General features: G+C 37.3%; 1 protein-coding gene across 6 annotated transcripts; it reads left to right on the top strand.

Annotated features, from left to right (window-relative positions):
* Nucleotides 1–55,115: 55,115 nt before the first annotated feature.
* ABCA5 (ATP binding cassette subfamily A member 5) lies at nucleotides 55,116–125,198 on the top strand (the record flags this gene model as incomplete). 6 transcript variants are annotated; one of them, XM_082708413.1, is made up of 40 exons in its annotated part: nucleotides 55,116–55,465; nucleotides 66,143–66,243; nucleotides 68,363–68,479; nucleotides 69,523–69,727; nucleotides 71,628–71,789; nucleotides 72,663–72,751; nucleotides 74,606–74,835; nucleotides 76,552–76,693; nucleotides 77,634–77,822; nucleotides 79,286–79,433; nucleotides 81,566–81,734; nucleotides 83,216–83,274; nucleotides 89,726–89,836; nucleotides 90,794–90,969; nucleotides 91,500–91,619; nucleotides 92,731–92,869; nucleotides 93,883–93,973; nucleotides 94,158–94,297; nucleotides 95,440–95,559; nucleotides 97,761–97,962; nucleotides 100,197–100,366; nucleotides 102,616–102,743; nucleotides 103,162–103,299; nucleotides 104,574–104,687; nucleotides 107,328–107,498; nucleotides 108,509–108,622; nucleotides 108,999–109,133; nucleotides 110,612–110,686; nucleotides 111,407–111,498; nucleotides 113,543–113,669; nucleotides 113,967–114,084; nucleotides 114,181–114,272; nucleotides 118,618–118,793; nucleotides 119,155–119,230; nucleotides 119,350–119,444; nucleotides 120,383–120,502; nucleotides 121,770–121,919; nucleotides 122,308–122,387; nucleotides 123,485–123,540; nucleotides 124,225–125,198. In XM_082708413.1, 38 exons carry the CDS (start codon nucleotides 68,378–68,380, stop codon nucleotides 124,330–124,332), a joined length of 4,929 nt encoding a protein of 1,642 aa, XP_082564539.1. In that variant the 3' UTR covers nucleotides 124,333–125,198. The 6 variants fall into 6 exon arrangements, with proteins under 6 accessions (XP_082564539.1, XP_082564537.1, XP_082564538.1 ...); XM_082708412.1 differs by having other exon boundaries at nucleotides 55,122–55,465; nucleotides 66,146–66,243; XM_082708414.1 differs by lacking the exon at nucleotides 55,116–55,465 and adding an exon at nucleotides 65,030–65,602.
* Nucleotides 125,199–125,721: the final 523 nt, after the last annotated feature.

The raw sequence follows: 125,721 nt of genomic DNA, 5'->3' as shown, positions 1-125,721 counted from the left end.
AGAGATCTTGAATTTATTCAGCAAAATATTTGTTGAATTCCTGGGATGGGCCAGGCACCTTTCTAGGGTCTTGGGTCATCCATGCGTCCTGCATTGCTTATGGCTAGGGGAGAGGCAGCAACATGGTAGACAGAGCCCCCACCCCCACCCCCCAAGGAAACCAGAGAAGCACAGAACAATTCCATGCAAGGAATGAAGCTGAGTGAGGGGGCGTGGGCTGCCGTGAGCTCAGACTTCCACCTCACTGAGTAGACCAGACTCAGAAATGGAGGATTTCAGGCTGCCGAGGTGTGAACCACGCGCAGTAAAGAAATGAGGACAAGCCTATTCAGGAAACGCTAAGGATACTATGTTGCCTTGTACATCAAAGGGGGGGTGGGCAGAATTTACAGGTGAGGACTGTACTGGGTGGTAAAGGCCAGCTAGAAGTTTGAACTTTATTCTGCAGATACTTAGGAGGTGGTGAAAGGCTTTTGAGGGGCGTAACTGAATCAAAGCATTGTTTTAAGAAGGTAGATTTGCCCTCTACCATCGCGGTGAGTCGAAACTGGGAGAATCTAGAGATAGTGCTGATCGGTGGTGTAAAATAAAAAGAGGCACTTTGAAAGAGGTCAGCCAGATTTAATGACTGCTAATGAAAACTAGGGCTGTTTTGTTTGGAATTCTAGGAAGCCAGGGCCTTCCGAGTAATGTAGGAATCGGAGGGAAGAAGACAACCATGTTTAAGCTAGAAGTCAGTAAATCGGCTCTTAAAACAAATACACAGTAGGGGATGAAACCCACATCAATTTACCTAAGTTACCTCAGTTGATCTCCTGTCCTGGCATTATTGAGAAATAATCAAGGTCACCTTGGATTCATACTAACGTCTGTCTCTAAGACCATGGGGTCTCAGTCCCAGGAGCCACAGAATCAGGGGCTTAAGAGCTCACTTTCTTCTGGTGTCCTTCTAGGCAAATCCTTGCTGTCTCTTCCTCTCCGTCTGGCACACACAGTCTCGGCATGTATTCGAACTGGCATTTTTGTGTTCAAACTCTCATTTAACCAAGAGGCATGTGAGGGCGGAGATCCACGTCCATGCGTCCCGTTCACCTCTGCAGACACTCCTGGAGCACGTGCTAAGTGCTGGGCCCTGGGGCAGCTCCTGGAACTGTACACAGACTCACTTAAGCCCCCGGTTTAATCACAGCCCGTCTGGTGCATGTTGCTGCTGTCATTTGTGCTGGTAGTTTCTCTTCATGGCATGCAGAGTTCACCGCTGGCAAACGGATCGTGTTCCGAAAATCCATCTGTAATTCACATTCCCATAGAAACGGTATGTTCCACAGCCAATGCCCATATTCACTCACACACACCACATGTATGCAAAACACCTTCGACCCATACACTGGCTGAGCCGCCTGTTTAAAAATAACAAAATTGGGGCAGCTGGCTGGCTCAGTGGGTAGAGCATGCGACTCTTGATCTTGGGGTCGTGAGTTCAAGCCTGACGTTGGGCATGGAGCTTACTTAAAAAGATAAAAGAGCAAAATTTATCATTTTTTCTTTCGGGGAAAGATGTTTTTTGAATTTCCACAAGGAGCTCAACCTCTCTTTGAAGTCTTAGGTTCCAGAAGAAAAAGTTCTTGCCTTGGTGGTCAACACTTTTCTTCTGGCACATTTATTAGACAGGACATCGGGTGATCAGGTGTGTTTATCTTGAGGTGGCCTGGGTTCCTGCTTCAAATCCCTCCATCTTGAAAATGTTCTGTGCTTTAGATCTTTCTAAAATGCAAATTTGAAGCATTCCCCTCCACCCAGCTTATAGTGACCATCAAGACAATGGCAAACTCCTTGGCGTGATATAATTGGCTCCTTGAGACCTGTGCCCTGCTTACCCTCCAGCTTCATTTTTCACCCTATGTTGAGGCTATAACCAGAAGCAGGGTTCTCTCTCCTTCCCTTTAGGTACACTTGTCCCTCTACCTGGCAAGTCTTTTCCATTCGTGACCTACCTCATTCTGATTTGTACTACAAGAGTTAGCTTAGCTGGCATTTCTGTTTGGCAGCCTTCTGTGACCTGTCACCCTGTGAGCACCCTCCGTCTGAATTAGGAGAATTCTCTAATTCCATAGCTCCCAGCATATACCTCTTTCTTGATACTCCTCATAGGGCTGAAAGGTGTTCATTTACATCTCTGTCTCCTCCAAGGAGCCTGAACTACTGGAGATCAAAGACTTACCTCTGCATTCCCAGTACCCTGTAGCTAGCATAGAATAGGTCCTCAAATGTCTACTGAAATAATGAATGCAATAAGTTGGGAAAGGACTTGTGATCACGGACAGCCTGGATAACGGAATTCCAATGATAGTAACACCTGCAGGGGAAATGAGAACACCTGGGCAAAACCCTGTGCTGTCAGGTTAGAGGCGTGATTCGTGGAAGGATGACCTTAGATTAAGTCAGACTGCCTCTGAAAGAATTATTCTAGAAGTATATGCAAGGTGGAGAAGGTGGCAGGGGGGCGGGGGGAAAGGGTATCTCAACCTGGAGTGATTTTGCCTCTCACCCCAATCCAGGGATTTTTGGCAACATCTGGAGACACTTTTGGTTGTCACAACCAGGAAGGAGGGAGTGGTGATCCTGGCAACGAAAGCATAGAGATCAGGGATGCTGGTAATCTTGCTACAAGGTACAGGAAACTTCCCACAACCAAGAATTATCTAGTCCAGGGGTGCTTGAGTGGCTCAGTCCATTCAGCGTCATGGTCTCAGGGTCCCGGGATCAAGTCCCACATCAGACTCCCTGCTCCATGGGGAATCTGCTTCTCCCTCTCCCTCCTTAGCACTTCCTCTCAAATAAATAAATAAAATCTTTAAAAAAAAAATTATGTGGTCCAAATGTCAGTAGGGTTGAGTTTGAGAAACGCTGGTACATAGTGACACCTTGAGAAGTTACTGACATTCTATTTTTAAGTTAATTTAAAGCTGATGAGATTCGATACTTGTAACTTTTGATGTGCGAAATACACTAGAATCTAAGAGATATGGTCTCTAGTCTTGACTGTAGAAAGAGCAGTGGCTCCTAAGGCAAGTCACTTTCCCTTTCTGGACCTCTTTTTGTTCCACTAAAATAAGGAGGGTTAGACTAAGTTCCAGTTCTTTCTTTCTTTTTTTTTTTTTAAAGATTTTATTTATTTATTTGACAGAGAGAGAGAGCAGTAGCACACAAGCAGAGGGAGAGGGAGAAGCAGGTTCCCTGCTGAGCAGGAAGCCCGACTCGGGGCTCAACCCCCAGACCCTGGGATTTAGACCTGAGCCAAAGGCACTTGCTTAACCAACTGAGCCACCCAGGCACCCCTAAATTCCAGTTCTAATATCCCCTAGCTGTAAACCTAGCTCAGTGTGTGATTAAAACTAAATTAAAAGATTTAAAGGAAGAGAGGTGTGATCACATGTTCTACTTTTTACATTGGAATTTAAAGGCTCCTGATCCCCTGTTTCTGCAAGCCAATTAATGACTGTCATAACAATAGCTCTTAAGAGATGAGACAAGAAATATTCAAATTACAGTTGGAAATATTGCCTTCCAGGTAACAGTACTTCTCTGTGTGGTATTTATGAATGTTTTCCAACAACGACTACTGGATGTCAGAAACATGGGAAAGATTAGGTACCAGAGTTAAAGCTGAGAGTTCAACTCTGAATATCTCCTTTCCTAGACTCCAGAAAATTATAGTATAAATAGGCGTATTATATATAATGACATACACTGGGGAGAAACATGGTAGATTGGTTTAAGGAACTGGATGAGGAGTTGCAACTGTATAATAGCTTTAAGCACAAATTTTGTTTTCACTGCATTAATATATCACAATGAATTATGATTGTTGGTAGGAATTTTAGAAATTCCAAGATAGGTTCAGCTTACCTTCCAGTGCCCTCCTCACAATGGCACAGGTATACCTGTTCTCCCTTATCTTCCCTTCATATACTCTAGGATTCCTTTGTTTAAGTGATCCGGCCAAAATATGATTATTTATCCTACCAAGCTATGAATTTATATGTCACATTCCTGTATATTAACTCATGCTAGTCTATGTCTTTGCTTTATTCTGGCCCCGACCTAAGTCTTCATTTTTCTGAAGTCTACCCTTCATTCAAGGTTCAAGGTCACCTCTTCTATGGAGTCACCCTTGATCACATCTCTCTGTCTTAAAAGACATTGTCCCCTTTAAATTCTGATGGCATCTGTTAGCTCTTCTGGGCCATATATCTAATACTGTCTTGCAGTAAATATTACTTAAATGCAGATCTTACCTCTTCTGCTAACTCTTTCATTCTCTGCACATTCCTAACTCCCTTGGGCAGACCTTACTTGTCTCTATTTGGCCCTTGTTCTAAGCTTGGGCAGGGACAGTTTCATCTTCATCATGTTGCCCCCAGGTTAAATATATGTCATACACATAATATGTGCTCAGTTAATACTCATTTATCTGATGTATATGGATGGATTTGTTACATACTGGATGCATTCACCTAAAATGGGTTGGTTAATTTATCTTAGCATTTTGTTAAAAGTTAAACAAATGCCAGCACAGGGATTTATGAGGAAGAAGAATTTTTGTTTATTTAATTATGATATATAATTATCTAAAAAGTATTTGACTAATACTTTAAGACTCCTATTAAGATTCTAGATTTTCAAATTATTATCAACAACCTTTAAAATAAGTGTCTGATCTAATGGAAATGCCAGCCTACTCTCCAGAGTCCTTGTTATTGCATTCTTATTGAATAAAAAATGTATACTGTGAATGTTCAGTGTTTCTAAACAATCAAGGAGACAGAGAGAGCTCCAGTGTGATGCTGTTTCAACCTTGTCCCCAAACCAAATTGAGTCTCAGCCGGACATACTAGCATGAGCTGACTGACAAAGGATGTAGGTTCTAGGTAAGTAAGAATAGAAATGATTCCTGCCTAGTATTCACCCTATATAGAGATTATGCGTCATCTAGATAGTGTGTTAAAGCAAATAGTGAACTGCTTTGAATCATCAGATTAAGTAACACAGGGCGGGCGCACAAAAGATTTCAAATTCTGTTAAGAGAGAAAATTGCAGTGATGACTAATCCAACACATGCATATACTTTGTCTCCTCCTTCCACCATAGGCAAATCAATCGATTTCTATCTCTACAGATATACACACGCATAGATACACACACAGAGAGATGTGTGTGTGTGTGTGTGTGCGCGCGCCTAGCTGTCTCTCATACAACCCTCACTTGTTTTTTTCTGTGGCCCTGCCCCATCTGGCTTCTGGAAACCTGAACAAGTCAGAGCTCTACAGAAAGCCAAGTAAATGGTCATGCTCTGGATGTGAGGTTCAAGTTACACTTACATTTGGAACTCCTTTGCAATACTCCTCATCACTTCCTTATTTAACCAATCGTTGATTTGTATAATACCATGGTGTTTCAAATAGATATGCACCTTGGCCACCCAGATACCCAGATATTTCACTTTGCAACTACTTCCAGAGAGAAGACCTCCAGAACCTCGTGTTTGTACTGCACCATCGTGTTCAGCGTTAAAGGAATGACAACTCTTGTCACGGGTGTCATTGCAGTTGTCAGGAGTGATATATTACGGAGGGGTCAAGGGTGATTGGTACATGTCCTAGTGACATGAGTGGCACACATCAAACATTTGTTAAATGATAGACAGCCAGGGGCATGTGGGTGGCCCAGTTGGTTAAGTGTCCAGCTCTTGATTTCAGTTCAGGTCTTGATCTCAGGGTTGCGAGATTGAGCCCTGTGTTAGGCTCTGAGCTCAGGGGAGTCTTCCTTGGGGATTCTGTCTTGCCCTCTCCTACTGCCCCTCCCCCTGCTTATGCTTGCTTGCACTTTCCCTCTCCCTCTCCCTTGCATGGGTGGTTCAGTGGTAGAATTCTCGCCTGCCTCTCCCTCTCCCTCAAATAAATAAGTAAATAAACCTAAGAAAAATTATAGAGAGCTGGGAGAATTTCTTTACAAGGGAAGGTTGTCAAATTAAGGCCCATGCCCCAAATTCATTGTGCCTGCTGTTTCTGTAAATAAAAGTTTATTGGGATACAACTATACCCATTCACTTATGTATTGCCTGTGGCTGCTTTTGAGCTACAGCAGAGCTGAAAGAGAGTTAGCCTGCAAAACCTAAAATATTTACTTTCTGGCCCTTAACTGGATGAATGTGCAGACCGCGCTTTACAAATTGGTCTCAACTACATGTTCCTATAAACCCAGTTACTAGTGAATGCATTTCCAAAGGTGTTCCAAAAAAATTTTTTTTAGTCACTCTGTGCTTGAACAGTTTCTAGTACAAAATTCTTAACTCCCCAATTATATTAAGTCCTTGAGAGTACTTATGAATACCCTGGAGATGTTATACAGCACAGGAAGGGGTAGAGAGCAAGCCTGCTCTGAGTATTTCTTGATAGGCTGATTAAATCGAGCATTTCCTATAAGAATCATGAGTCTCGTAACAGAAGAAAAAACTAGCTCTCAGTTTTCCTTGAGTATCTCTGCCTTTCCATCTATTTTCCTTTTCCTACCTATCTCTCAGGATGTTCAAATCCCAGATATACCATAAGAGACTCTTAATCTCACAAAACAAACTGAGGGTTGCCGGGGGTAGGGAGTGGCTGGTTGGGTTATGGACATTGGGGAAGGTATGTGCTATGATGAGTGCTGTGAAGTGTGCAAGCCTGGCGATTCACAGACCTGGGGCTAATAATGCATTATACGTTAATAAAAAGGGGTGCCTGGGTGGCTCAGTGGGTTAAACCTCTGCCTTCGTTTCAGGTCATGGTTCCAGGGTCCTGGGATTGAGCCCCGCATCGGGGGTCTCTACTCGGCAGGGACCCTGCTTCCCTCTCTCTCTGCCTACTTGTGATCTCTGTTGATCAAATAAATAAATAAAATCTTAAAAAAAAAAAAAAAACGACCTACAGTTACAACAAGCATGGTACGGGTAAAGAAAATGGAAAAAGTATGGTCTCTGTTCTGAGAAACTTAAAATCCTGTGGATAATGTTAGTAACATTTTAATAATATTTCAAAGTTGACTGGCTATTGCCACATCCACTATATATCATTTTACCCTTACAGCGACACTGAAGTGGGTTGTCCCTAAACCCCGATTTATCATCAGTATCTTATGTTGTTGCTTTACTTGGACAAGATGGAAAAATATGTGATTTAAAACAGGCCAGTTGCAGAGGTAGAAACTCATCTTCTCATCCCTAATCCCTTATGTCAGCTATCCAGTCTCCCTTGAAGCTAGGTAACTTTTAGTCAATGCCCTAGAAAATTGTACCTTTCTCAGGTTAAGAGTCATGTGATAATATTTTACCTTGTTTTATATTAGTTATTCATGGACAGGCTCAACTCAGGATTCATCAAAGTCCACAGTAAACCTGTGTGTCTCCTTTACACTCTGACCTTAGCTAACATACGGTAACAATTCAGTAAATCCGGTACTATTTGAGGATGAGTTAGAAACACTGATATAGGACAGTGTTGTGCCCTTCAAGGCTCCTTGATCTGTTTACACTGATATTAATAGATGGTTCTGGGCTTCAGTCGCAGACCTGAATAATTCCGGTCATACCGACCTGCTTCACTTCGTTAAAAACTATAAAATATTCTGGGAACTCTTCTAGATAAGCGATATATGCAAGTCACAGAGAAAGTTCAACAGTTCACAAAATATTTTTTTTAAGATCTTATTTATTTATTTATTTGACAGACAAAGATCACAAGTAGGCAAAGAGGCAGGCAGAGAGAGTGGAAGAAAAGCAGGCTTCCTGCTGAGCAGAAATCCCGATGTGGGGCTTGATCCCAGGACCTTGGGATCATGATCTGAGCTGAAGGCAGACACTTTAACCCACTGAGCCACCCAGGTGACCCAACAGTTCACAAAATATTAAGAAACTGTCTGAACTATACAATGCTATAGAAATAATTATAGAGAGTCAACATAATACATCAACTTTTTCTTAAATTGTTCCATTTGGATTAGTGTCCGAAGGAAATGCTTTATTATTAACAGCATATGGCAAATACATTGAAAACACTGCTAATTTTCCTTATTTCCATTCCTTTGAAGTGGTAGACTCATAATTTTGTCTGTGAGCCAAATTCATAAACATAGGGCGTTCTATATATTTGCTCAATTCGTCTTCTTATAACCAAATTGGGTTTTATAAGTATTGCATAATTGTATAGTATTAGAAAGTAGTTACTTGAGAATATAATGAGAGTCTGAGGGTGTTTTATAGATTGAGCTTCCTACCATAAAGAGGGTTAAGGTTAACCTCTTTATGGTAAAGTAATGGGAGCCACACGTTCCGTGTCTTTTCATGATTCTGTAGCCTACAACACAAGGAGTACAACAGCAGAGGTCTCTCAGATTGTCCCGACCTCCTCTGGAATTTTCTGGAAGTCTATTTTAGATCTCCCTGCCAGTAGCCTTACTTTACCGACATTTAGGTGGGAAAGGAAGACAACACAAAAACCTGCACATTGACCAAAGGCAACCAGAGATTTTCTATTTTACGGGGCCTTATGTATCCAGTTGCTTTTGGATTGTTTGAATCCAAATAAATACCAAATGCATGTACTAAACAGTTTGGGGCACATTGCCATCTGGCACTGAGTAAATTTTGAAATGCGGGTGGGTATGTCGAAGAAAATTGCAAAAAGCATCGTGTGCAATTTCCTTAAGCTGATTTCCATGAGATCTATGATTTGGGAAGCTCAGTCTACAGGTGTTTTTTAATAGGCATTTGGATTTTTTTTTTTTTTAAATACGTAGGTAGTGCTTTATGAAAAAATAGAATGCTTGGCTCCTAACTTTTCATGACTCATTAATTTTGTGTAAAATAGAGCTTCTCATTGTAGTTATTTAAAATGCGCCGTGTAGGGCACCTGGGTAGGCTCAGTGGGTTAAAGCCTCTGCCTTCGGCTCAGGTCATGATCTCAGGGTCCTGGGATCGAGCCTTGCATCGGGCTCTCCGCTCAGCGGGGAGCCTGCTTTCCCCCTCCTCTCTCTCTGCCTGCCTCTCTGCCTACTTGTGCTCTCTGTCTGTCAAAGAAATAAAATCTTTAAAAAAATAAAATAAAATGCGCCATGTAAAAAAAAAATGTTTAAGGTTGTACAAATTTCATATTATTAGTTCTTACCCCATCTTAATCAGATAGCTAACCAAAATGCATCTGGATTTGAAGTTAAGGAAACTGGATATTCACAATAAATGTTCCTGGCATTATAAGTAGGTTCAAGAAAAGAAGCAGAATATATATTTTTTTAAGATGTATTTATTTATTTGAGAGAGAGAGAGTATGTGTGCACATGATGGGAGGAGGGGCCGAGGGAGACAAGCAGACTCCTCGCAGAATGGGGAGCCTGACACAGGGCTCGATCTCACAACCCTGAGAGCATGACCGGAGCTGAAATCAAGAGTCAGACACTTAACTGAGCCACCCAGGTGCCCAAAGTAGAATGGATTTATGACGTCTAACTCTCGTCTAAATGAAGATAAAATCATAATTCACAGGACGTAACCAAAAGCCATCTCAAATATAAAATACATTGCTCTCTTTATTCCTGTATCTGCAGATATCTGTCTCTTTCTTCCTCAACATTGGAAGGGTCATGTTGATTCAGATTTTAATCTAGTAACATGAAGGCCCTGTTTTAGTTTGCAAACTGAGAACCCTTACTGTTGCAGTTTTTTGTTTTTTTTTAAGATTTTATTTATTTGACAGAGATCACAAGTAGGCAGAGAGGCAGGCAGAGAGAGAGGAGGAAGCAGGCTTCGCTGCCAAGCAGAGAGCCCGATGTGGGGCTCGATCCCGGGACCCTGAGATCATGACCTGAGTGGAAGGCCGCAGCTTAACCCACTGAGCCAACCAGGTGCCCCCACTGTTGCAGTTTTAAGGGACCTGATTTATATGATGTTGACTTAGGAGCCATACCAAGGTGAAGCTAAAATCATTACCAGCTATTCTGGTATTTTAATATTTAAAATTAAAAGAGGAACAAAGTTTTTGGAAAAATGACTAGAGTAGGATCACACTTCTTTGGATGCTACAAACGTATTAATACATCTCCCAACTCAGAGACATACAGCCTGTATTCTGTAAAGATGGTTAACGATTTCAACCTTGAGTCTTTTTTTCTTTTTTTTTTTTTTTTTTGGACAGACAGAGATCACAAGTAGGCAGAGAGGCAGGCACAGAGAGAAAGAGGGAAGCAGGCTCCCCAATGAGCAGAGAGCCTGATGTGGGGCTTGATCCCAGGACCCTAGGATCATGACCTGAGCCGAAGGCAGAGGCTTAACCCACTGAGCCACCCAGGTGCCCCTCAACCTTGAGTCTTTATACAACCAATAGTCATGGACTACTTTTCAAGGATGGTGGTGACTCTGAAATATGGAATTTACAGGCTGATGGTGTTATTCAAGTGCACTTACATAATATGGCTCTTGTGCTTTGTTTCAAACCAATGCTTGATAAGAAATCAACAGATGTCAAATGAAAAAAATGATTCTAAGGGTTCCTGCTAGGTATTTCCTCAGCCATTCATATTTCACTTGGGAAGGGAGTTTGAATTAACAAATTCATACCTGTCCTACCTGTTTTCAAAAGTCTGTATTTTTTTTAAAGATTTTATTTATTTATTTGACCGAGAGGGACAGATCACAAGTAGGCAGAGAGGCAGGCAGAGAGAGAAGGGAAGCAGGCTCCCTGCCAAGCGGGGCCCCATCCCAGGACCCTGAGATCATGACCTGAGTCGAAGGCAGAGGCTTTAACCCACTGAGCCACCCAGGTGCCCCCAAAAGTTTATATTAATAGAAGAGTCAGATGGGATGAATATTTCTTAAATTCAAGTGTTCTTTTGAAAGCCATTTAGGTTGGAAAGGGCAGAAAAATTCAGAATGATACTATATGGAAATATTTCAGGAGAATTAGCATATATGGTCGGACATAAATTAAAGGAAACATAAAACGGAGTCATAATTTGGAGTGTGTTTTATCCACTTATAATGTGTACATTGAATACCAAATTCATACAAAAAAAAAAAACAAAGAAATTGACTTTAAGTTAATAAAATAATTCAGGTCTATTTCGTAGATGGTCTCTGCCTCATTTGCACAGGAGTGGATAAGTGTCTCTCTTGTCTTAGCTGTACTTATAATCACTTTCTTTCCCCTTTACCGAATAGTTGATGATTGAGGACCAAAGACACGTGAGCTGCTGCATTGCCATTCCTTGCCGTCTACGCTGTAAATACTGGGAAGATTTAGGTGCAATAAAGTTCAAGTAAATGTGAATTTTGGCTCCTATTTTATGTTGAGAGGACTCTGGTAGAGATGGTCAAGTAGGAATATGGCGTCAGAAGTTGCTTTCTTTCCTGTGTTCTATCCCCTGGAAGCAGATAAATTGATGCAGCTCTAGCATTTGCTTCCATGACCAAGTCAGTTTCCATTAGTGGCTGGTTGTTCATAGGTATAATTTGATGACACTAGACCTGTATAGGTTGACCATAATTGTGAGGGGATTATAGCACAGACTCTGGAGCCAGACGGCCTGACTGGGTTGAACTCCTGGTTCTTCTAATTACAGTTGACCGTTGAATAACACAGGTTTGAACTGCACTGATCCACTTATTTGTGGATTTTTTTTTCCCCAATAAATACAGTACAGTACTCTAAATGTATTTTTCTTATGATTTTCTTAACACTTTTTTCTTACTTTATTGTAAGAATACAGTACATAATAAATATAACATGCAAAATACATGTTAATCAATTCTTTATGTTATGTGGAAGGCTACCAGTCAGCAGTATGTCGTTACTAGTTAAATTTGGGGGGATCCAAAAGTTATTCATGGAATTGCCTGAAACTATTGTAACATTGTGTATCAGGTACACTCAAATTATAAAGAATGTCTATAACCCAACACCCCAAAAACAAATAAACCAATTAAAAATGGGCAGAAGAAATGAACAGACATTTCTCCAAAGAAGACATCCAGATGGCCAACAGACATATGAAAAGGTGCTTAGCATCACTCCATGTCAGGAAAATGCAAATCAGAACTACAATGAGATACCTCCTCACACCTGTCAGAATGGCTAAAATCAAAAACACAAGAAACAGCAAGTGTTAAGGAGGATGTGGAGGAAAAGGAATCCTTGTGCACTGTTAGCGGGAATGCAAACTGGTACAGCCACTGTGGAAAACAGTATAAATTAAAACAGCATAAATTAAAATTTATAACAGTATAAATTAAAAATAGAACTACCCTATGACCCAGCAATTATGTGACGGAGTATTTACCCAAAGGATATAAAAACAGTAATTCAAGAGGATATGTTCACCCCTGTGTTAACTGTAGCATTGTTTACAATAGCCAAATAGCCAAATAATGGAAGTAGCCAAGGTGTCCATCCATAGAAAAATGGATAAATAAGATGTAGTATACATGCACAATGGAACACACCGTAGAATATTATTCAGCCATAAAAAAGGAATGAGGGGCGTCTGGGTGGCTCAGTGGGTTAAGCCTCTGCCTTCCATTCAGGTCATGGTCTCAGGGTCCTAGGATCAAGCTCTGCATCAGGCTCTCTGCTCAGCGGGGAATCTGCTTCCCCTTCTCTCTCTGCCTGCCTTTCTGTCTACCTGTGATCTCTCTCTCTCTGTCAAATAAATAAATAAAATCTTAAAAAAAAAAAGAATGATATCTTGCCATTTGCAACATCAGGGATGGAGCTAGCGATCATGCTAAGTGAAAGAAACCAGTCAAAGAAAGACAGATAGCCTACGATTCCATTCATATGTGGAATTTAAGAAACAAAATAAATGAACAAAGGAAAAAGACCTAAACCAAGAAACAGACTCTTAACTATGGAGGAAGAAACCGTTGGTCACCAGAGCGGCAGTGGGTGAAGGGGTGGAGACGGAGCCGTGCACTTGTCAGGACGAGCACTGGGAGAAGCATGGGATGACTGAATCGCTACACTATACACCTGAAACTAATGTAGCACTGTATGTTGACTATACTGGAATTAGAATTAAAACCCCAATAATTTTTTTTTTAAAGATTTTATTTATTTATTTGACAGAGAGAAATCACAAGTAGATGGAGAGGCAGGCAGAGAGAGAGAGAGAGGGAAGCAGGCTCCCTGCCGAGCAGAGAGCCCGATGCGGGACTCGATCCCAAGACCCTGAGATCATGACCTGAGCCGAAGGCAGCGGCTTAACCCACTGAGCCACCCAAGCGCCCCCCAATAATTTTTTTTAATTTGAAAAATAGGTTATTCATAGATTTCCAGCTGCAGTAGGTGGTGGTTGGTAACCCTAATCCCCATAACTGTTGGAGGGTCAACTTGTACTAGTCTTGTGAATTGGGCAAAACAGATCACTTCTCTATGCCTCAGTTTCCTATAGGAACAAAGGCAGTGATAATAGTACCTACCTCACGGGGTGGTCGAGAAGATTAAATGAATTAATAGACTTAAGTCTCTAAGAGTGCCCAGCCCATAACATATGCCCAATGACTATTAGGTATTGAGGCTTTTAGTTGTCTTTATTACTATTAAATTTCTCAGCACTGGCTCCTTTCTTAAAAATGAAGATACTATATGCGTAGTGGAAGAAAATTGGGATATAAGAACATACCACATCCTCTCAAGTGATAAGAGAAATAAGAAAGCTTTGAAATTAGGGAAGGGTTACCGCCGACATCAAGAAATGTGAAAAGACATGGTTAGTTTAATGGAAGGGAAAGGGAGAAGAAATATTTTTATTATTGCAGCAAATCAAAACACTGTTGGATGCTTGTTAAGAGGAAATGGAGGCCATATGGAGAAAACCATTCTCCATATGGATTTAAGGGACAACTGAATTGCCCAGGCATGAATTATGTCGGCCTTTGGCCATATAATGCCATAGATTAACAAAGCAAACAGCAGAGGGCATAGTAGTAGTTAATGGGAGGTGGAAACAGTCGTCAGGCTTCAATGGTCAGTTCTTATGATACAGTTTTCCTTATTAAAGAAATACACTGATAACAGTATTTTTGTTCTTTCCAATTATTTGCATGCATTAGGACCTTAATATTCTAAGTCCTTTCATTTTCTTGCATCTCTGTATTTTTTATATTCATTGTCTTTGTATAAACGTTTTTCTTGTAACCCATTACTAATGGGGCTGCCTTTCTGCTAATTAAGTTGTTAATTAACTAAAGTAGCTCAATTTTAAAATTCACATTAGACATTTTAAAAATCAAAATGTTTACCCCAGGGCCTAGTTGCCTGATAATTAAATCAAAAAGAGGGGTGAGCATGTATTGGAGGTATTTTTATTATTATTATTATTTTAAAATGGAGCAATTCTTATGAAAGATTCACTAATTGATTGTATGTTTGAAGTAATTTGGAACCTAGCCCAAATGATCCACATGAATTGTTTGGAATTAGGCAGGGGTAAAAGGAAAAGACCAGAAAAAAAAATTAGGTTTTCTATCTGAAAGAGTTACTTTCCATCATGAGTTTAAAAATACACATAGAAAATAAATGTCCTTCCTTTATCCATGTTAAGAGAAGTCCAGACATGAAAAATCATCCGGTAAGAATCTTCAGAACCTCAGAAGGATACGTACAATGACATTGAGGTTTTCATTAGTGTTCAGAAAAATTAAAAAGGCCAGCCTACTGATAGCATGTTCTATTGCTTTTTTCCACAATATTAATGCCAGCTTTTGTAGCTATTATGGATTGTGAAGCTACATTTTTAACTTGACTAAAAATGTATACGTTTAACCTTTTAACTTTCATGTATCTGGATGAATTATTTTAGGAATTTGTGATCCGTGCTGGTTTCGAGTAGATAGTTAAGAAAGCAAGGTATTTTTTTAGATTTTGTGTTCCCCGTGACAGATTCCTTCAAAGAAAAGGAAAAAAAAGTTTCTGTAACAAGAGCTGAGCAAATATCTATCAGTGTGCCTTCCAAAAAATGAATTGCGCCTTGTGTCTTAAAAACAGCATTTTAAAAATAAGTCATAAGGGAGATGAAGAGCTGAGCTGTGGTAGATGGTATTCCAGATCTCTCTTCAATCAATTTTGTATAATGCTTTGGAGGCAGAATAACGAGTAATATGAAATCATTTTTCAAGATGCTGTATGTGCACACTCTTTGTTCTATTTCTGTATTCATTGGCACAGGAAATTTATGCACTGTATTTGGAATACTCCAAGAACAAAGACCAATTTCCCTGAAGGTGATGAGCATTCTTGGATTTTACAAATGCAAAGAAAAAAAATGATTTCCCCCTTGTCACATTTAGATAATGAAGTGTGCTAGATTTACAGAGTCTCCATGTTGAGTCTCAGAAATCATGCCCACTGTGTATATTTTTTTTTTATTCTGAGATTCAGAAAGTAGATGTAGGCAGTTCTTAACAAGCATTGACAAGTAGTAATTATCAGTGAGTGTTGTGAAAGATGGAGGGCTGAATGGATTCAGACATTGACTTCTGAACATGAGTATCTCTTATTCTTCGGAAAACAGGTATCCAATTGATCTGTAGACGATCCTTCACCTAAGTTTCGGATCGTGGGGGAAAGGAAGGAAAAGGTCGTATAAGGACATTGTGTTAATCCTTGTGGCACCTTGTAGCCCTTTTGCTTGTTTTACTTTGAAGGGATGTGAAGGGCTGAGAGAGGCGTATCTGGATCCTCTCCTGGGATGCTGCCCTTGACCTTGGCATGCTTTGGAGCACACAGTCTCCCCTTGGAGGGGTTCCCACATTGAGAAGTAGCCCTGTAGCTTCGCTCATCTGATTTTCCCTTGAATGTTGACACGCATGGTTTTGTTTGTTCTCTAAGTGTACCAAGGGTGCTTTGCCAGAGAACTGTTTCCCTCACAGTGTAGGTAGAAAAAGTGTCCAGGTGATTAAAAGGTTTGTAGCTATCTGACAAAAAAAAAAAAAAAAAAAAAATCCAAAGAGGAAATGTATGGATTGCAAGAAGCCTGAACACTTTAGAACTTTCCTCCCTGTTTATGAAATGGAACCCAAATGTGCAGGACGCGAAGACCCGTGGTTGACTCTCTCCCTGAGCTCCCCCTGAAGTGCCCCCATCTTTGGGGGCACAGTCCTGCTTAAACTTGTTTCTTCACGTTCCACACAGAGGGCAGAGTTCTGAATGTGTACACACTCTATCCTTCCCTAGTTTCATGTTATGTAATAGCTGTGAATGCCCTCTGGTGCCAGGGGATAGCACAGAACTAAGCCTCAATAGAATGTCGACCAAAAAGAAAACCTTTGGGCATCCTCTCAGTATTTAGGCACAGACAGAAAGGCAAATTTTGCCTATTTTTTTTTTTTTTTTTAAAGCCTGGGACCCCATTATAAGATCAGAGGAGAAAATCAAGACAGGAAAGGGTTTGAGTTCATAAATCTTGCTTACACCTGAGTGTGAAACATTAGGGCCAGTTTGAACATTTTAATTTGCTTTATTAGCTTAAGAGTTGGAAGGTTCACACTCAGATTCTACTGGCTCAGAAACCAATGGACTCATTCAGATTTTTCCGCCTATAGGAGTCCTAAGAGTCCTCCTCATTCAATGACTAAACCGTAAGAACCTTCATTGGGACTACAAGAATCTTTTTTTTTTTTTTAAAGATTTTTTATTTATTTATTTGACAGAGAGAGATGACAAGCAGGCAGAGAGGCAGGCAGAGAGCGGGGAGGAAGCAGGCTCCCTGCTGAGCAGAGAGCCCGATGCGGGGCTCGATCCCAGGACCCCGGGATCATGACCTGAGCCGAAGGCAGCGGCTTAACTCACTGAGCCACCCAGGCGCCCATGGGACTACAAGAATCTTTTAGGTCAGGGCACCTGGGTGGCTCAGTGGGTTGAGCCCCTGCCTTCAGCTCAGGTCATGATCTCAGGGTCCTGGGATCAAGCCCTGCATCGGGCTCTCTGCTTATCGGGGAGTCTGCTTTCGCCTCTCTCTCTGCCTGCCTCTCTGCCTTCTTGTGACCTCTCTGTCAAATAAATAAATAAAATCTTTAAAAAAAAAAAAGAGAGAGAGAATCTTGTAGGTCAGCCTTTAGGGGGCTTAGTTTTAACTTCCAAATGGTCCACACAGGTGGCGGGGGAAAAGAAGGAGCATGGAGATCTGGCAGTCAGCCCCTTGCATTCTGACTCATTTTAATGATATTTTCATCCATCCATCCATCCTTCCATCCATTCACTCATTCTGCTTTGGAGGGAAGATGGGGTGGGGAGAAGAATGAGTTCGGCATCTCACTTGATAATCTTGCTCTCCTGAGGGGTTCACCTATCTGATTTGAATAGGAAGGACATTGCTTGTGAAATCACATACGGCTAACCGTATTTAGAGGGGTGGCAGTCATGGCCATCACTTTCTTTCTTTTTTTTTTTTTTAAGATTTTATTTATTTATCAGAGAGAGAGAGGGGGGAGAGAGCGAGCACAGGCAGACAGAATGGCAGGCAGAGGGAGAAGCAGGCTCCCTGCCGAGCAAGGAGCCCGATGTGGGACTCGATCCCAGGACGCTGGGATCATGACCTGAGCCGAAGGAGCTGCTTAACCAACTGAGCCACCCAGGCGTCCCATGGCCATCACTTTCTTAAAATTGCATTCAAGCTTCCTTTCTTATACATACTTTGAAAATCCAAGAAGCCATGAGCACTGGTGATGTTGTAGCTGAACTGAGCCTTTGGTCAAAGAACGGACAACTGAAGAGTGGATGGGTGATGGTCCCAGTAAATCCCTGGTGATAAGGTGAATTAGGTCTGTAGGTTCTTTCAATTTTATAATTTCTTATTTTTTTCTGTGTTCAGTGGTATATTTTGGAGGGGTGGTATATGGTTGACTAGAATGATAAACTAAATAAAAGTAGGCATCTTCATGACATGTGTCTTTGGCTACCTTCATCTTTATCTCTGTGCATATCAGCAAACCCAGCTTCTCCTCCTGTTTCCTATCTCTAGGACAGGACTTCTCCACCTTGGCACTGTTGATATTTTGGACCAGTTCATCGCTTCTCGAGAGATGCTGTCCTTTGCCTCCCTTGCCTCTAGCTACCAGGTACTTGTGGCAGCCTCCCCCCGCCCTGTTGTCACAACCAAAAATGTCTTCCAACCTGGCCTCGGGGGCAAAATTACCCTTGACTGAGAGCCATGACTCTAAGGTAAACACACTTTTCCAAGACAGTCCCTCCATTTTCCCAACCATAGGGCATGTCCTTTCACTCAAAAGCGTTGTAATTTGGACAGGGAGGTGAATGGTTCCCCCCATTGACTGTGGTCTCAGGAAATCACAGCTCTGTATTCTCATTTGCTTGCGCCAAAACCAAAGATGTTCTTAATCCCTCTCATTCCCTGATACACCTGGCCAACCACTGGCAGGTCCAGATAAAGAAAACCACCTTGGAACTGTGTGCCGTGTCTAGTGCCTCTCTCCACATCCACTGGCGCCACTCGGGGCCAGGCTACCTCTTTGCTTGCCCTGCAGAACATGTGCCCGCCTTCGGGCGGTTCTCAGCACAGCGGCCAAAGCTATCATGTCTGATCAGAAGTCAGACTGTGCCACTCCTGTGCTCAGAATCCTTCAGGGGCGTCCCATTCCGCTCAGAGTAAAAGCCAAAATCCAGCTGTGCTGGGCTCTGCTATTCCTCAGACACTGGGCAGATCCTGTTCCAGAGATTTTCTCTGTCAGTTCCTTCTGCCTGCCCAACCCCCACGCCTGGTCCTCCCCCTCCACTTCAGATATCCAAGTAGCTGCTCCCTTTCTTTTAAGGGTTTTTTTTTTTTTTAATATTTTATTTATTTATTTATTTGAGAGATACAGAGATAGCGTGAGAGAGCATGAGCAGAGAGAGAGGGGGACGCAGGCTCCCCGCTGTACAAGAAGCCCGACGCGGGGCTTGATCCCAAGACCCTGGGATCATGACCTGAGCTGAAGGCAGGCACTTAACCGACTGAGCCACCCTGGCACCCCTGTTTTTCAAGTTTGTATTCTACCATCAGCTGCATGGTGAAGCGGTCTCTAACCAACCTACTTACAATCGCCCCTTTGATTCCTCTCCCCTGATTTATTTTTTTCCCCATAACTCTTAACATTATCTGACATACTAAAATTTTACCCATTTGTTTACTTACTTACACCCTAGTTTATTGTGTGGCTCTTGGGATGAGGATGCCGAATCCACGAAGGCCGGGATTTTTCTCTGTTTTATTTGCTGTGCTGTGCCCTGTGCCCTTCGCAGTTTTTCCAGGAAACGTGTAGTAGTTATTCATTAAATACTGAAGGAGTATAATAGTGAATTTATTGAATGCTTCCTTTCTTCTTGGCATTGGTCTCAATACTGCATATATGAAAGGGAGTGGAGACCTGTCCCTGCCTTCAAGAAGCTTACAGTTGGGTAGAGGACACGTGCACATGAACACATAGCAGAGTTGAGAGAGACGCTTACAATAAAGAGGAAAATGCATGGAGGTAGGCTAGAGGCATAGAAGGGGCTGGTGGAGCACAAGGGGACTGCAGTGTATTGAGGGGGAAAAGGAAGGGGGTGGGATAAGACTTAAGATGCTCTCTCTTGGGCCATCTGGGTAGCTCAGTGGGTTAAGCCTCTGCCTTCAGCTCAGGTCATGATCTCAGGGTCCTGGGATAGAGCCCCGAATCTGCTCAGCAGGAAGCCTGCTTCCCCCTCTCTCTCTGCCTGCCTCTCTGCCTACTTGTGATCTCTGTCTGTCAAATAAGTAAACAAAATATTTTTTAAATGTTTTTAAAAAATTTAAAAAAAAAAAAGAGAGAGAGAGAGAGATGTTCCCTCTTGCTACCCCGTCTCAGTGCATCAGCTGCCTGGCTGCTACAGAGTCAATATAAAGTGAATGGCAACAGAAAGCTACTGTGTCTGCCAGTGGCCCCTCATTGTGGACACCTACACTTGCAACATGAATTCTAACTCTTTGGCATGTTATGGGAGGCTCACCGTAAGTTGGCTCCCTGCCCAGATTTATCTATTGCCCCTCTCCTCCAAACCGCCTTTCTCACTAACTAGACTGGTGGGAACAGGATGTGGTCTCGCCACGTGGAGGCTGCCCCCACCGGGGGGATGCCCTCCCCCCACTGCCTGGTCCCCCTGACAGGTTTCAAGATTGGGCTGTCATGGAATAACCCCTACGAAGGTTTCCTCGACATCACCTCTCATCCGGGTGACTTATCACACAAAAGGCCAGAGTCACCTGTATCCGACAGCTTGGAAGAACGCATTTCTAAACAGAATGATCCTATGAAGCAAGTTCAAAGAACGGCGCAAAAAATAAATACCATCCATCAAGTCTGTGTTATGAACTTGGAGTAACTGCAGTCGAAGAAGCTCATTCCCGGAACAAGAAATGACAAACCTGTCATAGATTGGTATAAACGAGGAGAAGGCATGGGCACAGGGCCCAGACAGTGAGAGAAGGGGAAGATCGGGACCTTTTCCAAGCATTTCCCTCATCTGCCTGAAGTTTAATCTGGGAAGGATTAGAATTAAATTCTGGACCACACTATGTTTGTGACTACATGTAATTACATTTAAATGTACATGACAGTGAAATGGGTAGTAAACTAGGTACGTTTATTTTGGGTTTTCAGTTTTATGATGTATTACTCCTAATTCCTATTATCCTGATAAAGTTGTAGGTTGAAAGTACTGACTCAGGTCATTTTTTTTAAGGTTTTTTTTTTTTTAATTGATTTGACACAGAGTTAGAGAGTACAAGTAGGCAGAGCAACAGGCAGAGGGAGAGGGAGAAGCAGGATCTCTGATGAGCAGAGAGCCTGATGCAGGGCTTGATTTCAGGACCCTGAGACCATGACCTGAGCTGAAGGCAGCGGCTTAAACAACTGAGCCACCCAGGTGCCCCTAAGTAATTTTTTCTTTAAAGGAAATGCTATAATCAGGTAGACCAGAGTGTGGTTACAATGAAGATTCAACCGGTGTCTTACCATTTGGGTTAGCAGCATGCTTTGTAGAAGATTATTTCTGTAGAACCTGTTACTCTTTGAATATTTATTCAACAATTGAATAATTCAATATTAAATTCAATATCTAAGTGAACAATTCTATAATCAAAGGCCTAAGCTTCAGGCATTATTTTGATCTTACAACATTCTCAAGAACCTGGGAATTAAGTCTATTCTCTCCACTTCTGGATAATGAAGCTGAAACTTAAGGAGATTTAAGACCTTCACCAGCCAGCAAGACAAGAACTCAAGATCCAAACCCAGTCCGTTTCAAAGTCGAAGCTCATCCTTTAAAAAAAAAAGATTATTTATTTATTTATGAGAGAGAGAGAGAGTGTGTGTGGGGGGGGGGGAAGAGCAGAGGGAGAGGGACAAGCAGGCTCCAAGCTGAGCTTGAAGCCCGGCACAGAACTCCATCCCAGGATCCTGAGATCATGACCTGAGCTGAAACAAAGAATCAGACACTTAACCGACTGAGCCCCTCCAAAGCTCCTTCTTAACTACCATGCATGTCTGCCTCTGTGCTACATCAATGAACGATTTCCTTTTGGGCCTTGTGTCTGAATTGAGGATAATCTTTTGCATCTAATTTATACAGATTTTGATGGTATCATGAATCTTGGTGAGTCACAGAAATTATTTATTCAAGTTGTAATGATTACACACTGTCAACTCACTGAGGTTAATGAAATAGCTGATAATAATGTTTGAGGCCTAATTGTTAGTTTGGGCAGGTTTACTGCAGGCTAGGTATCTAATCACATAATGGGCCTTTGTGAAAACAGAACAGTTGTAAGACTAGTATCGGCAACTCTTGAAGGAAGATTAAAGCAGCTGACAAGGTCTTGAAAATTCCCGGGTATTATGGATTTCATTTTAATTGAAAAATGCAAAGCCATTATATTTCCTGTAACAGAATTCCTTGATCACACACAATTTACACTATTTTTATTCAAAAGTTAGCAACCTTGATTTGTTACAAATATGTAAAAGATATTGGTGCATATGGAAAAGATGAAGTGGTTATACAAAAGAAAACATTTTTGGTCTAAGACTAGTAGGAGAACTAGAGGATTTTTCTCTTTAAAAGTTTTTCAGTATTACTTCCTGTTTTAGTGGTTTCTCATTTTTAAAAGAAATAAGTAAACTCATTTACTATTTAATGCGTAGAAGAACGCAGTGTGTTGGATTCTGTTTTACTATTTACATTGCTACATAAACATGTTGATGTTACACAAGTCACTCCATTGTAGACATTTAGAATATATTTACTATAAAATCAACTAGATGACAAGTTATCCCCATCACTTCTACTTGTCTTGTGATCCCTTGGGGGAAGATCACCTGTGGTAGGTTGGATTATATTCTCCAAAAGATACATTCTAGCCCTAACTCCTGTGAAGTTGACCTTGTTTGGAAATATGTCTTTGCAGTTGCAGTCAAATTAAGACTAGATAACATTGGATTAATATGGGCTTTAATTCCTGGTATCCTTATCAAGCAAGGGGCATTTGGGCACATGGGAGACAAACAAGGAGAAGGCTATGGGACAACAGAAGCAGCAGTGGGAGTGATGCATCCAGAAACCAATCAATGCTAAGGATTGCAGGCAACCACCAGAAGGAAGAAGCAAGGAAGCCTGGGGGGTGGCCCTGCCAACACCTTGATTTCAGACTGCTGGCTGCCTGAGTTGTGAGACGATGAATTTCTGTTGTTTGAATCTACTCTGTTTGTGGTCATTTGGTACAACAGTCCGACTTTGGGTGTTGCATATCCCAAACCTGCAAGGTCCACATGGAATCACCATCTGCATGGGATGAAGCCAAGGAAGGGCCCCCAAATCACCCACAGGTACTCACTGAGAGCAGCAGCCCAAACTGGGAAGGACTCTGCTGGATTCATGAGTTTATGTGAGAGGCTAGGATGGCAAAAGGTCTAATCATGTCTACTGATAACTTGAGGAATCCAGTTTCCATAAGATCAGGAAACTAGTACATCAAAGATCCTTTCCAGGTTACTTCTGCTTTAGACATGACGGAGTAACAGACTATCCAGCCTTCCTTCAGATGAACTCTGAGCCAAACACCAAAAACAATAAGCAACAGCAGGCAGATTTTGGAAGGCTTAAGCTTGGATGGAAAGCTCCCCTTCTCTCTGGTCGGGCAGACCAGGAAAGGAGCTCAAGGCAAACAGAGCTTCCACAGAGTGAGGAGGGAACCCAAGAAACGGTCTCATCTCATGAGAGATGGAGGACCCCAAAGTCAGCGTGAAAGCCTGCCAAATGTCCTATTCACCCTCAGAACAAACATGCACAAAACAGACCCAAGTCAGACTGAACAGAGAGCGGAGATGCCACCCAACACAGGTGTTGACAGTTTGAAGTTAATTGCCTACAAAAATGTAAATATCAACAATCTGGAGGAAAATAACAGAATCCACAATGTCCAGGTGACAATGCAAAATTACTGCGTGTACAAAGAGCCAGAACAGATGTGATTCGTTTCAAAGATGTCCACTGATGCCAACTCCAAGATGACCAACGTGTTGGAATTAATCAGGCTAGGTTTAAAAGCAACTATTGTAACTATACCAAATGAGGCGAAAGGGAACGTGCCCACGGGATCAAAATAGAGGAAATTTATAGAAATGTAGAAGAGAAACATAGATTTTTAAACATAAATCCAATATAAAAATATATTCCTATGATATAAATTCAAACATAAAATGTATTGGAGAGGGTGCCTGGGTGGCTCAGTCTGTTAAGCATCTTACTTTTGACTTTGGCTCAGGTCAGGATTTTGGGGGCCTGGAATCAAACCCCCATCAAGCTCCACATTCAACAGGGAGTCTGCTTGAGGACTCTCTTTCTCCCTCTCTCTCTGCTCCTTGCCCCCCTTACACAAATTAAAAGAAAAAGAGAATCAGTAACAGTTATAAGGGATAATGTGTCATACTGTAGATATAGTACAATTATTTTCAAGGGTGAAGAATTGGGACTTTATGTAAAAAGTAGAATAAGCTTTCTGATCGTCTTAGTGGTCTTAGGACTAAAAAAAGCTAAAGTCAGATGTTGGGCAACTGAGGGATAAAAAGAAAAGGTAGGTGAGATTGTTGACAATTCAGTATTGTTTACAGTAGGATGCCAGCCCAGAATACATTATGACTATGTGCAGTTTATCTCAGGAACACAAGGGCAGCTCAGTATTAGAAAATCCAAAATTTATTGCACTTATAGGGCGAGACAGGAAGATAATATAATCATCCCTGTAGATGTAAAAAAGAAAAAAAGACATTCGACAAATTCAATACCTGTTCTCTAATACCTTTCTAAAAATACTCAAGAATTGATACATGGATCAATTATATATGAACTATGGACACACACACACACAAACACATATACGCATAGTATCAGCATTTTTCTTACTTAATGGGGAATTAGTAGATAGAGCTTGTCCTGCAAAACTCAGAAACAATAAAATGATGCTTGCAATTTCCACTCCTATTTAATATTGTGTTGGAAGTATTAGCTGATATAATTAGATAAGAGGTAGCAATTAAGACACATAGATTAAAAAGCAAGAAGTAGAACTATAGAGACCTCTGCTATCCAGGATGATAGCCGATAGCCACCTGTGATAATTCACATTTAAATTAAGCATTGTCAGTCTTGGGGTACCTGAGTGGCTCAGTCAGTTAAATGTCTGCTCGGTCTTAGGACCAAACCCTGCATGGGGTTCCCTGCTCAGCGGGGAGTCTGTCCCCCACCCCCCCATCTCTCCTTGCTGTTTGCGCGCTCTCTCTCTCCAATAAAGAAGCAAAATCTTAAAAAAAAAAAAAAGTATTGTCAGTTTTTTGTTTACTTTTCAGGTTTGTATTACAAGGTTGTTTTTTTTTTTTAAGATTTATTTATTTCAGGGAGTGAGCAAGCAGGGGGAGGGGCAGGAGGAGAGAAATCTCCAGCAGACCCCCACTGGGCTTACAGCCCGTTGCGGGGCTCGATCCCAGGACCCCAAACTCATTACCTGAGTGAAAATCAAGAGCCAGCCACTTAACCTACGGAGCCATCCAGGTGCCCCCAAGGTTTAATAATACAAACAGTTTTTTGGAAAAAAATTAAGTAATTATAAATTAAAGGAATTTAGTTCCTCAGTCATACTAGGCACATTCCAGGTGCTTAATAGCCACAGGCATATAGTGGCTGCTTTTTTGAACAAGGTAGATATTAACCATTTCCATCATTACAAAAACTTCTATTGGACACTTCTATTACAGATGATAAATGTATAACTTGAAAACCCAAAAAAAGCAATGGAAAAAATACTACAAACAAAGCATTAGGAAGATACTGAGTTTTTAAATTAACACACCAAACCAATAGCTTGCATATATAGACAATTTTTACAATAGCAATAAATAGACATAAATCGAAATACTCATGTTCTTGGATGGGAATATTCAACATCGTATACATTTTTGTTTTCCCTTCATTCATCAACAAACATAATGCAAATCTCCCCCAGAAATATTGTTATGTTTTTTCTGTAACTAGACACATGGGTTATAAAAGCTTGGGGAGAATTAAGCAAGAAGACTGTGACTAAGGAGAGAATGGGGAAGGGGGCACACTGGCCCCCTACAGGGAGGACCAGGAGAGACAAAGGCAGGCCACTCCAGAAGGACAGGTGGTGGTTTTAAGAAGAAGGAGACTCAATGAGGCTTGCCTTGGGTGCCACCCGCGACTCCTACCTCAACCCCTAGCTGTGACAATCTAAAATGTCTCCAGACATCGCTGAATGTTCCCTGGAGGGGAAACAGAAGTTGAGAATCCCTGCTTTAGAGTATATCTTAATATCTGGCAGTACTACCATTGGAGGAGGTCGTGGAAGGAATACGATTGCCGGTTGACCCCCGCAATGGACCCAGGTACGCAGGCTTCTCACCCCCTCCCCTGCTCTTGGAATGTACGGAGTATGTTTTGCCGGCCAAGCGGACAGCCAGAGGTATTCTCAAGGAAATACGACATCAACATCACTATCAACAACAGAAAGTATTTTCCTGATGACAATATTTCCTCCTTCCAGAATTAATCACTACTCTGATATTCTGACTTTTATGGAAATCAGTTCCTTGATTTTCTTGGTATCTCTTATGAGTCTAAATAGAACTATTGCATTCTGCCCTTTATTACATTTTATATAAATGGAAGCATACTGTATCTCTTCTTAGGTATCTTCCTTTTTTTCCCTCAAGACATTTTTGTAATATATCCACATTGGTCTGTCTGATTATAGTTCATTTTGATTCTTATAGTATTCCTTGTATGGGTTTACCCCCATTTATTCATTCTGTTGTTGATAGGTTGTTTCCACATTTTGGCTCTAATGAATACTGCTGCTACAAACATTCTTACATATGTGTATGGAGCACATATCTACTCCAATAATATATTGTTCCAGAATATATAGGATTGTCTGGGGGAGGGATATATTATCTTCTTGAAAAGAATGTGCAATCTGTGGTTGTCACAAGCAATGCTCTATAAAGGTCTATTCAAGTTTTGCTAATCATGTTTTTCAAATCTTTTATATCTGTCTGTCCTGACTTTATTTATTGCATCAAAGGGCTTTTCTCCCCCCCCCCCCCCCCCGCCCCGCCAGTACAATTTATGGATATTTTTTCTTTTTCCTGTGGTTCTTTTCTTCTATTTTTATACTGTGTCATTGAGTGTACCTAAAATGTAGAATGGTTTCCTTCCTTTTAAAGTTAAATGCTTTAGGGGCGCCTGGGTGGCTCAGTGGGTTAAGCCGCTGCCTTCAGCTCAGGTCATGATCCCAGGGTCCTGGAATCGAGCCCCACATCGGGCTCTCTGCTCAGCGGGGAGCCTGCTTCCTTCTCTCTCTCTGCCTGCCTCTCTGCCTACTTGTGATCTCTGCCTGTCAAATAAATAAATAACATCTTAAAAAAATAATAAAGTTAAATGCTTTATCCCTATGAAGTCGTCCACCTTATCCCTAGTTTCGTTTTTGATTTTCGAGTTTAGTTTCTTGCGTATCTACTTGGATACCCCAGGTGCCCCACTGGGCGTGGATCCTGCTTAAGGTTCTCTCTTCTGGCTCCCTCTGCCTCTCCCTCCCTCCTCTCTTGTGCTCTCTCTTTCATAAATAAATAAATAAATAAATAAATAAATAAATAAATAAAATACTACATTTTCTTGAATGCAGTGTAAGAAAAATAAAAGGAAGTGAAACTGGAATTGTTGAAATTCACATATGTCTTTACCACAGGAAAACTCATTTCCTAAATTATGTCTCCAAGGTTAATTAAAAAAAAAAATAACTCCAGGTATGAAAACATTAAAAACAAGAAGGTATTGGAGTCATGCTCTTTGAAACCACTGCATGCTTCGTATTTAGGAAGCATTTCTAGACCGTCTGCTGGGAGCCTTAGGGATTCTCTCCCCACCGTCTTCCCTGTGCTGGAGTTGCAGCCCTCTTACGCCATGGGGCTTACCGTCTTCCTTCGCATTCGGTTTGCTGTAATCCTCGTGGTGGTTTTGCTCTCGGACCAAACGGATTCAAAGTTACCACTGTGCTTTCACTTCTTGCTTCTTTGTTCCTGAATTCTCTGAGACATCTGAACTGTGCTACCAAGCCTTCAGAAAGGTTCATGGTGCAATTGCACAGAGTCATTTTGCGTTTGAACGTCTGACCTTCTAAACAGAAGGGCGAACTAACTGAAAGAGAATATTCCTGCCGACACCTTGTTTCCGTGAAGGCATTGTAGGTCACTGATTCTCACACTTTCATATGTGTCAGCATTACCTGCGGACTTGTTAAAAATGCAGACTCAGGAAGCCTCACATTGGGTCTGAGATTCTGCATTTCTAACAGGGGTCCGTGTAGCGCCCATGCTACTGACCTGTGGCTCCCACTCTGAGTCGCCCTCTTAAGGACTTTGCTCCATTGTCTTTGGACCTTGAATGTGGCAACAGGGAGGCTGCACACCAGTTTTACTTGTCCCCTCTGAAAGATGATTTGCTTTTTCACCCTGGATGGCTAAAAAATTCTTCTGTCCTTGAGATTTATCCATCATGTGGGATTTGAGCATTCTCTCTCAGACTTCCTGGAAAAAAAAAAAAAAAAGAGTGTCCTTTTTAATGGAAATGCAACCTTTTTCTTCATTTATGGGATATTCTTCTTGAATTATATTTTTGTGCACATCTGTAGCATCTGATGGGTCCTGATTTCGTGGAGAGAAATTTATGATTGAATTATCTTGGTCTGTGTTCTGGGTCTTGTCACTTCATTTATTGCTTTAATTTCTGTATTTTTTAATAAGATTTTATTTATTTATTTGACAGATCACAAGGAGGCAGCAGCAGGCAGAGAGAAAGAGATTGGGAAGCAGGCTCCTCGCTGAGCAGGGAGCCTGATGTGGGGCTCAATCCCAGGACCTTGGGATCATGACCTGAGCTGAAGGCAGAGGCTTAACCCACTGAGCCACCCGGGCACTCCATTTTTCTGTATTATTTTTTATATGCATTTACTCTGGTTATCCAAAGAGCTTCTCTATGCCGGTAATTCAGTTCTCACTACTATCTATTCTATTAATTATTCATTCTTCTTTCTTTCTTTCTTTTCTTTCTTTCATTCTTTGTTTTTCTTTCTTCCTTTTTTTTTCCTTTCTTCCTTCTTGGTTCTGTAATTATATAGTTTTTGGATTTTGCAATAATTTTCCTTAGGTCAATATTATCCTTCCTGATTACATTGCTGAACTATGTTTTCCTGTAAGGTAGCTCTGTGCGTCTTGTATACTATATTCACTCCTCCCTCCATTTGATACTTGAAGTTACCAAGAGTGAGTGCCTCTCTCTTACCTGATACAATGTGATGACTCCTTGATTCTTTTCCCACAGTGCGTTACATCTGTTTATTCAACCTTTGGACCAGTTCCCTCAATTCAGAGTGTAGCCCAGCAGCATAGTGAAGCTCATTGTGCGTCTCTCTATCTCCCTTGCCCCCAACAACAGTGAGATACTGTGATTTATGGGAAATATATGTCTTTGGTCTTTCAGAGGACCGAGATATATTTCTCATATGCATTTGTTTTCTAATCACAGTTCCTGATCGCAGATCACAAAACCCTTAGAGTTTCCTGAGCAATAAAGGCAAGGGCAGCATGTTATAATATTTGGTCTCTTGTCCTAATCCCCTGCAAATGCTTCAAAGCCATCAAGGTGCAGTGGGGGTCTCCATATTCATAACCAGCCCCTTTCCACCACAATTGGGTTTATGTTAATGAGGTGACTTTCGGAAAAGTACCTATGAATGAGGGCTGGTTGCCAGGGGAACAGCCCAGAATACATTCCACCCTCTGATTTCCGGGGAGTAGGGAAGAGTTAGAGGAATCAATCACCAATGACCAATGAGTTAATCAATCATGCCTATGTAATGAAGCCTCCAATAAAAACCCAAAGAGGAGGAGCTTCAGAGAGCTTCCACATTGCAGAACCAGAAGCTTCCATGTGCCAACATGTCAGACCCCAAACTCCAGGAGGACAGAATCTCTTTAGTTTGGGACCTCATTCTGTGTATCTCTTTATCTGGCTATTGATGTGTATCTTTTAATATCCTTTGCCATAAACTGGTGATGTAGTATATAAATGGGTTTCCTGAGTTCTGTGAGCCACTCTAGCCCATTAATGGAACCCAAGGAGGAGGTTGAGGGAACCTCTGATTTACAGCCCATGGGTCAGAAGCTTAAGGCTTGCAATTGGTGTGTGAGGAGTAGGGTAGTCTTGTGGTACCAAACCCTTACCTTTGGAACCTGACACTTTCTCCAGATAGAAAGCATCTGAATTTGGTTGAATTATAGGACATCCAGCTAGTGTCCCAAGAAATGTGGGGAGAAATCTCCTCCTTTACACATTGGCATTGGGTGCAGAACCCAAAATAAACCATGTTCCTCATCCTTGGTTCAAAGAGAAAAAAGGGAATAAACCAACTCCACTTGGTTGTCTCCAGACTTGGGAGAGGACATTTTTTAGAATCGCTCTTTGCCTGTAGGAAGCTGGTGGGGGAAGAAGCATAGGACAAGGATGAGAGTCAAGTATTCCCATTGACTCTTTTATTTCTTGTTGATTCTTTGATTATTTGATTGTAGGTGTTGTTTTTTCCCCTCTGGCAAATTTTTTTTTTTTTTTTCAGATTTTATTCATCTGTCAGAGAGAGAGAGAGAGAGGCAGAAGGAGAAGCAGGCTCCTTGCTGAGCAAGTAACCTGATGCGGGACTCGATCCTGGGACCCTGAGATCATGACCTGAGCTGAAGGCAGACACTTCATTGGCTGAGCCACCCAGGCATCCCATCTAGCAATTCTTTTAAAATTTATGTCAGCTCACAGCACTCCATTATTTGAAATTCTCCAGTGGCTCCCCATCTCTGAGTGGAAAGCTAAAGACTACACTGGTTCCCATAAGGAACTGCTTCCCTTCTCACCAGTTTTCTCCCTGACCTCGTCCGGTTCTCTCCTCCTTGCTCATTCTGCCGAGGCCAGCTGGCCTCCCTGCTCTTCCTCAAGGACACCAGGCTTTTACCTGTCTCAGTGACTTCTGCCTCGAACATTCTCCCTCCTCCCACCCCAGCCCGTATCTTCAGGTTGGTTCCTTCTCTTTAAGTCTTTGTTCAACTCTCCTCTTAAGGTGACCTTCTCTGACCAGGCTTTTTAAAACTATAGCCTTTCCCTTCACTGTTCACATTCTTTTTCACAGTGCCTATGACTCTAACATACCATATCATTTATTTCTTCATTTGACCTCCTGACCGTCTCTACTACTGTGCTCCCTGCCAAGGTAAGCTTCACCAGGGAAGAGATTTTTTCCAACTAAAAAAGGACTTGGCATATGGACAATATTTAATAAATATTTGTTTTGAGTTTATTTGTTCGCTGGTGGTTGTATATTTTGCTCATCATGGTATTGAGGAAAAGAAATTGGGGGGGGGGGTGTTTCTCCTGCCCTTTCAACCCATCTCACTTAATCTTCTCAACAATCTGCTTTATGTATCTTGATGAAAGCCAGGCTTGTTCCCAGAAAACCGGCTCTAGTGTGTAATACGTTTGTCATCGGGATGCCTTCCTATTGGTTCAAACTGTTTTTTTAACTGTAACCAGCTCAGATTCCCTTGTTCCCTGGGGTAACTGAGAAATTCATCCATCAATAAAATATCCTTTGCTTCTCTGCAGTGCAACATTTATTTTGGTAGTAAGATAAGCTGGTGGAAGTTTATTTTGACTCCCTTATTTTGCCTTTTATTTGCCAATCCTTCTTATATCTTCCCCCTTGATAACAAAAGCCATATGATTAATGAATCTTCAGCAAGTGGATGCCCTCGATTAGTGGCAGAACTGTGAACAGGACGAGTTAGTTTCTTTCAAACTCTCTATGTTTTTTTCAGGTGGTTTTTTTGAGCCTCTGTGTCCATATACACTTCAGGTGATAACTTAATCTCAGCTAGTCCCTTCACAGACTTTGAAAATATCTAATATGAATCAAAACATGACTTTAAGTGAGATTGATATTTGAGCACTTATAACCAAAATAGATGGAGTTTATGGATGCATAAGTCCTTTCCTCAAGTAACTGTAGCTTTAACGATCTTCAAACCATCTGAGTTAAGCCTTTGTTGTTTTTTTTTTTAAGATTTGATTTATTTGTTTGACAGACAGAGATCACAAGCAGGCAGAGAGAAAGGGGGAAGCAGGCTCCCCACTGAGCAGAGACCTCCCGAAGCAGGGCTCAATCCCAGGACCCTGAAATCATGACCTGAGCCAAAGTCAGAGGCTTTAACCCACTGAGCCACCCAGGGGCCCCAACCCTTTGTTATTTTGAATTCTTACCCACTCCCTGTGAGGAAGACGCTTGTTCACTGGAACCAAAGCTCACTTGGTCGGTAGACTAAACATGAATGATCACCATCGTTATATCTCAGGCATTGTGCCTAGTACTTAACACGTACACATTATCTTACTTAATATTTACAGTAATCTAATTATGTAGGATAATTTTTTAAAGGTGAAAATAAAATAAGTAGATCGTGACCCTAATACAAATATGAAATGAACACATCCAAGATTTTATTTAACTTACTATTTAACAAGGAAACCGATACATGGTATAACTGATTCAAAGGAAATTCAAGGAATTACACAGCAATTAGGAATGCTGAAATGAATTTACAAATGAACCCAAAACATGTTCATATCCAAAGGCAATGGTCAATTGCATTTCAGTGGACCCAATCTGCACATCTTTAAGCATGGATCTGTTTGAATCACTACCAGTGTTTTACATCTTACAAAGTTACAAAATACCTCCATAACGTAGCGGGATATTCTCAACAGGACATTTAATATTCTGTCCACTACCCCGTCTTTCACAGCTGCTATGTTTTCCTGATGGTATTATTCCAACTTCGAGATTTTAGAACTCAATACATAAGAAAAAAGATCAGCTTAATATAAGTAAGATCTTCAATTTTTGGAAAACAAAAGGTGATGTTTAAATAAAGCAAATAATCACTGAATAGTAGATCTGGACTCCAACACTGAATATCAAACTTGACATTTTATACCTGAAAGACTCTGTTGTTAAATAATTTGCCAAAATCATAAAGCTGGCTGTTAATGGGCTAGGAAAACAGAGAAACTGGGACTTACTCCTAGAGGATTACTAAACACAAAAAAGAAAAACCGTGTGTGTTAGAAGTGCCTTTAAATATATTGTGTTTAATGAATTATCTCTTTAAGATAAAAATATATTGAAGCAAACATCAGTCAGAATTCCCTAAGGATTATATAGTTTAGAATAAGACCAGAGTCTGATAGTTTCAGAAAACCTATTTTCTCCCATCAGAGCAAATGCGGTGGACTCACATTGCCTAATGACACAAATAGTATATTCATTTAAAAATTAAAAATATGTTCTCTAACTGTAAGGTTTCACTGAGCTGATTATTATTTCTTTGATTCAATATATCTGCAAAGAGACGTTCTCTGAAAAGACAGACTCATCAACTGACATTCTCTTTTTAATTAAGTCAAAGTATTCCCTTGCCTTAAGGATACATTATCAAAGAGATTACTTCAATTACAGACTTCAACGCTAATTTAGTAAATTAAGGATGTGCCTGACATTTCATCCAACAGATAGCTAACCAGAGCGCTACAGTATTTAAATTAAAAAATCAAGTCCTGTTCAGATTTGCTTCATGTATATTTAAAAAAGAAAAATTTACAAGAATTTTTCTTAGTTCTTTAGGCTTCTAAAGTTCAAATAGAGGTTTTGATGCAGCTTCGTACTTTAGCAAATGGGAAAGTCCTGGAAGCCCACTGGTCTGCTTACTCAGATTGGCATGACCAATATAACAAAAAGTAAACAGATACCATAATTTACTGTTTTGGGAAACAAGCAAGACTCCTGGGGTGGACGGAGTCCACATATCTCTGTTCTTTGTACTGACCCAGTCTATGTCTCTTCCTCTATTCTAAAACCATTCACTTTGACTTTGACAAAGCATTTCTTTTTTGTTCAAAGTAGCAACTGTTCTGTCAACATTACTACTGGACAGAGATTAACCATGACATGGTCTAAAGGCTGGACAGGTTCTGCTGAACAGAAGGAGAAGACTGCAATCTCCCTTGGGAGTAGAGATTGTTGTCCTGCACTAATATATGCTTGGTTAAAACTCGGTTATACTGGCCAGGGCAAGGGTTTTTTGAGATACATCTTGCCTTTGGAAAAATAAAAAATAAGGGATGGGTACTATGAAATCTTTTCACTGTACTTGTAGTTTTGATTGACCTTCTTTCCAGTGCCATATTGAATTTTAGATACTATAATTTGAATGTTTCATTGAACCTTATGTGTCTTAGTATCCGGGAGGAAGACTTTCCTCTGCCCTCTGGTCCTTCTATCTGGACTTAGAATCAAACAGACATGAAGCAGACTAGCAGGAGAAAATCAAATGTAATGGGCATATGTGTGGGGAATCCACACGGACTGGGAATTCTCAAGTCAGTGTGACAACATGAAGCTCATCTGAGTTAAGGAGAGGGGCGGGGTCAAGGCAACAAAGGGAAGGGAGGCCATTAACAGGAAGGAGAAGGGACATGTTTGGAAAAACAGGGTTGCCTTATTATGCCGACAAGTTTCTTAGGTAAAGGGGAGTCTCCGTTAATAGCTCTCTTCCTGGAACGGCTCTCCTTTCCGATGCAAACTTTAGCAGAGAGCTTTTCCTGTATCTGCTGGGTTTTGATTACTTATAACTCAAGATAATCTTTATGCCAAAGTGGCCCATCTTGGGGCAGCCTGCCCTTGGCTTCTACACTATCATTAAAATTGGAAATAGGGATTTGAGAATATAGAATGCCAAGGTTAAATGAAACTGGGATTTAATCTTGAGAAGAGAAAAATGACTTTTAAGTCTTGAGTTAGTGATTCAGTGAACACAGAGCCCTCCCTGTGTGGTTGCTAAGGATCACACAAACCCTGTTGTCCCAAAGCTTTTCTACATCATTGTTGCAATACCTGAGGAGGCCGTGCCTCCTAGCAGATCCAGATTTGCCTTTTAAAAGCTGTGAGCCACTAAACTGAGCTTTTTCCTAGTTTTGTAAAATGGGGATAATAATGCTCATTAATTCCTGGAATGATTTTAAAGTTCAAATATGTTAATATTTGTAACGTGTTTAGGACAGAGTCTAGAACGTATAGGCATTGTATAAATATTTGTAAATTAAATACGTAACACAAACAAGAAACCCCATAGTGCTAGATATGGTTGGAATCCATTGGACGCTAGAACCTAGTAAGGGAGCTGAGAAGAGCTATGGAACAGAAGTTATAAGTCATGCCCAGGTGACCTGCTGCTTGTGTATGCTGTTGTCCTCTACTCATGCGTTCACAAGCTGGAGATCCACCGTGAAAAATCAGGACTTCTAAGTCATGGCATCGAAAATTCGGGATCTTCACTCTTTTTTATTAAAAAAAAATTTTTTTTTTCCCCAGCCTTATTAGTAAAGAGACAAGAGATAACAGGTGCTGGTAAGGATGTGGAGAAAAGGAACCCTTGTGCGTGATTGGTGGGAACGTAAGTTGGTGCAGCCACTATGGAAAACAGTATGGAGGTTCCTCGGAAAGGTAAAAATAGAAGTACACTATGATTCAGCAATGCCACTTCTGGGACATCCATGTGAGAACACGGATGGACCTTTTCTCTTTTCTATTTACACTCTCCCTTGGTGATCTCATCCAGTCTTGTGGCTATCAGAATTTGGTAAGTTTTGAATTTATATCATGTCTGAATTTGTGTCCTGAGTTCCATATGCCTACTTAACACCTGCATGTGAATATTTAATAATGAATATTAGTAATGCCAGTGATGATATTAGCAGTTTATTTTGCTCATTATAATTTATATTAGTATGCAATTTTATTTTATTAATAAAATTTGCATATTTAAAATATTTTATTTTGTAAAGCACATGATTATATGTTTATTATATTATTTACATTATACATTTTTATTTGTGTTAATGTTATTTTATTTATTATAATTTAATATTTAAGAGGTCCAATATTAAATTCTTTGTAGTCTCTCCCAAACCAAGTACTCCTATATGGTCATCTTCATCTCATTATAAAGACATCTTAATTCTATACTTTCTTAAGCCAACAACCTTGAAGATGGCTTTGACCACTCTTTTTCTCACTAACTCATATTCAATTCCGTGAACAAATCTATAGTCTCCCCTTCAACATTTTTCCAGAAATCGACTTTGTTATCATGTCTGAATGACCCTGGGCCAAGTCATCATCACCCTAATATATTACTGTAACAAATAATATTAGACTGGAGGTTACTGATTTTTTTTTAAATCAAGAAACATTAAATAACAACTTCATAAGAATTTTGATTATCTATATTCTCCCTGAGTGTAAAACATTATGGTCAGCAAAGGCCTTAACAAATCTCCAGGGATTTTTTAAATAGCATCTGATTTCTGAAATATTTATATTGATAACAGTTTACTTATATATATTTAACCTAAGCCAGACTCTGTATACTTTCTTACTTGACAGATATTCCAATGTGACTCTTTCTACTGTAATACATCAAACAAACTTAACCTAATTATTTCTAACATCTCTCTTTTTATAAAGTAAAAGAACAAACCTCTGTGCTTTTCCAAAAGCCCTCTACACAATCTCTCAGATAGTTCTAATATACAAAAAAAAATTTTTTTAATGTTTTTATATGTAATATCTAGTTGTAGGGAAGGAATTTTTAAAAATGTCATTAAAGGGAATGCTGGGACTTGATTAAGGTAAGATAATGGGAGCCTGTGAAACTGTTTAACCAAATTGACAATGTAACATTTAATAATCATCACAGAAACAAAGATGGCCATCTATGAACCAGGAAGTAGACCCTCACGAAGCCAAATCTGCCAGCACTTTGATCTTGGACTTCATTTTCAAGTCTCCAGCACTGTGAGAAATACATGTCTGGGTTTTTATTTAAAAATAAATATATGAAAAAATAAGCACAGAAAATAGCATTATTTTAAAGGCCCTCTTAGTTCTTTCAAAGGTGGGAACCTTTGTTTTTCTTTTTCCTGAATAATCAAGGATATAATAACATTAAGATAAAGCAAAGAAAATCATTCTGATATGACACAGACTCTTTGCTCTGTAAGGAAACAGTAAACTTTGATATATGGGTAAAACCACTGATCAGTAAGGCCAGGAAGGAAGACCATCAGAATTGAAAAAATTTTGTTATAAATTTTAATATTTTATAGCTTTTATTGAGACTCGAGTAATATAAATCAAAGCAAATAAATTCGGCTTTCAAAGTTTTGTGCCTAATTATGCTCTTTCATATTCTGGAACAAACTAAAATTTTAGGAGAGTGGTTCTCTCAGGGTCTCTGTGATGTAAAAATTATACTAGTGTAATAATAATGTAATAAATAATGGGCACCTGGGTGGCTCAGTGGGTTAAGCCGCTGCCTTCGGCTCAGGTCATGATCTCAGGGTCCTGGGATCGAGTCCTGCATCGGGCTCTCTGCTCAGCAGGGAGCCTGCTACCCTCTCTCTCTCTCTCTGCCTGCCTCTCCGACTACTTGTGATTTCTCTCTGTCAAATAAATAAATAAAATCTTTAAAAATAAATAAATATAAATAAATAAATAATGTAATAATAATAGTAGGATGACATTAATGTTAATATACAATGTGTTCACCATTGCTGTCTTCAAATCAACAAAATAACTTTTCAATTTTTCAACTTTCAATACCTTAAGTATGGTTAATTCTAACCCACATAAAACTCTTTGGGATCCTCAGTAGGTCCTAAAAGTATAACATAGCCCAGAGATGAAAACCCTAAAGCTTGTTGCTTTAGAACAAAACTACTCTTCTTAAAAAAAGGACTGTTACTCCTGGCAGAGTCTCCAACCCTTGGCAGTAAGTTTTTTTTTTTTTTTCTTTTAAAGATTTTATTATTTATTTGAAAGAAAGAGAGACTACAAGTAGGCAGAGAGGCAGGCAGAGAGAGAGAGAAGTAGCCTTGGGGCTTGATCCCAGAACCCTGAGATCATGACCTAAGCCAAAGGCGGAGGCTAAGCCCACTGAGCCACCCAGGCACCCCTAGCCCTTGGCTGTAACTTTTAAAGAAGTGTCTGCTTTCTGCTTCACAGAGGAAGGCAGGGGATGGACAATGAGAACTGTATCATACACAAAGCTTTTCTCACAGACTAGCAACACTGTTGAACACACGTGCCAGAACTCAGCAACCACGTTGTTACGGACCCAACGGCTGTGTCCCCTTCAATTTGTATATCGAAATCCTAACCTCCAGCGTGGTGACATTTGAAGGCGAGGCTGTCTGGAGGTGATTAGGCTGTAAAGGTGAAGCTCTCGTGAATGGGATTAGCGCCTTATAAAAGAGACAGTTAGGGAGCTCTCCCACTCCAAAAGCCAGGTGAGAAATGGGGGAAAATGACCAGGATGCAGGCTCTCACCAGATATTGAATCTGCTGGTGCCTTGATCTCAGACTTCTCAAAACCTGTCAGAAATGGGTGGGATCCTCACATGTTTATCTACGGTATTTGGTATTTTTATCACGGCAGCCTGAATAGTCTAAAACACAAATACATCCCATACATGTTCCTAAAGTGACAAAAAAAAAAAAATACATTGATTAGTATGACCTCAAACTATGGCCTTGCTGTAGAATAAAAAAATATACTAAAATAAAAGCAAAAGTATATAAAACCCATTAATCAACTCAGTTTAGTATTTGTCCAAGACCGGGTGGGAAATGTGAACTAGAAGAGGATGGTGAGTAAGACTGAAGAATTAAAGGTAGCTTTGAGGTTCCTCATGGGTGGGAATGTTGTAAAGAGAGATGAAGATCACAAAGTGCAGGCACAGCAGGTGATGATTTCTGCTTGAGAGGTCAAACAATCAGAGGAAGGTGGGCAGCCAGCATCTGGCCACATGTTACTGTATTTGGAAGATGTGTCCCCCTTTATCAGAGGAGGCCATGTTCCAACACCCTCTAGCAGATGGCCAAAACAGTGGATAGGACAGAACCCTATAAAATACTATGTTGTAGGCTCTCCATACCTACCTAGGATAAAGCTTAATTTATAATTTAGGCACAGTAAGAGATTAACAATACAATTTAATTACAAAATAGAGCCATTATTACACTATACAGTAGTAAAAGTTATGTGAATGTGGCCGCTCTCTCAAAATATCTTTTGGTGCTGGACTTACTCTTCTTGTGATGATGTGAAATGAGAAAATACCAACACTGCAGTGATGTGAAATGAGCGGAATGACACAGGTATGGGGACCTAGTGAGGCTACTATTGACCTGAGAGTGTGTCAAAGTGAGTGTTGTCTGCTTCTGGACCATGGTTGACCATGGTTGACCATGAGTAACTGAAACCACAGATAGGGTGACCTTATTTGGGCTGGGTCTTGAAGTTAAGAGATGTGTTGGGTACCTGGGTGGCTCAGTCCGTTGAGTACCCGCCTCTTGGTTTCTGCTCAGGTTATGATCTCAAGGTCCTGGAATCGAGCCCCGTGCCAGGCTCTGTGTTCAGTGGGGAGTCTGCTTGAGGATTCCCTCTCTCTCAAATAAATAAATCTTGTTTTTTTTTCTTAAAGGTAGCAGATTTGTGATTTGTCTTTTTTGAGGTGATACTAAGGCCATGCAAATAGATGAAATAGCAAAGAGAAGTTTAAGAATCACAGATTTTTTTTTTTTTCAGAATGTAATAGTTATTCTGTGTGTAGGTCTAACTTCGTTCACTTCTGAAATAGTGTTGCTTATAACCGTTTTTGAAAGTGTAAAAGCTAAGGGGCTCGGTCAGTTGAGAGCCTGACTCTTAATTTCAGCTCAGGTCAAGATCTCAGGGTCATGAGATGGAGCCCTACATCGGGCTCCGTGCTGGGTATTTTCGACACTTGCTCCCTCTCCCTCTGTCCCTCCTGCCCATCCCCTGCTTGCACTCGTGCACACTCTCTCTTAAAAAAACATTCAAAAGCCAAAAGAGGTGATCACCATGGCACGTTCAGGCTGGAGGTTACTGATACAATTTAAAATAACAAAAACAAATTTTAAAAAACCCCCAAACACATTTTGATGAATACTTAAACCAGGCTCTGCCAATTTTGCCAGTTTTACCTTCCTTCTCTCTACAGGGAGCTTCTTTTGCATTGGTTCCCCTACAGTTTGTGACTTACTTGACTTTTTAGCTCATTTATTTCTTGTTGCACCTGCCTTGGGTTTCTATCACTGTCCTGATTTACCTGGATGCCACCCTGGAAAGCAAATGGGATTCTCTTTTGTAACTTAGTTCATGGTTTTACTCAGGCGATGATATGCACACCTTGCCTGTGTGTGTTTTCCTACCCTAAAATGGTAAATAATATAATGACTATTTTTAAGCATTCACTTAGGGCCGCATTCTGGTTACTTCTCCCCGCTCCAAACCCCTACCTCGATACCGTACAAAAGGATGGGTTTCTGGAAATTGAATTACGAGGTGAAAGGTTATACACATTGCTAGGGACAGAGTTCTGTTCCCCCTAAAATTCATAAATTGAAACTCTTACCTCCAGCTTCCTGGTTTCTGGGGATAAGGCTTTTAGGAGGTAATTAAAGTTAAATGTCATCCTAACAGTGGGGTCTAATCCCATAGGACTATGACCTTTTAAGCAAAGGAGGTGAGAGCAGTCTCTCTCACTATCTCTCTGGGGCCCCCTCCTCCACGTGAGCACACAGAGAGATGACAGTGCTCTACAAGCCAGGAAGAGAGTTCTCCCCAGAAACTCAGCCATGCCAACACCTTGGCCTTGGACTGCCAGGCTCCAGACCTGTGAGAAATAAATTTCCATTCTTTAAGTCCCCCAATCTGTGGTATTTTGTTAAGGCAGCCTGAGCGAGTATAAACATTTTAGAACTTATTGATACATATTGATAAATTACTTTTTAGAAAGGTATTACCAAATTACCCCTATGACCCTATATCCTCAACAGTACATTCAAATTTTTTAATGCCTAACTTTATTCTTTTAATATAAATAGCCTTTCAAAGTGTTTAGAAGCTCATTCTTTTTTTTTTTTTTAAATATTATTTATTTATTTATTTGAGAGGGAGAGTGAGAGAGAGAGAGCATGAGAGGGGAGAAGGTCAGAGGGACAAGCAGACTCCCCATGGAGCTGGGAGCCCGATGTAGGACTCTGGGATCATGACCTGAGCCAAAGGCAGTCGCTTAACCAACTGAGCCACCCAGGCGCCCCAGGAAGCTCATTCTTTTAAAGGGCTACTTCATCCAAATAGACCGAGTTTCCACGGCATTGCCTCATGGATATTTTGAAGTTCTCAGTGTTAGTAATATTTCCAGAGATAAAAACGTCCACTTGGGAATCCCAAAACAAAGCAAGCAAACGCATAAGAAAAAAGACTTAAAATTTTCCATCATTTTTATCATCTCCATTTTTATATTTATTGAAAGGAAAAGCTACGAACTAAGAACTTGAGGTGGTCTCAAGGCCATGTATTAATAGAATCGACAAAGACTTATCACATAGGCTCTCTTCATTTTAAAGACCGCACCTATTTTGCAAAAAAAAAAAAAAAAAAAAAGCCATTTTTGTAAGAAAAGAAGAATACAGAAAGATTCCTTTAGAAACATAAAAAAATACTTCTTTAGTAACTTTTTATTATGCCTTGAATTAAAGTGCTTACTAGCAGAACACCCTCTTTTCCTCATTTTGTACCCTTAACTGTTCTGTGTCACGTTCCATACTTTTCTCTCCGTCAGCTTGCAATAGAAATCAGTGGCTTAAGAGGTAGAATGGAATTAAGAACTAAACTCCACTTTCTGATCTACTTTCCTGCTGAGACCATTGTGCCATGCTGTCCACAGAATGCACTATCATGTACTATCAAATAGTAGCAGAAGTTTGCACTATCATGTACTATCAAATAGTAGCAGAAGTTTGCCCATGATGGCCACTGGCGATTATCTTGAGGATAAATTCATGATGCCGTGACTTTATGTCTGACTCTGACTCACTTTTCCATTCTTAACTCCATTCTTAACTCACCTGTTCCATTCAGGATTACTTTACAGCACAGAGTGCACCCTTCTCCTAACTTTGTCCTGAGTTGGCACCGAGTGAGTGGAGATGAAAATATCTTTCACGTCAGTCTGTCTTGCCTCATTACATTCTCAAGCTGTTTTCCCCATTTTAGCATTTCAAGGACAGTTCTGCCTTCCTGGGTCCTCTTGAGGTTGAATGGATTTCCACGGAAGAGGGGCCTACAGAGCTGATAATCGAAGAAAGCAAAGAGAAAATGAAATTCTCCTATCCTGACCCAGTAGGCAAATGAAGGCAATCCAATGTCAAATCAAGGATGTTTCCCAAGTCCGTCTTCACGGACTTCTGTTTGATGGGAAACCCGGCCAGAAATGCCCTCAACCCAGAAAGGTTTTCTTATGGGCTTTCAGTTTGCATCTTAGTGTTATTTTTATAGCATCTGTATTGGCTTTCATCTACCATAAATAGAAAAAAAAAAAAAAAAAACCAGAAACAAAAACAAAACCAAACCCAAAAAACCACTGAGTTGAGGAACTGGAAAGATAATTTGAGCAGAGTGATGAGTAGGTACCGTATGGAATAAAAATGCCAGTTTTTCATATAGAAAAATTTTCTATTTCAGAAAAGAAAAGAAAAAAAAACCTTCTGGCTCTAAAAAAAGTCATTTCAGTGATTCTTGTTTTGTTCAGTGGAGAAGTACATAGAGCAATTCTAATTTTTTAAATGACTAATGCTCTTTAAGTTGAACAGAAAAGATATAATTTAGTGTGTATAATTTACTTGAAATGAAATTAGGTTCAAATTTAATTCTTCCTCTGTGCTCATTGTAGTGTGGAAAATGCCAGATTTTTAATAATCTTTCAGAAAAAAATGCTGTTTCCTTATATTAGGATCTAATACAATTGGAAAATAATATTCATGTGGCTTCAGTGGAGACATTAAGGAAGGGATTGTGTCTAAGTCAAAGAACATTTTGTGCAGTCAAAAATCCACATATAAATTTTGACTTCCCCAAAATTTAACTAATAGCCTGCTGTTGACCTAAAGCCTTACCAGAAACATGAACAGTCAACACATAGTTTGTATGTTGTATGTGTTACACACTGTATTCTTATCTGAAATAAGCTAGAGAAATAAATAATAAAGTTAGAGAAAAGAAAACACGTTTATGGTACTGTGCTGTTTTTGAAAAACAGCATATATGCGGATCAGCACCATTCAAACCCATATTGTTCAACTGAGTACGCTGAGAAGAATATTTTGTTCTTAGGTAACAGACACCATAGTGTTTAGGCGGAAAGGGCTATAGTGTACACTACTTATTCCCAAATGGTTCAGACAAAAACAATCTGTGCGTCCACAAAGTTTTAAGGGGAAAGGGTGTTAATGCAAGAATTCTGTGTTCATATAAAATGTGATTCATGCATCAAGGTAACAATATTGGAGGGGCGCCTGGCTGGCTCATTTGTTAAGTGTCTGCCTTCGGCTCAGGTCATGATCCCAGGGTGTTGGGATCGAGCCCCACATCGGGCTCCCTGCTCAGCAGGAAGCCTCCTCCCTCTCCCACTCCCCCTGCTTGTGTTCCCTCTCTCTCTGTGTCAAATAAATAAATAAAATCTTAAAAAAAAAAAAAAACTAAACTAAAAAACCAAAGCAACCAAATTGGAGTATAAACATGCAACTTGCTAAGAGACTAGATCTTAATTATTCCCACCACAAAAAATAAATGACAATTATGTGAAGAGATACAGGTGCTCAGGAATGATTTCAGTGTATCGAAACCAACACGCTGGACACCTTAGCCTTATACAATGTTCTATGTCAAGTGTACTTCAGTTTTTTAAGAAAGTTCCTCAGATGAACCTGATGCCCAGCTAGATTTAGGATCTGCTGACGTCATACTCTGTCTTACAGTTGTATACATGGCTTTTTCCTTCACTGCCGTTCAAGTTTCTTAAGGACAGGAACTCTGTTTTTCAGTATTGCTTTCTCTTGTAGAGTGCCTTGCACATTCACAGTAAGAAATCAGTGGCTGGGGGGGCGCCTGGGTGGCTCAGTGGGTTAAAGCCTCTGCCTTCGGCTCAGGTCATGATCCTAGGGTCCTGGGATTGGGCCCTGCATCAAGCTCTCTGCTGGGTGGGGAGCCTGTTTCCCCCTTTCTCTCTCTGCCTGCCTCTCTGCCTACTTGTGATCTGTCTGTCAAATAAATACATAAAATCTTAAAAAAGAAAGAAAGAAAGAAATCAGTGGTCGTTTGTAGAATTCAATTGCATAATGGCTGAAAGTTCTTACCAATTAAAGGCATATCATTATACCTTCTTTTCTTTGTAGTAGCAATAGATAGATTATATATTTATGTATATAATATATGTAAAACTATGATTTTAATGCAATTGTGGATTATAAATATTCTTATTTGATTTAGTAGTACACACATTCAGTTTTTTCTTTGTAAAATGATCAAGTGTTAGAGCACTAATTGGGAAAAAAAAAAAAAACCCTAAAAGATAATATAATCAAGTTGTTGAAAGCTCTGGGAATTGGTAGTGATTTTTAAAGCTTAGAAAACCTGGATCACGGAAGGCAAATATATGCCTCACATTCTTTCTTCTTATTTCCAGTGCCTCTTAGGAGACATTGCTATCAATGAGGGCATGCTTTTTTCACTTCAGTGAGGCTTGGCTCTAGAATTCTTCTTTTCTTTTCTTTTCCTTAAAAAAAAAAAAAAATTAAACTAATCTTTACGCCCAGTGTGGGACTTGAACTCATGGCCCCCAAATCCCAAGTGCAGCATGCACTTTCCAACCGAGCCGGCCGGATGCCCCTAGAACACTCCTTAACCCGCATTTCACACAGCCACTAACAAATTATGTGGAGAAGCAGGTGAATAAAAAAAAAAACAAACTGGCCATCCATTCTTAAAGGAAAAGGTAATCAAGTTTGGTTTTTTTAATGTAACTTCTTGAGTTCTTTCCGTACTTTCATCTTCCACTTGAGTGATTTTTTTCTTCCTCTTTCTCCCCCTTCTTTGCTTACGAGTTATATGTTTCACAAAATGTTTCAACCCAACTTTTTAAGTTGGTGTGTCAGTGGGAAATTACCTTGGTGCAACAATGGCCTCCAAGTCCACTACCAAAGGGCTGACCAGAAAGGCTGACAGAACAAATGAAGATGCTGAAATAACACTATTTGTTGACTGCATTTAAAGCATCTGGCAAGAAGCAAAGGGAAGGAGATGCAGGAGATTAATAGTGTTGAGAAGGACCAAATTACCTGAATCTGGTGTTATGAAATAGTCCTGTGTCCTACCTTCCATTTTTCCACATCGGCTTTCCCTACTAACGTGGCTATGCGGACCAGAGTTGAGAGTGAGGTAAGAAGACTCGGCAGTCAAAGGTACCTAGAGCCAACTTATGTTTTCTCTACCAGCCCCAAGGACTGGTATGCCTGGCTACCATTGTCACTCAGCACTGGTGACTCACTGAGCTCCTATGGATTTGATCTACCTGGCTTGAGCAGAGGACACATGGGGCCAAAGGGGTGTCCTCACGAATATCTGATGCTTCATGGGTCTCAAGAATATTGAGTGCTTATGAGGCAACATTGGTAATAACTGTAGCCTCCTCTCAAAAGCCTTCCAGAATTTAGAAACACCAAATGTTTCAACCCAACTTCTTTCATGGGACACTGTTTTCATTTTGGTGGTTAGAATGTATTATTATTATTATAGTCAATACTTACTTCCTTTCCCCCAACCTTTGAGACGTTTTCTTTATTCAGTCTTTCTTCTTGCTGTTATTTTGTCCTTTTGGATTCATGCTTTGTCCTTTTGGATTCAACTTTTTTTCTCACTGAAATACATCTGTTAGTAACCTAGGTCTATAAATGGGAAACTCTTTTGATTTTTTTTTCATCCCCACTTTGAATGACAGTTTAGCTGAGAAGAGAATTTCCAGCACTTTAAAATTTTTATCTCAATCTTATTTTACAATGAGTTGCTGGATTTTTTTTTTCTTTTTTGGTCAATCTAGATACTTCGTAGATGTTCTTTCTTTGTTTCTTTATTTATTTTTTTTCCTGCTACAGTTTTCCTCTTGTTTTTGGTGTTCTTCAATTTTCAATAGAAGCTTTTGGATACAGTATTTGATTTTTTCTTTTTAAAGAAGCTATTTTTTTCTTTTCTTTCTTTCTTTTCCTTTTTTAAAAAAGATTTTATTTACTTACTTGACACAGGAGAAAGAGGGAGAGAGCACAAGCAGGGGGAACGTGGCAGGCAGAGGGAGAAGGAAGAGTAGGTTTCCCACTGAGCAGGGAGATGGACATGGGACTCCATCCCAGGATCCTGGGATCATGATCTGAGCTGAAGGCACACACTTAACCCACTGAGCCACCCAGGTACCCCCAGTATTGACTTCTTGAAAATTTATGCGGTTGAGGACTTACTGTATTATTCCATGGGTCATGCCTTTCTTTCTTTCTGAGAAATTCTTTGCCATTTTCTCTTTGAATAGTGCCTCTTCTCCATGATCTCTTTGCTCTCTTTTCGGGACGTCTATTAGATGTGCATTGGACCTTCTTATCGTTTCTCTACCTCTTTCTCTTTCTTTTTTAAAAGACATTTATTTTAGAGAGAGGGAGAGAGCACACAAGCAGGAAGGACAGAGGGAGAAGGAGAGAGAACCTCACGCTGGCTCCCCAGTGAGTGCAGAGACCAAGGTGGGGCCCATCTCAGGAAGAGATTGGAACCACAAGATCACTATCTGAGCTGAAACCAAGAGTTGGACATTCAAACAATTGAGCCACCCAGGCATCCCTATTCTCTGTATCTCTTAACTTCACTTTCATATTCACTATTTTGTTTTAATCCTCTGTGCTATACTATGGGTAATTTTCTAAGGTTTATTTCTAGTTGAATAATCATCTCTTCTGCTGTTTCTGTTAAACCCATCTGTTGAGTGTTTTATTCTTAATAGAATACAAGCTCTATGGTAGTAGGGAATTTGTCTATCTTGGTCACCATTTTATCTCCAGCACCTCAAAGAATGACTGTTCAATAAATAGTTGTTGAAAGAACTAATGAATCAATAAAGTCCAACTTTTTCAAATATTTCTTTGTTCAAATATTTCTATTTTTTAATCTTGTTCTTTCACTTTATTTTTCTTTTACATTCTTTCTTTTACATTTTTAATCCTTTCATTCTTTGGTAGTCATTTAAAGGTGTTTTATTAACAAGTTAAATGGGCACAGATTTTTTTTTTTCTAATTTGGTGTATTTGCTGACTCTCTTTTGTGGTGGATCATTCCCTTGTGTACAAGGACATTGTGTACACAATTTATTGATAACTTATCTTCAGTGAAGGTAGTTCATTCTGTGGGATTCTTCTGTGCCCTGAGTTGTGCAAGTGTCCTTACTATACATTTTTATACTTGTTTCTCTAGTGCATTGGCAGTTTCTCTGTTTCTAAGCTTGGGCTTCTATTTTCAAATGTAAAACTGGATTTCCATAGACTAGGACTTTCCATTTTCATGGGAACTGTGACCCCCTCACCTCTATTCCACCTAGGCTACTGGGTAGAAGTTAAGCTTCTTGGCAACTTCCTTAGGCTTTGAAAAGTGAGAACCTTTAAGGTCCTAACTTATGTAGGACTTTTAGTTCCAGCCTCATTAAGTAACTCTAGGGCCCTGCAAGAAGTTAAACCTTAACTCTTGGCTCTGATTACCATGACTTTGAATTTCTTCTTCATTTCTGGTATCTGAAATTTTGAGTACTCTCAAATTTGAACTCAGCTTTATAGTTTAAAATAGATATATTCTATCCATTATTTCTATAAATTTAAAGGAGGTGAGTTGCATGCCATGGCTGTGATTTCTACTTGGAAAGATGATTTAGTTCCCCCCATCTTGCTAATGAATTTCATCCAAATTATCTTACAGACTATCACTAAGAGTCATCATCTCTTTTTTTTTTTTTTTTAAAGATTTTTATTTATTTATTTGACAGACAGAGATCACAAGTAGACAGAGAGGCAGGCAGAGAGAGAGAGAGAGGAGGAAACAGGCTCCCTGCTGAGCAGAGAGCCTGATTCGGGGCTTGATCCCAGGACTCTGGGATCATGACCCAAGCTGGTGGCAGAGGTTTTAACCCACTGAGCCACCCAGGTGTCCCCATCATTTCATTTTTGATTCAGAGTTTTTGGCAACAATCTTATAGAGACTACCATTCAAATCAACTCAATAAATAATATAGTGCTAAAAGCTTCAGGACGTATAAAGATGACTAAGGAGGTTTCTGTGCTCAAAACGCAAACATTATATAGCAGGGAGATTATGAAATGTTCATAAATAATTGTGAGGCAGGAAGTCTTTAAGTGCTACAGAGATGCGTACAGCTTTGGAACCAGGCATGCTATATTTATTATTAAACAAAATACAAAACTTGTTTATACAAGGAAAAGAGAACTGAAAGTTATTTTCTAGCGGTAGTAATAGAAAAAATGTCATGGTAGAGGTGGTAGTTGAAAGGTGTCTTGAAGAATGAGTGGGAATTCTAAAGGGTTAGGGTTAGTGTAATAATGGCGGCAGAAGTATTTGACCAGTGAGAGTGGCTCTTTCAAACAGAGGGAAATTCAGAAGCTTGGATTAGGAGATGGAGCAGTAGAGAGCATGTAATAGGGAATAGGTAGTCTAATTTGACAGGTTAGGATGCTGGAATGATAGTCTTATTAGAAAGTAAAAATTTTAAAAAAATAAGAATTTTAAAAAGAAAAGTATTTTTAAAAAGTAAGTAAAAATAAAAGCAATGGAAATAAAGCATGAGTGGGTATGGGGATGTACTTAAAGGTAATTAAATTTTAAATTTATCCAAAAGGAAAGAAAGATGTTGGGTTTATTTTGTTGAGGATACATGTAAGAACCAGGATCACTTAAAAATTTAGTTTGGGGAGTTTCTTCTTTCCCAGGTCCCAATCTTCTACTTGGTTCGTTTCTCTAGTTCCCAGGAAAAGAGGGAAACTGAATCAGCAGGTTTGTCTCTTAGGCATACGTGCGCCATCTAGTGGGCACAGCGAGTAATCACAGGGAATCACGATTCCTCTCTATAGAGATATTTGTTTATTTTTCACTTGTTATTTATAGTATGATTAGCTAATTAAAGGGGGCCGAGTCTGACTAGATAAGGAAATAAAGTGGTCTAAAACAGTATTACTTGATCATTGGATTAAGAGAATGTGGAATCAGATACAAATGGATTAGTCACCAAAGCCTTCCTCAGTATGAAACGTGAACATTTCCTATCTGAGACTTAACATCAAATTGTATTTCGGATGAACCTTAAAGCAGGATCTATCTGAGTTTGTAGAGAGAGCTGAGAATAAGAAATCCAGTAAGTGAGGAAGGACCTGAGCGACTGCAGGTTACAGTACAATCCTAAAGTTTTCCGTTCTTTTCCTTTGCGTAAGTCTATTCAGCCTTCAGACCCTAATATGACTTCTGGAAACCATGTTTCTTCACCTCTCTGGTGTGTATTAGGTGAATCGCTTACCTCCTCCTACTGACAACTATACCCATCATGCTACTGACCACACTGTCATGTCACTTCCATTTTTTTAAAAAAAGATTTTATTTATTTATTTGACAGACAGAGATCACAAGTAGGCCGAGAAGCAGGCAAAGAGAGAGAGAGAAAGAAGCAGACTCCCCGCTGAGCAGGGAGCCCGATGCGATGCGGGGCTTGATCCCAGGACTCTGGGATCATGACCTGGGCCGAAGGCAGACACTTAACGACTGAGCCATCCAGGCACCCCAAATAACAGTAAAGTTTAAATGAAAAAAAAGTTTTTGAGGAATATTACTAGTAGGAAAAAGCTTTTTTTTTTTTTTTCATTGTATACCGATTCCCTCCATGATGTCCATTTATTTGTAATCTCTGGCGTTTTATAACTTTCAAAATATTTCTCTCTGCCTTGGTGGGGGAAACATAGTAGTCTATAGCTCACGTTGTCCTTGTAGAGATTAAATAAACGACTACATGTGAGGCATATACAGCAGCGTGGAGCACATATTACGTGCTTAATAGTTGGCTTTTATGATTTCACTCACCTCCTCTCAAAAACTCTCTGAAGCAACCCAGAGACTCAAAGATGGTACATATGTTCTATCCTCCTTTATAAGTTGGAAAACTAGTGATCATACAGGCTAACGGTGCATCCATCTATGATTATGGAGTCACATGAGTTATTAAGTTTATGAATCCACAATATCTAAGTAGTAATTCATTGTCCTTTCTATGGCATTATGTTGCTCACTTAGACGGAGAGAAGGAAAGAAAGGACATTTGGATGCTAAATAATAAAAGGACTATAAGGCAGAGAATGAAAGCGAGTTGTAAGAGGTGTATTATTTTTCTAAGGCCGCTCTAAGAAATAACCACAGTCTTAGTGACTTCAACACCACAAATTTATTATCTGATTGTTCTGTGGCTTAGAACACAGGATTAGCTCTGCAATAGAAATCAAGGGGTTGGAAGGGTTGCATTTCTTTCTGGAGGTTCTCAGGAGAGTGTGCCTTGGTTTTTCCGGCTCCTAGAGGCCACCTGCATTCTTTCATCCAGCTTCAAGGCCAGTGTGGTAGGTTGAGTCCTCACTCTGTCACGCTGACCTATTCCTCTGTTTCCTTCTTCTGCTTTTTTTTTTTTTTTTAACATTTTACTTATTTATTTTACAGACAGAGATCACAAGTAGGCAGAGAGGCAGGCAGAGAGAGAGGAGGAAGCAGGCTCCCTGCTGAGCAGAGAGCCCAACACAGGGCTCGATCCCAGGACCCTGGGATCATGACTATAGCCAAAGGCAGAGGCTTTAACCCACTGAGCCACCCAGGCACCCCTCCTTCTTCACTTTTAAAGACCTTTGTGATTACACCAAGTCTCCCCGGATAATCCAGGATGATCTCCCTATTTTAAGGTCAGCTGATTAACAAACCTAATCTTCTTTTTCCCTGTAAAGTAACATATTCCCAGTTTCCAGGGATCAGGATGTGGACATCTTCGGGCAGATTACAGGCCATATTCTGCCTATTCCAAAGGGATAGGGAATCCTAAGGCGAATACTGGGCAAGGGATCCCCCAAGGATTAAAGGAAGGGGCAAGTGCTTTGTGGGCACAATGTTTTCAAATGGAAATGTTAGAGGCATCGCTGCAAGCTATCGGACATATATTATTAACTCACATTGATTTTGGCAGACAAGGAAACTTCTTGATGATGTTCACAGAGCTAAACCAGAATCTTGTTTTGTACTTCCTTTGTGCTTTTATTTTTCTATTTAAACCGATGTAGGGACTCTCATATATTCCTGTTAAATTTTATCTTTATATTTCAGTGCAGGGTTCAAGTGTTTTGTTTTGTTTTTTTCCCCCAAAGATTTTATTTATTTATTTGACAGAGAGAGAGAGATCACAAGTAGGCAGAGAGGCAGGCAGAGAGAGAAGGGGAAGCAGGCTCCCTGCTGAGCAGAGAGCTGGATTTGGGACTTGATCCCAGGACCCTGAGATCATGACCTGAGCCTAAGGCAGAATCTTTAATCCACTGAGCCACCGAGGTGCCCCGGGGTTCAAGTTGTTAATCTAATTTTGTTTCCTGGTCCTGTCTTCAGAAACAGAACTTTGGCTACAATTATCCAACTTATTTTGAGTTTATCTAATTATAATTATAATTGATTATACTTATATTATAATTATGTTGATTATAATCAAGCCATTATTTAGGAGTCTCACCCACAAGTATCATGAAAGACTGGATTAAATGCTTTGTTGAAATTAATTTCTATCATGACTATACAATTCCCATTTTAACTCAAAGATCAAACAAAAAAAAGAAGGCTAGGAGGACTTCTCTTTAGGTAGTCTGGTTCTCAGTAACCAGCAAACTCTCTTCTAAATGTTCGCAAATCTGTGAATTCTGGAATGTTACTTTTTTGTTCTAAAGCTTTTAGTGTCTGTCTTTAAGCCAGTTTTTCGAAAGCAGGTGATTTGTCATCTTTTTTTTTTTTTTTTTTTTTTTTTTCATTTTTTACAGTTTCTCTGAACTTCCCAGTCACGGGGCTTAGGTTGTCCGTGAATAGCTGTGCGATGTAATTTGTGCCTGGAAACATGAACTTATTTGAAACAGATAGGTGTGATCGCTCGCCCCTCACCTCTCTCGAGTTTCACTTCTTTCTCTACTCAGTTTCACCTTCACCACCTTCAAGTCCATTTTCCTTACTGAAGAAAAAGCGCACGGATCGAGTCAACTCTCCAGTTTAGCCTCTATGTTATTCTCTTCTGTAAATTGATAATTCTGTGTTTATGAAAATCTAGGCAGACGTAATTATGTCTTTGAGCCCTCTATCGTAGCCCGTGCTACTGTAAGCACATCTTTCCACCTTTTCTTCTCGAAGGTACCAGGTAACTCCAGCCCTCAATGTTTTCTTCGTGGCCCTTTATAGTTTACATGACATCGTTTAATGGTGGAAAAAGTATCACCTTCCACTTGAGGCTCTTTAATTATTTATTTTGTTGTCTCTCAGAATAACGGTTGATTTCTTTGCCTTTTTTAAATTTACCTGCAAAGCTGGGGTTCTTCCTAAGCAAGAATGCCAGGTACTGAATATATATTGTAGGTTATTTGAGTTTCTTAAATATCAAATTTGGATAGATATTTTTCACATATTAATCTCTTTGACTAATTTTCTTGTAATAAAAGCCAAGCACAACTACCTTTAGAAGTGGTTCTGGTCTCCAACCTTCTACCGATTACTAATTAATCATGTCTTTAAGCTATTTAATAACAATCTCAGCTACATTTGAGATGGCAGTTTGGAATTCTATTGCTAAAGAGGCAAGACTCTCTTTCTGCTTTGCCAGTCAAGGCTGTGTTTCTTTATTTGTCTGGCCTTATTCTAGAAAAAGATTCTAATTTGAAACTTCTAAATTATACCTAATTTAAACCCTGAATTTAGAAACCACATCCCTTCTCTGGGCACGATTTTTTAGCTTGGAGAATTGGTAAATGTTTAAAAACAAGAAATTATAAAGAGTGCTTAATAGTACTAATTTGAAAATGTCATATATAATTTTCAGTGCATCGATAATCATGCAGAATAAGCTACTGATGTAACATTGGGAAAAGGGTAGCAAGCTTAATTCTCTTTTCTACATTAAATACTGCCAAAATTCTGGTTTACCATTTATTTCGTTCAGCTAGGCAACTTGTTAAATCTCAGTCTGTGACTTCTATGATCTACTTATTCCCATGTGATTTATTTGTCTAAAAATCTATTAATGAGATATGGGGATTCGGGTTGCCGTCATGACAACCCACAGTACGGCTTGTTTGCGATTTCCTAGATACAGAAGCTCGGAAAGGAATATCCTCCCTGCAGATGCTTATTTAGTTCTGGGACCTGGTAACTATGGAGATTTAGTTTGAGATTATGTAGCTAACTTGTTTACAAGGTACACGAAAACAGATAAAAGAGAGAGAGAGAGAAAATATGTTATGGTCAATATATTTTTTGGTGGCAGTCTTGTTATGTAAAGGTCTTGGTGTTCTCTCTCTATAATTCCCCAAACCATATTCTCATCCTAATTTTGTGATCCATTGTATAAGAAGAATTTAATATCTTCCCTTTCTTTTATTAGGTAGATTTTGTTGAGGGACTAGTGCTATTTTGTGGGGATAATAATGACAGTAAGATTCACATCCTGTTGCACACGTGCTTTTTTCATCCCGAGGTACCTCACACTACGATGCATAAGACCTGGAAATCCGGATTGATGTAAGAAAGAAATCTTAATCCCAGACCACTTATAATTTAATTAAAGAGACAGTACATATGTAAAATGATGGTGAACAAGACAGGAGCATGTGTGCTGTTGAGAGGACAGTGGGATCATTTTGCCTGAGGTGAGAAGAGTTTCTGAGAACTGGGTTTTGGTCTTGAAACAAGAGGAGAAACACCAGCAAGCAGAATGGATGACAGAGAACCTTATAAAAGCAGGAAGCTCCGGAAATAAATTCCCCCTATAGCGCCATAAAAGAGGAGAACTCTGAAGTTAGAGCAGGTTGAGACTACTAGTGAGAAGTATAATTGCAGAGTTGCTATGAATATGTGTTTCAGTAACCCCTTTTTACCAAGTTGATTTAGGGTTGACTTCCATCGACATACTTGCCCACAAATCCTAGGCCATCAGGACTTCACTCCTCTGAATTTGTAGCTAAGGTGTCTTACAAGTTTTTTCAAAAGAGAAAAAAAATACATGGTTGAATAGTTTTTATTACCTGCCTTCTTCAGTTTCCTGCATCGTTTCTAGGACATTCTATTTCCCCTCCTGCACTCTGACTGCCAGATTTTTAAGCATCATGGATTCTGCCAACCCTCTTTGAATTTCTCATTTAATCCATGTTGGGTAGGAGAAACAAAACGCGATTCCTTGATATTTGCGGGGGGGGGGTAGGATTTGGCAGTGCCAGTTGGAGAGATTTGGTTTAAATTCGAGAAATTTGGTGTATACAGGATTAACAGAATTTTCTAAAAAGGCTTTAAATAGTTAAATCCCCCCAAGTAAAGAACTGTGCAAGAAATGTGACCATACAGAAGTCTGGAGAGGAAAGTCCGTCAAGCTGGGCGTTGAGCTTTTCTTTCCTTTACAATAACTTTTGACTACCATCTGGGCCAACTTTGGGCAATAAAACTCAAAACATCGGTTTATATTTTTAGCAAAACAAGTGCGGTTTAGAATCTCCCACAGATGCCTGTGCATCAGGCCATTTGGAAAATTCAGGATTCGCGCCATTCCCAGACTCTCCTGAGGACACTTAGAAACTAAAAGCATCCTCAGTGTCCAGATGTCTCAGGTCTGATGGGGGAAGGAGGCAGAAGGTAGGAGACAAATGAGGACACTGCAACCCAGACACTGCAGCGGGGAGGACAAGGGGCAGCGGAGTGACTCGAAATGCAGTCCTGGGAGAGGGCCCCTTAAAAGCCGGGAACCATATAAGAAAGGGATCCTAAAACTAGATGCCACCGGGGAGGCGGATGGAAGGGCTGCAGGTCAAGGTCAAACGCTAGGAGGCGGCAGCGTCTGGAGTCAAACGCAAGCAGCTGGCTGCAGGCCCGTTGTTTTGCCTGCGCCTCGAGGGAGAGCAAGCCCAGGTCTCCGCAGACCATACGGATCCCAAGCTCCAGGGCCGGCGCCAGAGACACTCCAGCTCTGCGGCTGGGCGCGCGCGCGCGCGCGTGCCCCGACCTCAGCGCGCCTGGTTCGCCCCGTTCGCCCTGCCCCCTCGGAGCCCCGCCCCTCGGATCCCCGCCCACTGGTCGCTCCGCCCCAAGGTGCGCAGGCCTCGCACGCGCGTCAGCGCCACAGCCCGCGACGCGACGTGCGGGGCCAAGCGCCGGGAACGCGCGTGTCCGCAGATCCCGGTCCTCCGGGAGCCCCGCCCCCAGGTGCTGTCGGCAGGAGGCGGAGCGAGGCTTCCCGCGCCGCGCGCTCCCGCGGCAGGCGCGCTGCCGGCCCTGCGGCTCTGGGACGCACGGGGCCGAGCGGCAGGGGCGCGCGCGCGGGGCCGCGCTCTCTCCCTCACACACACACACTCCCATTTCCGAGCTCCGTCACCCGCGCGGAGTGTCTCCCCTGGCGGAGCTTGTCCCTGCCTGACCGCGCTGCGGCTCGGCCCTGAGGTGAGGGGGGCTTGGAGGGCCGCGGCGCCGGCGGCTCGCCCCGGCGTGGGGGGGGCGGGGGAGGCGGGGGTCGCCGCCTCTTGGGAGGGGAGAGGCGGGCGAGGGAGAGGGGTGGCGGGGAGGGGGCCGAGGGGCGGGGTGCAGCGGGCCTTCGCGGCGGCCCAGCCCGCGAGCTGAGGGGGGCGGGAGGAGCCCCCAGGTGGGCGGAAGCGCGGTTTGCGGGGGCCGCGCGCGGGTGCGGGGCCCTCGCGGGGCGACGAGAGAGAGAGAGAGAAAATGTTGTGCGAGTCCGTTTCCCTCCAAGCGCCTGAGGCGCCGGGCGCGGGGCACTCCCGGGGACTCTCGCGCCGCTGCCCGCGCTGGGTGTTAGGCGGAGAGTTGGGGTGAGAGGAGAAGGCGCAGGTCTCATGACAGGGCTTGGGGGGAACTGCCCTGATTCCTGAGAAATGCTGGGCAGAGCTCGGGCACCGAAGGATTCCCGCGTCCCCAAAAGCTGGCTGGGCGGGAGGCATCCATGTATGGGGTTGAGCGGCGCTCGCGGCTCGGAGCGGGGGTTGGGGTTGGGGTTTCTCCTGGGCTCCTGGCGCTGACCTGCTCCTTTCTGGACCCAAAAGTCAGAAGGACTATAGAGGATCGTGTGCTTTCTTGTCGAGGACGTTCTGAGGGAACAGAAGGGCGGGGGGGGGGGGCGCGGCGGGGGCAGAGGTGGGTTGGGCTCCCAGCCGCGAGCCAGGCTCCGTGTTAGTCCCGTTGCATCCCGACAGCATCCCATGGAGGTTGGGCTCAGGGAGGAAAAAAAAAAAAAAAAAGGGTCCCAAAGAGGTTAAGTCACGTAGGGAGATCTCCGCCAGCCAGAAAGGTAGAGCGAAGATGCTAACCCAGGAGGGATGCCGGACTCCAAATCCTGGTGCTTTCTCTACCCACCATGTTGGGTGTCTGCCCAAGAGGACGGGCTGGGTGCCTTCGGGGAGGACTCCGCGCCGGAGAACGCTGGTAGGGCAGTTAAGGCTCTTGGGAGGTTCGAGGAGAAATCAAACTAACGGGGCCCCTGGGTGGCTCAGTGGGTTAAAGCCTCTGCCTTCGGCTCAGGTCATGGTCTTAGGGTTCTGGGATCGAGCCCCGCATCGGGCTCTCTGCTCAGTGGGGAGCCTGCTTCCTCCTCTCCTCTCTCTGCCCGCCTCTCTGCCTGCTTGTGATCTCTGTCTGGCAAATAAATAAATAAATAAAATCTTTAAAAAAAAAAAAAAAAAAGAAACCAAACTAACGAGGCCATCAGCCTTGCCTGTGTGCTGTTCGAGTCCGTTTCCCTCTCAACGGGGTTCGGTATCAGAAATCTTGCAGTGCGGGTCGAAGCAAATTTGTGAATATTATCCATCATTTATTTGAGTGTCTTTCGTATTCCAGGTACGAGGTGGGGAGAGGACCAAGATGAGCAGGGTTTTTTATAATCTCTGCCCTTGGGTGGAGAGGATGATCCTGTAAAATAACTTGGCAATATTCTTATAAATCATCATAAATGATAAATAATCATAAATAATTAAGATACACAAGCCTGAATTATAAATAAATCCTAATCTTTACTGGCATGCGAATTAACTGGATTAAAATAGTCATGAGCTCAAACGTTTAGGAACCTCTTATATCTAAGAAGAGGGGTAGGAGGGACCTCTGGGTGGCTCAGTTCTTTAGAGGCTGCCTTGGGCTCAGGTCGTGATCCCAGGGTGCTGGGATCTAGGCCCTGGTCAGGCTCCCCGCTCAGTGGGGAGATTGCTTCTGCCTCTCCCTCTCCCTGCTATTCTGCCTGCTTGTGCTCTCTCTCTCTGTCAAATAAATAAATACTTCTTAAATAATTAAATACATCTTTAAAAAAAAAAAGATGGGAAAGCTGGTTATGTGGGCACCATTATATTGTTGTTTTCCAGTTCAACAAAAAAATAGTCATAAAATTCAGGTTAAATCATGTCGTCAGTATTTTGTTTTATTATTACATTACCTTCAATAAATCTTAAACATGAGAAAAGAGAGTATTTATGACTTACCACCCCCCCCCCATAAATTAAATTTTATGGTGCTTTTATTCGTTGAGAAACCCATGATGTAATTTGGCAGGAATTTCTTTCATCTGCCCGATATAGTCTTAACCTCTTCTTCCAAAATATAAACCTTAACTACCAGATTCTGTTTAGTCCTTTATGGTTCAGAGTTTTAACGAAAACAGAGTTATCATGTTAGCCAGAAATGGAATATTGTTTAAATATTTAGCAGAGTGGGAGGAGGAAGTTTCTTCCTATTGCTTCAGTTTTTTCAGGGAAGTAGAAATCAAGGTTTTAATCTGAGTGTGATAGAAGTAGAAGTAAGTGGAGGTCTGGGGTTTGGGAGAGTGAACGGACTAGTGAAATACATGATTGCCGGGCAATTAAACAATTATTCTTAGGCATGAAAAACAAAGTAGAGGAAACAGAGAGTGCTATATTTGGGTGCATAAGGTAAAGGTGTCTAATCTAATTTTGCGTACTGGGTGTTTCACCATCCATCTCCAGGGCCTGTCTTTTCAGTGTCCTCTAGAGCAATACCCCTGCACCCTTGGCCATAGTTCACTTTGTCCATGCCTCGGTCATGCCGCAGGAATCCCTGTTCCTTATATAAGTCAAGCCCTTTGGGGATTATAGCTTTCCACTTCTTTTCTCTTTGCCTGAAATTTCCATTCCATTCTTTCCCCAATTGGACTTACTACATTATATTAAATTTTATCTATCTGCAAAGTCATTGACAGTGTCTGTTTTTTTCCCATTATTTTTGATGCATAAATTTCTTAGTAAGTGTTAAATGAGTGTGCCACTTTTCTTCTTTCTCTCTCCTTCAGTCTGTAACAGTGGTCACCAGACTTTCTGTAAAGAGCCAGATAGTAAATATCTTAGGTGTTGTGGACTATATGGTCTCTGTATCAATTAACTCTGCCCTTGTAGCACAAAAGCAATCCTAGACAATGCAGAAATGAGTGAGGATGGCTGTGTTAGGATAACACATGTGAAAAACACTCTTAGTTCATGGGCTGTACAAAACAGAATTTAGCTCCTACCTCCTTCATTGTAGTTGGCAGACCTTTGATCTATAAGGACTCTTAAGCCCTGATAAAGGAATTTGCAGTAAGAAGTTATTGGTTATAAGATTACCATTGGTGGTGGAGAAGAAAAGATAAATCAGTCTTTTTGGTCAAGAATCTCATGGTCAGGTTCAAGATTAAGACATGTAAACAAATAATGATGAGGACACAGTATGGTAATGGCAATTAGTTTATTTATTTGATATGGAAGTGGAAGACAGTAGTGATAATCATTTTTGCTTGGACTAGGAGTAACCTCTAACAGTTATCTGTTGGAGATGGGGAACATTTTCAGCAAAGAGCCTTTCCAAAAATCTTTGAAGCTTGCTAAAAAGGTGACTGATCACATCTCTTACCAGGACAGCTCAATTTCTTTATTTTACAGGATATAATCTTGATTCGTTTCTTTCAGAAGTAAAACTAATACATTCTAGTAATTCATAACAATTTTTTCTAATAGTTCTGCATGTTTTTTATTGCTTTGAGAAAGGTAAAATATATTTCACAGCAGGTGTAATGTAGTAGCGAATATTTCTTTAATAAATGAATATTTAATATTGAATACTGGATTATATTACATCTAGTCTTAAGTCGTTTATCAATACATTAGAAAAGGAAGATGAGCTTTAGTGGGCTTTGAATTTTCTTGCAATTTATGGATTTGGTGCAAATCATTTTATCTAGGAAAGGTAAATATTTGATTGAAACTTTAGTGATACTAGGTGTTTAAAACTTACTAATTATTTAAAAGCTCTACAACAAACTTAATGCATTCCCCAGGTATGCTGTGGAGAAATGGAAAGTAATTTAAAATGTTTAGAATCATTGTGTATTCTTATTGCTGTGTGTCGGTCATTGCTTTTAGCATTGTTTTAAGAATTGGCTTTGTTAGACAGTTTTAAGGATGCTGGTCTGGTACAACTTTGTGCTGGAACTATATCAGGTATTTTAAGTTTTCTAAAAAGTATGATTTGTTGAAAATGAGACATTCAAAGTTTTATTGTATTTCAGTTGTTAGCCTATGCTTTCAAGGATTCTCTTCCAGTATATGCTGCAAAAGAGAGGGTCTTAGGTGTTGTCTCCTTAGAAAGCTCCTTTTGGTGTTGTGTAGTCCTCTCTACCGTTTACAGCTCTGCCTTGGTTTTCATGAACTCCAACACTACTGAGTGAACTCCTGAATGTGAGATCCTGTTCCCACTTACAGACAGTGTCAAAGCATCTTTTCTTGCCTTTTCCTTTTGTTCTTTTGAATGCCTTTACAAAGCCATAAAGTTTGAGATAATTAAAGAAAATTAGAGTGAAAAAGATGACATTTAGAGCCCTGTGCTAAATATGGCTTTTCTTATGGGTTAGGGGAAAGGCACCTGGCAACTTAAACTCTTCACAGATGTCCCCTTGCTGGCCACACCTCATTTCTAACTTTGCAGTCTTGTTTCAGTTCCTTCTGTCAGAAGCACCACTTTCATGTCACCTCTGTTGATGGATCTCCACCTTTCTTTCAGGAAAACTCATTCACCCACCCATAGGAGTTCGTCTCATCTCAGATATCATCTCTTTATCTTTGGCTTCATTATAGAAAACACTGCCTTCCCACATCTTTCCTCCACTCTAATTTCCCATTGGAAACCCTGCAGAAGAGTGTGGGGGGTGAGGGTGAGAAGGGACTTTTGTGATTACCCTACCAGTGTGAGTCGCAGATGCCCTTCTTTTATTTTTCTGTCTTCTTCCCAAGGGGCAAACATTCTCAGAGCCAATATGTCTGGATACTGGAAGAGGAAGCAAAATATTTTCCCAAACACCCATAATTTGCAGGGAATCTTTTACAGTAGAGTCAGTGCTTCGCATTATTGTGCAGAGCAGACGTTGCCTGTTTATCCCCATGGCCCCTTTCATTCAGGTCTGCTTAGGCACTGTGGGTTGTGAGGGTGAGGACATACAGGTCCAGTGTTGTGTCTGTTTACATAAACGTGACTATAGCTTTGAAATTACTGTTTAGATAGACATTAAACTAAAAAGTTTGTGAAGATTCGATGTTAAGAATGTTTCAGTTGTTTTTTTTTTAAACAGCCAAACCAGTTGTTACATGACAAGCAGCCAATTGGATTTTCTTCTTAAAACATCTGTAAGATGTTTTACTAATTTGACTAGATAGAGGTTCAAGGTTATTGAAATTTAACATTTTCACATGATTAGACTAGAGCTTGTGAATAGAAGAAACATGACTTTGTTTAGGCCAATGTCATGAGCGCACTATGAAGAGGCACATACCTAGTTGTGTCTTTCCACAATGTCAGCTTTATTCAGTCATAAAACGAGGTTAACATTATTATAAAGCAGTTACAGGTTTCCAAACTCAATGACATTTCACCATGTGATTGACTTGGCTTCTTACTCAGCACACAAAGCAGAAACATAGGACAAGTCACACAGCAAACAGGATAACACAGAGATTAGGAAGTTAATGAACCAAACATGAAGTCAGTAGGTAGGCTCACAGTTGAGATAATGCATCCGTTGTCCTGGTCAGCTCTCAGTACTTACTACCTACCGTGTTTGAGCAGTGAAGAATCTCAGTTCCTGTCAGAGATAGTGGGACAGAGCCTTTGGCGGCAGCTTCAAGTGGTCAGACATAGAGGAGTCAAGTCTGAAGAGTCTGACGATTTGCTGCAAAAATCCTCCCTTCTTAAAGGGATTTAATCAGTCTAGGGCCCTGCAGACCTCCTCTGCTTCTGGTGCATTACCCTTAATTGATTGTGTCTTGTTTGACACAGGCCCGGCATGACATAGGTGACTCCATCTTGCTCTCTACAGTCCGTCATACTGATCCATCTTTATAATTTTATAACAGATTTCATAATCGTTTTTGGCTCTTTGCACTTTTACCATCCATTCTGGAAGATTTCCTTACTCAGCGTTCTTTCTAACTCACTGATTTGCTTCAGATGCTGTTCACCCCATCTACTGCGAATTTTATTTCTATCAGTCTGCTTCCTTTCCAGGTTCCATGTAGCTTTTTAAAAATTTGCCTTGTTTTTGTTTCATGGATATGATATTCTTTGTTATCCTTTTGAGGATATTAGTTATACTGATTTTCAACATGTATTTCTTTCTTTCTTTCTTTTCTTTTTTTTTTTTTAAGATTTTACTTATTTATTTGACAGAGAGAGAGATCACAAGTAGGCAGAGAGAGGGGGAAGCAGGCTCCCTGCTGAGCAGAGAGCCGTGATGCAGGGCTTGATCCTTTGACCTGAGCCAAAGGCAGAGGCTTAACCCACTGAGCCACCCAGGTGCCCCTTCAACATGTATTTCAACTTGCCAGGGACCAGACACCATTTTCATGTTTTTAATTACATGTATTTATTCTTTTAGTCATTCTAATAAGTCAATGAAGTGGATACCATTATTATTTCACTTACAAATGAGAAGACTTAAACACAGAAAAGTTAAATAACTTGCCCAAAGTCTCAAGGCTAGTAAGTGGCAGAGGCTGGGTTCATATTTTTATTGGTTTGCCTCCAGAGGTCACACTTATGCTGCATTATTAGTTGTTGGGATTGTAGACTTTGTTGTTTCCTCTTGTTGGTATTGTTTTTATGTAAATGCTTACTGATTCCAGTTTATTTCAGCATGTGTCAAGATTCTGCTTGGATTTACTGTGGCCCATTATTTTTTCATTGTGTGTGTGCTGGGGCAGGAGAGAATAGTAGCAGCCTGCTGAAAGTTAGCAGCCACCTAAGTAAGGCCTTCACTGCCTCTCAGTTTAAATAGAAACATATATTCTTCCAAAGGGAAATAGATGAAGAGGTAAGATTGGGATTTTTACCTGATAAGTTAACCTCTTCTTAAAAAGGTATTATTTTAATTCAAAATAGAAATCTTTTTAAAGTGTTGAAGTCAAATGTAGATGGAGTATTTCCTTTCTGTAAATATTAAAACAGTAGTTAGCTCCGTTTATGTTTGCATTGATTTTGAATCTTTTTTGGTGGAGAGGGAGGACAGATGATAAATGAATCAACTTAGCTTCATATTGATGAGATTTTCTAGGCAATAAGTAGGACATATTCCCTGAGAGACCTAGGTACAACGTAATGCAGGACGATTGGACTAAGGAAAAGGACAAGGACCCAAAAATCTACCTAAAGGAATAGAGAAATCAGGAGCAGAAGGGAAACAGCATGAAAGCACATTTTGCTTATAGGGATTTTGTGCTTTGGAGGAAAGGACATAAAACCGAGAGTTGGATAGATACCAAATTACTGTGTGTTCTCTTCTATAGAGACATTACCCTGTTAATATTATTTTAAAGTAACTTGAAGAACTCTACATCATTCAGTGGTTCTCAACTTTTTATCTGCCCTTAGGCACTCCCAATAGTATCTGTGGAATTCTTTACTTAGTAGGGAGGGGAGGTAGACAAGTTTTTAACATTCCCCTTACCATGCTCACTTTGAAAATCACTCTTGACCTTATGAGTATTCCAACTATGGAGTTAAGGACTTTATAACATTATAAATTTATAACATTAGACTGTTATATTAGTTAAGTGGTTTTGGTTGTGAAGAACAGAATCTGATTCTTGCTAGCTTATGTGAAAATAAAATATATTGGGTGGATAATAGGGCATTTCACGCACCGTAAGAAAGAAAAACCAAGTTTTGGCACAGGAGGTGTCATACTTTAATGGAAAGCATAGTACCAAGAGTGCATGAACTTTCTTCTCTTTTCTTTTTTTTTTCCCTTTTAAGTAAGCTCTAGGCCTAACAGGGGCTCATCCCACTGAGCAACCAGGTGCCCCTGAATTTTCTTTCTTACTTGTTTCCATTAATATAACTGTTTACATGACTCTCAGTCTCCGGATCTTAGTTAAAAATTCCATACTTCCAAATTTGATTACAGATCAGGGGTAGTCGTAGAAGTGGTAGTGGTGGGGATGGCTATGGTTTGTGTGTCTCTTGGCATGGTGGGAAGATAGAGGGTGATGTGTTTTTGGAGTAGTGTTGGGGTCCAGAGCTGATGGCCAAGAAAGAATTCTTGAGATGTGTTCAATGCAAAAGGTGGTTCTGTTAAAGCATGGGGACAGGACCTCTGGGGGGGACCTGCAGCCCTGAGATCATAAGGGACAACTGATTATATACTTTGGGGTTGAGGGAAGTAAAGACAGAGGGAAGTTTCAAAAGGATTTTCCGGTGCTAAAGAAGACTCTCAGGATAGTGGAGGCGTGGCTGTTGTTAATCTGAGGTAGTTTTTCCCTCTACCAAGGCATTGATGTTAAGATAGTTGGGAGCTTTCTGGAGGAACATTATGCTCTGCCTGCCTCAAGTTGTTTGTCAGTGGGCTGCAGGTTATAAGGACATTTAATTTTATCTACATTTCCTTCTGCCTTTTTTTCTCCACATAGAGGGTAGAAGTAAGTTTTGCTGTAAAAAGCCCTGATTAGTGGTGGGGTAGGTCCAAGTGTTCACAAACGTCAGACAAGCCTGTTAAAGACAAAACGCTGAGTTCAGGGAGCAGTTCTCAAGGAAGAAAAATATTTGTGAGTCCATCAGCAACTATATCAGGAGCCTGTTTTCTAAAAATGAAGACTTACTTAAGCATGCAGCATTCAATTTGAATGAATAATTCATTGGTGCTCACTAAATCAATGTGTTTTGGCAGATAATGAGAATGTTCTTGTTGTACTTGTTAATGTTTCTGTTTGTGTTGTAGTAAATCATCCTTGAATGAGTGTATTTTTTCTTTTTTTGTTTGTTTCTTCTTTTTGGCCTAGAGATGATTATCAGTTATTTACAGAATCTAATATAACATTGAGACTGTTGGAAGAATTTATTTTTAACGTATCCTCTATTCTTGACTGCTTTACTAGTTCTGTTTTTAATTTACTTATTTTTTTTTAAAGATTTTATTTATTTATTTGACAGAGAGAAATTACAAGTACACTGAGAGGCAGGCAGAGAGAGAGAGAAGGAAGCAGGCTCCCTGCTGAGCAGAGAGCCCGATGCGGGACTCGATCCCAGGACCCTGAGATCATGACGTGAGCCGAAGGCAGCGGCTTAACCCACTGAGCCACCCAGGCGCCCCTTTAATTTACTTATTTAATCTTTTTTATATTATGTCTAATTGTACAATTTTTAAAAAGACTTTTTATTTATTTTTAAGTAATCTCTACACTGAGGGTAGGGCTTGGACTACCAACCTTGAGATCAAGAGTTGCATGTTTTTCTGACTGAGCCAGCCAGGTACTGCTGTAATTTTTTTAGTATGTGAGTAACACATATTGACAGGAAAATTGAGAAAATGGAAAAAAAGCACAAAGAAAGTAAAAGTTGTCTACAGTTCCATTGTTTAAAAAACCTCTCTTTGTGCACATAAAGAGGATACTTACTTAATCAAAACTTAATTTATATTTACCTTTTTGAGTAAGATGAACTGTCTCTAAAAAGTTGTCTGCTTTTTTTATCTAGGAGGAGATGGTCAGCCAGCTTGGAATGGATTGTTCTTGTTTTGGAGGGAAATCACACCAGTGGCCCCCATCAAATAGGTTTTAGATACAATAAGGCAACAATTAATGTTCTAGAAGATGGCCTAACAGGACTTTTTTGTTGTCGCTTTCAAGCTGCCCTCTCAGTACCCTTTGGTGTGTAGAAATTTTAGGTTATTGGAGTAAGCAAATGAAACCACAGAGATTGCGGTTGAGACTCTGGCCACTTCTCTTGAGTTCAGCTTTAATATAACCTCTTTGAAAAATTGAGATAGCTCCAACAGAGGTCCACTTGCAGAAGGAGCTCCAAGGACCTTCAAAGAGTACAGTTAGGCTGGAAGAGGGATACTGGACCTGTGACAGTGATTTAGGTCATACTATTTTTCTTTTTGCTTTTAAAGATTTTATTTATTTGAGGGAGAGCATGAACTAGGGAAGGGGCAGAGGGTCAGGCACACTGTGCATTGAGCAAGGAGCCAACCTTGGGGCTCAGTCCTAGGACCCTGAGGTCATGACTGGAGCTGAAGTCAGATGCTTAACTGGCTGAGCCACTCAGGTACCCTTTAGTCATACTGTTTAAAAAAAAATTTAACGCAAAATTTGTTCCCATCACTTCAAAGTAAAACCCCTTACTCAGTAAGCAGTTTCTCTTTATTCTCTCCCCAGCCTCTGGCAACCATTAATATCCATTTGATTTCATTTTTATGGCTTTATACATTCTAGAAATTCCATATAAACCGAATCCTATAATATTTGATCTTTGTGTCTGGCTTCTTTCACTTAGCATAATGTTTTGGAGGTTCATCCTTGTTGTAGCATATGTCAGTATTTAATTCCTTTTTATGATTGGATATTTAATTGTGTGTATATATCACAATTTGTTTATCCATTCATCTGTTTATGGACATTTGGGCTGTTTCTACCTTTGGCAAATATGAATAGGGCTGTTATGAACCAGTGTGAACATGCACTTGTTTGATTCCCAGTTTTCAGTATTTTGGGGTTCTTTTGGGTATATATCTAGAAATGGAATAGTGGGGAGATATGGTAGTTCTATGTTTAACTTTCTGGGGAGCTGACAAATTGTTTTCCTCAGCAGTTGAACCAGCACTCCACCAGCAGTGTAAGAGTTTCCAGTTTAACCACTGAGTTTCTTATGAGAAATCTGCTCTCCTTCAAGTCATTATTCCACTATAGGTAATGCATGGTTCTGTGACTGCTTTCAAGATTTTTCACTGTCTTTAATTTTTAATGGTTTGATTATGGTGTGTATGGATATGGATTTCCTTTGATTTATACTCTTTGGGATTCACTTCTTAGAACTTGTAGATTTTTATTTCTTGCCCCAAATATTTTTCATCATTAACACTCTTCTCTCCTTTCTGGAACTCTGATAATTTGAATGTCAGACCTTTGTTAATGTCCATAGTTCTCTAAGGCACTGTTAATTTTTTGAAAACCCATTTTCTTTCTGTGGTTCAGACTGGATGGATAGCACCTTTTAGTCTGTGAAGTTCACTGACTTTTTCTATTATCTCTGTTCTACAGTTGAGCCCATTCCATGGGTTTTAGTTATTTATCATTGTGTTTTCCAATTCGAAAGTTCCTTTTTTTTTTTTTTAAGATTTATTTATTTACTTGAGAGAGAGAGAGAGAGAGAGAGAATGAGAATGAGCAGGCAGAGCAGCAGAGGGAAAAGGAGAAGCAGACTCTCTGTTGAGCAGGGAGCCCCATGTAGGGCTAGCTAGATTCCAGGACCCTGGTATCATGACGTGAGCCAAAGGCAGATGCTTAACTGACTGAGCTGCCCAAGAACCCCTGTTCTGAAGTTTCTCTTTGGTGCTACTCTATGTCTTTTTTTTTTTTTTTTAAAGATTTTATTTATTTTATTTGACAGAGAGAGAGATCACAAGTAGGCAGAGAGGCAGGCAGAGACAGAGGGGGAAGCAGGCTCCCTGCCGAGCAGAGAGCCCGATGCGGGGCTCGATCCCAGGACCCTGAGATCATGACCCGAGCCGAAGGCAGCAGCCCAATCCACCGAGTCACCCAGGTGCCCCAGTGCTACTCTATGTCTTATTTCTTTGCTGAGGTTTTTAAATTTTTCATTGTTTTCAAGAATGCTTGCTGTTGTTTGCTGGAATACTTTTTAAATATCTATTTTTAAGTTTTTGTTTGAATATTTCAAAATTTGTCATCTTGGCATTGGCATCTGTTGATTTTTCTTTTCTTAATAGAGTTGCTATTTTCCACCCACTACTTCTGCTGAGTTATTTTGGATTGTGTGAGACTGGGTTTTGTTTTGATTGTATGGAAAGTGTTGATACTTAATTCTAGCATGCTGTCAACCTGGTTAGGTTCAGGTCACAGGTTTCAGCTGCATTCTTTGAGCTGTGTTTCTAATTTTGGTTTACTTTTCAAAAGCCCTTGTAGTGCCGTTTGGATCTGTCCTGTGTATGCCACCTTATAATCAGTCTGGATCTGGGCAGTAAGTAGGCTGTCTTTTAGTTCAGTTCCTCAGGTCTTTGGTACCCAGAATAGGATTAGATCCATGTGTGCCTGGCTTTGGGGTTACTTAGTCTAGGAGTTAATGAACAACTTTATTATGTTGCTTTCCTAAGCTCTTCTTTTGATTTGCACTCCCTACTACTTTCGAATTCCCTATGGCTTTCATTTCCATCACACAGCCAGAATGCTAGAGCTTATTTGCCCCATTGGGCTGCACACTTGTGCCACTGCATCCAGGACATCCAGAGCCCAGGGGCAGGTGAACACCTTGGGATTTGGCTGCACCCTATTTGAGGTATAGCGCCACTTACTGGTGAGGAAGCTTTCCTTGCTTCAGAGTTGGGGCTGCATTAAACTTTGATTACTGCAGTCTGACACTGCTATCATGTGATTGCTTGGAGAAAAGGGCATAAGAGAATGTAGGAAAGAAAGAAAGTTGGGTAGTTTCGCATTCTCTGTGAACAAACTTTCCTTTCTGAGTTCTCAAGCCAGAACTAGAGAGCTTTCGGAGCTTGGTTTCTCTGCCCCAGTGCCTACTTCCAGTGCATTTAGTTTGGGGTATGAAAAAAGAAAAAGTGGTGAGCTCACTATTGTGGGGATTTTGAATTCTAGTTACCTCTTGTTTCACATGCTACTGTTTAGTTTTCAAGGTCTTCAAATTGATGTTGCATGCATTCTGTCCAGATAGGAGAGACAGGTTGGAGTATGCTTAATTCCATCTAACCTGAGACTGAAAAAGCTATCTGTTTTGCTATTAAATGACATGCGCTTTATGTGTGGTTTCAGTTTTTTTCATCTACTCTTTTAACAGACTGATTCAGAAAACATGGCTACTGCAATTAGGGAGGTGGGAGTTTGGAGACAGACCAGAACACTCCTGCTGAAGAATTACCTAATCAAATGCAGGACTAAAAAAAGTAGTGTTCAGGTAAATTAAATAACTTTCTTATGCTTTATTGCCATTTTTGTACTGACATATTTCATCTTTAAGAAGATTTATTTTTCTGGGTACATTTTTATTATATTTTGATATCATTAGGTCTCTCTAATATGCTTAAGAAATAAAACTTGTGTCAGCACAGTGAAGTACCTACATTTCCTAAAGCTTTCTGAATGTTAAAAATTTTAATAATGATTTCTCAATTTAGTTGATTTCTGATATCAGTGCTTAAGTTTGAACTTTAGACATGCATTTCCAAGGTTTTATGGAGTTAAAAAATAATTCCACAGGAAACTTTGGAACTTTTCCACAGTTTATTCCCCGTGACTTCCCATCATTTGAACTCTGGACTGAATTACCCAAGATTACTAAAATTATGTCATGTATTTGTTTTCAACAATATACATTACTTTAAAAGATAAAAGAAAGTAATAACTCTGGCTAACCAGTTAATAATTCTAAAGGCTGAAAATATATTGTTCCTTTTCTGAAACCAGTAAAACAATTAAATAGGTGAAACAGTAAATAGTTCATCCCTATTAAAACTGATTATTCAGCTTAACAGAATATAGTTTTAATAGTAGACATTTAGGTATAATTAAAGCATGAGTTTTAAATTATATTTGAATAAAGATATTTTTATGGTGAGCCTTAATAGGGCTGTTTGGTAAGTTAATTTAAATAATGTTATATGTAAGTAAATTCATTATTATATTTTACATTTAGTCATCTGAGAACTTTAAATATTAGTGTTTATGTCATTTTAATTTATTATGTGACTTGAATTTTAAAATATTACAGTGAAGCTGAATATAAAGGAAAAATTATCTAATATTGCTGTTGGGTTAGGTGAGGTGCTCAATGTAATATTTCTTTCAGGATAGAATTGCTTTTACTTTTTGTGCTTAAGAAAGGATACCTAGATTCCTCCTGTTTTGTCCTTGGTATTACATTGTTTGCATAGATATCTTGATTATGTTTGGTGCCAGTGGTATATTTTGTAACCATCTTGTTTGTCTCCTTTATTATAGGAAATTCTTTTTCCATTATTTTTTTTATTTTGGTTAATATTAATTAGTATGATGCATCCGAATAAGAAATACGAAGAAGTGCCTGACATAGAACTTAACCCTATGGACAAATCTATTCTGTCTAACCTAATTCTGGGATATACTCCAGTGACTAATACTACAAGAAACATCATGCAAAAAGTTTCTACTGACCACCTTCCTGAGGGTATTGTGAACTTATATATGGATTCTATCTGTAACAGTATTTTTCTGCTTGATTTACTGAGTAAATTACACTCTTAACACTTAAAGATATGTCCCCTCACCGAAATGTAGTTTAATAAAAATGATTAAATCATTCAATCCTGCTGAAGCACGTTTTATAGGTCTTAACATTTTATATTTCTCAGACCATTTATAAAATAAGCGTCTTTATACAGGATAAAAGATTTGAAGGCATATTTCCTTTTGATTCTGACCCATATAATAAGCTGGAGGTATAAAGATTACAAAGCAGTAATCATTTCAGACTGTCATGGTTATTTATGGAGAAATATGGTGTAAACAGAAGTGGTGCTTACCTTTGGAGACGATGATTGTGGCTAAGTACCCAAGTCTATTTGTCTCAGTTTGTACTTCTCACAAGAAATAAACTGGAGAACAGTGTATATGATGTGATACTAATGAGCCTAAAGTTGTCTGTGAGAGAATACAAGACAAGAACTAGAGGAAGTGACAATTTATACTATGATGATTAATTTAATGAAATACTAAATTGTTGAAAATAACAGATTTACATGTTGCCTTATATAATCAGATAGTTTTAATTAACTTCTAGTATGTATCGTCATAGTCCTGGATAATGCATCACTGAATAGACAATGCTTATACAATCAGGAGCCAGATAACTTTCTCCTATTGGTTTCTTCTTGACTTACTACTATTTAATATCTTATTGGTATGTTTGTTGGTTTACCTGAGCATAAGTAGCATGGATAGCCATTAGCATTTATCATGTCACCTCAAAAAACTGATCAGAAATGTTGAGAACAAAATTCTTTGGTAGGTCTGACTTAGAGGAAAGCATATACACCAGAGAAACCCAAGTCAGTGTGTGTTAACTTAGATGCTAAAATAGTAGAAATATATACAGATACTTTTAAAAAGTTCTGTCTTTTTAACAACAGAACTGTGTGAAAGTGGTACACGCATCCAGATATGGCAACATGACTGGTAAGATGTTGAACTAACACCCTCTTTAGTCAGATCAATCTGTGTTCACCTTTAAGGTCCAGAAAATCATGACAATTAACACTGAGGTAATACTTTATAATTTACAGAGCATTTTTATCTTTGTAATTGCGTTTGTTCTTAACAACCAGTATAATCAGCTAGGTATTAAGGATGAGGATGCTGGAGTTTGGAGAATTCGTTTGCTTATCTCTGCTCACACAGTTAGTAAGTAACATAGTTAAGCACATAATCCTGTGTTCTTCCATTTCACCACATGTCCTGAAGCTTCTGTAGTGAACACTAGTTGCTTGTAAATAAAACTCTAAGAAAATATTTAAAAACTGGGATTATTTGATGTGAAAGGAATCTCAGTAGAGATTGTTTTCTCCATACATCTTCTAGGAAAGGAACAAGCAATATGGGGTTGAAATGGCAATTTTTTATTCAAAGGAGAGTTGTGTCTTAGTTACCAGAGTACATATTTGGTTTCTGAGAAGGATAATGGAATTTTCTTCTTTAGAAGAAATATTTGAAAATAAAATATCCATTCACTTACCAAGGAGTTACCTGTATGGTTTACTTTGAAATAGATAAGTGAACTGCAAATACTATATAATAAAGTATATGCTGGACTTCATCATATTAATAACTTTTATGTGTTACACAGACATATAATTTATGTACTTAGATGACAGCTGAGAAATAGTGTCTGAAATTGTACTGTTATTAATTATCATGTATATTTTTAGAATGGCTCTATTTTCTTGAAAGTTAGAGAATAAAACAGAAGTGCTTATAAAATACTATATTCACCAAATATCATGCTAAATTTGGCCTGTTTGATAGTAAACTTTTAATTTGTGAGATAACTTTATTGTTATAATATTTTACAGTCATAATTACTGAAGAATATGCAAATGAAAAAGAATTGTTAGTATCCAGTCTTTCTAAACCCAACAACTTTGTGGGTGTGGTTTTCAAAGACTTCATGTCCTATGAACTTCGTTTTTTTCCTGATATGATTCCAGTGTCTTCTATTTATATGGATTCAAGAGGTAAATAGCCCTGAACGATCTTGTAAATCAAGTAAATGCATGTCTTTCTGGCTTTAGTTCATATGCAAAATTTGATGGGGTCCAACATTGGCATTTTCAACTGTACTTTCTTGTTCAGAGAAGAAAACAGTCAAGTGTAGCATAAATATATATGTATAAACAAATATCTGTCTACATCTACATGTAATATGAAATATAATTTATATAACATCTATTTTAATGTTAATACATTTATATATCATCATTTATATTAATACATATGTATTATATAGTATATATAATATTATATAAAATATATAATACATTTATATATATCTTCATTACAGTAACAGCAAAATTTTATCTTGAATTATATGACTTTCTGAATCAGCATTTTTTCCTCCATGTAATTGTTTTTCACATGTGGTGTGCTACATGTCTTCAAAATTTCAAGGTCTTAGACCAATGAACTTTATTAGTTTTATGTTTCTATCATGGAAAACAACCTTCAATGCTTAAACCCCTAAAGAGATACTATCAAACACAAACATTTATTGAACAATGTTGAAGTCCCTTATGCTGAGTGTTGAATTTGTGACTTGATTCCAAAAGGCACTTAGAAAAAAAATTTTTTTCCTGTCCTCTTAACCTGGACTTGTCCTGGCATCTGGGTGTGCTTTGAATCTGATTAAGTCACTATAGAATGACTTACTTTGAAAAAGAAAAGTGACTTATTTTAAATAACATGTGCCATTCTCTGCCTTCAAAGGACAACTCCTTATTTTCTTCGGTCCTATGGAGATTAATTAATTATATTGCTTTAGCAACCCTCCATATAAAAGAAAGCACTTACATGTTGTGCAAATATTTCTTTTTCACATTTTGTCCCCATAGCTGGCTGTTCAACATCGTGTGAGGCTGCTCAGTACTGGACCTCAGGGTTCACAGTTTTACAAGCATCCATAGATGCAGCCATTATACAGGTAACTATGATGAAGGAGGTAAAATAAAGCCAAGCCATATATATATATATATATATATATATATATATATATATATATATATATTTTAAAGATTTGATTTATTTGAGAGAGAGAGAAAACCAAAGCATATTTTGACAATTATGCCCTAAGTCTTTATAGTTAGGAATTTGTTTATCTACTGTCAAATATACAGAATACATATTACAGATTCTTTAAGAAAAAAAGGTTAAGGAAGAAGCATGTTTTCTGATTAAATATTTTTCAGACCCCCACTTTTATTTGATGGTTTCTAAGCCCGTGAACTTAGCATTCCATGAATCTGTATTGTTGTATCTGTGTTGACCATAGATCATACTTATGAAAGATGTATATTTACAGACTTTTCCCTTGAATAAAAACAAGTTAAAGAAAGTGAGTATTTTTATTATGTTAATCATAGTAGTAGATTTCATTTTTTATGTAATAAAAATTTATCACTTATTTGCCAAGCATCATTTCTTTTCTTTCTTTCTTTTTTTTTTTTTAAAGATTTTCTTTCTTATTTTTTTTTAAGATTTTATTTATTTATTCATGAAAGACAGAGAGAGGCTGTACCAGAGGGAGAAGCATGCACCCTGTCGAGTAGGGAGCCTGATGTGGGGCCTGATTTCAGGACACTGGGATCATGACCTAAGCTGAAGGCAGACACTTAACTGACTAAGCCACCCAGACGCCTGCCAAGCATTGCTTCTAAGTGATATACTAATATGAACCCATTTAACTGTAGCAGCCATATGAGATTTGTGCCATTACTCTCTCCATTTTAAAAATGAAACTGAAGCCCAGGGAGATTAAGTGACTTTCCCAAATTCAGTTAATTAGTGGCAAAGCTAATTCAAACTCTGGCTTTTTGCCTCCCAACTTTGTGTTTGAATACTGTACTGCACTAGGACTAGGATTGTTACAATTATAATCAAAAGACATTTAGACCTTATCGAGTGCCTCACATTTTAGTATAAAAGAACAGGAGACCTTGAATAGGACACCTATCTCTGTTAGTTGTTAGACTGCTATATAGTAAACTGACTACAATCATAATACTTCATTTGACAAGGTTGTTGTATGAACCAACTGATAGGTATAGGATTGTCTTATAAACTCTTACAAGATGGTATAATTATTAATATTATCCAAATTCAATAATATAGAAGTTTAAGGTAAAGACAGTGAAATATAGGATCTATCGCATAAAAGTAGTGTAACACTTTTATACTACTTTTTTGTGTTTTGGCCAAAGACCTTAGCCATTCACAGCCTAGACCATACCGGATGGAAAAGCAGAGCACATATTACTTTAGACAAGGTAGAAGTATCATATGGCATAAAATTTTATAATTCTGTCTATACATGCTGCATATATAGATCTTAAAACAATAGAACATACCATTTAAAAAATTTTTTAAAAGAGAGTCTTCATGGTACTATAATCATTCCTTAATTCTCAATTTTATAAATGCGTATTTTTGTTAAGATGTATATATTGTCTGGTTAAGAAGATAATTGTTAAATTTTATTTTCTTTGACAATTTAGTATATGTGCTGCCGAAGCGAGCACATATTTTCTTTGACAATTTATTTCATCAAAATTTATAGACTTCCTTACTACAGACTTTATGGTATACTTCCAGAATGAATAAAAGCAATAATGTATGCTATATCATGATATTGTAGTCAGTTACTTTATTTCCGGTGTGGTTTTTGAGAATTGTATTTGTGATAGGTTTGTACCAAATTTGGGAGTGTAATTGTCACATTTTATTGGGGGCCACTACCTGCATTAAATTCACTGATTATATTTTCATTTTCCAATTCTAGCTGAAGACCAATGTTTCTTTTTGGAAGGAACTGGAGTCAACTAGAGCTGTCATTATGGGAGAAACTTCTGTGGTTGAGATAGATACATTTCCCCGAGGAGTAATTTTAATATACCTAGTTATAGCATTTTCACCTTTTGGATACTTTTTGGCAATTCATATCGTAGCAGAAAAAGAGAAAAAGTTAAAGGAGTTTTTAAAGATAATGGGACTTCATGACACTGCCTTTTGGTATGTTATTACAAGTTTATTGTTTAGTGTGATTAATAATTAATTGTAAAGATCGTCAGGTTGTAATTTTGTTTTTCTCTCAAGTTGGGGAGCTGATTGTAGATTGTAGATCGTCAGATTGTAATTTTGTTTTTTGCTCAAGTTGAGGTGCTGATCCTTTTTACTTACAATGATTGCCTTTGTCTTGGAATATGAGACTAAGGCAATAATAAGCTTTAACAATATATTGGCTTCTTCTTTTTTTTTTTTTTAACCATAAGGGAAATGGGATTTGAAAAACTGATGTTGATATAACTTTAAATTTTATTTCACATTTTGTCTTAATTGATGAGGTGTGTTCTTTGTATTTCAGTGTCTAGAACATGAAAGATTTTGGAAAGTTAGAAATTAATTGTGTTATTGTCTTCCCCCAATATCATAGCATATGCATTTATTAAAAGTTTAATTAAAATGATTGAAGTTTGCTTATGTCGTATGTGGGATTTTCCCCCTGGGAAAAAAGTTATTTGCATGAATTAAGATGAAAATATACAAGATAGTTTATAGAGAAGCAAATTTGAAAAGTGTTTTCACAAGTGAGCTTTTATGGGTCAGCAATTTTATATAATGATGATGTTATAGAGGTGTGACTTTTTATAAATAATTCTGAGTGAATTTTCCTTACTTTTCCCACTGTGTAGTAGGAAAATTTATTTTGACCTCACATTGGGGGAAAAGTTAATACTGTGCATGTGAGTTGCTATTATAGTCCATTTTATAAAATTTTATTCCATTTAGCCCAGTGCAGCAATTAATTATAACACTTTAATAATATCACTTTACATAATGGGGTCATTGCGTGTAATGTATTTTCTTTGCATTTTTTTCCTGTTATTTGAGTAGTGATTGGTTTTTAAGATGTATTAAATTATTAAAGTGATTTGTGAGGAAGCGGTAGTTGGAAGCATTTAAGCAAATCAATTTCTTAGTGCCTCTGTTTTGCCTCTGTAAAATGATGGGAAGTCAGTTTTGGTAATGTAGGTATCTTTTAGTCCTATTTCATTGCTTTTATGGTAGCACACATAGATTAAGATCTGCTTACATTAAAAGAACAAACAAGCCCAAATACTGTAGCAGTTTCATTGAACTCTGATTTGGGAAGAAATTTTGAGTAAATATAGCGAGTCCATTGTTGATCTTTATCTTACACTGTATAAATGTAGTAAGTATGTTGTTCATTAGTGATTGTGTTGATTAGTTGGTTAGTGTTGTTTTAAAGTACCAAAAGCTGTCAGAAGTTTAATTATATACCAGGGAATAAGAAAATTTTCATTAGATTCTTCTGTATTTTAAGAAAATCAGAAATGTTGTACATTATTGAACTTTTGAGAATATTAGATTTAAATTAGTCATAAACTGCTATTAATTTGTGAAGGTTTTTTTGACTCTTAAAAAGATAATCACTATTTTACCTCTATATCAGGTTGTACTATTATCTTTAACTTAAGTAATGTATTTTTAATTAGTTGTCAGGTTGTACTATTATCTTTAACTTAACTAATGTATTTTTTAATTAGTTGTAAGAGCATTAATTTTTAGTAAATGAACATACATAGGAGAGAATAAACAATTTTAAGAGTAAAATTGCTAAAATAAAGCTGAAGTTTTGTTTGAAATGATTTTTAATTGTTAAAGCCTATGCATGTAACCATAAATATGTTTATATTGTCATTATAGGCTTTCCTGGGTTCTTCTGTATACAAGTTTGATTTTTCTTATGTCCCTTCTTATGGCAGTCATTGCAACAGCTTCTTCGCTATTCCCTCAAAGTAGCTGTGTTGTGATATTTCTACTTTTTTTCCTGTATGGGTTATCGTCTGTGAGTATTTTAACTTGAAATGGGAATAAAGAACTGTCAAAATAGTTGATTAATATAGCGAATTATTATTCTTTGGTTAATTTATAGTTGATTTGTTACTAGGTTACTGATAAATGAATTGTATATAGCATCATTTTATCTCCAGATTTTTGGAAAGGTATGAAATAGTCTCAAATTTAACTTGTTTTCATATAATGTATTTCACATACAAATTTCTAAGTCTTTTACTGTCTTCATATAATCAAATTATATGTATAGTTAAGATTGTCTAGTACTAGAGTTTTTTCAAACCCTTTGTTTTCATGAAATCCTGACTATTTCAAATTAATTTATGTTATAGGGAGATGATTTATAAAGGTGTGCCTTTGTAAATATAGCTCTTTGGCAGTGTTGATATTCATTTGGTATATTTGCTGAATGTAGCTGTTGTTTCCAGTAGTTCCAGTGTCCATTTTGATTGGCTTATGTGCCAATGCCATACTGGTTAAATTTTTTGATGATCAACCTTGCTTTTTAACATGATGATTTACAAACAACTCGGACTTCTATTTACAGTTAACTGATTTAGCTTCTTATTAACACATTGAGTTTAAAAGATAGATTCTCTGTTCAAAAGCTGGTTGGTTTATTGTTTTGTTCACGTATATATATCTAACTGCAGAAACATGTGACTGTTTATGGTTTCTATAGTGTAGAAGTAACCATGTTTGCCTTATGTAGGTAAATTGTAGTTTTTAATGTTTGTCATCTTAAGTTTTGTTATGTATTTATCATGATTTACATGAAAATAAAATATTTTACCATAGATAGCATTTAGAAAGTATTTCAGTGAATGTATTTTCCCAACGAAAATAACTTGTTCTTTTACAAGCAAAATTAATTTTATTTTCATACCTATGTATATGAACAATGCATTAATCTTAATATTTATATTTTACAGATATTTTTTGCTTTAATGCTGACACCTCTTTTTAAAAAATCAAAACACGTGGGAATAGTTGAATTTTTAGTCACTGTGGCTTTCGGATTTGTTGGCCTTTTGATAGTCTTCATGGAAAGTTTTCCCAAATCATTAGTGTGGCTTTTCAGTCCTTTCTGTCAGTGTACTTTTTTGATTGGTATTGCACAGGTAGGTAGTATAGTCATCTTGCTTTCACTAAATATTTTTTTCCTCCAATTCCATGCAGCCTGTTATACTACAATGCATATTACCCTGGATTTGCGAAGAAATTATTTTAAAATGTCCACATGAGAAAGTAATCCTATTTGAATACTAGAGTACATTTTACTAGGTTTTATTTACATTTTCTTCATTTCTAAGTTTTTCATTTACATGATCTGTTTATAAGTTTTCTACTTCAAAGTGTGTTAGTGTGTCTCAATAATCTATTTTACTGCAATAATTCAGTTTGTTAGATGTCGTTGTTTTAAGCATCAGGTAATCTGGATTGCTCTGTGGCCTGGTTACATTGCTCCTTTTGTGAATTTATCTCAAATGTGTACTTGGCAGAAAATTGTGTGTGAGCAAAACAAATTTTCATGACTGTATTAGTGAAATAAGTAGACCTGGTGGATTTTATTACATTAGGGTTCATGGGATTGTCATTCACCTAAATAATATTTATATTCATTTATTTTTAAAGTGTTTATTTGATTTTTATTAATCTTTACAGGGGCAGTCAGGTTCTAAGGGAAAAATTTTTATGAGAAATTGCTTTATATAATAAAACAAAGTTGTTTAATGTATAAAGAGAAAATATAATTACTAATATAAGAGATGATTCATGTTGACTAGATAGAATATTCTGATTTGTGAGATCTAAGATAGATTGTTAATGAGCATTGCATTAAGTAAGTTTTAATTACATTGGACCTAAGAACTGTTGTTTATACATTTTAAGAGTCCATTGAGTTCTTCTTCAACTTAGAGAGGTAGAATTAGAGATTCATATGTTTTGTTGATTGTGGGAGGGACTTTTGATGTTTATTTAACCCATCTTCCATTTCACGGAGAAGGAGACTGAGATCCAGAGTGGTGTGGTTAAAGTTTATTCACTTAATGACAGATCTAGGACTAAATGAGGCCTCAGCCTCTAGTATATTTCTTTCTGCTCTCTCGTATATATCTACTATGAACAATGTAATAGTTGTGTTAATCAAATCAGAATACCTTCCTATTTTCAGCATTGAAAGGATGCTGATCATAATTTTATCTTCTAATACTCAATTTGCTTGACTGCCACATGGACCATTTGTTTGCATCAGTTAGTGTTAATTGGATATTTTATTGTTATTTCCTTTGATAGTCATTGCATCAGAATTAAAAGCCCCAAGAGTGGATGTATACTCCTTTTAACAAGTTTTAGAAACATGACATTAAAAAGGATTGAAATAGATTGTTGTGATAAATTTACATTTTAGTGAAGTTTCTGTTGTTTTCCTTGTAAATTCATACTAATTTGGTAGATTGTTTAATCTGTTAAAAGGCCCAGTTTGGTTACCACCAATCTGGATATATGGAGTAACTCTGGTATTAGCTTTCAGTTAGTTTTATCATTTTTATATAATAAAGTTTGTGTTTCTGTTTTTCAGGTCATGCACTTAGAAGATTTTAATGAAGGTGCTTTATTTTCTAATTTGGCTGAAGGCCCATATCCTCTAATTATTACTATTGTCATTCTATCACTTAATAGTGTATTCTATGTCCTCTTGGCTATCTATCTTGATCAAGTCATTCCAGGTATGCAGGTAGTTATTAGATTTTGCTTTAAAGATTTTTGCTTTTTTTGCTCACATAGCATCAGTTTAATTTAAATTTTTTTCTAGCCAGAGTACCCCATCATATTTGTTGTCCAGGCTTTTAACTTAATTTTAAATAAATATATTTTGTACCTGCGTCTTAACCACTAGTAAACATAAGGAGATTCTGTTAAAAAGAAGAGTTTGCTTTTGAAAACATTAAATCCTTAACTGAATATATCTCTGTCCTTCCCTGTGTCAGTCTTCCTTGGCTGAAGTATTTGACTCTTTTACCCTCTAAGGTACAAAACTGTGAAGTAATCTTGTAACTTCATAGTTTTCACCTTATGTAGTTCATTTAATTCTCTTTATCTATCGTGTATCTCTAGCCAACTCCTATAGATTCCAAATATTATTAAAATATCTAACACTCCCTTGACTTTCCCCTTTGAGTTCCTCATTATACTTTTGTCTGTGTTCTAGACCTGCACTTATATGATTACTACTAGACATGAGTGGCTTTTAAAATTAAAATTAATTAAAGTTAATTAAATTAGCAGTCCATTTCCTCGATAGCACAAGTCACCTTCCAACTGCTCAGTAGCTGTTACCATATTGTATAGATAGAGGACAGTTCCATCCCTGCAGAGGGCTAGGCTGGCCAGCACTAGTCTACAGCATTGTAATACCTCTCATCTCATTTCCTGCCTTCAGTCTGTCTAAAGCTTCACCATTCCCTTTAATCAATAATCATATGCTCCGAAATCACCTCGCTAGGCATTTCTAGTGAATTAAATAGAAACTCCTTATGTATTAATGTCCTTCACAATACTTTTATATATTTAATCCCTTTTTACTCTCCCTCCTTACTGTATTCTATACTCATCCTATTTACCTATTTAAACACAGCTCCAGTATATCAGTTAGTTTGTTTTTAGTTAGAAAACCATTTTGGTTGACTTAAACAAGAAGGAAAATTGGCTGTTTCACTTAAAAGGAAGTCCAGAGAGATAGGATAGACTCCGAGTTGGTTGTCTTGCTCAACTGTGTCATCAGGGACCCACTCTCTCCATGCTTTGGCCGCCTGTATCTGAGTCCGGCACATTTGCTCTCTTCATGGCTGCCGTGGAATGCTTCTTTGTTCATGTCCAGGGGGAGAGGGAGAGTGAATCTTTCCCCTGTCCACCTAAAACCTTTGCTTTTGTCTAATTGGTTACATGCCTATTGTTGGAGCAGTAACAGTCACCAGAGCATGCCACATGCTGATTAGATCAGTTAGATCTTCTCTGTAGTTGGGATCAGATCAGGTGTGGTCATCTACAAGAGTGGATATTTTAAAAAATGGGAAGTATCGGTTTTTGTGGGGAAAGAGGTGAAAATGGATATATACTATGTGAGCAACCATCACTGTCTACCATGTCTAAGTCTTCTATACCTCTCCTATTGCTTCGTTACTCTCCTGATTTTAAAAAGGCTTCTCTATCATGGAGCACGTGGGTGGCTTAGTCAGTTAAGTGGCTGCTTCAGCTCAGGTCACGATCCCTGGATCCTGGGATCGAGCCCTGCATCGGGCTCCCTGCTCAGTGGGGAGCCTGCTTCTCCCTCTCTCTCTGTGTGCGGCTCTGCCTACTTGTGCTCTCTATCTCTCTGTCAAATAAATAAATAGAATCTTAAAAAAAAAATGTCTTCTCCATGAACAACATCCACTTTTCTAAGTATTAAATATTAGCTGTTTTCATTGACTCTCTAAGATGAGACACATTTAAGCCTTCAGGATATGTTCCCTATCTAGGTATAAACTTTTCCTTTTTTGAACTCTTATAGTACCATGCATGACATGCTTCATGTTCTGCATTGTGTTCTAACCACTTGTTATAGTGTACCCATAAAGATACAAATTCCTTTAGAATGGAAAATGCATTTCATGCATCTTTATATTCTCATGCACTGTAAGTATCTCAAACTGTTTATGGACTAGAATTATTTGTCAGTAAAACACTTCTCACACAATAATGATTTAATACTTTATATGTAAACTTTAGATCTAAGTCTTATGTTTCACATATTGCTTTTATGATTTAAAACATGGTTTTTAGAAATAATTTGTTATGAAAAGTTTTTTTTATTTTTCAGGGGAATTTGGCTTACGGAGATCATCTTTTTATTTTCTAAAGCCATCATATTGGTCAAAGAGCAAAAGAAATTATAAGGAGCTATCAGAAGGCAATGTTAATGGGAATATTAGTTTTAGTGAAATTGTTGAGCCTGTTTCTTCAGAATTTATGGGGAAAGAAGCCATAAGGTATCACTTAATCATTGGCAATTTAGGTATAAGAAGTATTGATGGAAACTGCTATATTCAAATCCTGTTTTTAAAAAAATGTTTGTAAGGGGCACCTGGGTGGCTCAGTGGGTTAGGCCGCCGCTTTCGGCTCGGGTCATGATCTCAGGGTCCTGGGATCGAGTCCCGCATCGGGCTCTCTGCTCAGCGGGGAGCCTGCTTCCTTCTCTCTCTCTCTCTGCCTGCCTCTCTGTCTACTTGTGATTTCTGTCAAATAAATAAATAAAATCTTAAAAAAAGAAAAAAAATTGTTAAAAAAAAAAAGCCTCAGCCTTTGGCTTAGGTCATGATCCCAGGGTCCTGAGATCGAGCCCCACGCCAGGCTCTCTGCTCTGCGGGGAGCCTAATTCCTCCTCTCTCTCTCTCTCTGCCTGCCTCTCTGCCTACTTGTGATCTCTGTCTGTCAAATAAATAAATAAAATCTTAAAAAAAATTCATGTATTATATCTTAAGAGAGTTGGTACAGATCTCATGATTTTTAAAACACAGTATTAATGTGGGCTACTTCTCTTTTAAGTTCTTATTTTCTTTGTAATCATTTAGAGTAATGTGCTAGGTTTGAGATTTTATGTTTCAATGGAAATTTTTAAAAGTAATGAAACCTAGTATTTCACAATTAAGCTGTTTTCAGATTTGTTCCATTATGTAGATTTAAACAATAAATATTAACTTTATAATTTTATTCAGGCTACATTGTATATTGTCCTTTGTTAATTTCATAGATCTTTGGGTATTACAAGGTAATTATGAACCAAAGAAATTTCTATGAACCAAAGAAATTCACTACTGTACCTTGCTAGATGAATCAAAACCAAATTTAAAAAATAACAGGAAGAAGAAGGAGAAAAGAAATAAAAAGAAAAATTGAAAAAACAGTGTTTTTCAAATTTGAGAAAGATAAAAGCAAGGAAGAACCAAATACTTAGGATATAAAAGTGGGCTAATGGTCTGCTTTCTCAAGGACAAATTTTGAACTGGTTAACGAAACAATTCATTCTTTAAAAAGTGATTTAAGAAGTTTAAAGTAGAGTGAGAGAACCACTTCACATTACAGATAGTTTGAAATGTGTGCTGATGTGAAATATAGCATTTGGTTTTTAATCTCCCTTAACTGATGTAACAAGTATTTGATAAATTATAAATAGGAAAGAATCAAAAATGAAAAGAAATCTATAAATTCCTTGAGCGAAGTGCTTTATTTTTAGAAGTTGGTTTGTTAAGAAAAATGAATGAATGACACTTAAAATGGAGAGGAGTATATACTTCTGTGGTTTCTTTAAAGTGATTTTATAATTACTGTCAGCTCTTTTAGGTTTATTGTTTTAGTAGAAAGGTACTTTATTATAATTCCTATTAAATATGACAGCTTTGATAAAAATACTATGTATGGAAACACACATCCTTATGCTTTAAATACTTAAGTAGAAAATGGTGTTTTTCAGAATCAGTGGTATTCAGAAGACTTACAGAAAGAAAGGTGAAAATGTGGAGGCTTTGAGAAGTAAGTAGCTTTTTTTTATTCAGTCCATAATTGTAAAGTACAAATCGGAAAATAATTTGCATAGTTTTTTTTAGTTTGTGGGAAATTTAAATTTCTTTACCACAATTTTCTCTTTCTTTTAGGGCTACTTTCATTTATTTATGATTAATTTTCATAATAAAATTAACAGCATCAAAGTGGTAAAAGGAAAAAGTACTATCTGTTAAAGATGAAAAATATTCATCTATTGGGATGCCTGAGTGGCTCAGTTTGTTAAGCATCTGCCTTCAACTCAGGTTGTAATCCTAGTGTCCTAGGATCCAGTCCCACATCAGGCTGCCTGCTCGGCAGGCAGCCTACTTTCACTCTCCCTCTTCCAATCCCTTTGCTTGTGCTCGCTCGCTCGCTCTCTCATGACTAAAATCTTAAAAATATATATATAATAAAAACCACACAGAAAAAAGAAAGAACAGTGTTCAACTATCTGAGCAAGTATATGTCCTTTTTTGTTTTATTTTTTTTCCCTTTTGACCTAGTACAGGGTTTCTCAGTCTCAGTACAGTACTACTTAAATTTTGAGTCTGAAAATTACTTGCTGTGGAAACTGTCCTGAGATTTGTAGAATGTTTAACAATGTGTCAGGATTCTTCAGAAGGAATAGAACTTATATACACGTGAGATTTGTAGAATGTTTAACAATGTGTCAGGATTCTTCAGAAGGAATAGAACTTATATACACGTAGACACAGGAACACATACCTACAGAGAGCAGGTGACCTGGAGGGATAGGAGAAGGATGGAATGAAGAAGTTATTTTTATGAAATTGGTTCACATGATTGTGGGACCTTGCAGGTCGGAAATCTGTAGGCCAGAATGGCAGCTTGGAAACTGAGGCAAGAGCTGAAGCTGCAGTCTTGAGTCTGAAATTCTTAGGATAGGCTGTCAAGCTGGAGACTTAGGAAATCTATGCTGCACTCTTGAGGAAGAATTCTGTCTTTTTAGGGAAAACCTGTTTTTGCTCTGTAGGCCTTCAGCTGAGAAGATATGGCTCACCAGTATTATGGAGGCATCCAAATTGGAAAGGAAGCAAGGAAACTATTTGTAGTTGATATGAGTGTCCATTTAAAAAATCTGAGTAGATTTACAAAAAAGTCAGTGGAACTAAAATGTGAATTTAGCAAGGGTGACAGGATATAAGATAAATATGGAAAAATAAATTATATTTCTATATACTATTACAAAATTAAAAATAGAATATATTGTAGTATCAGAAAATGTATCTGTAGTTAAATCTGACAAAGATGTAACAGATTGGTACCCTAAAAAATAAAAAACATCGCTGAAATAAATTTAATATGTAAATAAGTGGAGAGAGATACCATGTTCATGGGTGAGAAGACTCAATGTTAGATATCAGCTTTACTCAAATTTAAGTACAGTCAGACACAATTAAAAATCCTATTAGACTCTTTCTTGTATATTTTGACGAACTGACTCTAAAATTTACATGAAAATGCAAATGAGCTTGACTACTCAAAACCTCTTTGAAAAAGAAAGTTGGAAAACTCATCTTACCTTGTTTCAAGACTTCATATAAATGTTCCAGTTATCCAGACAGTGTAATTTTGGTATAAAATGACAGAAAAATAGATCAGTGAAACAGAATAGAGAGCACAGAAACAGGCCCATATAGCTGATTTTCAGCAGAGGTACAAAGAGAACTTCCTAGAGAAAAGATGTACTTTTAAACAAATTGCTGTTGAAATAGTTAGGTAAAGTGAGCATTGGTCTGTGCTGGCCACCATATACAAAAACTAACAAAAAATGGGTCATACACCTAACTGTAAAACCTGAAACAATAAAACTCAAAAGGAGCAAACATTAGAGAAATGCTTTAGAACCTTGAGTTCGATGAAAATTTCTCAGATATGGCATCAGAAGTATAAACCGTAAAATAACTAATTGATAAACTGGTCTATAAAAAGTAAAGAGAGTTCTGTTCTTTGTAAGACCCTGGTAAGGGAATGAAAAGACAAAATACAGACCTGGGAGAAATAGAAATCATGTATCTGATCAAAGATTTCAATCCAGAATATATAAAGGTTTCTCAAAACTTGGTAATAAGGAAACAACCCAATTAATGGGTAGAATATTTGAATAACTCTTTGCCAAAGAAGATATAAGAATAGAAAATAAGCACATGAAAAGATGTCCAACATGGGGCGCCTGGGTGGCTCAGTGGGTTAAAGCCTCTGCCTTCGGCTCAGGTCCTGAGATAGAGCCCCACATTGGGCTTTCTGCTCAGCGGGGAGCCTGCTCCCCCCGGCCCCCACTGCCTGCCTCTCTGCCTACTTTTGATCTTCTCTCAAAGAAATAAATTAAAAAAAAAAAGATGTCCAACATTATTACTTGTTAGGGAAATGCAAATGAAAACTGTTAAGATACCACTACATAATTAGTACAATGATTAAAATTACTATTTTCTATATGTTATGCTGTGCTTACTACAAGTGTAGCTACCCTCTGTCCCCAACACTGTAGAGTGATTAAAATTGAATCATACCAAGTGTTGGTGCAGATGTGCAGCTAGAACTCATGCACTGCTGGAGGGAATGTGAGGTGACACAACTATTTTGGAAAATAGTTTGATAGCTTTTGAAAAAGTTAAATATACCCTATAATGTGATCTAGCCATTTTACTTTTAGGTATTTGGCCAGGAACATAACTTTATATAAAGACTTATGAATATTTACCATACCTTATTTATTAGACAAAAACTGAGAGCAACCTAAATGCCTATCAGTAGGTGAATACACAAACCAACAGTGGTATACCCATACAAGGGAATGCTATTCAGCAAAAAAAGGAATGAAATCTTAATACATGCTATAACATGGATGAAACTCAAAATAATAATGTTAAGTGAAAGAAGCCAGAAACAAAATAGAAATAGTGTATAATTAAATTTGTATAAAATTCTAGAAGAAGCAGAACTAGTCTTTAGTGAAAAAAAAGCAGATCAGTGATTATCTGGAGGTGGGAGGAGGTGGGTAGAACAGGCAAGAGGTGGAGATATTTAAAGTAGCACTTTTTGTGGAGATAGGTATGTTCGTTATCTTGATAGTGGTAATGGTTTTATGGTTATATACACGTCAAATTTAGAAGATTTAGAAGATTGTTTGATATAGGTACAGTTTATTACTTGTCAACCATATCTCAGTAGTGTTATTTTTAAAAATTAAATCAAGTGACTCTGAGTTGTAAGATTGAGCCCCGCTTTGGGCTCTGCTCTGCATGTGGAGCCTGCTTTAGATTGTCTCTCTCTGCCCACCACCTTCTCCTAAAAAAAAAAAAAAAAGAAAGAAATCAATTGATTATAAATGTGTGGTTTAACTTCTGAACTCTTTTGTTCCCCAGTCTATTTATCTATGCTTGGTTCTGTATTAACTATTGTAGCTTTATTTATAGTTAGTCTTGATAACTTTAAATATTATATTTTGGGCACTTTGCATTCTCATGTAAAGAATTACATGGAAATACATTGGAATCAGTTTACAAGTTTTTAGCATGTGTCTGTTTTGGTGAGTTATTTTCAAGGGATTTGTTCATTTCATTTAAATTGCCAAATTGATTGTTACAGGTTGTTCATAATAATCTCATCTTTTTTTTTTATAATCTCATCTTTTTAATGTGTGTAGAGTCTGTAATGATGTTCCCTCTTCATTTAGTAATTTGTGATTATTTCATTTGCTTTGCAGTGGGTTTGTCAATTTTATTAATCTTTTAAGGAATCAACCTTTGACGTTGAAGTTTTTCTTTTTTTTTTCTTTTTTTTTTAAGATTTTAGTTATTATTTATTTGAGAGAGTGAGAGAGAGCGAGCGAGAGAGAGAACATGAATGGTGGCTAAAGGGGGAGAGGGAGAGAATCCACACAGACTCTGCACTAAGCACAGAGCCCATCACGGGGCTTGATCTCACAACCCTGAGCCAAAACCAGGAGTCAGACAATTAAATGACTGAGCTACCGAGGTGCACTTGATTTTGTTAGTTTTCTTTATCATATATTTGTTTTGTAGTTTACTGAGCTGTGTCATTGTCTTTGTTATTTCTCTATTACTACTTTCTTTGGGTTTAATTTATTCTACTTCTAGCTTCTCGTTATGGAATCAGTTACCTATTTCTGCTCTAATCCTAATGCTCAGTGGCTGAAGGCAACCATTATTTTACTATGGCTAAATAATCTCCAGTTCTTCATTCAGTTTATGGATTATCTGGGATTGGATGGTGATCTGGGCACATAATTGGCTAATAGGCTGGTTGGTCTAGTGGACTGTAGATGACATAATTTGCCTTTTTTTTTATGGTCTCTCATCCTTCAGTAGACTAGTTGAACTGGCAGCAATTGAGTATTTTTTTATTGTGCGATTTCTCATTTTCCCTATGTTGTCTTCTTAGTTATACATGCGTTTTTTAGAAATTACTCTTGATATTATGACATATGTTCTTATAAATTAGTGCTTTACTTATTTATAGTATTTGTAGAATAGTAAAGCAAGAATAGGAAGTCCAGACCTTACTTTTATCCTTACTTATCCCTATTATCCCTATTCCAACTTATATGCTGTTGTTATCATGTATTTTAATTCTACATACATTTTAAACCAGAGATAATGTTATTAGCATTGTTTTTTAAAAGACCGTTCCATTTATATTTATAAATACCTGTATATTTACCACATCATTTATCTTTGTTACTTCCTGCATTTCTGATCTTCTATCTAGGATAATTTTCTGTGTGTATGAAAAAGATGTTTTTGCTTCTTCCTTTAATGCAGGTCTACCAATGATATATTTTCAGTTTTTGTTTGCAAATATCTTTCACCTTTAGTTTTGAAGGCTTTTTCTCTGAATGCATGATTTTAGTTTGACGGTTATTCTTTTTCAGCAGTTTAAAATGTAATCTCTTGTCTTCTTATTTCCTCTGTTGGGCTGCAGAGACAGCTGTTAGTTTTATTATTTCTTTGTTGTTGGTATATATGTTTACCCTGGCTGTTTTTAAAGATCTTTTTTTTTTTTTTTTTTAGTTTTCAAGAGTTTTACTACCACTTGCCTTGGTGGTATTTATTTGTTTTACATTTATTCCACTTGGAGTATATAAATGCTTCTTGTCTCTCTGACTTGATGTCTTTCTTCTGTTTAATAATATTCTCAGCCATTTCTTTAATTCAGTATTGCTTCTGTCCTGTTCTCTCTTTTCTCCCCCTTTAGGTTTATTATTACAGGTTTATGACTTTTCATTTTATCCCAGTTGCCTTTTATTCTCTTTTCTGAATTTTTTCTTGTTTTGTCTCTCTCCGTGTGTTAATCTAGGTATTTTCTTGTGACATTTCTTGTCATTTACTAATTTTCTGAAGTTCCGCCTAACCTGATTAAATACGTATGGAAATATTTTTCACTTACCCTTTCCAGTTTTTGTCTTGTCACTTGGTTCTTTTATGTAGTTTTTAGTTCTTCGCCAACATTCTCTTGAGAGCATGATAGCATGGTTGTTTTAGAATCTTATGGTGTCAATATTTAAGTCTCCTCTGGGTCTGTTTCTGTCACTGCCTTTTCTGTTGGGTTTTGATCTTGCTATTTCCTATCTTGTTGTTTTTGACTGAGTGCTGTGTATTGCATATGAGAATTCTAGAGATTACTTGATGCTCTGGATGATGTGATCTTCTTCCAGAGAGGGTTTATTTTTGCTTTCAGCCTGAAGCTCTAGGGATAACTCAGAATCCCAAAGCATCATCATCAAAGCAGGGTCTACAAAAAACAAAACAAAAACAAAAGCAAACAAACAAAAAAAGCAGGATCTACAGTGATTTAAAGCTGGGATTTCAGATCCTTTTCTTTTATCCTTTAATCTTTGACACATCCATCGAGTGATATTTCTTCATTTTATTTATTTAATTTCTTTGAGGAGAGAGTGAGAAGTGGGTGAGGGGCAGAGGGAGAGAGAGAAAATCTCAAGCAGGCTCCCCACTGAGTATAGAGCGGGGTGTGGGGCTCTGTCTTACAACCCTGAGATCATGACCTGTGCCAAAATCAAGAGTGAGATGCCCAACCAACCGAACCACCTGGGTTCCCCATGTTTCTTTTATTTAAATTGAATTTCTCAAGCACTTACTCAGCCATTCTTATTCTATTGGCTAGTTTCTAGGTTTTTGCAATGTTTAACCTTGTTAATACCCTTGGGAACAAATTTTTGTTTGTCCCTTATTTAATTATCTTAGTCTCAAGAGTGGGTTCATAGAAACCTTCCCCAATGTTTTGTGTATTCAAGTATTATGCTGTTAAATGTGCTAATAACTTTAAATCTATCACTAAACTTACTGATTACTTCAAGATTATTCAAGTATTTTGTATTAGTTTGTACAGCTCAATAGAAATAAAAATCACATTTGAGTCTTCTTATTTTCTGAATTAGATTTGTCATTTGACATATACGAGGGTCAGATTACTGCATTACTTGGCCACAGTGGAACAGGAAAGAGTACATTGATGAATATTCTTTGTGGACTATGCCCGCCTTCTGATGGTGAGAGTTTTCCGACTTAAAAAATCTCTTGCTTCGGTTTATTAGTGTTATTAACCAAGGTACCACAAAATAATTATTTATCCTTGACTTATATAAATATATGTCATTTATTATTTATCCTTGATTTATCTAAACATATGCTGATTTTTTTCAATGAATTGAGATCAACCTTAGTGTCTGTAAATGTGTTTTATTATTTTTCTATTTTACTTATTTTTCAGTAGAAAATAACAGTGATTTAAATGTTTAATAAAATAAAAGGATCTGATTTTGTTACCTATTTTATCAGATATTTGTGTGTATTTTTCATTTTCAAAGAAGGATAAGTCACTGATTAATTGGAGATTAAATGAGACCTATAGATATTTGGTTTAACTTCTGAAATTAGTTTTGTTTTATTGCTTATCCCTAATTGTGTCACTTTTTAGTGATGGTAGTAATAGCTTACATTTAATAGGAATTTATGATTTTGTTATAATTCTCCATATATTATCATATTGGTTTAATTGTCCTTAAATTTAAGTAGGATATATTGGTATTTAGGTTATAGAAGAGAAAAGCTGGAATTCTGATTGATTTTCTCAGCACCACACACCTGTTAGGGGAAACTTATTCATTTCTTTCCTCTTTCCACTATTGAATAATGCCTGGAAATGAAGGCAAATTGCTACTGGAATATAAGTGTAAATAATGTACCAGTACACAATTATGTTTAGTGTCAAGCTCTGATTCCTTGTTCTTTTCACTATGTGATTATCACCTGAAAATGAAGGAAAATGAAGTTGGAAATAAGGTAGAAGCAGATCACCAATCATATGGAAATGAGGGTTTGTTGTAGCTCATACCTTATATATTTACTACTTACAAGTAACTAAATTATTAGTGCATATTAAGGCATATATACTTTTTAATACTTAATATAGTTAGTGTAAATTTAAATATGTATCTTGCTTTTAGGATTTGCATCTATATATGGACACAGAGTCTCAGAAATAGATGAGATGTTTGAAGCAAGAAAAATGATTGGCATTTGTCCACAGTTAGATATACATTTTGATGTTTTGACAGTAGAAGAAAACTTATCCATTTTGGCTTCAATCAAAGGAATACCAGCCAATAATATAATACAAGAGGTATGTCATTCATATAGAAATATTTCTTTGTTCCTTATGAATTACTAATTTTTTGTAATAACTGTTGAAAAAAAATGCATGAAACTCTAAATAAAAACCTGTTCTGAGCCAATAAACACATTTATTATGAAGAATTGGATGGAATTTGGAGTAAATATTTTAGCACATATAAAATTGTCCTTATTTCATCTGGAGGATTCTAGCTTCTCAATTTAGGTTTTTCTTTTTTTCCAAACTTTCCTTGCCTTTCACATCTGCCTCCTTTCCTCTAACCACCCACCCACCGCCATATAGAGCTTTTCAACCGATCCCTTCACCACTACCGAGGAAGTCATAAAAGTAAAACAGACCTATCAGTCAGGAATCTTTTTATCTATTATTTCAAAATTAGATATGAGTAAATGTCAAAATTAAAGTCTGTACTAAAAGAACATTTTTAAATTGATATTAAAATCAGGACACTTAAAAATTAATATTGATAGTTATGCAAATAATATAATTTAAAAAATAACATTGTTCTCACTTTATAGGTGCAGAAGGTTTTACTGGATTTAGACATGCAGGCTATCAAAGATAATCAAGCTAAAAAGTTAAGTGGTGGTCAAAAAAGAAAACTGTCTTTAGGAATTGCTGTTCTTGGGAATCCAAAGGTAAATAATTATTAATGTATTATACACAAATATAATGTATATTTACATACAATAATACATTATGTAAAGTTTCAATATACATAAAATGCTATACATTATTATGGATGTGATTTATAGTAATAAGGTTTGAAACGTGAGTTATAAAGATAAAACATATTTATGATAGTGGTTACTTCTAGAAAGGGTAATGGAAGGTTGGATTTTAGTTATATTTGCAATGTTTTATTTCTTTAAAAAGAGATCTGCGAAAATATGGCCTAAAAAATGGCATTTGTTGCATTTCACTGGTGTGGAGGCTTTAACGGTATTGTTCTAATTCTCTTTAGTTTTCTATATGTTTGTAATAGCTCAGAATAAAATTTAAAAAGACAAAACCAAAGGAATAGTTCAGTTTCTCACTGTTCTGCTGATTTTATTTTGTATGTGTCTGTTCTGTGCTCTTTGTCCTGTATAAACAGAACCATCTGTTACAGTGCTTTGCCTTGGGCTGGAAAGCTGCAGCCTGAGCCCTCTTGTTGCCTGCTATACTGCTACATGTCTCCTTGCTGCTATAGCTTGGGTTGACTCTGGGTTCTGGCTTTATGTTTTTTTATTTTGCTTTGTTTTGCTTTTGAAGATTTTATTTATTTATTTTTGACAGAGAGAGACAGCAAAAGACGGAATACAAGCAGGGAGGTGGGAGAGAGAGAAGCAGGCTCTCCACTGAGCCCAATGCAGGGGGGCTCCATCCCAGGACCCTGGGATCATGACCTGAGCTGAAGGCAGACACTTAATGACTGAGCCACCCAGGTGCCCCTGGCTTTATGTTAATTTATCTTTCTCTCAACCCCCACCAGTGTTTTATTTTTTAGTTTATGTATCTAATTGTTATTGCATTTATGTCTTACATGTTACTGATATTAGTCTTTTAAAATTGAAACAAGGAAAATATTCGCTTGCCAAACAGTTTAAAAATTTTATGTTTGCTCATATAAGAACAAAAAGCCCGGACTTAGTATACTTCTTGTTAGAAATAATAATTAGAAATGGGAAAGTTTCTCAGTGTCCATAAATCTTATGTATTTTAGTTTTTTTGAGGATTCTCTGCTGTTCCCTGCTCTTTTTCATGTAGATATTGTTGCTAGATGAACCAACAGCTGGAATGGACCCCTGTTCTCGTCATATTGTTTGGAATCTTCTGAAATATGGAAAATCTAATCGGGTAACAGTGTTTAGTACTCATTTCATGGATGAAGCTGATATTCTTGCTGGTGAGATTTTAACTTTATTTTTGAAAGATAAGGTCTTGGGCCCAAATAGGAGACGGACATAGACATACTAAATCCTGAGGAATAAAGAAACTGATTTTCACAGCTGCATGTTTTAAGCTTTTTAAAAATTACATATTTTTGTGTTTGGGAGTCCTACAGACCATCTCAGATTCAGTAATTTGCTAGGAGAAGTAGTAGGACTCAGCATACAGTTAAACTTACAGGTTCTTACCACAAGACTGAAAGGATAAAGCAAAATCAGCAAAATGAAAAGGCTTATGGGACGTGGAAGAAACCAGACACGAGCTTCCAAAAATCTGCTCCCAATGGAGTCAAACAGAATATGCTTAATTTCTCTAGCAAGGAGTTGTTAACAACATATGTGAAATGTTGTCTACCAGGAAAGCTCATTAGGAGACTCTGTGCCCAAGGTTTTTACTGGGTACTGGTCATAGAGGCACCTCCTGACTACCATGTATGAAAACTCCACCTTCCAGAAGGAAGCAAAATGTTCAGTACCATCTACATTGTAGATTCATTTTTTCAGTAGTATCTTTGTTTTTTTTTTTTTTTTAATGTATTTTGAAAACCCAACAAACTGACTTTTTTGGGGGGTTGCTTTTTGTTGTATTTACATTTGATTATAAAGGAAATTGTGAACATGCTAGTAAGAGTGAGCCTTTTAGGAAGAGTCTGAGATATTTGGAACAGTATTAAGGAGGTAGACTCCAGAGTTGGACCTGTGTGGGTACAATGTCTGGGTTTATCACTTAATAGCTATGTGAAATATGGCCAAATAATGTTTTCTTATTGCCTCAGTGTTCTCATTTAAAAACCAGGAAGTGATAATCTGGTTTCTTTCTAATAAAGTTGTGAGTATTTAATGATATTTAATGATGATACTGGTGTCTTACATGGTAGTTCACAAAATACAAATGCCAACTGACTTAAAAACTTTGAAATGCAGATGCTGTTACTAACCTAAAAATTGAAATGTAAATTTCTGTTTTCAGATAGGAAAGCTGTCATATCACAAGGAATGTTGAAATGTGTTGGTTCTTCAATTTTTCTCAAAAGTAAATGGGGGATTGGCTACCGCCTAAGGTATCATTCATTCTTGATTGACTTCATTCTTTATAGTATTCTTGATCTACTGATACTATATTTCAGATTTGCTATAATGTACTTTGGCCAATTTTTATGGCACTAACTTTACTTCCAGCATTTAGAATTTACTTTTGGTTGTTCATTAATTATTTAAAAAACAATGACTTTTGGTTTTCTCTAGCATGTGCATAGACCGATACTGTGCCACTGAATCTCTTTCTTCCCTGGTTAAACAACATATACCTGGAGCTACCTTATTACAACAGAATGACCAACAACTTGTGTATAGTTTACCTTTTAAGGACATGGACAAATTTGCAGGTATTACTTTCAGTTTCCTGATTGTTGAACCAGGCTCTTGCATTAAGAATAGGTTTTCTTGATTTACTTTGTTGTATATTTTTGTGTAATATTTACATGTTCCTGGGTGGCTTTACTTTACTCCTACATTTCTACTTTACTTTACTTTTGAAAATCAGAAACTACAAGCTAATGTGTTCCCCACCCCCCCATTTTTTACAAACCCTATGCAGGAAACTAATATGTTCAGTAAAGGTATTTGCTTTGTTGTCAAGAAAGATTGCTCCATTTGCTCAGAAGCCTCCTGGGAATATGTAGACACACACACACACACACACACACACACACACACACACACACACACACAGTTGTTTGTATGTGTTCTCAAGTTCTTTTCTAGTTTCATGATTCCATAATGAAGAACGTAATAATATGGTAAACCCTTGAATTATTTTAATTCTGGCATTATTTTTCTGCATTGTAACGAGGAACTCATACTCAGTCTCCTTATCTGTTCAGGGAATCTCTCAATAACCGAAAGGATATTATTGATGTAGATATATTGCGTGGAATTCCCATAACACTTATCTCATTTAGATAGAGATTTTCTATTTAATTTAATTGATTTTTTTTTCCCTAGGGAAAAAAAGAATCCTTCATTAACTAGAGTGAACTACATAAGCCAACTTTAATGTACCCTGCCTATCATTCTGTCTGTAAAAATACTTCTTAGGTTTAGTTTATAATATGATAAATATCTATTAGATATATCTCTATAAGCAAACATTCCTTGGGGTCCTTAGCAATTTTTTTAAAAAATATTTTTATTTATTTATTTGAGAGACAGAGAGAGCATGAGAGGCGAGAAGGTCAGAGGGAGAAGCAGACTCCCCATAGAGCTGGGAGCCTGATGCGGGACTCAATCCCGGGACTCCGGGACCATGACCTGAGCCAAAGGCGGTTGCTTAACCAACTGAGCCACCCAGGTGCCCCGGTCCTTAGCAATTTTTAGGAATGCTAATGGCGTTCTGAGACCAAAATGTTTGAGAACTAGTGTGGTAGCAGAGTAAATTTAGTGCTATCCCATTTTAAAAAGAGTATTTTAGAGAAATTCATGATGATATGCTTAACAACACAACATTCTATCATTTTTTTTCTTTTAGGTTTATTTTCTGCTCTAGACACTCATTCAAATTTGGGTGTAATTTCTTACGGTGTTTCAATGACGACTTTGGAAGATGTGTTCTTAAAGCTGGAAGTTGAAGCAGAAATTGACCAAGCAGGTAAAAACAAAACTAACAAAAAATTTTGGGCAATTAACCAGAGAGATGGTAAGCGAGATGAATAATTACATAAACAGGTGAAATACGTTTTTAGAGGAAGAAACAGTAGATGGAAACAGTAGATGGAAATATGATCACTTATTAGCTGATTGCTGTGAAGAATAAGATAAGAACAAAAAAGATGGTTTTGGTAACAGGGAAGACGGTAAGGGCTTTGGTCGTGTGGAAGTCAGTGGTGACCTTGACAGTAGCCATTTCAGTGGTGTGGTAAAGGTTAGAGTTAGTTCTGTGAGGTTTAAGGTGAGAATGCAAATTGAGGATACTTTTCTTACTATTGAAAGTTAGCAAGATGGTGGTGGTGGTAGTGGGGCAGGAGGGTGAAGGAAACAAGAGGTTTCTCTCGAACATGGAGAAAGGACAAAAGTCAGGCTTATAATAAGGTTGTGATATAAGACTGTAGTCAGAGAAAGTTCACCTAAAAGTTTTAGATCTTACATAATTGGGGAGAGAACAAGATGTCAGATTTGAACATGTGTTCAGTTTGATGAGATTGAGTAGATAAAGGTGAGGAAATGGGAGAAATAGAGGAAGTTGGGGTTAGAATGTAGGGCACATTATCAGTGAGTATGTTTATAGTCCTTCAGGTGAAGAAAGAGAATTAGATGGAGAAGATGCTTGTATCTGTGATGCTAAATACTTGAGGTATCGAATGAGTAGTCTGTAGAGTTGGATAGTGGGATAAAGATGAGAAGGCTATGTGCAGTGTAGGTATTACTGGCTATATTTTGTATATCTTTAAGTCCAGCATGCAGAATAAATATACTAATAATATTGGCTTGCTTTCAGTTGACTGATTTTAAATGTTTTATTTTTCAAAGGTTAAAAATATCAAGTTCTATAGAAGGTAGATTGGTGCTCACTGAATACCATAATTGTGATATACAATATTTTAGCCCTAATATTTAGTTTGATTTAGTCCATTGTATCAGGGGAAGAGAGGGTTTAGTTTGGTTCATCTTACGAAGTAAGTCATTCATCTAAACAGTTGAGTTGCTAAGGTCCCAGAATAACCAGGCTGTGGTTCATTATAATTTTATGCATTATTCCATTCCACTCTTAAAGTTTTTAGTGTTTACTCATTTTTTAAAATTTAAAGGATTGAGAAATCCTTCTTTGTGGCTCTCCTCATACTGAAACCAATTTTCATCTCTTCATTATTTTTCAGTTTTTAAAAATCGAATCACCTATAAAAATAACCTATCCTTTTTCCTATTCTCATTGATTAATTTTATCTGTGTTTGGTCTCATGGAATAAATCATATAGTATGGGGGCGCCTGGATAGCTTAGTCGGTTACACATCTGCCTTCAGGTCAGGTTATGATCCCAGGGTCCTGGGATGGAACCCTGCTTGGGCTCCAAGCTCAGCAGGGAGCCTGCTTCTCCCTCTCCTCCTCCTCCACACTCATGCTCTCTCTCAACCTCTCTCTGTCAAATAAATAAAATCTTTTATAAAATCATATACTATGTCTTTTATGTCTCGTTTCCTTTACCTTTATATGTTTGTAGGGTTTAAACTTACTGTGGTTGTATAGTAGTTTATTCAGTTTCATTGTTTTAAACTATTCTCTTACAGGATTATTTCACTACTTATGTGCTCACCTGTTGGTAGGCATTTAGATTCTTCCTAGTTAATGGCTATTCTTTTTTTTTTTTTTAAGATTTTATTTATTTATTTGACAGACAGAGACCACAAGTAGGGAGAGAGGCAGGCAGAGAGAGAGAGAGAGAGAGAGAGAGAGAAAGCAGGCTCCCTGCTGAGCAGAGAGCCCACTGTGGGGCTCGATCCCAAGACCCTGGGATCATGACCTGAGCCGAAGGCAGAGGCTTTAACCCACTGAGCCACCCAGGCGCCCAAGTTTAATGGCTATTCTTGACAGGTCACTAGCTAAGAATTTTCTTGTATATGTGTTTCGGTGGACCTATGTATGTATCTTCCTTGCATTTATACTTAGTGGAGAATTTTCTCGGTATGCATGTGTTCATTTTTAATAATATTGCCAAAGTATATGAGAGTTTTGTTTGTTCTACCTAACTACTAGATGTGTGCTTCTTCAAAATTTATATGCCTCAGAAAGATTTTCATTCATTCTTTTAAGGAATATCCCATAATTTTCTGTCTTTATTTTGTTTTGGCAAATAGATTATAGTGTATTTACTCAGCAGCCACCAGAGGAAGAAATGGATTCAAAATCTTTTGATGAAATGGAGCAGAGCTTACTTATTCTTTCTGAAACCAAGGCTTCTCTTACGAGCACCATGAGCCTTTGGAAACAACAGGTGTATACAATAGCAAAGTTTCATTTGCTGACCTTGAAAAGGGAAAGTAAATCAGTAAGATCAGTGTAAGTATGATCACTTTCCTGCCTGATGAGTTGTTTTTTAAGGCTACAAATTCAATTTGTCATCTTAATTTTTTTAAATGTAGATGTATGTAAATTTGTGTAGTTTTGTAAGATTAAGACTATAACTTCACAATGTCAGAGAAAATACGCATTTAACGATTTCTTTGAATACCACTAGAGCTTTCACTCTTTTTTTAGACTAGCATTTTTTCTCATCTAAATGAGGAACTGTCATTATATTCTTTAATTGTGTAATTTTTGAATTATTGTCACAAATTTTTGAATTATTGTCGCAAAATTTTATTTTGCAATTATATTTTATGCAGTTTTTTTGTATGTATTACTATTATGTATAACTGCTTTGTAAACAGTAGGAAGAGTAAGTTTTATCTCTGTATTGGTTAAAGAAATGGAAATATAAAGAAGGCTTTATAGCTTGTAGAACTGGGATTAAAATGATATCTTTTCAACTTTGCTTTACCTCTTTCAGGTTCCCATGGGTGCTAGACTTTCATTTATTGAGACATAACATTAATTATTTTCATATAACACACTCCAATTTTGTTTGATCCAAAACAGCAGTAGAAAAAAATTTAATAAGTGAGAATATTGTTATGTGCTTGAGATATGCTGAATTCATTTGCTTTTTTGCCCTAGGTTAGTCAGTATCAAAGAAATGTCAGTCAACTGTCTTATATATTCCAGTCTCAGCATTACTAAAAGAAAAATATTTACTTAAATCAGCATGTTTCAGTTTATTAAACATTACTCTCCTAAAATATTCCCTGAAAAACAATAAAAATCTTAGTTCAGTCTGTGATAACAAAATAACATAGACTCGGTTGCTTGAACAACGAAATTTATTTTATCATGGTTTTAGAGAGTGGAAATCAGATTAGGGTACAAAATTGGTCCTGAGGGCACTCTTTCTGGCTTGCAGAGATGGGCCATTATCTTGCTGTGTGCTCATATGACTTTCTTTGTGGATGCATAGGAGATGAGAACAAGCTCTCTGATGTCTCTTAGAAGGGCACTATTCCTATCTTAAGGGCCCAATGCCCATGACCTCATCTAATCCTGATTGCCTCCCAAAGGCCTTATTCCTAATACTATCACAATGGGGATTAGGGCTTCAGAGTATGAATTTGGGGGGAGGATGACACAAATATTCAATTCCTAACAAAAAAAGTATTCCAAATTTGCATTTGACCATCTGTGCATTTAGGAAATGCTGTATCTTATATTTCCTGTCTGAAAGACTTGTTTATTAGCATATGAAAACACATGAGAGGTTCTGTGGTAAAGAAATTGCTTCAATTTTGTTAAATCCAGAGTTTCCAAATTCTGTTTAATCATGAATTTTTTAACGTAAAACACCTATTAACTGATAGAATTTAATGCAGTATGCTTTTGGAAATGCTGACTCAGGTATACTTACAGCAATTTATAAGAATGATTTTTTAAAAATTAGAGGGTTTCTGAAAATTATAAAATGCTAAACTGATAATCTAAGCTCTCTCTACACACTTGCTGTTATACCTATTTTATAAAATGTAGCAAATATTTTGTAGGACAAGACAGAAGGATATCTGCCTTCCAGATAGAAGGGCACTTTGAATAGGTAATAGAATTATGTACTTGACAAATAGCAAATAATGATCCTTATAACTGACCGTAGTATGTCTTGCTTTGCCTCTCTCTAGAGGAACAATGGAAATTAATATGGTATGGATGACATTTCAAAGATAGCAGTCATTCACAGTTTCACTATATTTAAAAACAAAAGAAAGGCTCCCTGTATTTTTGTTTCCTTCTCTATATTTTATATATTTTTGTATTATATCTTTTCTAAAGCATAGGAGAGTAAATAGTTAAGTATAGGGCAGGAAATAAAAGTTCCCTCAGGACAGTGGATGTGTAAATGTGGCATAATGTCTGGTTCTTAAAAAGCTATAAGCACAAGTTTATATACCCACAAAAGTTTCAGGATGACTTGATCTTAGTTTCATAAGTTTTAATTTTGTCATTGAGTACTGGCTTTCTGTCCAGTTGTGTCATGACATCGTTTTGGAGAATAGAAATTCTATTCCCGAACACTATTTTTTTCAGGTTTTTCTTTTCTCTCTCTCTCTCTCTTTTAACATGTGTTCTTTTAACTGTTATTTGAAGGAGGATTTTAAAAAATAGATTTACATATTAATGTACCCTGTGCTGTTTTATATTTTTCCTTTCAGGTTGCTTCTGCTTTTAATTTTTTTTGCAATTCAGATTTTTATGTTTTTGGTGCACCGCTCTTTTAAAAATGCTGTGGTTCCCATCAAACTTGTTCCAGACTTATATTTCCTAAAACCTGGAGATAAACCTCATAAATACAGAACAAGTCTGCTTCTTCAAAATTCTACTGGTGAGAGTGTGTGAAGGTCTGTGAATGTGTGTTGGTTGGGGCATGGGGTCTGGGATATAGGTTAGAGGTTGGGATTTTAGAAATAGATCCAAGGTAAAGGCATGGTTTGTGTGTATAGATTTAAGTTTTAAAAAACTATTTACTGATGCTGAGTAATATATTACAGAAATAAAATTTTGGTTAAGTGTAGATTATAGTTTTTAAAACTAACATTGTACTGTTTATGATATTAAGATTTCATTTTTTAATGGTAGCAACATATTCTGAGTAGTGTGTTTCATATTAAAGTTTATTACAAGCAAAATAAACTTCAGAAGTTGAAACACCTTTAGAAAGAGTTATAGTATATAATATTTATGCAGTTATATATCTCAATAGAAATGTTTAAATAATTTTTCAAGGACTGTAAAAAATAAGAATTAAAAACTCATTAGATATTAATATAATCAAATATATTAAATTGGTAATGAATATTTTTGATTTTGCTGTTGCTTATTTTAATTACATAATTGTCAAATATGAAAAAAATTAAGAACCATGGTCTTGAGCAAGGCTCAGAACAAGTAAAAAAAAAAAAACTGACATCGGTTTCTGCTTTTCAAAAATAATAAAACCTATAACAGAATTTTGAACAGTTGTTCCTGCAAAATCTCTCATCTGCATAGATATAGTCCTAAGGTTCTTGAAGAGTAAATCACAGTTATCTAACTCTGGCAGATTTACAGAAGAACAGAGGCAACTTTATTTGCTTGTCGTGCTGAAATAGGTTAGAAAATTGCATTTAATATAATCATTTATATAACTCACAAAATCTTCAGAGTTTAGTATTTTCAACACTAACATGTTCTAGTATCTTTCCTTTTTGATTCACTATTAACTGAAGAGTTTTGACCAGTGTTAGATAACAATCATAGATAGGGATTATTATAAATTACTCTTAAAATCATCACTTTTAAAATGTGACTCTTAGTTTATTATATATTCTTTTGGAGAAAGAATATATTTCATGATAGAAAACTACTCTTGAGTAGAAAATTGATGCTTTATAATGTATTTCTTTTGTTAGAATTTTTGTTTTGATTTTAATACACATTTCATGTTGTTAAAATACAGTGCTTTATAAAGCCTTATACTTTTATAGGGACATTTTTTGTGTGTTTGGGAAATTGTATATGTATCTAAAATCATTTTGGAATGAGTTCACTCTCACTGATCTGCAAAAATACTAATATTTTCAAGGTTTTGTCCCTTTTGTTATTTTTTAGTATTTCTAGAATTGCTTACTTATGTACCCTATATCTTCCTAGGCCTTTTTGATCCTAAATAAAGCCATGTTTCCTCTGGAAATTACTGGTCTCTGTATGTCTATATTGGATTGTATCTGATCCTCCTAGGAAAGCTTTTTGTATCAAGGGTGATATAGTTCCTTCAGTTACAGTGTAGCTCTCTTCTGTGGCAAACTAGAGAAAAGAGGTCATTTGAGGTACTAGATAAGGAGTAAATATAGGATCTAAAAAAGCTCCAGTGAGAGCCCTAAAAGCACCATTCCCTCTGACACTCAGGCTTGCTACGGAGTCTGATCTACCTGCCATACTATTTTTAAGTACTGATAGTGGTTTCCTTTGCTTAGTTTTGATTTCTCTCAAAGTCACATTTGTTCTTTCTGGCTTTTGTTGGTATAGACTTAAACCTAAGACAGGATCCATCATCTTTCCGTTAACTCCAGGCAATTTAAGGAATGTAGATGGAGACCTGATTATGTGGTTTAATATTTTAAGGCAGTTGAGGCAATTGACATTGATAAAATTTGTCTGTTCTAAGCACACAGAAACCCTCTAAGGAGTGATGTTACCTGACTTCACATCCTGCCTCTTTCTACCTTTCCGAGCCTAGCAGGTTCTCTTATTCCATAAAATTGTTAGATTTTTTATTCTCACAATTTAGCCAAATTTCAAGTGAGTATTATAGGCAAACTTTCAGTGTAACAGTAGTAGCAGCAGCAGGAGCTAACATTTGTACAGTTACTGTTCCAGGTTCTGTTTTTAAAGCCAGTTTCTGTTTTTAAAGCCTGTATATATTGACTTGGATTTGAATCCAGGCTGACTGCCTCCACTGCCAGTGTTTTTAATGATGTCTTGTCTAACAAAGATAATCTTTTTTAAAAAAAGTTCTTCCCAATGTTATTAAAAGTCTGGGTCTGTTTCTTTTTTAAACTGATTCTTTATTATTTGCTTATTTTCTCATACCAGACTCTGATATCAGTGATCTTACCAGCTTTTTCACAAGCCAGAACATAATGGTGACAATGTTTAATGACAGTGACTATGTGTCTGCTGCTCCCCATAGTGCAGCTTTAAATGTGATGTATTCTGAAAAGGTAAGAGTGATATATGTGAGTGAATACCTATTGGAAAGTTATAGAACATTAAGGTATTTTCTCTAAAGTTAATCGTTTGCTGAATTGACTTCATTTGTTGGAAGTTAGAATTTGCTTTTGGACATTACTAGCGTTTATAATGTATTTTATGACTTGGTGGATGACCAATATAAAGAACTATAAGAAATTTAATCTTTGTGTTCTATTTTTGCTTAAAATACCAAAATATCTGTAGACTCCACACCAGGTTATGTTTATCCATCTGTCTTTATCTATTGAATATTATTTCTATAATTTGTTCAATCAATTTTTAGTTAGTGAAGAGTGCCTTAGTCTGGGAGAAAAGCTTAGTACATAGTAACAATGTATTTATATGTGGTATGTAATAACACTCTCTCTTTTTCTTTTTAAATCATAGGACTATGTTTTTACAGCTGTTTTCAACAGTACTATGGTTTGTTCTTTACCTGTATTGATGAACATTATCAGTAATTATTATCTTTATCATTTAAATGTGACTGAAAGCATCCAGGTCTGGAATACCCCATTCTTTCAAGTAAGCAAACTTTAAAAAGTGTGTATATATAAAAAAAAAAGTGTGTATGTACACATGTGTGTAATAAAAGCTAAGACCCAATACAAAGGAAATCTGTAGATGTTCTTAGTCTTACTAAAACTTGAGTTGAGGATGCTTTACATCTGGGATTAGGAGTGCCCAGTATTAGTTTGCTTCAGGATCAAGGAAGTTTTCTCTTGGTACTGATATTTTTATAAAGCATAAGTATTTTTTGTATTAATCATACAAGAAAAATTAAGATAATTTAAAAATATTATTTATCTAAGATCTCTTACTGGGGTATTGAAAGAAACTTGAGAAGTTGCTCTCATGCAGTCATTTTTCCTCTAGATAGGAGTATTGGATTATAAATGTGAAAATAAGTCTTCAGAAAAATAATCAACATTTTTCTCTCATCCTTATGTTTTATTTTTCACATATGAAAAATAAATGGACAAATATTTTTCTGTAATAGCATTTTTTACTTTCTATTGCTGTTCTTTTTTAACAGTTTTTTTGAGATCTACTTCATATGCTATTAACTCGTTTCAATCCAATGGTTTTTATTATGTTCATAGAGTTCTGCATCCATCATTACATCAGTTCTAGATTTCATTATCTCTCCCACCTTCCAGAAGACCCTTGCACCTGTTGAGGGCAGCAGTAATACAATGCATTTGGTTCTGGGTAGTTTGTATTTGGGGCACCAGCTGTTTAGTTTTCTGGAAGTTTCCTTCTGTACTTGAGTCTTTGGGGCAGCTAGGGACCATTGAGGTCTGTGGGAGTTATAGCCCCCGCTGCCAGGGAGAATAGGAGGCTGAGCTTGTTCCAAAGTACAGCTTTTTCAAAAGAGAATAGGGCCCCGAGATCCAAATGGCTCACAGTCCCAGCAACCGACAAATGCATCAGTCTGACATGGTCTTGTTCATTGCATAGGACTACTGGTGAACATGTTACCTGCTTTTTCATGTACATTGTTATTTTTAATTAAATGGTAAAGCTTAATTTAAATGTCCTATTATTCTATGTTGTAGTTAAGAAAAGGAAATATGATGATCTGCTCAGGATTGTGTAGCTACTTATTAAGTGGCAGAGCTGGTCCTGTAACTCACTGCCTCTTAATTCTGCCACCTGTTTTTTCATACAGACTGTATGCCTAGAATAGATATCCTAATGTGTTTCTTCAGAGGTTTTGATAGTCTTTTATTGAGAAAGTACTAAGATGATATAAAGTTATTCTCAGTTTCATTTCTTACTCTGTGATTGTTTTTCAGGAAATTACAGATATAGTTTTTAAAATTGAGCTGTATTTTCAAGCAGCTCTTCTGGGAATCATTGTTACTGCAATGCCGCCTTACTTTGCCATGGAAAATGCAGAGAATCATAAGGTAATAATTGAGTTAAAATTACAGGTAAAGTTTATACAAAACAATTACCTGCTTTGCATGAGTGCAAGACATATTTTAGGAGTAAGTAAATGGAGAATAAACATATTTAATATAGTAATAACAATAACTAACTATCATTTATTACTTGAGTCCCTGTCACATGCTTCAAAAGTTACATCCTTTAATCTTTACAACACTGTGATGTAAGTTTTATGTTACCGACTTTATTTATAGGTCAGGAAGTGGGGATGGGAGTGGTCATATCATGTGCCGGTGTTGTCTCATCTTGTTTAAGTAGTGGATCCTTATGTTCTTAATAGGTACACTAACCTTTCTCTCTCCCTTAACCCTTAATGGAATGTGTTGAATGTACAAGATACTTAATTTTTGCGAAATGAAAAAGCAGGTAGATCATGATTGTGACCACCAGAGCCCAGGACAAATTGCTGTGTGTATAGAGTTGTTCTGTATCCTTCACTTTCTTTTCTGCTCCTTTCTCTTCTTCCTCAGGCACATGATGCTCTTGCAAGGTCTCTTGACTGTTCAAAGCCTTCCACTCTCTTACCCTGCGGACGTTGTCCCTCTCTTACTCCTCTAATCAAAATTCTCATTCTCCGTATGTCTTCTTAGTTCAGTGTAAGCAGATAGTCTAAATTAATTTACCCATGTGACAAATAATGAAGTCTCAGAGCAGACAATTATATATTTTAATAATTTTCTCTAGTGGAAAGTGATACATGAGTCTCAGGATGTATTTTAAAAATATATTCATTTTTTTCTGTTATAAATATTGTTCTAATTTAGAAAATGTAGGAAAGGGGCGCCTGGGTGGCTTAGTCAGTTAAGCATCTGCCTTCAGCTCAGGTTATGATCTCAGGGTCCTGGAATCAAGCCCCCTGGTAGCACTCCCTGCTCAGCAGGGAGTCTGCTTCTCTCTCTGCCTCTGCCCCTCCCCACCCCCACTCGTGCGCTTGCTCTCTATCAAATAAATAAATAAAAATTTAAAAAAAAAGGTAGGAAAGCACAAGAGAATTAAGAAATATCCATAACACCCACAACTCACAGTAAAACTTTCTAGACAATTGCATTTTTCTCTTTTGTTTCAACTTAAATGTTTTTAATTCAAATTTTTATTTAGAGATAATTGTAGATTCATATTAGGTGTTAAGAAACAATACAGTGAAATCCTCTGTATCCTACTCACTTCGCCTCAATAATAGCTCATAAAATTGTGGTATAATAGTAAAATCCCAGGATATTGACATTGGTACAGTCAGGATAGAGCAGCTTCACCACAGAGATTCCTCCTATTGCCCTTTTCAAGCCCACACACCTACCCCCTCCCTGACCTCTGGCAACCACTAATCTATTCTCTATTTCTGTAATTTTGATATTTCAAGAGTATATATATGGAATCATAATGTATTTTTGGGAGGGGTTAGATTTTTTCACTTAGGATAGTTCCCTGGAGATTCATTTAGTTTGTTTAAATTGTATCAGTAGTCTATTGTTTTTTATTGCTGCATAGTAGTCCATGGTGTAGATCTGGATTGTTTCCAGTTTTTGACTATTGTGAATAAAGCTGCTGTGAACATTTGTGTAGAGGTTTTTGTGTGAATGTAAGTTTTCACTTCTCTGTGATAAATGCCCAAGAGTACAAATGCTGTGTCATATGGTGGTTCCGTGTTTAGTTTTGTAAGAAGTTGTCAAACAGTTTTCCAGGGTGGATATTCTGTTTTACATTCCCACCAGCATTGGATGAGTGACAAAAGCATGGATGAGCCAGAGTAACTCTATGTTTTCATACTTATATTGTTATATTTTTGTTCTTGTAATTCATTGAACATAAAGTTGTACATTTTTACCACTTATCCTCTTCTTAACAAGTCTTTATATTCCATGCATCTGTTATCTCTATGGCTAGCTCCTTCATATAATATATTTAATTATTAGGAGTATGTTTTTAAAGAAGCCAAAAATGAACTGAGTAAAATTGTTAGGTATTGGGATTTATAAAATATTTTTTGAAATTTCAATTTATGAGAAGATGAGAGGAAAACTCAGATCATTTAAGTTTACTGTTTGTATACATGAAAATGCTAATTACTTATAGTAATAACAACTTATACTACAAAGGAGTATATAAAGGGCTAAAATGAATTATCAGTACAGAGTTTCACTCTTTAGCTGAAAATCTTATGTAAATCCTGAAGACACTTAGCAGTTTATTAGTTTTTCATGAAAGCTTAATTTTTAAAAATGAGAATTTTTTTTTATTTAAACATATCTTTCATCTACTTCCACAGAGTTGTAAAAGTGACATTATTTTGGCTACTTATTGTTTGCACAGCTATAATCCCATGACATCTTTTGCTTCATTTTAGTTTTGTGTTTCTTAACTCTGCTGTATTCTGATTCTGAAAAATTTTGTCAAAATTGTTACATCTCAAGACCGAGCCAAATTAAAGACTCTATGGAATTTATATTTAATTGTAGGAGGGTTTTTATTACCTAGAGACCTGGAATGTCTTGTTTTGTTGATGTAAAATTTAGAGTTCCACAATAATTTGCTAATTTTTTTGTGTAAAATTGTTTACAGTTATAATCAGTTTTCCCTCCTCCCTCTTTTTTGTTTTGTAGATCAAAGCTTATACCCAGCTTAAACTTTCAGGACTTTTGCCATCTGCGTATTGGATTGGACAAGCTATTGTTGATATCCCCTTATTTTTTCTTGTTCTTATTTTGATGCTAGGAAGTTTATTTGCGTTTCATTATGGATTATATTTTTATGCTATAAAGTTCCTTTCTGTGGTAAGTTAATATTACTTATGTTATTTATAAATGAAATGTTATTTAAAAAAACTAAGTATTTATAAACATGACAAGTGGTTTGTCAAGTAATTTGGATATTAATTTTTTAATAGAAAGTAGAACCAGTATCTATTTTAATCATTGTATATGATACTTATAATGCAACTTATATTACTATAAGTGATTTTTTAAAAAACAGCAACTAGCCATCATTATAAAATAATTCTTTGAGACTGAGATGGTCTGTCTACGGCCATACCACCCTGAACGCGCCCGATCTCGTCTGATCTCGGAGACTGAGATGGTCTTTCTGCAGACTACAATACTTGTGTATAATCAGGAATAATTAAGCAGTCCTTCCTGTCCCTATGCCTGAAAATAATTTCAAAAGAAGCTCTTTTATTCCATAATTTAAAATATCACTGAAAATACTAAGGAAGAGTATGGCTTACATTCATGTTCATCTGTATATGACCCTTCATGTGAATAATTTGTATTAGGAAAAAGGGAAAATAGAACTAGGTGAGTTTGGGGTTTCTGAAAGCAATTTTATCATTTTGCCAGAGATAATACTGACTTTACATATGAATTTCTGGTTTATAAATTAATAATTTTTTCTTAAATATTTGCCAAATGTATTGAATGCTGTATATTGAAATAGTAGCTAATAGTTGGTTGAGAAGGGTAAAACAGGTAGTATACTTGTTTTTATAACATGGGTAGAGATAGCATTTTGGTTGGCATAAAAAAGAACTAGAAAAGTGTTCAGTGTAGATTATTTATTCAGGATTGTGTTGACAGGTAGTTAGAAGTATGAGTTTTACTGATTTAGGAAAAATGTGCATGGTAATATCTCAAGTAACTACAATTTCAGTTTTGGAGTGTTTGCTTGAGACATAAAATTTGAAAAATAATCATTCCTTAATATTTTGATACAACTGGTGTTTTATGTCATATGTATTGTTAGCTGTTCATACTTTTACATAAATGTGCACATTTCTGTTTTACAGGTTTTTTGCCTTATTGGTTATGTTCCATCAGTCATTCTGTTTACCTATGTTATCTCCTTCACTTTTAAAAAAATTTTGAATACCAAAGAGTTTTGGTCATTTATCTATTCTGTGGTAAGTCATGTTTTATATTATTTCACCCCAGCATTTCATAGTAGCTTACTTGTACGTCATGAATTCTTGCAGGCTTATGTTCAAAATGTTATTGTGTCTTTTCTGAGTACAGAACTTAGGTAGCTATCTGACAGCATCTCTGTCTAATGAATCACCCATTCCACCAAGGGGTGGTACTGAAGGCACATAAGAATTACATGGCAAGGATACCGGGGGGCAAACAGCGGGGCCTGGCCCCTCCTGGCTAAGTATCACCTCTGGTTCCGTGTTTCATTAGAGGATTAAAAACAGTAAATACCAAGGCACAGACTTAGAAGTGGGTTTGTAAAAAACTGCTAAACACTTTTTCACTTGTTTTCTCATTTTTTCTCTTTAGACAGCATTGGCTTGCATTGCAATCACCGAAATAACGTTCTTTATGGGATACACAGTTACGGCTGTTCTTCATTATACCTTTTCCATAGTCATTCCAATCTATCCACTTCTAGGTTGTCTGATTTGTTTCATAAAGGTAGGTCTTTTATATGCTTTGATATTTGTAAAGCATAAATACTGCCTAATCTTTGAGATCTTAGTTCTTATACTGAATATAGTTAAAAAAAAAAAAAAAAGAGCTTAGCTGCTCTTTACTTGATTTGAATGTTATTAAGCAGCAGTTTAAGATTACTGTGAAATCTTTTCAAGCATGTCTTTAAGCCATAAAATCTCAGAGGAGTACGTCTGTTAACTGTTCTTTGATTCCCAAAAGGATGCACATAAATTCCAAGTATGAACTGACTTTGGTCAGTGTTTGTTTTGGGGGACTTTTTCAGGGATGAAATAATGTATTGTACTACAGAGGGATGAAAGAAAATAAAGTGTAAGAGACTTTTTTTCAAAGAAAAAATAAAACATTAGTTTTATTAAGCCTGGATAACTGAAAAAAATTGCATGTGATTAGAAAAAAATTAAATAATGAATTAGTGATTTAGAATGAGTTGCTGACTTAATTTTACGCACTGCCCTCCCTTTTCCCCTCCCCGGCTTTCTTTTTTCTTCAGTTTAATATGTTTAATTTATACATCCCCAGATAGAAATGGTGTGGGGAAGATTTTAATCTAAGTAGAAATAGCTATTAATACTAATAGCTAACTTATGTATAGAGAATATATCTTTGCTGAACAAATGCATTTTAATTGAAGTAGTCCTGCACATTGCAGCTATAAGAAAACTACTACTCGCAACACTTCTGACACCAAATGTGTATGGGTTTTTCACTCACATAAAGCAGTTCTGACACCGAACTACTTGGAGTTAATGCAGACTCAGGGCTATGTTCTGGGTTAAGCATGCAGCCCCACAAAACTGCCCCCTTCATTTCAGATGCCGGATCCAAGTAGTGGGTCTGCAGGTAACCCATGCTTGTGTCTGAGGTGGCTACAAATCCACGGTACCTATGACTCCTTGACATGGTCACTAATTTGTTATAATGGCTTATAGAATTTAGGGAAACACTTTATGTACTTTTACCAGTTTATTATATTGGATATGCAAGTAAGTAGAATCAGAGATAGGGAAGGCAAAGTCCAGAAAGGTCCCAAGTACCAGAGCTTTTGACCCTGTGGAGTTTTGAGCCTGTCACCCTCCCAGCCTGTGGATGTGTTCACCATCCTGGAAACTCTCCAAACCCTGTGCTTAACACGGAGAATTTTATGGAGGTTTTCTTACTGAGGCATAATGAGATAATCAGTCCCTCTCCCCTTTTGATCAGTGGATGAGGCCAGTAATTTCCATCTTCTAATCACTTGGTTGGTTCCCTTGTCAAACAGCACCTTTCCCCAAGAGTCACCTCTGTAGAATGAACTGTTTTGGTTGATTGGGGCTTATTTTAAATAACAAAAGATGCTCCTTTCACCTCTGTCCCTGTGTCCTGGGGACTGGGTCTAAGACCAAATACCATTATATCATCTTATCATAGCAGCATGTCAATTTAAAAAATTTTTGTCTTAGATTTCTTGGAAGAATATTCGAAAAAATGAAGACACCTATAATCCATGGGATAGGCTTTTGGTGGCTGTTGTATCGGTAAGAAATAACAAAAATTTTGGCCTTAGCATGCTACCTTCAGAGCAGTTTGGTTGTATGATTTTAACTCTCTTTTAGTTTTTACTGTGTTGCATAAGAATGAAGGTGCCTCAAAAAGTCAAGTGGGGGGGCGCCTGGGTGGCTTGGTGGGTTAAGCCACTGCCTTCGGCTCAGGTCATGATCTTGGGATCCTGGGATCGAGTCCCGTCCCGCATCGGGCTCTCTGCTCAGCAGGGAGCCTGCTTCCCTCTCTCTCTCTCTCTGCCTGCCTCTCCATCTACTTGTGATTTCTCTCTGTCAATAAATAAATAAAAAAAAAATCTTTAAAAAAAAGTCAAGTGGGTTAGTTAGTGCCATCCAATATGCATTTTGTTGGTAATGCCTTTATTGACTATGTCCATTTTAAATATATTTGGCTCTCTTATGTTATTCTATTTAATTATAATCCTGGCTTCCTCAGAAGTACAAATGACTTTTCCTGTGATTATATTTTATGAAGCTGACAACCGATGAACTTGATAGAGGTAGAAAAATATGTGAAGGATTATTTTACTAAAAATCTACATTGGTTTGCATTAACAATCTTAACACATATGACATGTGAAGAAAATAATGATTATTTTGGTGTGATGGTAAGGAACCTGATGCATGTGGTCTTTGTTCTATTGATATGGGGGGAAAAAAGATTGAGTCATGACATCTTCTGTGTTCTTCTTGTAGCCTTACCTGCAGTGTGTACTCTGGATTTTCCTCTTACAGTACTATGAGAAAAAATATGGAGGCAGGTCAATAAGAAAGGATCCTTTTTTCAGGTCAGTTAATTTTTTTATAAGTTTTAATTTTTTTTAAGTATATTTACATAGTATATACTCTACTTTTAGGTAATTTCCTTCACTCTCAAAAAAACCCCTTAGAGTTATCAGTGCCCCCAACCTTGTGCATGCGCCCAGCCCTGTATAACCACTAATTTACTAATCTAGTTGCTATAGATCTGCCAATAATAAACATACATATAAATAGAAATATATAATATATAGTCTTTTTGTGTCTGGCTGCTTTTACTTACCATAATGTTTTGAAGGTTCATGATGTAGCAATACTTCATTACTTTTTTCTTTTCTTCTGCAGGTAAGTCATATGGTAACACTTGACTTACCTGTTCATCAGTTGTTGGACATTTAAGTTGTTTCTATTTTTGGCCATTATGTATCATGCTGCTGTGAACATATTTATTATCCACTGAGGACTTAGCCTCTGGCTCTCCGTCTTTCTCCTGCAGTCATCTTGGGGGAGAATCAGCATCCACTGAGATAACCTTTCTAACACCCTATCCCTCAGTGTCTGATTTTCTCTGCACTCATGTGTTGATTTGGGTCAGAGCCGGGCCATCACTGCTGTTCACTTCATCTGTGTCCCATGCTACCAGTCACATTTCATCTTTCCAGCTTTCTTATTTTATTAGTCTTATTGGACTTTTCTCCTATGGTTTCTACCCCTGACTTTGTTCTTCAGATGTATCTACTAATCACTGTTTTCACCATTTCTCCGTTCAGCTTCACTCATGTGATTCATCACTTTCATCCCTTTCAGCACCCTGTATTCAACTTCGGTATTTCTTTCACTTATCTGCTAAAAATCATAATTTTGGTAAGTCTGATTACAGGGTAGAGAAAATTAACCTAACACTGCAGTTTTCTAATACAATAGGTTTATCCTGTATAAATTCAGCTTTGTGTTAACATTTGTTACCCCATTTTCTTCCTGTCTCTTTTCGATAGTTATCCCAAGCCTTCTTTGTGTTCCTCAACTTCTCCAGTCACCTCCCTCATTTTCTACTTCTCAATAGAAGATCTTGCCATCTCTGAAAACAGAAGCACTTAACTAGAAATCTTTACACACTTATCCACCTCTTTTCATCATTTATGTCTTTTCCTAGTTCCGGAGGGAGAGGCACCCCTCCTGTTATCCATGTCTTCATTTATTCTGTCTACTTAAGGATATTACTCTGTTACTTTTATTTTCTCTTTCTGTATCTTTCCCTTTTGGATCTAAATAGGATATTTTTCTCTGGGGAGGGAGTTACCTTTCTTACATAAAACAAACTAATAGAAATCAGAACTCCTAAATCTCATTTAAACTTGAATCCCTCTAGCTTTTGTCCTGTATTTGTCTTTTCTTTCATAGCAAGAAGCTTCTACTTCCAGTTCTCACCTCCCGTTCATTCCTTAACTCCCTGCAATCTGGTTTCTGCACTTGCTTCTCTGCTGATGCTATTTTCAGTAAAGTGACTAATGATTTCCTGTTGCTCATCAAGTAGGCTCTGCTTACTCATCTCAACTGCTACTTTCCTATGATTGACTTCTTCCTCCTTATTTATACTTTTCTCTTGTTCCTTTTTTGTCCATAATGTCAACTCCTGTTTTATCCCTTTACCTCTCTTATACTTCAAAATTTCCTTTTGAAGCACTTTGTTTTTTTTTTCTCTGCCTACTTTTTTAGTGTTCCTGTGAGTTCTGAGTTCAGCCCTTTATATCCACTTGGCCCAGGACAATGTCATGTATACCCATACAGTAAATTCTTTGAGGGATGGCTAAATGCTTTTTAAAATCTTTTTATGTTTGTATGAAATAGTACATGACACATACCAGTCATATATGAATGAAAAATGAATGAATTTTGATAACATCATCCAAATGGATTCATAAGTGAAAAATAGCTCTGTAATTCCACCTTTCAGAAAGAAGATCACAGATCTTCTGGTATATCTTCTGGTATATTTTTTTGGTCTTTTCCCCATGAAGTGCTGAATTTCTTACTCTATTAATTATTTGAAAATCTATTATCTTTAATATATAGGACTCTTTCAACAAAGTCCAAAAATAGGAAGTATCCAGAACCACCAAGCAATGAGGATGAAGATGAAGATGTCAAAGCTGAAAGACTAAAGGTCAAAGAGCTAATGAGTTGCCAGTGTTGTGAGGAGGTAATTTAGTCTTTATCATAAGTCTTATTAAATGTGCAGTCATCATGAATAGGAATTAATCTGAAAAATACTTTTCATATGAATCAATATGGAAAAAAGTCTTTTCTTTGAAAAAATGCATTTGTCTACTTTTGAATAAGACATTATTTCAGTCATAAATGGATCTTTATTTACATAATATTTCTTATTAGTAAATATAGTTCTTATGATATATGGACATGAATTGTGGGCAGTGTCATTCCATGATAGGTATATCTGATTTATTATTCTCTTTTTAAATCCTATTTCCCTTATTAGAAGCCAGCCATTATGGTCAGCAATTTGCATAAAGAATATGATGACAAGAAAGATTTTCTTCTTACAAGAAAAGTAAAGAAAGTGGCAACTAAATATGTCTCTTTCTGTGTGAAAAAAGGCTGGTATTTGCTTTTTCTTAAATAATTTTTCCAGAAGAGTAATTTCCATTTTTAATTTGATTTACATATGATGATTTTTCTTTCAACTTTTTTAGGAGAGATCTTGGGGCTACTGGGTCCAAATGGTGCAGGCAAAAGCACAATTATCAATATTCTGGTTGGTGATATTGAACCAACTTCAGGCCAGGTATGATATATAAGGGTATGGAAGATGCTGACTGTGATTTACATTTTTAGTTAAAATAAATTTCTTAACAGCAGATTAGGATTTTATGTTCATAGTATTCATTTTTTAGTATAGCTTAATCAGATTATCTTTTTGGTTATCTTTGAAAATAATGTACACAATAAAATTTACACACATGCAGATGCACACATAGACAATGCTTTTGCTTTTATAATTATTACATGCATGGGTGATTTGTCTACCTACTTAATGGAAGACAATCTCTCTTTTTTAAAAAATTTTGTTAGTTAACATACAGTGCATATTAGTTTCTGGAGTAGAATTCAGTGATTCATCATATACATATAACACCTGGAGCTCATCACAAGTGCTCTCTTTCATATCCATCCCCTGTCTAGCCCATCCCCCACCGGCTTCCCTCCATTAACCCTCAGTTTGTTCTCTATCATTAAGCTTGTTTCCCTGTCTCCTTTTTTTCTTTTTCCTCTTCCCATATGTTCATCTGTTTTCCTGAATTCCACATATGAGTGAGATCATCCAGTATTTGTCTTTCTCTGACTTATTTCACTTAGCATAATATGCTCTAGCTCCATCCACATCATTGCAAATGGCAAGATTTCATTCTTTTTTGATGGCTGAGTAATACTCCAGTGTGTGTGTGTGTGTGTGTGTGTGTGTATCATTTATCCATTCATCAGTCAATGGACATTTTGGGCTCTCTCCATTGTTTGGCTATTGCTGATGATGCTGCTATAAACATCAGGGTGCATGCACACCTTCGAATCTGTATTTTTGTATCCTTTGGGTAAATACTTAGTAGTACAATTGCTGGATTATAGGATAGTTCTGTTTTTTCCTCTGAGGAACCTCTAGACTGTTTCCCAGAGTGGCTGCAATGGTTTGCATTTCCACCAACAGTGCAAGAGAGTTCCCCTTTCTCAGCATCTATGCGAACACCTGTTGTTTCTCGTTGTGAATTTCAGCCATTCTTACAGGTGTGAGGTGGCATCTCATTGTGGTTTTGATTTGTGTTTCCCTGATGGTGAGTGATAAGTTCAGCATCTTCCATAGTTTTCAGAGTACAGACCATTTATATCTTTAGACGTGTTTATTCCTAGGTATTTTAACTGTTATTGGTCTGATTGCAAATGGGATCGATTTTTTGATTTATTTTTCTGCTGCTTCATTATGGGTGTATAGAAATGCAACAGATTTTTGCACATTGATTTTATATCCTGCAACTTTGCTAAATTCATGTATGAGTTCTTGCAATGTTTTGGTTGAATCTTTCAGGTTTTCTACATAAAGTATCATGTCATTTACAAAAAGTGAAAGTTTGAATTCTTCCTTGCCAATTTGGCTACCTTTGATTTCTTTTTGTTGTCTGATTGCTAAGGTAAGTCTTATGTTAAATAGTAACAGTGAGACTGGGCATCCTAGTCTTGTTCCCCATCAAGGGTGAGCTGTGAGTCTTTTGTATATGGCCTTTATGCAAAGGCCATATTGAAGTATGTTCCATCTATTCCTACCTTTTGAGGGTTTTTATTAAGAAAAGATCTGTTTTTTTGTCAAATGCTTTTTCTTCATCTATTGACAGGATCATATGGTTCTTCTCCTTTTATTAATGTGGTGTATCACATTGATTGGTTTGCGAATGTTCAACCACCCCAGCAACCTAGGAATAAACCCAACTTGATCATGGTGAATAATTTTTTTAATGTACTGTTGAATTTGATTCACTGGTATTTTATTGAGAATTTTTGCATCCATGTTCATCAAGGATATTGGCCTGGAATTCTCCTTTTTAGTGGGATCTTTGGTTTTGGAATCAAGGTAATGCTGATTTCATAGAATGAGTTTGAAAGTTTTCCTTCCATTTCTATATTTTGGAATAGTATGAGGAGACTAGGCATTAACTCTTTTTAAAATATCTGGGAATTCATCCAGCCCTGGACTTTTATTTGTTGAGAGATTTTTGGTTACTGATTCAGTTTCTTTGCTAGTTTTGGGTCTGTTCAAAATTCTCTTTCTTACTGTTTCAGTTTTGGCTTTGTTAGTTTGTAGGTATCTAGGAATTTGTCCATTTCTTCCAGGTTGCCGAGTTTGTTGGTATATAATTTTCATAGCATTGTCTGGTAATTATTTGTATTTCTGTGGTTTTGGTTGTGATCTCTCTTCTTTCATTCATGATTTATCTATTTGGGCCCTTTCTCTTTTCTTTTTGATAAGTCTGGCTAGAGGTTTATCAATTTTACTAATTCTTTTGAAGAACCAGCTCTTAGTATTGTTAATCTGTTCTACTGTTTTTGTTTATTTGTTTATATATTGTGTATTTATGCTCTAATCTTTATTATTTATATTCTGCTGGCTTTAGGCTTTATTTGCTATTCCTTTTCTAGCTCCCTTAGCTATGAGGTTAGCTTGTGTATTTGAGACTTTTCTTGCTTCTTGAGGTGGACTTGTATTGCAATATATTTCCCTCTTTGCTGTATCCCAAAGGTTTTGGACTCTCCTGTTTTCATTTTCATTTTCTTCTGTGTATTTTTTTTTCTTCTTTTAATTTCCTGGTTAACTTAGGATTTTCTTTAACCTCCATATATTTGTGGTCTTACCAAGTTTTTTCTTGTTGTTGACTTCAAGTTTCATAGCACTGTGGTCTAAAAATACACATAGTGTGATCTCAGTCTTTTTGTACTTGTTGAGGGCTGATTTGTGGATCCAGTATGTGATCTCTTCTGGAGAATATTCCATGTGTACTTGAAAAGAATGCATATTTTTCTGCTTTAGGATGAAATGTTCAAAATATATCTGTTAAGTCCATCTGGTCCAGTATATCACTGAAAGCTATTGTTTCCTTACTGATTTTCTGCTTACGTGATCTGTCCATTGCTGTAAGTGGGGTTTTAAAGTCCCCTTATTATATTATATTATTATCATTAAGTTTTTAATGTTTATTATTAATTGAATTGTATATTTGGGTGCTCCCAAGTTGGAGGCATAAATATTTACAGTTGTTGGATCTTCTTGATGGATAGACCCCTTAATTAAGATATAATGCCCTTCTTCATCTCTTTTTACAGTCTTTGTTTTAAAATCTTGTTTGTCTGACGGAAGTATGACTACTTCAGCTTTAGGTCTAAAATGAATCTCTTATAGGCAGCATATAGATGGGTCTTGTTTTTTAATCCATTCTGGTACCCTGTGTCTTAAAATTGGAGCATTTAGTCTATTTACATTCAGAGTGATTACTGAAAGATAGGAATTTAGTGCCATTGTAAAATTTTTACCTGTAAAAATGGTATTTCTGGTGATGTTCTCTGGTTCTTTCTAGCCTTGCTGCTTTTGGCCTTTATTTTTCCTTCGCTTGAAGAGTTCACCTTAAAATTTCTTGCAGGGCTGCTTTAGTGGTCACAAACTAATAAAAATAGTTTTTGTTTGTCTGGGAAACTCCTTTTTTTTTTTTAAGGTTTATTTATTTATTTCAGAGAGAGACAGAGACAGAGATAGAGTGAGTCAGGGAGAGGTAGAGGGAGAGAACCACCAAGCAGTCTCCCCACCACATGTGGAGCCCTCTTTGGAGGGGGAGCTTGATAACATGACCCATGAGATTATGACCTAAGCCAAAAACAAGAGTCAGACACTCAAATGACTGAGTCACCCAGGTGCCCCTCTCTGGGAGACTCTTTATCTGTCCTATTCTGAATGACAACCTGGAAAAAGAATTCTTGGCTGCCTATTTTCCCCATTCAGCATGTTGAATATTTCCTTCCACTCCTTTCTGGCCTGCCAGCCTGATCTGTGGAAGACAGTCTTATTAACTTAAGGAGATATAGGAACTAATATTGACCCTGCCATTAATTATCCTTTGATTGTAAGCATATCACCACTTTGTGGAAACTTCACAGAACTGCTCTGATCCTGTCTTCTGCTCCTCTCCCCCTTTCTTACTTTACACCAACCACACTGGTCCATTGATTTCCTGGAAAATGCCAGGCATACTCTTCTGGGTTTTGCCTTAACTAATCCTTATATTTAGTGTTCCTTACCCTGTAGAAATCTAAATGATTTAATTTGTTTTACCTCCATGGCACAAATAACACCTTCCAGTGAGGTCCCTTGATCATCCTAGTTTATCTTTTCAGTCAACCTACATTCCTTATCACCCTTTTGGGCCATGTCACTGAACTCTGACTTAGCTATGTATGTCCTTTCTTCATCAAAAGGAATAAAATTTTGACTTACTATTACCCTGGTTCTAGAGAAGAGTTTGAATTAATTCACTTACCACTTCTTCACAGTGTAAATTAAGCCAAAAGTTATTTAAAATTGGTTTGTTTTTCTGTAGGTATTTCTTGGAGATTATTCTTCAGAGCCAACTGATGGTGATGATTCCGTTAAGTATATGGGATACTGTCCTCAGATAAACCCACTGTGGCCGGATATTACATTGCAGGAACATTTTGAAATTTATGGAGCTGTGAAAGGAATGAGCTCAAGTGACATGAAAGAAGTCATAACTCGGTAAAATTAAAACTTTTTGTTACCCAGAGAAAGGTTTACATTTCACATTTATAAGTTTAATTTTTAAAAACAATTTTTGTGGATCATACTGTTCATAGAAAACGGTTATTACTTTTTCATAAATTCTTTACATAATTATGATAGTTATAAAAATAAAAAATAATTTTTCTCTTTTTAATTACAGAATATACCTATAAATGTCAAACTTAAACCTTTTTGTCAAGATAGTGATTTGTTTAAGATTATGTAGATTGAAGGTCTAATTTATAGTAAGCTCCAAATGAGTGTTCTGGAAAGAAGACTGTCAATGATTACAAACAGTGAGTGATCATATAGTCATTTTGTATTACCTATTTTGCAGGATAACAAATGCACTTGATTTAAAAGAACACCTTCAGAAAACTATAAAGAAACTACCTGCTGGAATCAAGCGAAAGGTACTTTTTTTTTAAACAACAGATGTGTGTATGGCTTATTTATAGTTTAGAGCCTAATACTGTCTTGATAAAATTTCTTATGCAAATATTAGTCCCCTCCCCATTTTCTTTCTATCTAGTTGTGTTTTGCCCTGAGTATGCTGGGGAATCCTCACATTACCCTGTTAGATGAGCCATCTACAGGTATGGATCCTAAAGCGAAACAGCACATGTGGTGAGTATGACGTGAAAGATGCTTGAGACACATTATACTAGATCATACTTTAAAATAAAAGAATAGTTTGTTTTATTATAACTAATGGTTTTATATTAGTTATGTATGCATATTGATTTAAAATCTTACACAAATGACAAAATAGTAATTAAATATTTTGATTTCTAGAGAACACCATAAACTTTTACTTATTTGTTTTTAAGATTTTATTTATTTGAGAGAGAGAGCACGAGCAGTGGGGAGAAGCAGAGGGAAAGGGAGAAATGGGCTCCCCACTGAGCAGGGAGCCCGACATAGGGTCGATTCCAGGACCTGAAGATCATGACCTGAGCCAAAGGCAGATGCTTAACTGAGTCACCCAGGAACCCCTGCTATAAACTTTTAAACTTTATCAGGATTTATACTTTCATAAAATATTAATAATATTTATTTAAGAATAAAAATAAATATATGGTTAATTATTACGATAAAGAGTACTGCTGTCTGAATAGCTTTTAAAAGATTTTTTCCAAGTTATTTAACTTAAGTTCTAATTCTTATAATAATATTGGCTTGAGTTTATGTTGGAATGCCTAAGAATTCATGGTGCTAGTTGGTTGACCAACTCTTTGAACCTATATTTCCATTGTCTTTAAAGTGTGAGGTGTAGGACAGAAACATATTACATTTTCCCTATGATTTTATGGCTATTTTAGTTACAACATGAAAAAGCATCAAATTTTATCATTTATTTTTAATGCATAAAACATTTGAAATCATGGAATTTCTGTTTATTTGACAAACTTTCCAAAATAAAGGAAAAGAAATTAGAAGAATCATAGTTGGGCAGATTGTAATAACTATAGCAATAGATACTAATAAATTTTAGTTAACCAAATAGTTGGATTTTCATTAACATTGAGATGCTTTACTATGTTTATTTTACTTATCGTTTATAGGCGAGCAATTCGAACTGCATTTAAAAATAAAAAGCGGGCTGCTATTCTGACCACTCATTATATGGAGGAAGCAGAGGCTGTCTGTGACCGGGTGGCCATCATGGTATCTGGGCAGTTAAGGTAAATGCCTGATGCTGTTTGGTGGTGGCGGGGGTTGGGGGTGCTGAGTAATCATTTCCAAAACTTACAGTAATAAATTTAAATGCCAAAAAAAAGTGTCCTTACTTGAATGTTTGGCTATTAGCTTTCTGTAGAATTACTTGGAAATATAGTTTATTTCTAAGAAATTTTGCTAGCTGCTTTGCATTTGTGTATTAGTTTAATGGTTCAATAACTTGGAATGTTGTTTTTCATGCATGATATTTATTATTTTTTCTTTAAAGATTTTATTTTTTTTAAGATTTTTAAAATATTTTATTTATTTATTTGACAGACAGATCACAAGTAGGCAGAGAGGCAGGCAGAGAGCGAGGAGGAAGCAAGCAAGCTCCCTGCTGAGCAGAGGACCCTGGGATCATGACCTGAGCAGAAGGCAGAGGCTTTAACCCACTGAGCCACCCAGGAGCCCTATATTTGTTATTTTAAAAAATTGTTAGGCATTTTATTGGGTTATAATCCAAAATATAAAATAAATATATTCGTAATTCAGGTTCATACTCTTGTAAATAAATGGTTGAATAAATAAAATAAATGTGGGAGGAGAGCAGATTTTCCTTACGGGAAAGATTCTAAACAGTATATGTAGATACTGCTCCCTCTGGGAGGGGAAGGTAATCCTCCACCTCCTAAGTGTAGTCTGAATTTAGCCAGTCTCTTCTAACGTATGGAAAGAGGGCAATAGTAAGTTCACAGAAGAGCGATTTCATGTGGACATCATGTACCCCTGATAGGAAAGGTACTTCAGCTCTGTGGCATTTCCTCCAAAACTTCTAACCCTGGTCTAAAGAGAAAAATGTCAGACTATTCCACATTGAGAGACATTCTACCTAAACACTTGACCAATTCCTAAAACTGTCAAAGGCAAAAAAAGGAGGAAATAGTGAGAAACTGTCACAGACCTGTGGGGACTAAGATAGGTCCTGGAACAGAAAAAGGACTTTAGTGAAAAACTGGTGAAATCCAAATAAAGTCCAATATAAAGTTAATAGTTATATATCAGTGTTGGTTTCTTAATTTTGACAAATGTACCGTGGTTATATGAGATCATAATGATAGGGAAACTGAAACTGGGTGGGGGTATATAGAGATGCTCTGTATTATATTTGCAACTTCTCTATACATTTAAAAATATCCCATCATACATGTAATTTAACTCATCCTTTGAGAAATCATTCTTTGAAACTGTCCAGTCATTCTATATCTGAGCTTTCTTTTAAAATCACTACAGATGTATTGGGACTGTCCAGCATCTGAAGAGTAAATTTGGAAAAGGCTACTTTTTGGAAATAAAGTTAAAGGACTGGATAGAAAACCTAGAAGTAGACCGCCTTCAAAGAGAAATACAGTATATTTTCCCAAATGCAAGCCGTCAAGAGAGGTAAAGATTTTAAAAATGTAGTTTTTTTTTTTTTTTGTAGAGCAATAGTTGTAAAGGTGGTTATTGCTTTAAGGATTAGGAAAAAAAAAGTTCTGCTTATATCACCAGTATTGGACTAATATAGTCTGATAACTGGGGTTTTATATCCAACTTAGTATTAGATCTTGCAATATTCAATAGTATTTAAATTTTTAAAAGTTCTCATACCAGTAGTAATGAGAGAATTTCACATGGAAATATTTTAAGATTTAAAACAATTTTTTTTCTAAGTATGTATCAAAATAAGTTGTTGGAGTTTAATTTTGAACCTTAAATAAAATTTGAACTTTAGTTTTAGAACATATTAGCAGCCATTTTTAAATTTTTCTAATATTTTATCTGTTTCCAGTTTTTCTTCTATTTTGGCTTATAAGATTCCTAAGGAAGATGTTCCATCCCTTTCACAATCTTTTTCTAAGCTGGAAGAAGGTAAGATTTGAAAAAGATTGTAAGGTAGCTTTCAATTTATGAAAGAATTTTTTTAAAAAATTTAGAAATTAGGACTGTTTATTATGGAAGCTATTGTAAATAAAAAGATAACCTTTTATTAATTTAATGTAAGATATAGGTTAAACACTAACATCGTAGAGGTTTGGTAGGTCAGGTATATTGTAGCGTAAACCTTTTACTATTTTAGTTGACATCACTGTGGTTTTTCACATTGCATCTGCGAGAAAGTTCAGTTTACTTAGCACACAGTGATTCATTCCAGAAGTGAGAGCATTGAGTTTCCAGAGCCCTCACTTTGTATCAGGCCCTAGAAATAGCAGTGGAAGCAAAACCAGTGGCAGCAGAAGAGAGGAGAGGAAAATCCATAGTGTAGGGATATGGACATTCCTGAAAGCTTAAAAAAGCTTATTGAAATGTGATGTGTTTTTAAAAATAAATGATTGGTAGGATAAAGATACCCTGCCAGCAAGTGGTAAGAGGTAAACTCCTGGATGGAACAGGTATTCTCACACAGGTTGTTTTATGGAATTTGTAAACTATGCAACAACCTAATAAAGCTTGGGGAGAATTTCACTCCAGGAATGAATAGAAAGCCAGAAAATTTTATGTTAGATTAGATTGCAACAGGATCTGAAATAAATACAAAAAAGTATATGGCCATAGGAACTGTATCCAGAATCTAGTTCAAGAAGTTCAGAACAGGCTGTAATGGAAATTGGGGAATGAGAGATAGGGAACAGGGAGCCAAAGAAGTCATGAGAAAAGCCACAGTAAGGAAGACAGGGAGGGTAAAGGGGCGAGATGAGGCAAGTAATGTTGCTGGTAGGGTGCCTCAGGGAACCAAGATAGAGGAAAGTAACATTTTTTGGCAGTTTCAAATTTAAGTGAATTAATTACAGAATTTTTTTTAAAACAGGTTTTTAACCACTTAGTAGTTATTTTTTTTATTCTTTAGAAATGAAGAATTTTTATTCTTTAGAAATTTTTATTTCTTAGAAATATTTTTATTTATTTTTATTCTGCCATTTTTCCTTAGAAATATTAATAAGTAAAATATTGTTTTCATATTTTAATAGCTAAACATACTTTTGCCATTGAAGAATACAGCTTTTCTCAAGCAACATTGGAACAGGTACTCTAAAGTTAAATTTTTAAAAATTCTTTTATATAAGTAAGTGTTATCTAATTGTTTAGATTTATTTATTGGTTTTTAAAGATTTATTTATTTGAGAGAGAGAATGTGTGTAAGGGGAGGTGCAGAGGGAGAGGGAAAGCAGACTCTCCAGTAAGCGTGGGGCCACATGGGGCTTCACCATGACCTGAGCTGAAACCAAGAGTTGGAAGCTTAACTGACTGAGCCACCCCAGGTTCCCCTAATCATTTGGCTTATATTGGAGAGGGATGATGTTTATGAACCAGAGACAAATTGTTACACAATATGCCTAAACTTTGTATAATCTTAAACAATTTTAGGCTCTCCATCTACTTATTTTGAAAGGCTCAGTATTATTCTTTAGTAAATAAAATGGGTGTTGTTATTTCATATATCTGAAGTTACATTGCTGAAATATTTATAAATCATCTTTTTATGACTGCTACTTATATGTTTATCAAGAAAAAAATCTGTTAATCCTCATAGCATTCAACTTTATGATTAAGGAGGTTATTATGTTTAAGTAATATTAATGCCAACGTATCTCTTGATAGTTGAATGGTTAATGTATTTAGATAGAGTCTTACACTGTTTCTGATTTAAACATTCTTTGAGATAATTGCCATACTGGAATACTGTATTAATTTATTTACTTTCATTTAGGTTTTTGTAGAACTCACTAAAGAACAAGAGGAAGAAGATAACAGTTGTGGAACCTTAAACAGCACGCTTTGGTGGGAAAGAACACAGGAAGACAGAGTAGTGTTCTGAAGCAGTTCAGTCTGCTTACTGAATTTATTTTAACTCTGGTTTAAAAGGTGTATTATTTCGATGGTGACTGAAGAACCATGAAAGCACTTGGGATTTTCCTAATTTCCTTGACTGAAATGCTGTGGTTTTGTGTTTTGCTTTTCTTTAAATAAAACTTGTGTATAAATAATTGAAACTGCATGTTTGTACATGAAGTATATTGAACTTCAGTCTGTATGTGAGGTCGAATACTTACTTTTTTACTTCTCAAAAACAGTGCTTTTAAATTTATGATTTAAAGAAATAGTGATAGAATAATTTTATCTTTAATGGTTATCTTTATTTTTAAATTTGTGCTATCTTAACATAAGTATGTGATATCCCAGTCTAAATAAAAAGAACTAAAACACGAATAATATATAGAAAAGAAATATAAAGCAAAACTTCCTTGCTTCTCCTTTTTAATTTCCAAAGAAACTGAGTGGAAGTTGGCATCCCAGAAAGCAATAAAGACCAGATAATCTGTGCAGGTAGAGATTTGCAGGCAGTGACATCCGCTAGGTGGCAGTCATTCATCATAATAAATGAAATGAGACCTTATTCTATCAGGTGATGTTAGACATAGATGATTTAGGTCTTTGAAAAAACATTTCTTTTCTTACACTAAAATTCACAGGCTTTTAAATTATAATACAATTAAAGGAAGACTTTGTGTAGAGTCTTATTATGTAATAGCCTGATTGCGGTTAGAATGACATCATCTACACAATTGGAAGAATCGGCCGCACCTTTTCCTGTACCCCTCATGGAATATATAAATTTTTTTTATCGTCTTTCTCCCAAAGGCACATTATATTTTGTTATAGAATAAAATAATTTGGTGATCATTTTTGTTGGTAAACTTTATTATTTAAATCTCTCCTCTATAAAATTGAAAGTTTATCTGTGTAGATTTACTTAGTAACTCATCTCAGATTCACTTTGGAACATGGTGGGAGATAAATAAACCTTTGGGGGTTAAGTTAAGGATTAGAAGTAAACTATCCATAATTCACTTTAATGAGAAACAGAATTTTACTGTCAAAAGGTTATGGTTAATGTAATCTTGGAAGTACTTCCTTGTAGGACCCATGTGTGGACTATAGGTAGAATGTAATACAAATAGTACCAGCTGACATTCTGTTTCAACCAGGTGAATGAAAGTTATTAACTTGCAAAGACAAATATTTTGGGAGTGTAATTATTGCATTGTAAGAGTCAGAACAAACAAACAAACAAACAAACAAAAAAATACCAACAGCAACAACAGAAGAATTTGGTATTGAGTTGACTTTAAATAGCCATATCCTTTACTAAAATACTGTTAACTCTTCAACTTAGGTAAACTTAATGAACGTTTAAAACTACTGT

The sequence above is a fragment of the Mustela nivalis genome (assembly GCF_964662115.1).
Source record: "Mustela nivalis genome assembly, chromosome: 17".
Classification (NCBI taxonomy): Eukaryota; Metazoa; Chordata; class Mammalia; order Carnivora; family Mustelidae; genus Mustela; species Mustela nivalis.
Note: the sequence above shows the minus strand (reverse complement) of the source record. Positions and strands in the feature narration are given on the sequence as shown.